At 47.6% G+C, this 144,179-nt stretch overlaps 2 long non-coding RNA genes across 2 annotated transcripts; one reads left to right on the forward strand and one right to left on the reverse strand.

Annotated features, from left to right (window-relative positions):
* Positions 1 to 20,558: 20,558 nt before the first annotated feature.
* On the reverse strand, positions 20,559 to 27,023 carry LOC144167295 (uncharacterized). Its single transcript, XR_013321928.1, has 3 exons — positions 26,791 to 27,023; positions 26,103 to 26,189; positions 20,559 to 21,354 (listed from the first exon to the last, which is right to left on the reverse strand). It is a non-coding gene; the product is annotated as an uncharacterized LOC144167295 (long non-coding RNA).
* Positions 27,024 to 54,008: 26,985 nt separating this feature from the next.
* LOC144167296 (uncharacterized) lies at positions 54,009 to 117,176 on the forward strand. Its single transcript, XR_013321929.1, has 4 exons — positions 54,009 to 54,189; positions 75,245 to 75,297; positions 88,412 to 88,504; positions 116,982 to 117,176. It is a non-coding gene; the product is annotated as an uncharacterized LOC144167296 (long non-coding RNA).
* Positions 117,177 to 144,179: the final 27,003 nt, after the last annotated feature.

Below are 144,179 nucleotides of genomic sequence, written 5' to 3' on the forward strand. Positions count from 1 at the left end.
AGCGAGCTTTTGGGGTGGTTCCTGTTCATAAGGGTGGACATGTGTTCGTCTAGGTGCTCTACGTTGTCACTGTCATCACTGCATACTCTTCTAAGCCTGGTGGCTTGTCCTACAAAGATCCCTTGCTTGCAGTGTCTCGGGTGATAGCTTTTATATATTAGGTACTGCTATCTGTCTGTTGGTTTTCTAAAAAGCATGGTTTTAAGTTTACCGTTGTTTAGAATGACGGTAGTATCGAGGAAGTTCACTTATTTTTCAGAACACTGGCAGGAGAATTTATTAGTAGGATGCGAAAAATTGAGACGAGATATAAACGTTTCTAGAGTCGCGCGACCGTGTTCCCAAATCATGAAGATGTCGTCAATGTAGCGGAGATAAACCTGAGGTTTATACAGAAAATAGCTTAATAGGGTGGCTTCAAGTTCCCCATGAAAATATTGGCATAAGTCGGCGCGAATGGAGTAGCATTGCTAGTTCCAAAAACTTGCAAAAAGTTATACGAGTCAAATTCAAAATAATTGAGAGTTAAAACTAGTTTCAACAAAGTTATGTACGCTTCTGGCGCTTGTGCTGCGGGTTCTTTGATAAAGCTTTTGAAATAGCTTCGATTTCTTCGACGAAAGGGATGTTTGTATACAATGCGGCAACGCCAACAGTAACAAGGAGGGTTACACTGGGTAGGCCCCCCCCCCCTTATTTATCTCTTCTATTACGCGGAGGAAGTGGGGGGTGTCATGAACGATTGAAAGAAGAAGAGCCGGAATGTTGGATAGGTAATGATTCAGAAACAGAGATAATGCTTCGGTTGGGGTATTGCTATTCGAAACTATGAGTCTGCCAGGAATGTCGGCAGTGAACAATAATTCTACGGGGCTTTGTGGACTTTTGGGAGGAGGTAAAAACTTCCGGCATGCTTATTATTCGGTTTCATAAAATTTAAGTCAGTGGTCGTTATTAGTTCTCTAGATCGCAGATCTGTGAGGCTCTGAAGGATTTTTAGGTTCTATTCCCGGATACGATCATTATCTAAGGACTTGTAGTGGCAAGGGTTATTGAGCTGCCTATCAGCTTCATCTTTATATTTTTCATTAGGTAAAACAACTAGGCTACCACCTTTGTCGGCTATCTTTATGACTATGTCGATTCTGTCTGATTGGCTATTCAGGGTAACTTCTTCCGCCGTAGTTAGGTTCTTGCGCTTGTTTGATCGCCTAATTGTTGCCAATATTTCTCTTGATACTGATTTTAAGTACAGATATAATTGTGGAGATTGATCGATATGCAGTAGAATCTCGGAAAACGGAATTCGCTTAAACGGAATCGCAGCTTAAACGGAACACTATCCTGTAAGCTGGTTGGTTTTGTTTTCAGATAACGTAAAAAAAGTCTCGGTAATCGAAACTAAAATTTCCACGTCACCGTGTAAACGGAACCAGAAATGGAACTTCTTGTGAAACGTATTGGCATGAGAATCGGCTTTTTACAGTTCCGGCTGTTTCGTTTTTTTTTTTTTCTTCCTCTGTGTTTTTTTAGCCTCGTTGGTCTGGTAAGCCTCGTCTCGTTAGTGGTCAGCCGTGTTAGAGTAACGAATGCAACATCACAGTTCTTGTTCCAGTCGTTCGGTCTCGATTCAACGCCCAGGTTACAGGGCTCAGCTCCTGCCGCATCGTTCCTGCCATCGTGGTTATTCGCGCTTCATTACTGCGTTACCGTCTTCTATATTCGGTGGCTCCTAAAGCCCTCGCGATTTTAAGGCTAGTCTCCGTGAAGATGCAGTTGCAAGGACTCAAACCAAAATAATTGACGCATTGTGCAGTGCACAGTGACTCATTGTTGCCAAATAAACTTTGTGAATGCTGTGCGTGCCGAAACCTCTTGTAGTGTTCCTGCTTTCTGAAAAACAATCGGCTACATTCACCTTCCACTGGTTAGAGTTCCATGAAATGGTATTGAGAGTCTGCACGCACATAAATTTGCACTTTCACGCATTTATCTCAGTAAACGGAACTCCTGTTAAACGGAACTAATTTTTTCGGTCCCTTGAAGTTCCGTTTATCGAGAGTCTACTGCACACACACACACACACGCACGCACACACACACACGCACACGCACACGCACACGCACACGCACACGCACACACACACACACACACGCACGCACGCACGCACGCACACGCACGCACGCACGCACGCACACACACACATACACACACACACACACACACACGCACACATATATATATATATATAGAGAGATATACCTATATATATATATATACATATTTATTTATTTATCGAATACACTCCTGACTATTATTTGAATATGCGATCATAAAACCCGAATGAAAACGACAATCTTCCTGCGTGTCTCCCGGGTATCGGCCTTTCTCAAAATTCTTCGCAAGGAAAGGCCGCTGCCCGCCCTTTCTTGGAGCCGATGAACGTGACAGCGTATTTCCCTATACTTGTGTCGAAGGCTGTACTTTCTCAAAAGCCGACGACCAGCCTTTAAAAAAGGCCCATGTCCGGCCCGAACATCAAAATTCAACATTTATGATTTCATTTTTCTCAGTTTGAGTGGTTAGAATGGAGAAAAGAAGCTGTGTGCGCAGCTTGATGGCTTTACCGCCGAGCGACAATACAAGCTGGATTGCTGAAGTGACAATACAAAAGTGATACGCACGCATCACATGCACCATCATCCAAACGGTAATTGCTGTGTACCACAAATAAAACGATAGTAACAAAAAGAAGTGCACAACAGCCTTGGCCGGAAATAACAATGGAAACACGTCGACAGGGCGTAAAAAGCGGGCCAGGTTTGTCTTGGGCAAGCGTGCGCGTGGCGCCAGAACATACTGGCGACATCTGCTGATAGCTGCTGGGATGAAGATAGTTTTCGAGTGCGCGTTCGCGGGTATCGGACAGCCTGGGACCTGTTATCGCTTAGTATTGGCAACTCATTTACTCATTTTGCAGATGCCTCCTCCCGCCAGGGGCACTTTTGTTCTATAGTGCCTAGAGTCCCTCTATATCACGCAGGGCAAAAGTTGCCAGTCTGATAGCCACATGCCGCGGGTTCCCGTTCGATAGGAAAGCCCACTTTCAGTGCTGCGTCCAAGACCCCGTATTCAGTCACTTCTGCTTAACTGAGCATCGGCGGTTGCGGAAGCAGCGGCAGCGGTGGCCGCTCCGCTGATAAGCAGCCGACTATCGTGAGCCACTTTTTGTCCGCGCCGCTAAACGCCGCCCCACCTTGCCGGTGCCGCTGGCGCGCCGGCCCGGCGGCAGTACATGCGAGACGGGTGGCTGCCCCGCACGACCTGGAACTCAAAATGGCGGATGGACGCGCAACTCTGCTTCCCTAGGGGAGCTATATACAGGAATTCTAGTCGTGCGAGCCGTAAGCGATGTCATGGGAGGTAAGCGCGTCGTTTGACGAGTGCATTATCAGGGCAGGCAGTTACGTAATCACACAAAACGTTTAACCAAAAGCGCTGCAGGGTAAACTTCTTTTGTGCTTTTCCTTCGGTACGAGTGATACTTGGAAGATTAGGGCAGGCCGTTTTGAGCGATCACGAACTTCCTGCGGTGATTTTTTGAAGGAACGTTTGACATCCACCCGCCGCGGTGGCTCAGAGGCTAAGGCGTTGCGCTGCTGAGCACAAGGTCGCGGGTTCGATTCCCGGCCGCGGCGGCCGCTTTTCTGATGTAGGCAAAAAGCAAAAACGCCCGTGTGTACGAGATTTCGGCGCACGATAAAGATCCCCAGGTGGTCAAAATTATTCCGGAGCCCTCCACTACGGCGCGCCTCATCGCCTGCGTTGCGTCGGCGCGTTAAACTCCACAATCAATCAAAAGTTTCACATCCACCTAAATGCAGCCATACGGCTACAAAGGAAAGCTATAGAGCTTTCTCAGAAACTTCGCAGTTGAAGAAAAATTCGTCCTGGTCCAGGATTCGAACCTGGGACCACTGCTTAACCGGAGCAGTCGCTCTACCTCTACTTCGAGTTGTTGATCAATTCGCTTTCGCGCTACTAACGACTAGCCTCCTGGTTAGCTCAGTTAGTAGAGCGACTACTCTCTCTGACGTGTCTCTCTGGCCTGTCACTCCGTCACTTCTATTGGCTGTGACTGTCGAACCAATGCGCCTCTTGTGGGTGGTCGCGTATGCAAATCAGACTGGGACATGCTAAAGGACGGCCGGCCCGACCCTGTCCAAGATCCGAGCAAGCGAAATGGCACACTATCTCCAATCCAGTAGCCACCAGCAGATATCGCCCGCATGCTCCGGAGCCGTGCGCTCGCTTGCCCTATAGACGAGCCTGACGGGTACTACAATGAACTTCACTGCGCAGGCCCGGCAGCTCTGAAAATGTGTACGCTTCCTTTGTCTTCGCAGTACTATAATTGCCCTCCTTTCCCCAAATCAGTGGCCGCTGCGCCCAATCCCAGATTCAGGCCAGCCCTCGCATTTCGCTGCCTCTTTCGTAGCTTCTGGCTGACAGCGGTGGCGTACCTCCGCGGGCGCTTGATGAGCACGGCTGATAGCGGACGGCTAACAGCCACGGGGAAATCTAAAAAATGAACCTAATAATATCATCGCCTTCATAAATACATTTTACGACCATAGAGTGTCTTATTATGTATACTAAAGAGGAATCTGCCTGTGAATCGGCATGGGGGGTTATGCGAAGATCCGTGCTGCTAGTTTGGCATGTTTATTAAATTCTGAAACGTCTTCTTGGGTTCCCGTTTTTCACTATGCATTGCTATGTCTACTAGGTAGCCAAAATGGTCGACAATAGCTTCTCGTCTCTGGCTTTCCTTGGAAACCCAGAAATTTCCTCCATTTCTTGATGGTAAGACAGCTGTGCTTCATTCTAAGCAAGTGGGAGCACCAGTGCTGGCGAGCGACCATCGGTGCATTTTTGCATACTTATAAACTCACAATGTATATTCGCTAGTTTGTGATCAGAGTTCACTTCCAGGTTGTTCTTTTTTTGCAGTAGCCGTACGTAAATTAGCAGGGCCTGGATATCTTAACTGAGCGGGTAACTAGTCCCCGACAAAGCTGAAGCAGACGGTATGTGCACCAGTTCACCTCAAATGCGATATTTTTATATGTACATGCATAAAACCTTTCTGAGATTCTCAAACAATTTATTATTTGAAATATTGCAAAAATATGGGTCTCTAATGTCTCTTCTCGCATTATTTTACATAATGGTTAATGTCTAGCTAGGTCTGCCGAATAGTAGGCGTAACCATTCTGGCAGACGCTTAGTAAAAAGAATGCGCTTTATTTACAATTTCCTTAGCTTTAAAACAACCTTTTGTGTTTTCTACTTACACAATATGTACTCGGATGTGCGTTTTTGTGGCACTAAATATAAATGTACGGCAATTAGAACGTTTGAGTCCAAGTTCATGATGAAACTAAGGCGAGCGTACGGTACGACGGTGACCCATGGCGATTCAGACGGGCTTGATGAGAGCCGTATAAACGCTGGCACCACATTCCTATCTACTGAATATTGTAAGAAACTCTCTGCTTTAGACATTCAGGATCTTTTACGGCGTCATTTTATATGCACCATAACGCTGAATATAATATAAATACTTGATAAAGGCTGAATACCTGGCTTTGGATGCGCAGGGTGGGTGGCACACAAGCACGAAACTTTGTATACAAAATATGTCTAAATAATACGAAGGTAAACAAAGCAACGCTCCCTTCAGGCACTATCATGGCAAAGCTCGTGATAGCACAGGATAGGTCCCGCATATCCTGCTAAATGATGTGCACGAAACCCTCTAGCTTAGTGCCCGTGCTTTACTATGGTATTCCTAGTCTCTCCTCCACGCGAGCCTCTATTCAAATCAATTTCCTCATTCATAAGCATTGCCGGATCCTCCCTCCAGCAGAGGGGAGGGAGCAAAGGGAGTAGAGGAGGGATTCAGTATACGGCCCCTACAGTGCCTCGTCTACGCGATAGCCTAATACCCGGGTGCAACCAACGTTACTTGAACGCGGAGTGAACCACACTAGCGGCGACCATCTCATCGCCTCAAAAGTTATGTGATTCTGCTATCATTATTTTCATGCCGTTTATCTTTGCAGTTTATGAACAGGCATCATAAACTAAACGTGTCCTTGATGGGACTCCTTTCTACACAAGATTAATGCTTCTTCCGCATCTTAAAGAGCCACTAAAATAGGGTGTCGAAGGTGATAAGGCCTGGATCTTCCACGATTTCTTCGCGTCTCGAGTAAAACCACCTAGAGACTCTTGCCAGGAAGCTTGCGCTCCCACGTACGTGCAGCCATTGGCTGTGCCTGGTGGTTCGTCTGGCTTACTAGATTTAGCAGCTGGCGCGCATGCTCCGCCTACTACTGCCTGCGTGGAAGTTCTTTTTGAGGAGGCCGTGTTAGCGATGACACGTCAGTTCAAGCATACGGGAAACTAGCGTTTGAAGTCCAGTTCAAAAACAGCATACTCGCTCACGTATTCATTAAAGATTGCCACATACGACTAGCGGCCCGCTTGCGTTTCTTGCATGTGGCGCTGTCGCGACGAACAGTTCTCGCCGAGTTCGGGTTGGCAAAAGGAATTATCATCTCTGGATTAATTGGGTCATAGCTTTATGAAGCCACGTCGACAACGATCGTCAGCACAATATTTGACTGCGCAACCACCCCCGTTTTACGTACTTGTAAACTGCTTTCTGCAATAGTTTGGATCTAGCAGGCCGCGACGGGTTTTAGCTGCTGTGGTGTGTGCCGATTCGTGCGCGGCCCGTGCACCGTCAACGCAGATTGTTGCCGCAGACGACGCTGCGCTCTTCTCAGCTTTAATGATATCTTGTTAACGATGCGTCATATCGAAAATTCAGCTAAGCTCGGCTGACGGATGGCGACGATCGACATTCGTCCCTGCAAAAAAAACGCGTGCAGGAGTGTCGCTCTCGTAGACGCCGCACGAGCTGCCGATCTCGTCCTGTGGCTTCACCCGGGGCCGAAAACGCTGATCCGCTGCAGCATTTGATAGAACCCGTCAATAAAGCGCAGTAGTCTTCAGCACCACCTGCATCATACAGGGTACGTCATACTCAAAAAACTGTCAAAGCTCCATTGAATGGTAGTAAGATTTCACATTCAAACATGGACAGAATAGAACGGTTATCTAGCGATAGCGCGCTTGAAATCGCGACCAATTGTATTAGTACCACCTGAAAATACTCACATCGGTGGCTCAGGGGCTAAGGCGTTGTTCTGCTGATCGCCCGTGTGTTCGACGTTTGGGCGCACTCTAAAGATCCCCAGGTGGTCAAAATTGATCCGGAGCCGCCTACTACGGCGCGCCTCATCACCTGTGCAGCGTCGGCGCCTTAAACTTCATAAAAATAAAGTTCCTGTACAGGCCATACGCCGTGGAGGGGAAATCTGAAGACCTGATTGATTCCTTCGGCTTGCCGCTCGCCACCGCTCTGCCGCCGAAGAACTTAACTGACCCTGCTAGATCGCCGGTGGACGACGTTTATTCCGCACGCTGCCGGGCGTTGTTCGTCGTATGTTCGTCGCATAATCGCTACATGTATTCTGGCCTTAATGCTTCAGTCGAGTCGCGCTTCAAACACATTTGGAGCCACGAGATGTTCCAAAATTTCTTCGGAATATGTCGTGGAGGCAAGAGCGGTGTCTTTATGCATGCTTTCGTCCTTTCCATAAATGGTTTATAAAAAATAAATATTCAGAAAGTTTCACCTGTCGCAACGTGAGCGCTCATCAAAAAACGGGCCCCTCATAGTTCGTTCATTGCGGCCAGTCGCCTCTACGACGGGGCAAGGGCGCATCGAATAACCAGAGTTAGAACTCGACGACTAAACGAGTAGGCTGCTGTAAGGCTATTTGTTCTTAGCAACAAATCCAGCCTTCGTATACGGCTGTTCGTCGCCCCAAACAATAAACTTTTTACACCCTTTTAGCCAAAAAGGGTGAAGCATTGTTAGGAGGCCTTTACACCCTTTTTCTTGAATATCAACCCTCTTTTCCTAACTCTACACCCTTTTTGTGTGAAAAAAGGGTGTTGATAAACACCCCTTGTTTTTCTTAGGGTGTTGAAAGGGTGTGGAAAAGGTGTTCAGCTGTTCATTAAATAAGGGCATGCTTGGATGCATAATAGCAGTGTAAAGAAGAAGCCATCCCTTCATATACTCCTCTACTCGCAAGAAAATTTCAAACGCAAAAAAATAATAATTGCTCGTATGCAATGTTTCCTTATGCAGTGCACCTCATGCCCCAAGTTTAGCTTTGTCACGTGAAACACCAACTTAAACCTTCAAAATTAAAAAGACTATAGTCGTGTGTCGAAAAGGGTGTTTACCGACTGCAACACGCTTGGCTTTCTTTAAACAGTAGAAACGGTGTGAAATAGGTGTTTAGTTGCAAAACAAAACAGCGGATCCGTGGGGTCTACCTACTGTCTCCCGGTGTTGCTAAGTTTTGTTATATTTGCTAAGCCTTGCAATGTTTTTGCTAAGCTATGATGACCGATGAGGGGTGAGACCAAGTTTGACCGGATTTTACAAGGCTGTTTCAGTGTGTAACTGCCAGGTGATCCAAGGGATAAACAAGTTAGGTCGACCCCCAGCTATGCTGTTTCTCCATCCTTGCACCACTATTGCAAGCTGCGCCAATTTTTTGCCTTTTAGAATTCAAAAAAGACTAGTACCTTTGAAATGGTGTAGTAAGTGGTGCACATACGCATACGCCCCTTGTGCTCACACTCTAACAAGCTCGAATGTTGACTTGACTGTTATAATACCCTATAATCAGTGGTGCACCCTTTACAGGGGCCGCAGTTCTTTTTCTTTGTATTTTTTGCTAACGCCACCGAAACTAGCTTAAGCTTAAAGAGCTTCACTGGTAATAAATTAAGCCAATTCATATTGCTTTACACATTGTGAGGTACAAGACTCCCCCCCCCCCTTGTATGAAATGTTCAGTCCACCCTTGTAAACAGGTACAAAATGCCCCCAAAGTTGGAGGAGGTCTCTTCACCTTTTTTCTTATTTGGCGGTCTTTTCTTACACCCTTTTTCTCACGCTCTCTTTCTTTACGCCCTTTTTTTTAGTTCCGAACACCCTAATTTGTAGCATTACACCCTTCTGGGAAAAAGGGTGTTGAAATATGAACACCCTTTTTGAAGGGTGTGAGGTGGTGGGAAGATTTGTTTGATATTTAATAAAATTCTATAAGTTATGAAACACAAAAACCACCTCGTGATGAAAACGTTTTTTGCGAATCTGCGTGTTGATTTGTATATTCTTATAGTAAAAGCCATACCTATAAAATTAGCGCTAAAATATCTGATTTTTGCGACAAGCCCACCGACTCGATCGGCGGGCTTTCCTTTGCTGGATACACACTAAACTTTTTTACACCCTTTTTGGCCGAAAAGGGTGTAAAAACCTTGTCCCATGGCTAACACCTTTAAAAGGTGTTTTCGCAAAGAAAGGGTGTACGGACGAAAAAAGGGTGTAAGAACAAAAAAAAGGTGTTGAGGATGCTCAACACCCTTAAAGGGTGGTGAGGACGCTCAACACCCTAAATAAAGGGTGTTGAGCATCCTCACACCGTTATTTAAAGGTGATGGCATGCGCAGTACCATCGTGTTGCGCATGTCATCACCATAGCCTTGGAGGCTTGCAACCTATCACCATGGTGTCCTAATGCAATTCATGGCGACAGGTGTATGTCTGGAGGCTCTGTAAGTAAATGAAATGCAACAATTTATAACTAATGGCACAATTTTAAGTTATATATACAGTGATCCCTCGTGGCATCAAACTCGGATATCTTGAAATATCGGTAAACTTGACATGACACACAAAAAAAACGTAGTAGTCTGAACCAAAAAAGAAGAAATAATAGAACTTCACAATTTCATGCACGTGACGATCACAACATTGGTGCACTAGAGGGACCACTGAAAACCGTTATCAGTGTGCTCACTACACATTAGCATTCAAGTGATACAACTAGACAGAACTGGACCCCCACTACAATTGCAATCATGTTTTCTGGTGGTAGCTTCCAAAAACAATATCCCATGTGATGTGCACCCGTAGAGAACTTGTATTGGTATTCGTCGTCGCAACTTTTTTAAAAGGCAGACAATCACATTTATAAGTTCTATTGACCATAAATTGCAAAATTTCTTTTGTGTCAAAAATCTTGAGACTCAAGCCGAATGAAACCACGTTTTCCGAACAAACTTTTACAATCGACAGTAAATGTTGCAACACAAAAAAAGAAACAAGAATGTTTGCAAAATTCTGTGCATGAATCCTGAGACTAAAACTAATTCACAACCATAAACTATGATTGAGGTGTCTATTAATAAACATTTTGGCAACTTCCCTTAAAACTTTACAGCCAAGCACATACCAAATATTAAGATACAAGCAATTATGAACTTCCTTCCCTCCGAATGCAATGAGGTGGACACAGCAGTCTGAATTATAAAGAACATTTATCTTTGACCCATCCTATAGCCGGTATTCATTGAAAAGTTTAGCTGTCAATTTCTTCGTTTGGCAACACTGAAATAGCCACGAACATGGCTGATCGCGTGGCTCGTGCCACTGCGGCCGCACGCCGAAGAAAAATATAACACCGACGTGCGTCGCCTGCTCCGTTTCAACTGATTCTCAACAGTGGTGTCATCAAAGTTGTTATTAAAAGCACTCGCGTTGGAGTCAAGGCATTACTTTGCGTTCGGCGGGCTAGAGCTTGGAATGTCCAAACCATATCATGCGCTTAGCACGGACAAGTACCGCCAGAATCCAAGCACACCCTTTAGGGTGCTTGGATTCTTTCGCCGCAGGAGCACCCTTTTCTGCCCAAAACATCATAGGTAGGAGCTTTTCCTGCAAAAGCACCCACCTAAAGGGGTACTTAAAGGGTGCATCATCCTCGGTTCACAAATGGCGCTGCAGGTGTGCAGCCACATATGGCACAGTATGACACACAATTACGGTATGAAACATTCGTGCTTTCCAAGCTCCGTTCTATGAGACATTCCATTAAAGCTCAATGTCAGCTGATAATTTACTTGAACTTTTTGACCCACCGATTTTTGAAACATCCATTTATAAAGTCTAATATTACAGCCAAATCGCAGTACAGAAGTTGTATCATTAGAGGATGTTGATTATTCGAAACGGTGTTAAAAATTCAATTTTATGTTCATTTTGCTAAACTGCAGCGCACATCCTTCGAGCTTCACTGCACAGCATAAACGTGTTATGCAGTGAAAGCAAGTAGGCGTGCAACAGATCAACTGCACAAAAGTTCTTCGAACCTTAAAACCCTTGGCTTCTCAGCATTGCATCAAACTTCCAATCACGGTAGCTACTCGCAATGTTTAGTGCCTTATTCTTGAGCTGAACAGAAAAGCTCATATTAAGGCAGACCAAATACAATATGTATACTTCCCTACTTCCTGTGGCTTTATTCTACCCATAAAAGTTGGGTCCCCACTGCCACTTATTTTATTTTACATTATTGTTTTTGCTTCATGAAAAATGACCCCACATAGCAATACCAAGAACTGTAAACATCACAGAACAATGCATATGAGTTCCCTGGTTGAAATGTGATGACATTGTTGTTATAGCAGTATTTTATCAAGAGTCTAGCTTGTGCATGGTGCCTTGCATTATGTCTCCCTGCTGGTGGATGTGGGGTCATTTTTCGATGCTGCAAATGAAAAGCCAACAGCCAGTGCCCATTAGTTTCGTCTAGTATTACGAGGTGCGTCATGGGAACCATCAAACCCGTCTATAGCCCTTTTTAGAGTTGACTAGAAGTAAAATCAGCAATATTATCGATAAAACGTTTAGCATCTTTTTATTAGTAGCTTTAGTGTTGCTACTTTCCATAGTTAGGTTTTTTCTGCTTTTCTTAATGACATTTTTATTTCGCTGAGAAGGTGCATAACCAATGAAAGCTTTTCTGTAAACCTTTGGTAGCTATGCAATTGTTAGAAAATATATTACTAAATAAGGCAGCTTAAACTTAGAATACTTGCATTTAGAAACATTAAAATCAATTTAAATTGATCATACATTTCTGGCTGTTTTTACACAAAGCTGCACATGGGATATTAAGTGCACCACGAGGAGGGCTCTGGATTAGCTTTGGCAACTTTGGGATATTTATTGTGGACTTAAATCTCCACACATGGGCATTTTCACTTTCTGCCTCCACCAGGAAAATGGCCACCAATTTAGAGAGCTATTCTTACTAGTATTTGATGTACATTTTAAAATAATCTCAAGTATTATAGCCACAAAATTATTCTCTACAACAGCACCCAGCGGGTGCTGTTATAGAGAGATTGTGCACTACACCAGACAATGTACTACACTGTCGAGAGCTTTGACATCTACAAAGCAAGCTAATACTGGTAAAATGTTTCATACCATAATTACTGCGTGTTCAAAGCTCACGTGTGAAGTACAGATACTGGTGCTTCAGCAAGAACCGAGGATGAGCACCCTTCCTGGTTCTGAAAAAAAATAAACATGGAAAAATGCTTTAAGCAGGATTAAGAAACAGGGTTGAAAGAAAGTGAGCAAGCAATTCTTTCAAAATATGCAAAGCTATGCAAACAAATATTTATCTCAACTTCATGTCTACAAAAGACAATCTCATTAAGTCTTAGGTAAAAAAAAGAGCAGAGAGCACTTATATAAATGCTACAGGGAACCTTCAAGCCAAAAATTGCTTGAGCACTTAAACTGATCACTGTTCAACAAATTCATGAAAATTGAATGGATAAAAAACCAGCGGTAAACACAGGACACAGTTAAAAGAGAACAACGGGACAAGCTTATCCCGTCGTTCTCTTCCGTACCCTGTGTTTTCCGCTGGTTTTTCATCCATTCAAACATGTACCAACTAGCACAGTCCGATGCCTTGGTATCATAAAAAGACGAATTGTCACTCCTTACAGACAGTTGAAAAAAAAAGAAAGTATAAAGCAGGTGACAAAATTAAAATGACAGCAGATTGGTTAACTTTTAATTTTAAGTGATAATATAAAAAATAATGGCATGAATGAAAGTGAGCAGCAACCAAAGGACCATGATGCAAGGCCGACATTCCACTTTGAAGCAAAATATCCGCTTTCAACGCTACATAGGCCAAACACGCAATGCGGCAACCCTTTAGGCCCACAAAACCTTCCATAATCTTTAAAAAAGCTACAATTTAGTTGAGAAAAACTGACCACAACAAATTGGAATTGACAACTAGATACAGTTGTCACACCCAAGCAAGCCGGCGAAAGATGAACAGATATCTAGCTGTCCTACCCCCTATTTGTGCCCTAGCCTCTGATCCGCTGCAGCAAACAAAAAAATTGTTTATATGTAGAACTACGGTCTACGCTCGTTACAGCGGATCCGGCAACAATGGACTTTCAGTTACAACAGACCATTTCTGTTGGTTTGTCTGGTACCCATGCATTTTAAATGGAGTCCACTCCGCTCACAACGGACCCGGCTAGAGCAGACTATCGGCTACAACAGACTAAATTTTAGGCGAAAATTGTTTCGACTGAACGTTTATAGCGGACTTCCGCGGGGACGGCGCCCGGTGTGCTTTTTCATTTATTTTCGCAAGAAAACTATTATGTCTGGCAACATTGCTGGCAGCCGGGTCGTTGGCGCAGCCAAGCCAAGCCAGTGGCTTTTTTTTTTTTGTGCGACCAGCGGCATGAGCGGCAGGGTAGCTCATTTCACTGTCGGGTAAATTAATCGTAATTAACGCTGTTGAACACGAGGAAAAACAGGGTGACATCGCCAGAAGTACAGGCCTGTCTAAGCACAGCGTCCGCTGTACCGTCAAGAACAAGGCCGCTGCCGATAAACGCGACTCCGGTGAGATTGAACACAGGGCAATCGATACTCGAAGTGGTGCACTCGGAGGCAAGTCTGCCCTCGTCAGTTTTTTTATGTAATAAAAAACTCGGGTTCAGTGAAGTTCGGCTTTTATTATTCCGACGCATGCATCGTTCCCGTTCTGTTCGGTGAAAAAGGTAAGAAATGCCTCAAGTAGGGGTTGTTCCCCATCCATTGTGTGCAATCTGCCGGTAACCGTGCGCAGTCCAACTGGTCTAACTTTCGATTTTACAGCTGACCGTCATCAGATTATTTCATTACATCTGTTTCAATGACCAGAATAAAATTGCTAAAAATGTGGAATCTGCCTTGAGGGAACGTCAGGCAGCGATCCGATTTGTTTGACGAACGGTTTCGGGAAAACCTGCCTCGTCGTGAGGGGATTTAAAAGAGCCTCGCCAATGCTGATGGGCACGACTGATGTTTTATAGCTGGTTTTTAATTGCGCCTAGTTATATTCTTGCGTTATTTGCTCAGCTCGTCTTGCGTCTTTACACGCTTGACCACATGCGCTAGGCCTTTTCGAAGTGCCGGTGCTAAGTTTTGGAAACGGTGTTTACGCGATTCTTTGCCCTCGCGCGAACACTGTGCAGAGGTGCTGTAGGCATGTAGAAAGAACAAAGTGTATGTACTATGCATGCAATATCGGTCAAAGCACCCACTGTAGGGCTCATAGCCCCCCCCCCCCCCCTACGTCGGATACTGCATACTTCGGCTACAGCGGACGTTTTTTTCTGGATTCAGAGGGTCCGTTGTAACTGGCCTAGACTGTATTACTCTTGGTCAAACATAGACAGTTCTAATGACGGAGCCAAGTAGGTTCCGAAACGGGGAACGCTTTGGATAAAGTCCTTGGTTAGAGTATTATATTTGTTTCCATCAAACACAAAAAAATGCATGGTAAAGCGCTGACATTAACTTTGCCTACTGCGGTTCCTTCATGGTGACATCACTACAGCAACCAAAAATACAATACAGTGCATTAAAGGGGCCATTGGGACAACATAGAATTTCGTTTCGTTCCACATATTTCCTGTTTTATAAGTGCCCCCACCACTTGACCGGCAGCAAATGATGCTGCATTCACTGAGAAATTAATTTAGGTTAAAAGTCTGATTCTGCCACCATATCGTGTGTTTTTGGGATGTCAGCAATGAAGCCATAAGTGCGTGTAATCAAACAAACTACTGCGTCACTCGGGTCTGCAGCCTTGCTAGCCATCAGTCCTCCCAGGTGGAGCTACCATACTCATCCACGAACCGTTGTTTGCCATTGCTTTGTTTTTGACTGCGTCTGCACCTGGCTTGTTTTCGTTACTGTAGAAAGTAATGGTTTTGTGAAACATGGGGTAGCCTCGACAAACAGGGTCAGGTAAGACAACATCGCCTATGCCAATCGGCCAGTGCCATGCAAGCCAACTCCAAAGCGGCGGAGTGCTGTCCAGCTAAAACAAGCATAGTGCACGCCGTACCAACAGCAGTGCACATCGATACTTGTATGTTTACGCGTATTTTCGTAACTTTCATTGTTTACTGCACCATTTTTACGGCTGTAAAATGAATATGCATTACATTTAGGCGCAAATAGCTCATTCGGCATGTTTATAAGGCCTGCCCCATTTGCGTTTGCTTTTGCTGGCCTCAGCCAATCGTACAGCTGGGGACATATGACATCATAGATACTGCTGTGGGAAATGAGCTAGTGGGTCGCATGGCCATTCCCTTTTTCCTAATTATATAGCTTATTCGAGTGAAGTGCGCGTTAAAAATGGTGTCAGTATGATTCTAACGAGGCAATCTGTCGAATGAACGAAACTTGTGTGTTGTCTGCATGGCCCCTCTAAGCAAAAGCAAGGCAGCCAATTTTTTTATTTAGGCTGCCTTCATGCACACATTAGTGCTCTATTACTGCCAGAAACTCATTACGGGACTCCTGATATATTTACAGTTGCAATAAAAATCAGAAATAGAACGAAAAATCATTGGACACTCCACAATGTCCTAAAAACAAAGGAATAATGTGCGAGTGAGCTACCTAAAACACTGCGACAGAAGATCATATTCATCAAGGCAACTAATAAAAACCATGGCTAGTGCATAGCCACCACGCAGCTCATTTGTTAAGAGCTTATGTGCGTCCCCACAAGTTGGCTGTGTAAACCCACTGACACCTAACAGAGTCCAAGGTTCGACGAAAACTCGTCAGGGGAGGGTGAGGTATTGATGAAATACAAGCAGGCACTCGCCTGGTCAAAAACAAATAAACAAATAAAGACGTTTTGGGGCCCCTACTGGTCCCTTCATCACAATGAAACGGGGTGAAAGGTCGCGATTATTTATAGGTTCGGTGGCGCAGAGTGTGCATGTATATCTCGGGGAAATTACCCCGCGACCGGTTAATCACGCTTTTAGTTGGTTGAATATCCACTGATTCTAAAAGTAGTCGTGTCGACAGGCGCTTCTCTGATGTGATTATAGTTGCGGAATCCAAATCGATGACGTGGTCAGTAGCCAGGTGATGATCCGCCAAGGCATTTCAGCTTGCATTGCCTTTTTTTGACATCGTTCTGGTGCTATTGAATTCTTTTAAAAATTTCCAGTTTCACCTATGTAGGATTAGGAACGAAATAGAGACGCCGACCAGTCCAAACAAAACGTACTGACGTTTCGGCTTCCAGCACGGAAGCCTTGTTCACAATAAATGCATCACCAGAAGTGGGTCGTTTGAGTGGGCTTGAATAATGGCTGCAAAGAGCGTGCGTAGATCGGGTTTAGATTTCAGTCGTTACGATGGACTGTGTTAGATGTGGTCTGCATGATTAGTGATTCCAGATGTAGCCATGATGCGGTCACTTTTTCTGTAGCGACGATTCTTGCATTGTCCCAATCAATCTTGTGGTCACTCACGACGGCGTGTTTGGCTAAAGCATTGTTGCGGATTCTTTTATTCTTTGCGTGACGTGCATGCTGCTGCAGACGATTCTTATAATTTCCTGATTCCCCGATATACACGCCGCTGCAGTCTGCACAAGGTATCTCGTATACCACACCGGGGAAGCGCTCCTTGGGCAAGCGGTCCTTGACTCTCACGAGCTCATGGCGCATCTTTTTGGCTGGAACGTGGGCCACCTGCACGTCATATTCCCGTAGGACACGTGCCAAACATTCACTTGTTCCTGGAAAGTAGGGCACAGGAGCTCGCTTCATCGGGGCAGGAGGCACGTCCAGTTGTCCCCGTCGGGTCAGTTGGCTTTCCGTTGCATTTATAAAGTGCCTCGGGTAACCGCAGCTAGCCAGGTCGTCCCACCCCTTTGCCGTGTCCATCGCCGCATCCTCGGGCTTCGAGCACAATCTTTTCGCACGCTGCAGTAGTGTGCTAACAGCCCTCTTGTGGGAAGCGGGGTGCACGGAGTTGAAGTTCAGGTAGCGGCCTGTGTGCGTTTCCTTGCGGTATACGCTGAAACGTAGCCTCTGGCCCTGCCGAGACACGAGGACGTCCAGGAAGGGAAGTTTGCCATCGGCCTCCTCTTCTGACGTGAACAGAATGGCACGTTCCATACTGTTGAGGTGGGCCAGCAAGCTGTTCGCCGCGTTTTTCTGAACGACGCAGAAACAATCGTCGACATAACGCAAGAACACTTTTGGTTGAGGGGCAAAGGAGGCTAGCACGCGTGCTTCCAGCGCTTCCATGGTCAGGTTCGCCGCCGTGACCGAAATTGGAGTCCCCTGCCTTTGCTTGTAAAAATGGCCCATAAAGACGAAGTACATATTGTTCAGGCAAAAATCTAGAAGCCTGCGTAGTTCTGGCACATCCATCGGTGATCTCCCGGGCAACGTCTCATCAGCCTCGAGAGCAGCGGTGCATACGTTGACAGCCAGGTCAATCGGAACGCTCGTGAAAAGGGACTTCACGTCGAAGGACACCATCAAGTCGTCTTTCTCGATCACGGTGTTGCGAGTCTTCTTGACAAAATCGAAAGAATTACGAACGTGAGTGGTCCCTTTACCGACAAGCGGAGCCATAACTTGGTGCACTAACTTCGACAGGTGGCCCACGTTCCAGCCAAAAAGATGCGCCATGAGCTCGTGAGAGTCAGGGACCGCTTGCCCAAGGAGCGCTTCCCCGGTGTGGTATACGAGATACCTTGTGCAGACTGCAGCGGCGTGTATATCAGGGAATCAGGAAATTATAAGAATCGTCTGCAGCAGCATGCACGTCACGTAAAGAATAAAAGCATCCGCAACAATGCTTTAGCCGAACACGCCGTCGTGAATGACCACAAAATTGATTGGGACAATGCAAGAATCGTCGCTACAGAAAAAGTGACCGCATCACGGCTACATCTGGAATCGCTAATCATTCAGACCACATCTAACACGGTCAATCGTAACGACTGAAATCTAAACCCGATCTACGCACGCTCTTTGCAGCCATTATTCAAGCCCACTTAAACGACCCACTTCTGGTGATGCATTTATTGTGAACAAGGCTTCCGTGCTGGAAGCCGAAACGTCAGTACGTTTTGTTTGGACTGGTCGGCGTCTCTTTTTCGTTCCTAATGTACCCTTCCGGCCAGACAGGATTCCGTCATGATCTCGATTTTACCTATGTAGGATGCGTTGCAATCCTTGCATGGAATTTTGTAGGCAACTCTGGGAATCTTGATTTTTCTAAAGGGTCTTTCACGCATACCAGCTTCTGATTAAGCCTGTTCGTTGGCACGTGTGCAATTTTAACGCCATATGTGCCAAACACCCTTGCAAGAGCTTCACTGATGCCTTGCGTGTAGGGGACGGCAGCGCGGTTTTGCCTGTATTCTTCAGGAACCCTTTCGGGGGAGGCAACTGAAGCCCGCAATTGTTGCGTCCTCACAAGCTTTGAAGGGTAGCCGTTGCTGCGAAGGTCCTTCCTTACCACGGCTAGCTCTTGCTTGCACAGACCAGGCTCAGAGCAGATTCGTGATGCGCGTGAGAAGAGTGCAGCGGCGACAGAGCGTTTTTGGCCTATAGGATGCGCAGAGTCGAACCCCAGGTATACCCGTGTGGGTCGGCTTTCGATACACACTGGTTGTAAATCCTTTGGCCGACCATCTCACAAGTATGTCGAGGAAGGCGATCTGTCCATTATTTTCTTGTTCCGTGGTGAACTGGATGCTTGGAACACAAGAGTTTAGATGCTCAAATAAAGGCATTACGTCTCGGCGGTGGATCACACAAAAACAGTCGTCTACGTAGCAGACAAAGATCTTGGGGCCGTCTTGTACGAGCATAGCGCAGAACTTTCTATAGCCTCTAAGGCAATATTCGCACAGACTACTGAAATGGAAGCTCACATCGCTGTTCGAAACCGCTGCTTGTAATAGTGTCCGCTGAAAACAAAATATGTGTTCTGCAGGCCAAATTCCAGGAGACGATTTAAGTATTGCGTCTCAATTGTCGACCATGAAGGCCGAGATACATCGTTCTCGAGTAGATCCTTGCAACTCCGGACCGCGTAATTTTGCCTGGAATTTGGCCTGCAGAACACGTTTTGTTTTCAATGTACAATGTTACAAGCAGCGGTTTGGAACAGTGATGGGAGCTTCCGTTTCAGCAGTCTGTGCGAATATTGCCTTAGAGGCTCTAGAAAATTCTGCGCTATGCTTGTACAAGACGGCCCCAAGATTTTTGTCTGCTACGTAGACGACTGTTTTTGTGTGATCCACCGCCGAGACGTAATGCCTTTAATTGAGCATCTAAACTCTTGTGTTCCAAGCATCCAGTTTACCATGGAACAGGAAAATAATGGACAGATCGCCTTCCTCGACGTACTTCTGAAACGGTCGGCCAAAGGATTTACAACCAGTGTCTATCGAAAGCCGACCCACACGGGTAGATACCTGGGGTTCGACTATAGGTCAAAAACGCTCCGCCACCGCTGCACTCTTCTCACGCGCATCACGAATCTGCTCTGAGCCTGGTCTACGCAAGCAAGAGCTAGCCGTGGTAAGGAAGGACCTTCGCAGCAACGGCTACCTTTCAAAGCTTGTGAGGACGCAACAATTGCGGGCTTCAGTTGCTCCTCCGAAAGGGTTCCTCAAGAAGACAGGCAAAAACGCACTGCCGTCCCCTACACGCAAGGCATCAGTGAAGCTCTTGCAAGGGTGTTTGGCACATATGGCATTAAAATTGCACACGTGCCAACGAACAGGCTTAAGCAGAAGCTGGTATGCGTGAAGGACCCTTTAGAAAAATCAAGATTCCCCGGAGTTGCCTACAAAATTCCATGCAAGGATTGCAACGCATCCTACATAGGTGAAACTGGAAATTTTTAAAAGAAGAATTCAATAGCACCAGAACGATGTCAAAAAAGGCAATGCAAGCTGAAATGCCTTGGAGGATCATCACCTGGCTACTGACCATGTCATCGATTGGGATTCCGCATGCATAATCGCATCAGAGAAGCGCCTGTCGACACGACTACTTTTAGAATCAGTGCATATTCAACCAACTAAAAACACGATTAACCGGTGGCGGGGTAATCTCCCCAAGATATACATGCGCACTCTGCGACACCAAACCTATAAATAATCGCTACCTTTCACCCCCCTTTCATTGTGATCAAGGGACCAGTAGGGGCCCCAAAACGTCTTTATTTGTTTATTTGTTTTTGACCAGGCGAGTGCCTGCTTGTATTTCATCAACACCGAACTAACCCGCCTGAATCACCACTTTATAGACATTGAGCAATTCTTTGAATTGGTTTATTGTAGCAAGCTGTCTTGTTTATTTCCTTATTTTTTGGCATTTCTTGTCTCATTTGAAATTGGGAGACCAGATAGCTTTTACTACGGGTCATGCACTGGTGAGAACAAATAATTGATTTCACTTTAAACAATTTTCAGTTCTGTTTTATTGCTCACCAGCCAATGACCTGAAATATCAGAGGCTCTTAAAACATATGCTGGCATTTCTTTCCTGCACTGTAGTACAACTAATCATGACTTTTATTATATTTTGTTCACAAATTGTAATATTTAGAAAGTATTCAGCTGAATGAAAATGTTATTTCAGAAGCATGCGCAATCAACAAGGCCTCAATGACTCTCACCACATGGTTCACTTGTTTCTGTCACAAATAACCTGATTGCAGCCACATTCCACCCAAGACGAAGGTAACATACCCTCTGGGATGATGAATATTTAAAATGCCTTACGAGTAAGTGCTCAGCACATGAAATTGTGGCATTAAAATTAAAACAGAAGATCCCTCTGCGGCATCCTTCACTTGGGGCAGCGCTTGATCACAAACTTCGAGAAGCTGAAAAATGCTCCATGCGCCGCTCCAGCCAGCAGAAACAATGCAGGACGCAAGTTGGTAGGTGGACCGTTGGCATCCTGCGATTGTGAAGATTTTTATTTAGTAGATGCTCTTCTTTTTGTACCACTGTTTATTTCTCCTTTAACAAGCAGCTGAACTCCTGCAGGTTCTACGAATCATACAAGCATAATAAAATGCAGCAATGCCGAACAATTGGCAGGGTTACCTCAATTTTTCTTTTCTAGGAATGAAAACAATGTAGGTAATCTATGCACAACTACAATCAAACCTTTCAATTTTTACCTACTTCACTCCTAACAAGCACACATACACGTTAGACATGTGAGCAAGCTGCTAAATTAATGCCCACAAACTTAATCAGGCATCAGAAATCGGCAGAGAACGACGTGTCACCTTTAAATGGCACTTTTTTCGTTCAAAACACGTAAATGGGCGAGAAAGATACATAACTATGAGTTGGTACCCTCATCTGGTATGGTTTTCAGGCAATGCTTACATCTCACTTCAGTACCTTCAGGTGGTGGAGATCTTCGAAAACTCATTGCGGGCAAGTGGGTTGTGTTCAAGCTCTCGTATCTTGCCAGCATATGCTGGATTCCAGCATTCCCAAATCAACGTGACGACCCGAATGTGGTGGATGCAAGAAAGAATAAGCACACGCCAAGGGCGTAGCCGAAGGTAGAATAAGGGGAGGGGGGGGGCGGTGCCCCTCCCATAATGTTTTATGCCAAGGCTGGGGTGCAGTTTAAGCAGCCTGAAAAACCGCCTAAAGTCACCTGCAGGCGCGGAACCTGCAGTTTTAAGGACATTCTTGCTCATATAAAGCTGACAACAAGGGCAATGTCAACGTCTGATCCATGCGCCCGCTCCAGATGCTGTACCTGTCAATATATACAGCCCGGCTGCATTTCGCGCCGGATACACCGACAAGCACCGGGAACCTGCCGCGAGCCGATCGAAACAGCCCCACTGTTTCACTGGCGAAACAGCATGGCCGGGGAATGGCAAAACAGCAGGAAAAGCCTCATATAGGCTTACATGTGGTCGGGAGCGTGTCATTCCTTGTCTTTACACTGATACAAAGTATAATCACATGACAGAGCATGTCGCTGTATTTTGTTCAGTCAACTATCAATCCTTGATATGTTTATTTTTCTACCGACATCGCATTTCATTGACTATTGCAGTTCCATAATTTCTGCTGCATAAAAAGCATTGCTCTGCCCATCTTGTATTTCCTCCACATCAACAAAACTACACAATTCTCCTTATTGCGGAGCTTTGTTTTTTTGGCACTATTCCACTGTTTCCTTGACCTCCCTCTTGGTTAGAATCAGCATTCTGTATTTGCTTAACCGGAATTTTACTGAAGCCATGTCTGTTTCAATTTAACAGATAGAAATAACGAAATTTAATAAGAAACGTGCAACAAGCTCAACATTCAACAGCAGTGCAATAAGGTGTTCCGCTTAGCGCAAGTTCACTACTCACGTTACTAGCACAAAAAATAACAAAAGGCGATTACTTAAAGGAGCCATGAAGAGAAAACAAAAGTTTTTTTTATTCGAAAGATTAGGTGTTTCATAGTACCCCAAGCGCTTTTCCGGAAGCAAATGATGCTTTATTCGCTGAGAAATAAGGCAATTTAAGCCAAAATTTTAAATCTCCCGCTAAAATTGCACATTTCGTCATGTGAACAATGGCGTCATACGAGCCGGTCCATGAAACATATACTTAGTATGTAGACTCCATATAGCACACACACGCGGGAGTCGACCGAGACGGCGGCCATTTTAAAAATACTAGTAAAACCTAGTGCACCCGCAGCCCTAGTCATGGAATCGCCTGATCCGGAGAACAAAACTCTCGCCGAGGAGCTCGGGCTTGCATTTAACAACCTTACACCACTTGAACGCTCAATGCTTCTAAGTGCACGAGCGGCAAGAGTTGTGGGATACGCGGTGGACGGGAAAGCGACCATTCCGCGATAGCCACAACAGACGAACGCCCAGCCGTCGGCACCGCTGCCTCGTCAGCCCCGTCGCGACGGATGAATACAGACTGGTACGTATGTGCCGTATTTTCAATTTTAGTAGCAGTATCGCTTATGCCAGTTGGCCGGTGTCGTGTATGGAAAGCCGTTCGCTCGAGCTCTCTGCTCCGACCAGAAAGATTTGAGCGTCAATGCGCGGTGTGTACGGCAATTTTTTTCCCCAAGGTCAGAGCGCTTTGGCGGCGATTTGACGAAGTCGGCGACGAGCGCCAGCATGTCCGGGTCCCTGCCGTAATCACTTCCTCGGAAATGAAGCGAGCACACTCGTACTTCCTTTAGCTCTCTTTCTCATCCGTTTGCAAAGTTCACAAAACATAGCCACTTGCTTCGCCGAGATTCGTCGTTGGGCAGCACATGAAAGGAGATCTCACCGGCGGGGATGTCGCACTCCCTCGACGATTTGCCCGTACTACATGGGCATTTCAAAACACAGCAACGAAATTTCATTGTAAAGTGCTCGAACAAACCGAAGTTTTCAGTGGTTGTAAACTGTAAACGAGCTCGTAACGACAGCAGCAAGCCAACACGACCTCCATACCGAAACCTGTGCGACGAGTGGCACTATCTCGTTGCTGCTCTGTGTTCCTTACTCCCCTTGTTTCTATTTTTACCTTTCCTGGTTGGCGATATGACGGCCAACCTCCTGTGAAGGGATTACGATACCAAGCAAGGTCACGGCTGTGCGTGCTGGGACGGTTCGTTGGCCCCGAAGAGCCTTGAACCCGAAAATTCGTCTGCGCGATGGTGGCGACGGCGAGATGTCGAGTTCGGCTGGCGGTAGTTTCGTACGCATTGGCATACACGCTTGCGTGTTCGTTCGGAACTTCAACCATTTACTCCACCGTTCTTTGTCATAAAAAGAATGTGCAGTATGTTTCACGGGCATTTAGCTCGCTATGCAAACTGTAAGCCCTGCCTAACATGCGTTTGCTTTTGCCGGCCTCCACAAATCGCAGAGCATTCTCGAGTGACATCATAGGTTTGTTGCGGAAAATGAGCTGGTGGGTCGCGTGATCATTTCCTTTTTTCCTAATTATGTAGCTTATTTGAGCGAAGTTTGCGTTATAAGTGGTGTCGTTATGGTTCTAACGAGGCAATCTTTCGAATGAACCAAACTTGTGTTTTCTCTTCATGGCTCCTTTAAGGACGAAGACGCACGTTTGCTAGCTTCACCGCCATAATATACGAATGCGCCGCATGTACAGTCCACTGCGATTCGAAGGTTGTCGCGGGAAAGCTACTCTTTCAAACGAAGCAGAAAGAACACCAGCTTTAGCAAATATTCCATGCAAGTTTCGTTATCGTCGGCGTAGATAAAGGGCAACCAAGTCCAAGTCTGTGCTTGATAACAACGAATGTACAGCTTGAAACCCAAAGGGTGGCAAGTCAGTCGTGCGGGCCATTGTTGTATCATGGAACAGCCAACAAGGGAGCAAAGAGTGCGAAATCTCGATTTTCATGGTTCCGAAACGAAACCATGGGCTGGTGGCCCGCTTGGCCGCTCGATGCTGGCGCGATAACCTTCAAATAGTGCTCGACTGTACTTCATAGCTGACAAGAAAACTTAATAGTCCCTTTTCTAAAGGAAAATCTAAAACATGAGAATCTTGATAGTAAACACCCAGTGTTGGCCTGCACTTCCGCCCGACGAACTTCAGGGACCGCGCGTCACTCACGAGCGCACTCATGATCACGCTCACGAGCGTGGGTCCGCCTAACCACCTGCTCTGCGGACGAATGAATCGCCCGTGGTGTGCCCACAGACCAGCGAACGGCAATTTCGGTGATCATCATGATCATCACCATCTAAGCTCCTTAAGGTGGGCTTTACAGTTAGCATTGAGCATACACAAATCGCATGTTAAAGTCAGTTATTTCAAGCTTCGTTTCCAAAACAACGCGCAAGATGCCTTGCCTACATATTTCCCCGTCCCATCTTTTGGTCGACCACGGCCCCCTACACCCCCTCCCCCCCGAAAAAAATTCCTGGCTACGCGCCTGGCACATGCCCAATCAGGAGTACGTTCAGCATGCATGTCGGTTGTTTAAAAAAAAGGGTGTAATGTATTGCTCAGAAGACTCAATGCTTGCACGCATCTTGGAGCAGCAACGGCCTTAGCAGATGTGTTTGAGTGGTTTTCCTCTCTCATAACATCCACAGTGCTTTCAGGAAAAGCCCCAGGCCTTGCAATTAGCATGTTCCAGTTAAGAATAATGCAGCTGATACTTTACACTTTCAAATCTTTTTCTTTGTGGAAGGATGTTTCTTTATTGGCAGTACAGCACTAGCGTGCGTAAATCGCAGCCTTCAGAACCCCAATCAGGCCTCTGTAAATGGTACAGGCAGTTACATTAACTATTTGAAAAAGTGGACTGCAAGGACTGTCAATTCACATGATAAACATCCAGAAAATAGCTGAAAACAGAACTGGTAAGGCTTTATCGAAGACTAAACTACAAAGGTAATAACATTTTTGTGTCACCACCTAAGAAATATGGCTTCATCGTAAACATGACTAACACCAGGAAATTCGTATACATGGTGATTAACTGCTATGCCCACATTATGATTTTGGGTGAAACTGAGTTCTCCGAAATTAACAATAAAGGTTGCCATTTAGCAGCTACATATTAGGTTATGCATGAAACACCAATAATTGTTACGGGGGCGAGAACTTGTACATTCCAAGTGATCGAACATTATTCAAGTATGGTAGCCCACTGTGCTACCAAAACTGTTTGAAAACTTACGTTCTGGCGGCCAAACACTGTTGACAATGGTTGTGGCTCTTGTCCGGTTGAATGGAGGGACGTGATGTGCTCAGACCGTCCAGAGGTCTAAAACAGGATGACACATGATTACCACTCAGGCAAGAATGGAAATTATTGGGTGCACGAATGTTACAACTCGGGCAACACAACATTCAGCCAAAATCAATACCCGCGTACAGCGGCACCGTACACATGGTGAGGTGGCTCGCCGCAAACGCAACGAAGCTTGCGAGGCGCGCACATTCGCTCGCAAACGATTTCCCCTCGCCATTTACAACACGGCACAAACGACAGCGGTGATTAACGAAGCCGTAAACGCTGCGCCGCACAAGTAGCCGCCCGTGTTCTGATAAACTACGCGTAAGACGTGGTTCGCAGTGGTGAACTCTGAAGCTGTTCAATATAGTGCTGCGGAATGGGAAACGTTACTGAGTTACTGAGCGCCACTGCGTTACAGAGCGCCAGTGCGTTCAGCGCTCAATGCAAGCACCACAATGTTCTTTCGCACATCGCCTTTCTAGAGACAAGCCCTCTAGGTTCAACCTAGCCAGTTCAGTTAAACAATTCACACACGCGGGCTCCTGTTAACGAATCCTTAAAGCGGCGATGACAGCTACAAACGACATCCAGTGACAAGAAAGGCGGCAAATGTGACGAGACAGCTTACCTGACAGAGACCACGCAGAGGAGCGAGCGACGTTCAGGGGCAAGCGCCAAACTTAATTAGCCGTCTTCAGGTGGCAAAGTTGTTCTCAAATACTTCATCGCGAAGTCGAACCCGACAGGCATCACCGAAGACGACGAGGTGTCCAATTAATCATAATAACTGCGCTTGTTTAACCGCACGGTCGCACAGTAAACAATCTATGAAAGACGGGTCACGGGGTATCTGTTCCGGAATCCGGCCACGCCGCCGCGCGCCGTACTCAGGGTCTCGGCCGTTGGCAGGGAGTTGCGTAAACAAATTAAAACGACAACAATAAATAATTGCATCTTTTACTGAATATAACAATCTTTAAGGTAAGTTTATTATTTATTGTGTGTATTATAATAAAAAAACTTAGATATCTAAAGTTTACAAACACAAAACGCGAACTGAAGCTTTTGGCGCTCGATTTGAACGTTAAAAAAAGCAGCAGATAGTAAGATAACACTGCGCAATGAAATTTGGCAGTGTTCTAGTGTAAGTAATCGTAGTTTTATTTGGCGCCTGTTTATTTAGCACCCGATTTCATGCCCCTCCCTCTCCAACTTTTGTTTTCTTTTGATATCTGCCTTGTTCTCCAAAGTTGTTTCTGCAGGAGAAACTAGGTGGTCTGTTTATTGCATTTGTACACAATATTTACGGTCGCTAACAATAAGAATGGAATAAAATTGTAATTGCTAGTACGTTATAACTCCACTGAGCGACGAGAATGACTGTTGTCAGAGGGGGCTATGATTGTGCTGGTGGGGCAGGAGAAGAACAGGGAACGACGGAATGATGATACAGATGTCACAGTTCAAGGTTGTGCTGTGCTCCGTGGAAGGCTGTAGAAAACAAAAAGTGGGAGGGGTAGTGTTATTCTGTCGATGTCGTAATAAGCAAGGGCTGATATTTTTTCCTGTTTCAACGTCGGTGCTGCCGCTGCTTTTTATTGAATTTGGCAGCTTTTTTTTTTTTTGTGCTTCTGAACATTTTTGACGAGGTTGGGAGGATGGTGCAATGGGGTGTCTTTTTGAAATTATATTGCATGCATGGCCTCAATCAATGAAGAGCTGAACACCTTTTCCTCACCCTTTCAACACCATTCCATAAAAAAGGGTGTTGAGATTGGTCAACACCCTTTTTTTCACGCGAAAAGGGTGGAGAGCTACGAAAAAGGGTGTGGAGATTCAAGAAAAAGGGTGTAAGGGCCTCCCAACACCCTTTTTTCAATTATTTTACACCTTTTTTGGCCAAAAGGGCGTAAAAAAGTTTAGTGTGTATAAAAGCAAGAACAGCACATGCATTACTAAGTAAGTATGCACTCATTGTACCGCTTGCATACCGTTGGTTTTCCTGCTCAATTCATTTGTGTATTAACTGTAACTTGTGCGTATTGAGTGATTGTGTCGAACGCTGCGCGCTCCACCGATTCACATTGCCACTGCGCATGCCGGATGCTCAACACCCTTTTTTAGGGTGTTGTGCATCCTGAACACCCTTTTTAAATGTGTTGAACTCAACAACCTTTTTTTTTATCCGTACACCATTTTTGCCAAAACACCTTTTAAGGGTGTTAGCCATTGGACAAGATTTTTACACCCTTTTCGCCAAAAAGGGTGTAAAAAATTTAGGGTGCAGACATCGGTATTCCACGCTGAAATTGTAGGATCTCATAAGGTCTGTGAGCCGACTACCTCGTCAATAAAAGTGCAGAATATGCTGCTCTTCGAATAAAGGAAGAGCAGCAAGGGTATCCCCCCCACCCCTTATAGTAAAAGCACCTTTACGAGAAGCCCATGCCTATATTACACCGTGGCAGACGTTAGCTGCTCTGACTTTGCTGCCTGTTCCCTCTTTTCGCTTGCTTCACGATGGCGGTGCACAGTGTCGCCAGAATGGCTTACTGCTCCTCTGCTAGTACCCGAGCCATTTCGCAAAGGGTCCATACGTGGGTATAAGAACTGGTTACTGCGAGGCCGCTGGCGAGTCTCGCAACCACTTCTACGCCTGCTTTTCGAACGACCTTCCGGAAATTTACGAAAAGGCTCGACCTATGCCCCCGGTTTTATAAGACGTCATACGCTGCCATTGCCGTGGCAGCTATGTAAGCGCAATTTACCGAGGAACGGCGTTGGTAGGGCTGCGTTGTTTACATTTTCACCGAAGCTAGTGGCGTCAATTGCCACTGCAAACGCTGTTGTCGAATGAGGAGCTTCTGAAACAGTAATCATTACCGCGAAACGCATACGTGTTACGCCAGCGCTACGCAAGATCATATGTTCGACTGTATAGGTTAGAGTGAGCGTCGAGATGGAATTATCATGAACTGTATTCGTTTGAAGCTTGTTTGAAGCTTGTATCGTTTTCAAACAATGCCTGTGCCTTATGCTGTATGCGTGATTGCAAAGAATGTGTGCCCTTTACAGTTCACTCTGCTTTAGTGTCGTCCACGGGCGGCTTAGTGACCTGCCCATGCTCGCCGATTCTACGAGCCGAATTTGATATTGCTTGTTCGGCTTATTTCAGTTCTTTCCGACACCACTGCGCCGGCTGGCGCTGCAATTTATCCCCAATTTGTCGCTGTATACTCGCTTGCTCGGTCTGCTCCCGCTGGTATTTTGTATCTTAACAGCGAAACTGTTTAGCAAAGAGTTATTTTTTTGTGTCGGCAGTTACAAACAGCAAGAAAAAACCCAGTGCGCCTAGCGGCGACCACCCGGCAGTTAAAAAAAGAAATAAAGTGCCGAGCGCTCGTCTGTGTGGACCTCGCGGCGACCGCCCAGCCTCCCCGGAACCTACCCATTTATAAAGATTGGTGAAGACTGGCAAAAAAAAAAACTCCAGCGTTCGCCGCAGTCGTGGCAACACTTCCTCGGAAAGAGAAAGACACATCATAGTGTATGCCCCTCGAAGGTGATGTTCAATGACTATAACGAACAAAAAATAAAGTAATTTCGCACTTACAGCAACCATTTGGAGTGAAAGTCGGTGGGGTGGTGAAGAAGCAAATTGGCTGCAATCGTGGTCTTAAACCACAACCCTTAACTCTTACGTGTTAGCGTGCGTTTCCCGTTTTTCTTCTCGGTCCCTCGGGCTCACTTTTTCCCAATTCACACGGGAGACGTGCACACCTCCTGTGGACCGACGGTGTTCTCAGTTAGGCTTTTTCTAACGCGGAATTGTTTCTTGGCCCGGCTGGCGAAAACACGCGCCTGGCCCGCGTCCACCGCACGTAAACCCACCCGGATATCGTCCGCAGAAAAGTGTTCAGAGACGCTAATTTTTGCTAACCTATTCCTTGGCGTTCAACACGTTTGATCGCGGGCGTACATCCGAAAGAATAAAAGCCCCAGAATAATCAGCGCGGTTCGTCCTATAGCATGGATCCGAAAAAAATGAAGAGTAAGAATACTTTATGCGCACTGTTTCATAAAGCGCATCAAAAGAAAAAAGAAAAACAAGAACACACACTCGACCCGCAGTCCATTCCTATAGGCTTACGACCCGTAGCACGAGTATACAATAAATAATAAACGTGCGTCCGAAATTGTCCGTCTAGTTTTGATTAGCCTTCAGCTTCTGTGGAGGCAGTGTAGCCGCAGCACGAGCTGTAATTCTTGAAAAAGTTGCCGGAGTGAGTCTCATGCGGAGGTTGTTGGTTATAACTTTGTAAGGTTGACGTCTGTGCTAGTTGGTTGAACATGCTAAATTTACAGCGCAACTATCAGTTGGAAGTCAGCGCTGTGTATGTCCCTTACTAGTACTTGTGTGTGTCTTTATTGCTCTGTGAATTTAACTTGTAGATTATAAGCGACTTAGTCAGGAGGCTCGGTGTCAGACCCAGCCAAGAGAAACGCTTTCGCAAGGGAATTTCTCAAGATTGCTACAACATTTTTGCATCATACTTTCAGGGAACGTATTGTGCGCGATGGTATTTGGGGCGTACAGCTGAACAAGCCCGGCAGGCGCCCGGTAAGGCCTTAATATTTAATTATTTTCACCATTTTCCAGTCGCTTTGGTGTAGGGTAGTGGCTCAAAAAGATATCCTAGAGATAACTCTGCATCTCAACGCAGGCTTGACCACGGACGGCTTTCATACCCAGATTTGCCATTCGTTCCGCCTGTATGCCACCCCGACGGAGCCCGTACAAGCGTGGAGCTCCTGTTATGGTGAAAATGCCACAGCCGCTGAAAAGGTTGCCGTCGATTAGTGCTCCCTTCACTGCAAAAACAATCCGTTTTCACGAAAGAATTACTGCGACTCCACGAACAGATGACCCTGTCAGGATGTGCATACCAATTCAAGCCTTTCCTGTGACCTTTTGCACGTGCATAGACGAGCTTCACGTGAAAAGAAAGCTGCAACGGCATAAAGCGAAAGTCCACAAAGTTTTCGCTTGTTTGCAGGAAGAAGAATGCTCGAAATAAAGAACGCCAGTCGAAGATGTGAATATTGTAGAAGTTACTTGTGTACGTTGGCGTTTGCATTACTAAGAAAAGGTTCCAGACTATACCGTGAATTCTCGTTGCTGGCCGATATTATATGTAGTAATCGGTGCAATCGCCATTGATTGGCACGGCCGCTACTTTTACTGCGAACATCCGCAAGGCCCCCCACCTGCCGCGGTGGCTCAGTGGCTAAGGCGTTGCGCTGCTAAGCACGAGGTCGCGGGTTCGATTCCCGGCCGCGGCGGCCGCTTTTCTGATGGAGGCGAAAAGCAAAAACGCCCGTGTGTACGAGATTTCGGCGCACGTTAAAAATCCCCAGGTGGTCAAAATTAATCCGGAGCCCTCCACTACGGCGCGCCTCATCGCCTGCGTTGCGTCGGCGCGTTAAACCCTACAATCAATCAATCAACCCGCAAGCCCCCCTGCGAGCAAAGCGAAGCGTGCGAGTTTGGGTTTAAACGTAGCCCCACCTGCCGGAGCGCGCCGTCCCTAGACGGAAGTTTTTTGCACGCTGTCTCCTATTGTCACTACATGGCCCCGGTGAATTGGACACTAAAACTAGCACCTGGAATTAGGTGCTGCAGAAAATAAAAGTTTGTCATCTCTCTCTCTCTCTCCCATTGTCTGCGGCTGCGACGGGCAGGTCGGTATCTATAAAGCCGGTTGTGGGGCCGGCATGTACACGCACTACTAAAAACACCCGAAGAATGCTAACAAACTATATGCGAACATAGTCTATGTAAAACTGCAAAATCATGATCCCACCCAACTATCTCATGGTTAACTGCGTGATGGAGCATGAATTTCACGTTTTCTGGCGAAGGACATAATTGATGATGTTTAGAGTTTAATGGCGCAAGGCCGACTAAGGGCAAAGAGCGCCAAACAAAAGTGATTACATGAAAGTGACATGGAAGTAAAAGAACACTTTAGTAAAAATAAACAAAGTAAAACACAACGTAATGAAGATGACTGGTGTAAAGGGCCAGGTTGTCAACATGCATGATAAGAAATGAGATGTAAAAATTTTACGTCGGTGAGAAACTCGAAAACGCGTTTGATTGAAAACAGGGCTTCGTCTCCTAAGAAGTGTGACGGGTGTGGTGGAATATGTCGTGTGTGTAGTTGAGGGAAGTGTTTGCGGCGTGTAGCGTCGAGTGCCTTACATTGTATGAGGATGTGCATCACGGATAGGGCCTCTCCGCACCTACTGCACAGAGGTCTTGGAGACCCAGTGAGAAGGTGCGAGTGTGTTGCATGAGTATGCCCTATCCGTAATCTGGCCAAGGCGACTTCAGTGTATCTATTGCGTGTGTCGGTGGTGTATGGTCCTTAGTGTGGTTTTATTACGTGTAACTTGTTGTCTGTCTGTTCACTCCAGTGTGTTTGCCATGTTTTGCGAAGTTGTTGTCTGATGTGTGGTTTCACGTCGGTGTAGGGTAATGTGGTTATGTCTACTGCATTCAAGAGTGTAGCAGCAGCAGCCATTCGGTCCGCTGCTTCGTTCCCGGCTATACCACAGTGGCCAGGGACCCAGCAAAGGACTAGTTCAAATTTGTGGACATACACAGACATAATACCCTTAACTATTAAATTTATAACGTGATTTTTGGAATACTTTGTTGAAGACAACGCCCGCACAACACTGAGAGAATCTGTATATATAATGGATTGTGGGATGTGACTTTGAAGGATATGATTAACAACAAGAAGTACACCATAAGCCTCTGCCGTAAAGATACTTGTATTACTGTTAAGAGTTCTAGTGACACTAAGGCCGGTCCCATGCGCCGCGCAGGACACCGAGGTGGAAGTTTTAGAGGCGTCCGTATAAAATTCAGAACATTGGTACTTCTGCTGCAAACACAAGAAGTGCTGCATAATTGCACATGTGGGAGCTCGGTTTTTATCTACGTGTGTGAATGATGTGTCGCATGAGACAGGGCGGAGATGCCATGGTGCTATGAAATCTGTAACAGAACTTTGGATGGTATTTAAAAAGGAGACAGCAAGCTCTGACGCTTCCTCTCTAACTCTGTAAGAGAAGGGCGCAGAGAACGATGGTCGATTTAAAAGGAGTTCAGTCATGGAGGTATCATGAAAAACTGATTTAAAAGGATGGTGAGGCATGGATGAAATTTTAAAAGCATAAAGGAGGTCTGTGTATTCTCGCTGACGTTGTAGGTTCCATTTGTTGCACTCTACATACAGGCTTTCGACTGGACTAGTCCGAAAGGCGCCACACGACAAGCGGAGCCCTAGATGAAGCACAGGGTCCAGCATTCTGAGGGATGTTTTAGTGGCTGACCCATACACAATGCTGCCATAGTCCAATCATGAACCTATCAAGCTGGTAAAAACACGCAAAAGAAGTTGTTTGTCAGCACCAAAAGAGATGTGCGAGAGAACCTTCAGGATATTCATTGTTTTTAAGCATTTATGTTTTAGTTGTTTTATGTGTGGGGTGAATGTGAGCTTTTCGTCAAAGATTATACCTAAAAACTTGTGTTCCTTTTGGACAGGAATAGAGGCACCGTGGAGTCGAATGTCTGGATCCGGACGCATGCCACGCCTCTTGAAAAACAAGACACAAGTGCACTTCCCTGGATTAAATTTAAAACCGTTGCTGTCTGCCCAACCAGCTAGCTTGTTAACACCAAGCTGGACTTGGCGCTCGCAGACAGACAGGTTACAAGACTTAAAGGATAATTGAACGTCGTCTACGTAAATGGAGCAGGAAATCGATGGTGGTAGCGCCTTCCGAAGAGAATTCATTTTTACAATAAACAAAGTGCCAAAGTGCAACTCAAAACTCCACCTTGCGGCACGCCGTTTTCCTGCACATTAACCCTAGAAAGTGCAGTTCCAACTCGCACGCGAAACGTTCTTTCAGACAGGTAACTGGCAAGCGTGTTCATCATGTTACCCGACATGCCAAAGGACTTGAGGTCGCTTAGGATGCCATACCGCCACGCGGTATAATACGCTTTTTCTAGATCAAAGAATACTGTCATACAGTACTGCTTATGGAGAAAAGCATCTTTTATATACGCCTCTAATGCAACGAGTTGATCGTTGGTAGATCGCCCCGCCCTGAAGCCCGCCTGGCAGCTCTCGAGAAGACCATTGTACTCTAAGAAGTACACAAGTCTCCTGTTTATCATCTTCTCGAAGAGCTTACACAGGCAGCTTGTCAGGGCAATGGGGCGGTAACTGGCAGGAGAGGAAGGGTCCTTCCCTTCCTTTAGGACAGCCACTACTATGGCCTCCCTCCAAGAGCGTGGAATGTGCCCCGAAAGCCATATGTTGTTGTATAGATGTAGGAGTGTTTCAAGAGTGTCTGGGTGTAGGTGCTGTATCATGGTGTATGTAATCTTATCTGCGCCTGGAGCTGAAGGTTTGCACGTGCTCAGGGCAGCCCTCAACTCATAGAGAGTGAATTCAGAGTTGTAAGAAGTTTTTGATTTGTCTTTGTCGTGTAAGGGCTTTTTTTCTGCAGATGTTTTGTGTTTCATGAAAGTGTTTGTGTAGTGTGCTGAACTAGACACGTGTTCGAAGTGTTGTGCAAGAGTGTTAGCCTGGTCTTCCAGTGTGTCCCCTGTTGTGCTAACCAGGGGCAGGCTGTGTGTCTGTTGTCCTTTGAGCTTGCGTATACGTGTCCAGACTTTGTGTGTGTCTGTGTATGAATTAATGGATGTCAAGAAGGTGTGCCAACCTTCTCGTTTTGCCTCACGGCGCACACGTTTTCCAAACGCCTTGGCCCGTTTGAACAAAATAAGGTTACCCGGCGTGGGGTACCGACGAAGGATACCCCACGCCTTGTTCTGGGCCTCTCGCGCCCGCCTACAGTCCTCATTCCACCACGGCCTCCTCTGGTTGCACGGGGCACCAGAGACGTGGGGAATGGACTTTTCGGTGGCGTCGAGGATGTGTGCCGTGAGGAGTTGGGTAGCTTCTTCAACGTGTAGGTGTCCTATGGATGTGTGGTGTAGTTTCGATGTCTCTGTAAATGTGTTCCAGTTAGCTCGTGCTTAATTGAACCTATTATGGGAAGATGAACTGCTTGGGCCTTTACCTATATATGTTAGTGATGTGGGGAAGTGGTCACTGCCATATGGGTCCGTGCCCACACCCCACTCAAGACATGGAAAGAGAATTGCCGAACCAATAGCCAAGTCAAGATTTGAGTATGTATTGTGTCCTATGTTATGATATGTAGGCTGTTTATTATTGAAAAGGCATGCTCCAGAGGATGTAAGAAACCTCTCTATCAGGCGACCCCGGGCATCCGTACGAGAAGAGCCCCAAAGAGAGTTGTGAGCATTAAGGTCGCCTGTTAGAATGTACGGCTCCGGCAGCTGGTCGACCAGCGCCTCAAAGTCAGAGCTCGAAAGTGCAAGATCAGGAGGGATGTAAATGGAGCATACCGTTATCAACCTATTAAATATTATTGTGCGGATGGCTACAGCCTCAAGGATAGTATTCAAGGCGACAGGGTGGCATGCTAAGGATTTGCGGGCGATTATGGCCACACCGCCAGAAGAGTGGGTGCAGCCATCCCTGTCTTTCCTGTATACCAGGTAACTATTCAAGACATTTGTGTTTTTGGAATTCAGATGTGTTTCCTGGACACACATTAAACTTGGCTGGTTGGCATGCAGAATCTCATGCACGTCGTCAAGATTATTCAGAAGGCCTCTGCAGTTCCATTGAACTATGTTTTCTCTTCCCATTATTATGTGTTCAGAGCTACTGGAGTGTGATTATTTATGTAGGGTCTTTCGGGGCTTGGACTCTTGGGAGGGGCTTTCTGGCCTTCTCTACTGACCTGGACGTCGCAGCCCGTTCCTTCCGCTGCGATGAAAGCCGGAAGGGCTCGACGTCCATGTCGTCATCTGAAGGCAAGGGGGTCCTCAGCGGACTAGGCCCCCTTGACGTGGTACCCTTTCGTGCATTCTTTGCCTGCGCTGCCAGTGTCGAAGGCGTGGGAAGCACGACAGGTGGCACAGGCAGTGAGGCAGAGGAGGGGGTCGCTGCGACTGCCTCCGTCTCCATCTCCGTGCCCTTGCGTGTGCTTTGGGCCGGTGGGGAGGATGCAGTGGATGCAGCGGCATCCCCAACAGACGTTGCAACCACAGCCGCTGCTGGGTGAGCGAGCGGTGCAGAGGCTGGTTGGGCTGCCTGGGGCAACCCTGGGGGGGGCGGGGGCGGGACCAAGTCCGACTCGCGGTACTGGGTCCCCGCCGAAACCAGACGCCGCTCCGCCGCCCGGCGAGCTGCGTCGCCGTACCTCCCCAGAGGGAAAGAGGCGAACCTCTTCCGCGCCTCTGGGAAGGTGATGTTTTCAGTGACCTTGATGTTAATGATTTTCTTTTCTAACTGAAACTTTTCACAGCTGCGGGACCATGCTGCGTGCGGCCCCTGACAGTTTGCACAGGTGAAGGTAGTAGAGTCACAGTTTTCAGTAGGGTGGTCATGTGCGGCGCATTTCGCGCAGGTCGTTTTGCCGCGACAAGAAGTTGTAGCGTGCCCGAATCGCTGGCACTTGTAGCAGCGGCGCGGGTTAGGTATGTACGGACGTACACCACACCTAATGAAGCCAGCATTGATGTGCTCAGGAAGTTTTGATTTGTTGAATGTCAGGATTATATGCTTTGTGGGGATTTCCTTATTGTCTCGTCTGATGGTGATACGCCTCACTGCAGTTACACCCTGATCTTTCAGGCCTTCCAACAGATCAGCTTCGGTCTCATTCAACAAATCGGTCTCCGAGATCACACCCTGAGAGCTGTTTAGGCTCCGATGGGGAGTGACTCGGATGGCCAGATCTGCCATGCAGGTTTGCGACAGGAGGTTAGTGGCTTGTTGCTGCGTCTTGACATTGACAAGGACTTCTCCGGTACGGAGTTTCTTAGCATCGAACGATTTTCCGAGGATGCCTTCCAGGAACTTAGTGATCAGGAATACGGACATTGAAGAAACAGGGTTTGTTTTGTCAACTGCCTCGATAACCAAGAATCGAGGATAGTTGTCAGGTTTCGGACTGTGGGTTGTTGGAAGGGATGGAAAAGAAACTTCGGTGCGGCCCCTTTTCGGGGGCCGATCACGTCTAGGGGGGGGGTTTGATTTATCCATATGGCATAGGAAAAAGCAGGGAGACGGGGGTACTTTCTTCTTTGACCTTACCCTGGTAGTCAAAGAGGTCCCGGAGCTCCCTGCCTGGTGAACAGACAGGGAGCCCATCCGCCGGAGCTTGACCTGGGCTCCGACGGCCACCGTTCGTGGTTTCTAACCCTCCACCTATAAACACATCGCCACGGTTGGATCCAGCTTATGTTTGGGGGCTCGGAGTCCGCGGTATCGCCAGTACCGTCACCAAGATTGCTCAAGGTGCCCCGTGCGGGGAGGACATAATTAACAAGATGAGTGAGAAGCCGGCGTTGCGTTCGGAACAGAAAAAAAATGGTTCCTTCGGAGGCGTTGCATTTTACGGGAAGTTTTATATTGTTGCGTGACGCTCCAATTACAGGCAAATGACGAAGACGACGGGAGGCACTGGACGGTGCTCGGTTCGAGAAAGAAGAGGAGTAGGTTGATCGGCTAGCTAGCGAGCCGTTCGTTTATGCGCCGCTGCATGCAACCATTGCAGATTGTGTAAATATCGCAAATACGCCTCATTTTCATCCCAACATTGTGGTGGAGGATGCGGAGTTGGTATGAACACATCATTCCGTACCGCTCGCCCGGGCGTAATCCGCCAACCACGGAGCTTCGGAGTGGACGCGCCGTTCCTCGCGTAACAATGCCTGGTGATGGAGCGACTGTGTCGGCGACCTCCCTCGTCGTCCTGTCTCATCCCCGAGAGCCTGGCGTATTCACCGGGACGGACGGCACTGATGTGAATGACTGGCTCAGCCTCTTCGAGTGTGTTAGCGCTCACAACAGATGGGGTCCTAACATCATGCTCCCGAATGTCATCTTTTACCTGAAAGAGGAGAGTCCTGCACGCAAGTGGTTTGAAACGAACGAGACCGAGTTGACCAGCTGGGAAGTCTTCAAACCGAAGCTGCGAGAAGTGTTCGGAAAGCCTCTTGGTCGCCAGGTTGCTGCCAGCAAGGAGCTGGCATCGCACGCCCAGACGTCGACGGAATCGTACGTCGCATACATCCAGGACGTCTTGGCCCTGTGCTCGAAGGCTGACTGTAAAATGCCGGAGGCCGACAAAGTGGGCCACATACTCAAAGACATTGCGGACGACGCATTCCACCTTCATATATGCAAAGACTGTGCCACTGTAGACTCCACCATTAAGGAATGTCGAAGATTCAAGGAGCCCAAAGGACGCCGTATAGCCCACAACCTCACAGGACTTCCACACACAGCAGCGACCTCTTCGTGCGAAGATGGCAGCCTACAAGATCCCGTTCCATCGACGTCGGATATACCGAAAATCGTGCGCCGAGAACTGGAGGCTATAACTCCTACTACTGTGGTGCCATATATGCCCTATCGGAACGACCTCCACACCATTGCCGTTATCCAGGCCGTTGTCCGCGACCAAATACCCAACATGGCCCTTCACCCTGTGCGCTCGATTAGCTCTCCGTTCGGACAAGGGTTCAAGTCGCCCGGGCCCCACAACGAACGTTCTCCTCTACGCTACCCACACCGTAACCCCGCTTAGTGGCATTCCCAGGACTGTAAACCAATTTGTTTTAATTGCTCCAGAAGCGGCCACATTGTTTGGTACTGTCGCAGCCGCCGGGTCTCCTTCCGCAACAGTTACTCCGACTATAGTCCTCGACCACCCTTTGGCTACTCCGTTGACCGGCAGAACTGCTCTCTTCTCGTCCTGAGCTGAACCTGACCAACGTTGAACAGTCCCCCCACCAGATTCAACCGTTCGCCGTCGCCCCAACGCCGCCAGTCCCGCTCACCACAGCCTCGCCGCCCATCTTCGACGTCTGACTACACTCGACCTCCTTCGGAAAACTAGGTAATGCAGCTCCCGGAGGTGACGCTGCATTGCCGACCACGCCCAAAAATTCTCTCTTGACCTCGGCTACGCGGAACAATTTACTGGACGTTGAAGTTTAACGCGTTCCGTTCAGTGCCATCATCGATACAGGGGCGCATTTATGTTATGAGTGCTCATCTTTGCCGCTATTTACGCAAAGTTATGACGCCACCAACATCACATCTTGTTACAGTCGCTGATTGAGGGACACCTGTTGTGATCGGAATGTGCTCTGCTCGTGTGACTGTAACTGGTCGTCAAACGACTGTTTTGTTCACGGTGCTTGAACGCTGCTCGTATGACCTCATCCTTGGCCTTGACTTTTTATCTGAGCATGCCGCCCTCATTGACTGTTCTACTCATGTCCTGCGCCTCGAGATGCCGATTTTACCAGCTACCGACGACGCACGCGACGAGAGGCTTCCCTCCAAACAGCACATTCGCTTGGCACCGGGAGCAATAACGTATGTTCCCCTGCAGTGCAGTTCCCAAGCCCTAGACGGTGATTACGTAGTGTCACCAATAATTGATGTGCTGCTTACGCACAGCGTGAGCCTACCTCATACCTTAGTGATTCTTACCAACAACGAAGTCACGTTGCCCTTCCTGATTTTCAGCATCTGTCCGCAGGTTCTTCCGTGCAGTATGACACTAGCCACGTTGGCGCCGGTTTGTGATTACGACGTTTCCGCAGCAACCCTTGGCGGACCTCCAATCGATGTTTAAACACCAAGCCCGACTCCTCCGCGGGAGGATGCCGTAATTTCCCAGAGCATTGCAGTGGATCTAACGCCAACGCAAGCTCAAGAACTGCGTTGCGTTTCAGAGTCCTACAGCGACATCTTGGATTTCGGTGATCTTCCTTTGGGCCAGACATCATCGTCCGTCATCGTATTAACACCGGAGACGGCAGCCCTGTGCACAAACGGCCGCATCGTGTGTCCCACGCTGAGAGGCTTGTTATCTAAAAAGAGGTAGACAAAATGCTTAATAGAGACATCATTGAGTCATCCTCAAGATTCACGAGACGGTCAACACCACAAGCTTGAGCAAAAATGCCGGTGTCCGGCATAGGCATTCCCTAAAACCAGATCGAAACCATTTAAAAGGGTTATAGATAACGGCAACGCATGCAAAGCCCTTAGACAACGCGGGGAGTAACAAGACGTTTTAGGCGTTCAGCCGGACAATCAACTTTTTGTATTCACAACCGGTAAGAGGCGCTTAGACATCCCCTGACTTTTTTTCTCATCAACCATGGGAGGGACAATTTATGAGAGAAGCTATTTCCGCCTAAAGCTCGCAGCATTCTGCTTGATGTGCTGGTCGAAGTTAGGAGGGCTGTGCGGGTCCTGACTTCTGCTATGTGTGTTTCGTATCCCCGCAATGTTAATGAATCTGTCCCTGTCTCTTGAAGGGCCAGGATGTCTGGTGCGTTAGCTCCACCACGAGTGTCTTTTGGCCGTTTCAATGAGGGGAATTACAGGGCACCAAAATATTTCGAGCGCTCCAGGAGAAGTTACACAACAGTAATAAATTGTAGATGTACGTTCAAAGAAAAATTACACTTACAACTCGTTGTAAACCCTTAGCACAAACCTCTTGTTTCTCTGAAAACCGGGAAAGATTTTGAAGCACCACCTATGAAAAAAAACCCACATTTCTTAATCACTGAATGGGTCACCACTACTAAACCACACGTACGGCATACGCTGCGATGGCATGGTTACCAGGTTTCAAAAGCAATAAAAACGCTAAGCATACCTTGCTTCTCTGAGCGTATCTCAAGTGAAAACACAGCAATATCGGAAGGATGCCTCAATTAATTTTAATTATTTGCGTGCTGTTAAACGTTGTGAAAGGAAGAAAATGCGATAAAATTTAGTAACAACGTCCAATTCTGCACAGTACCAGTTAAAAATCTGCATTAGTGCAAACTGCATACATAAGTGCTCGTATGCTAATTCAAGCTAGGGTATTGCTTATCTGGGGGTTGAAAATTCAGTGTCATAATATTTCCACCTAACAATACCTAACACTGCATATTTCAAAACTGAGACATTTAAACTCAACCGAGAACTTTCGCTTTCATTGAGGAACACTCGTATTCTGGTTTTTTATGTTCACCTACAGCAATATGTCCGAAAACGATTATACTTGTTACGCCAAGTCGTTAGTTTATGGGGAGGTGCATTGCACTCACTAGAAGCGAGTTGCTAACATCGCATATCATTACCCTGCATTCAAGAATTTGACTTTTTCCCGCAATATTTACGCTGTAAATGTATTGTTCGGTGGTCTAAGTCGCCCAAATATCACAACGTTTGACGGTGCACTATTAAAATGTCTAAATGTTTTCTTTAGAATAGCTCGTCATACAAGTGGTCTCCCCAGGGTGGAAGGCGTTTTTTCTATTTCGCCCCATTCTGTGTGAACATTGTGCGCTGAGAACGCTAGTCAAGCTCATCGGGTCCACGAAAAAAAAAGAACATTTCATATTTACGCTGCACAGGTATAGTGCGTCCACAGAAACACCGCGTGAAGCGAGCACTGGAGGAATAGGCCTCCATGACTACAAAATTACCTCCTTAGTTTCTTCATGCTCCGAAGAAAACGGAGATTATTTTGCACATTGTGGGCTCCTAAACAATAGCTAAAAATGAAACAAACTGTGCGAATATTTTTAATGAATTGGGTGTGTTTATCCGCAGTCCAGCATTTGTGGGGTGCAAGACTCAAGTATGTATTCGGTCTGCCCTTCCTTCTAGAAGCTCTATTTACTGTATTTATACCTGCCAACCACATTCTTGCCTATAGAATTGTCGTCGTTGTAAAAGGGCCCCATGATGGGTATTTTATACGTGCAATCTACGCCCTGAAACAAAATCGGTAGAGATCAACTAACTTGGCTGTTGTTCAATTCAATGACAGTGAAAGGATTTGTCCGTCCCCTACGCCCTCTGCTTGCCTGACTTCGGGTTTTGTTCTGGGCTCCGATAAGTTCTGTACACATTGTATTTTGGACGGGTCTGGGCGAACTCTCTCCGCCGATACGGTGCATTCTAAGTATTTTACTTCGGGGCACAGAAATTGGCATTTGGACGGTTTCAGCTTAAGACCGGCTGCATGTACCCTTTGGAAAACATTAGCCAGGTCGGTTAGGTGGCTCTCCAATGTGCTGCTGTACACGATTATGTCATCCAAATATACATGACACGCTTTGCCCAAAATACCAGCGAGGATGACGTCTTCCACTCGTTTCCGTACTACTGCGCTGTTTACAAGACCCATAGGCATGCTACGCTACGCGTAGCGCCCTGAAGGCCAATAACGCCGTCTTTTCTTTGCCGTGCTGATGCATTGCGATCTGCCAGTATCCGGAGGTCATGCCTACCACTGTGAAAAACTTTTAAAGAACCAAGTTCCAACAGTGTATCCGAAATGCTCAGGAGGGGGTCAGGGTCCCCGGGAGTCACGCGGTTGAAGTCGCGGTAATCGACTGCGAAACGCTACGACCCATCCGCCTTCTTGACCAGCAGCGCCAGTGCACCCCATGAAGACGTAGAATGCTCGACAATGTCGGCGTCGAGTAGCTCATTAACCTGTCGTTCCATCTCTTCCCTTTTGGAGTAAGGGATTAGATACGCACGGTGGTAGACCGGGGCTGTATTGTCAGTGGAAACGCGGTGTTTTATCACATTGCAGTGGCCGATATGCATGCCGCTAGTGGAAAAAACTAGAGCGAACGCCGTGATTAACTCTCGAAGCCGAGATTTATCTGTTTCGGCGACGTGCGAGAGGTCAAACTGACTGCAAAGGTCGGCTCCGTGTAGACGCCGACACACTGCCTCTTCAGCTGACTTATCGGCTGCCACCGCAGTTGTGAGGGCACCGATGAGTTTGGTGCGGGTAACTTAATCTCCTGAAGTGTGGTTCTAACTACCCGCACGGGGACCTTGCCAGAACCAGTAGCTTTATCTCCACCGTAAGCGCCCGCAATACTCGACACATCGAGGAGATTGCTTTCCGCTACAACCTACTGTCCCCTAGCCAGCTCGGAAGTTATCTCATCCATCAGCACGCACTCGCGCAATAGGGGCAGCACGATTTCTTCTGCGAGGTGCATGGGCGCGCCGTCGCAAGAATGCCAGTCGTTGCGTCTGCTGGCCTCCTCGTCTTTCCCTGCCCAGTTTAGAATCGGAATCTCGACGCCCCTGATGCTGATGGCGCCTCTGCTTAGTAGCAAATCTGCCTTTTCTTCCGAAAGGACGTTTTGCCCGATTAGACCAGCTACCGGCAACCTAGCCCTCTCTGTGTAGACGCAGAACGTTGCCGTAAAAGTGTGTTCCCCTAATTTCAAAGGCACTTCACGCGCGCCATAATTTATAAAGGGTCGCCTTGTGATGCGAACGAGGCATGTTTTCTGCTCTATGGACCGGAGCGACGTTCGTCAGTCGCGGAAAATCTCGTCTAGAGCGCATTCTAGGCGGAGGCTAAGTTTTGAGCCTGTGTTAATCAGGCATTTCAAGGCTGCTCCCCCTATTGTGCAATCAAATGTCGGGCTAGTGTTCCCGCATATGAGAACTGTGACCTGTAGAAAGCCCTCCTCGCTTCACTCCTGCGCGAGAGTGGCGCCTGAAGCGGGCTCGACTAGTTTCTCTGGTTCGACCGGGAGGCGGAATTAGCTACCGCATTATCCGCGCTTCCTTTACCATTCCCTCGGGGTCGTCCGGGAGCGTGATCGTGCTGACTACAGTTCCTAGAAATGTGTCCTAGTTCACCGCACGCATGACACCTCAGCTGTCTTCTTCCGTTGCTGCGACGCCTGCAGTTTTGCTGCATTCGTTCATGTTGCAGCGCGATGCTGGATACCCGAAGGTGTTCTACCCTTTCGAGGCGCTCGCCGAGCTGGTCACTTCCTTCTCGCCCTCCCGTATGTTTCGTACCGGCATGCGGCCGTGATTTACTGCTCCCTCGTTTTTATTCCCTCACAGCCGCTTCAACAGCCTCTCCGGAGTGCTTGGGGTCGCGGGAAAGCGTGAATCTGCGGACCGCGTCTTGCAGCCCGTTCACGAGCTGGGTACAAAGCTCCATCTCCAAAAGCTCTTTGCGCATATCCTCCGTCTCGGTGGCGTCCTGCGTCTCAACAGCTGCATTTCCCAGCGCGCGGAGCCTGCTCGCGAGCGACCGTACGTCTTTCTCATCGTTTTGTTTGGCGGACAAAAATCGGTGTAGTTTTATACACTATGGCTCCGTATCAAGCCTCTCCGTAGCCAAAGTTTTCAACTCGACGTAAGTCTTCGCCGAAGCGACAGCCGCCTCATGCCATTCAAAGTCGTACGACGCCCCGAACATTTTGTAGCGTGCGATTCCCGTCATCTGTGCCTGTGTCCAGCCACCACGACACCCCACCTGCTCGAGTACACGTAGGATCTCCTGGATGGTTATCCCGTTTCCGTCAACCGTAAATGACGGAACCAATCCCTCCAGCGCCATGACGCTCGCGCCTGGCACATTTGCGTGTGTCACGGTAGGCTCGGTCATGTTGCTTCGTTTCCTCTCGGGCGTGGGGTTGAAGTCCCACGCCTATACTCTGCGATCTTAGTTAATGGATGCCACCGCTGACGATCCCACTTGTGACGAGCCCTTAAAGAGCTGGGTCACTGTTTCCCGTTTGGGGGGGTCCACGCAGAGTAGAGGGGAAGAGGCGCAGACACGAACGGGTATCAACAGATAACAGTAAATTTAATCAATAAGGGTTTAAACGGCGCCGGCTCTTCCCCCTTGGTCTCGAGGACGGCCTATCGTCAGCGCTCGTCCGGCTCCTCGTCGGGTCAGGTACAAGCGTGCCACGCGGGTAAGCGGTTCCGGGCCATGGAAGCGAGATCTTTCGCTCTCGCGTCGAGGTGCACGGGAGGCGCACGTTCGCCATTGGACCGGGGGCTCGAGTTCTCCAGCCGGGGAACGCGTACTCCACTGTGCTGTGGAGGTTATCTCGAAGTCCGTGTTAGCGGAATGTGCAAGAAGCGGAGTTCTTCCCCGTCTCGTTATCAGGGCCGAAGGAAGGCGCGCGCTATCGGATTTCTCCTACGGCGGCTTCCTTAGTAGGAATCACTCGGTGTCGACTCGAAAAGGTGACCCCGGAGACTTGTCTTTACGCCTTCTTATACCCTCCGCGGGTTGCGTGGAGAGATGGGATGGCGCGTAGGGGAACAAAGGAGGTCCGGCCTGTCATTGTTCGCTCTTCGCGGATACGTGACGCCTACACCAGCTTTGCGGGTGCTTCAAGGTCGGCTCGGACTCGTCTCCGAGAAGGACGGCATTCTATGCACGTGGAATGTACGAACGCTAGCACCGGGGTCAACGTCCGAACGTCACAGCCTGTGAGATAAATACCTAAACGATCGAGGCTACAACCATCCTTGTGGAAAGCTGACCCGGCGTAGCACATGACGAAACAACAAGATAATCACCAACCCAGTGATAAGCGTCAGCGTCCGTGCTGGGTTGGGAATAGGTATTTGTGTGCGTATTTATTGAAACCGGCCGTTTATCGTTCCCGCCATCGTTCAGGCTGACTTCGAAGTCAAGGACCACAGAGCCGATTACCACGGCTATACGCGAACGGGTTATATCTGGGCCGCTGTGGTACGCCAATTGTTTTTGTTCACCAACTAATCCACCGACGACACGACGGTGACCCACAGCGCCTTTGCGCCAAGAGCACTTAAGTGTGCTGTGCTCATTGAAGTACACAAATACGTAAACGGGTATTTCCGTTTTCCTATCAATTACATGAGGTACAAGCTATTTAAAATACAGTAATGTGGACCTTTTAGTGTGTGTAGTGTTATCGCTACATAAGTAATACCACGACAAAACAGTCGTTTTGTGTGGGTATTGTTAGATTCCCTTATTCGTAAGCACAGCACTTCCTTTTTTTCCTGACTACACTGTGCTACCCGTGGACGTTTCTTTCAAAGGAGTCTAAATTTGTCGTTTGAAAGCAGGCAACCCTTTGCGGACACTTACAAAGAATTTTCTATACACCATATACATTTTTATCAGCCTCCTGAGGAAGTGTAACCCCAATTTTATGCATTAGAAAAGGCAGCGCAACTGATCAATCTACTAACGTATGAGTACAAGATGTTTACAGTAGTTACGGGGAACAGGGCTGAACGTCCTCTCACTGCAGACACTGGCGTTATGGGATGCAGGACTGACTGGGTGTAGGGTCAGGTAAAATTAGGTCCCAAAAGGTCGTAATGGACAGCCTATAATGTTTTCTGAGAATGCATATAATGTTTTCTTGGTAGCGCTCTTGGTGTTCTTGACCTACTTCACCTTCTTTGCAGGATGCATTTATCAGTCCAGCGCCTTAGAGCAGCCAATTGTTGTGTGAAGGTTCTGTGAAAACCTACACGGGAACAGAGTTGCAAAGAGGGTGAGGGGGTGGAAGTAGGTAATTAATGTTGATAGACTGGCGAGGAGGGCCTACAGAGTAGTCTGGTAAAAAGGGATTAAAAAAAAAGGAAAATTCAGGGCTGGCGAAGGGTCGGTGAGGGAGCGCATACATAACTGTAGTGGTAGGAAACATATAAAAAACAGGAGAAAGGTTTGAGGTTTTTAAAACAAAAATCTACGTCCCAATCGGAGTCGCACTACTATCGCCGACCCAACAGTGCCAATCGAAATTACCACCCCTAGATTATTGCATCCGGATGGCACCATCTTCTAAACAACCAATTGCAATAACTCCAGTGTAGTACCAGTATTTAGTAAACCTTACTCCATCACAGGTTTAAAAATGGTGCATACCTTCATGAATTTTAAACACTGACTTTACCTAGCCTCCTTTCAGAGAGATTTCAAGGCATCCGCACTGGTAATCACCCTACAAATGAGAAGATTTGCCTCACTTTAGGTGCAAAAACTTTTCACGAGTTGAAACCTATTTTATGATGTTTCTGAGCCTTTTTTCAAAGCAGCGGGAAAGAATACATGGAAGACGGCTCTCATGTGACGCGTCACATAAACGTAGCGCGTCTTCCGCGCATACCAGTCACGCAGAATTTCCTAGCATCACAGCTTAACTGTAAGAACTCCATTTTGCTAAATTGGTCACCAAAAATTGGTTTCTTATCCGACCTCGAGGACCGCTAACCCTAGCGAGCAGAAGCTTTCCATGATGCGCGCTCGCGATATGCCCTCCTTCAGTAAAGGCACCCAAAACACCCAAGGGCGGAAATACAGTCTAAAACAGGGTAGACGGCCGGTGAGCATCCACTAGCAGCCTGAATGTTGGCGTCCTGCTAGGCGGCGGCGGAACGCAACATGAAGCAACACTTTCACGCCGAACAATATCAATGTGGAAGTTTGTACTGAATCATTCCGTTAACACAGCAGCGACACCACCTACGTAGGAAGGACACAAAACATAGCCACCGTCCTGTGTCCCTTTTTTAGTATTCCATCCCTTGGCGCTGTCAAAACAACATAACCTCTACTACACATTGATTTCCAATATTGTGTAGCTTATACGACAAACTATGGCTATTGTAAATGTCTTGCTGTTCGAGGAACCATACTTTTATTCGGCTGGGGAATGCAGGGTGTTTTGTATTGATTGATGGTATGGTTTTAACGCGCCAACGCAACGCAGGCGACGGGCGCACCGTAGAGGAGGGCTCCGGATTAATTTTGACCAGCTTCGGATCCTTAACGTGCGCCGACATCTAGAACTCGCGGGCGGTTTTGCTTTTCGCCTCGATCAGAAAAGCGGCCACCGCGCTTGGGAATCGAACTTGCGACGATTTTTTGTATCACGTTCCGATCAAGCGCATCAGTCATTGTCACTGACTCGCAGCAGGCTTGTCGAAATCTCGCAAGAGGACACCTGCACACAACAACGCTTCTTATCATTTAGCAGCAAACCCCGACGACGCTAATCTTAAGAGGCTAGAGGCTAATCAGGATTGTATTGCCTCCGGCCATTCACGGCATCCCTGAAAACGAGGCGGCTCACGCCATCGCTTTAGAATTAGCCCACCGAGCGGGCGCCCAGAGCAGCTTTGCCGAATCCGAGCGCATGAAGTCCTCCCTCGACAGTTTACGCACGTATCACACAGCAATACGTGCTGCAGCGTCAGACACTTGCTCCCCTACACAAATCTCTACCCCAAGAAAACGAAAGTAAGTTGCGCGCTCTCACGACAAATACATTCCCCTAACCACTCCTGTCTCACCCTTTTATCCGCCAGAACTCCCCGCTTTGCCGATTGGGCGGAGGACCTGGAAATCTAAGTCTAATGGCTGGCGGGTGTGACCAATCACCATTTATTTCCCCCAACTTACTCCTGCCGAGATCTGGGAGAGCGCCTTGGCAATTACTGGCCTGGGCGACCAGCTTCGGCTGGCCCAATGGGCTGTCGATGCAACCCATGTTCAAGGCATCTTGGTCTATGGAAGACTCCTGAAAGCTTCAGTACAGGCCCATTTCTATATCTCAGTTTATCCTCTCTCTCCTTCTCTCTCTCTCTCTCTCTGTTGTGATTTTCGTTTAGGTGGGTCCTGTTAGGATTCTCAATTTCAGCTCAGCTTTGACATATATTCTTTCGATTGTTTGGTGATGTGTTCTTTTTATTTTTAACGCGTAGTTTATTATTATGTACCAATGAATACAATCCATAGTACTAAAGAAATAGTTATGCTGTCAGCTCGCTGAGCTCACGTTAAGACGTGCACGGTCAGAGCACGGATTCAGGCGGTGGCCCGGGAATTGTCGGAATGGGTCTGGCGTAGCGTTGTTTGATTCCTATGTTTTCCGTGCATTTAAATAAGAGCATCTGGTTACCGTCCTTATTCCGCAAAGAATAGAGTTGATGGTAAAATGATAACAGGAGTACACGTGACAGAAGACCTGTCACAAGGCCTATTTTCAGGAGTATTTTCTTGGGTGATGGAGTGGTAACATAGAGAAGATATATTTGTCGGAGCAGGAGGCATATACTTGCCTGTTTATGCCCTTATTTTATTTAAGCCGCAAAAGTTCGCATACAGCAGACTTCCAACAACATCACATGCAATTTTACATCGCCTGTTGCAAAGAATGCGTGACTCCAGCTTGCTCGTTTGAGGTCAGAGGTATGTTGAAAGCCCCTGCCTGGGAAGTCAGTATCATCGGTGTTCTTGTCTTTTAATGGCGTGCACCCCGGAGCATCTTCAGTATGAAGTTCGCATACATACCCCGTATAGATACAATCGCATTTCTATCTGGCTTGAAATGTTGAGGTGTATTGACCCTTCCTTTAGTGGCCGTTCACACCGCACATATCTGCACTTTCTTACTTTTTTGCACAACGCTTTTTACCAGCCTTTCTTCTTCGCGTCTGTGTGATCAGCTGCCTTGCGTGAAAAATGTCAGATTTCTTTGTGTTTGAATAAGGGCTTCATCGACTAAACTGTGGAACTTTGTCAAAAGCACTGCAAGGGCTATGCTTTTGAAGGAGTATTTTTAGATGCATTTGGTGTTTTCTTGCCTTGCTAGGGAAAAAGTATCGAAACAAACAAACGTATAGTATAGAAACTTTGTACAAACCAGTGAATAATTCTGGTTCAATACCTTCTGCAGTATGAATTGTTGCTACGCAAACCATCGCCCACCAGAAATCACGGAAATGCGCATAAACTTACGTGAAGAGCCTTGTTCCCAAGCATGCTCACAAGCAAGAAAAGAGAAGCCAGCGAGCTAACCCGGATCAATACTACGTTATTTTGCCGCTCGTAATAGCGTCTTCGCTACTTCACTATGTGGATATGTGCCTTAACATAGAACGTAAGAAATAGGCAGTGTAATTTTTTTGCCAGGCTCACTTTGGCTACAGATTACCATCTTCATTGAACAATGCCTTAAAGGGACACTGAAGTGAATTTGTCAAGCTTTTTTGCTTGCAGTGTGTAGACTGGCTCAAATTAGCACACTTTTCATCGTTTATCCGGTTGACAAATCGGTAATTATTTTCGGTAATTATCGGTAACCATGCGCGGTTTGCGGCGGCCGCACAAACTAAGCTGTGACGTTGGGAAGAGGGGCGCCGTGATTGGACGATGCCCAAGGTTAGCAATCAAACAAGTTTCGGTTTCGGTTTCGGTCTGTAAAACAACATGCTTGACATTCGATGGCGTCGTTGGATGGGCATTCTCAATATCCCAGTTATCGTAGTACCGCGCTTCTGCCATGTTGTCGGCTGTAAAATGCATAAGATATAAGCCTCTCAGGACGGCTTGGAATCATGGCATTCACTATCTGAGGCCTACGCAGTGCATGAACGCCCTCCGCGTCCCCGCAGACGCTCAAATGCATGCGCTTTTCCCCCATATTTGGAGCTTGCCTCGCTAATGCCTGTATCGTAAAAAGCGTGTTCGCACCAGGTCAAGGGTCTGTTGATTCTGGCCTGTGCCCACTGCCCGCAAGCAGTCGGTGCTTATGGCAACAGCACGCCAACGAGAACTCGCTAGCGCGGCAGTGCCAGCCTGCGCGAGTTCTGTGGACTAGTTCGTGGAGCAATGAATGTTGCGACCCAAAAAAAAGGTGAACTCAGTATAGAAAACATCGGCAAAAAACAAAAAAGTTAACTCATAAAAAAAAGCATGTACCCGCGGCGATTCGAACTTGTGACTGGCAAAACAGTTACGATGACATATTTAGCACCCCAGACAACTAGGCCACAGGGGGCCGCTGGCGGCGATGGAAAAGATAAGGTATGTAATGTATAATCAGTTTACACTTTTATATAGTTTTAGTATTTCAAGCAGCTTAGGTGACTATTTGTTGTATTGCGATCGTGCAGTAAGCGTACCCCGAGTTTCCACAATAGCTCACGTCTAGCAATTGCATTCCGTAGACGGGAAAGCGTTCGCAGATGCGTAGTCGTGCTGCTGACCGCTCTGCTTTTTCGCCCAGCGCAAAAAAGTGCTTCCCGCACCCTAGTTTTACGCTGTACGGTAAAAATATCAGTTGATTTTATTTCCTTAGTATATATTGACTTCGCTCACTCTTCTCCCCCTTCAAGAGGCCTTATATTTTCCTACTGGCGTACCAGTCAGCGAAGCGTCGCATGTGCGCTTGTGCAGCGCTTGTGTGAAGCGACCTTGACTTGGAGCTAGATACAGTGTACAAACTAACGAAGTAAATAAAGGCGCATTCTTCCATTCCCAAACGTGTTGTGGGTTAGTTTCAACTGATCGAGCGAATTGCGACGACCCGTTGGAGGCCGGCGGACTAAACGGTGGGCCGACTGACTCGGTCGCGGAAGGTGGGCGAGCCGTGCAGTAGCGCAGCCAATTGTCAGCTCCTCTCCTGCTGACGTCACACGAAAACGCCACAGAAAATGGGCGAGCGTAAAGAGAGGAGGAAAGCATTTTCGAATTGATTTTTCTACTAAATAATTCGCGTAAACGCGCACAGAGTGGTCGAAACAGGGCCCAGGGACTCCGGACTACAGTTTGCGCTCGTAATCCCGCATTGTTTACAAATCACTTCAGTGTCCATTTAAAGGGACACTAAAATATGAATTAAAGTTTGTTTTTACTGAAAGATCATAGGTTCCCTAGCTCTCTAGGTTGTTATTCAGCACCAACGACGCATTTTTCGCTGTGAAATAAGTAAATAAAGCAGGCATTTCTTTATGCCGTACCCCTTTCATTTTTTTCTTGACGTAGCCGTTGCGTAACAAAGTAGGAACGAGGTACCAGATCTCTCTAAGCGTTCTCACGCTAGCAACAGTAGCTATTACTTCTCCAAGCCATGGCCGATCTCGACAGCGTTTCTCGGGCCGAGTAGGCAGGCTTGCACAATTAAGATTTTTCACTGACAGAATGAGAAATGCTTTTGAATGCTCGACCAGCCATCGTTCCCACGCATTCCGCCCTCCCATACCCCATCGAGCCGGCTGCGCGCGAAGCAAGAAGCCAGATATGCTTTTTCATATATCAAGCGCGGCGTCCCGGCTGGCGCCCTTTGTTCGGGCGCTTTAACCTCATCTCGTCAAGCGATCACATCCATCTCATAATGTCTTTTTTCGCGCAAACCTAGCGTGCAATAAACACTCTTCACTGCAGCCATGTCGAGTAGTCGTCGTTGTACGCGCTCCCTCTGGCCCAAACATAACAAGGGCAGAGCGACGCACGCTTTACAGATTGTTAACACCGGCTTGAGGCGAACGGAAGGGCACAAGGTCGGGACTGTCAGCTCACCACCCGCTCTAAGTAGTGTAGCTTTCAAGAGCGAAAAGGTTCTAATCGGGCGCGGGCACTCTTTACCGATAGCAACATCCGCGCGCGGAGAATGCGAAATTGGAAGCTCCGGAAGGTCGGGGTCGCTTAACCACCACAGTACATCTTGTTCTTTTTTTCGGTTCTTAAGAAGGGACTTTCGCCACCCCTTGGCGGGATATTGCATGTACAATCCCGGGTATTCACCGTTGTAGGTGATTGACTTAGCTAAATGCGCACCAATTCTTTTCCGAAACGAAAGTGAAAGAAGGTGGCTGACTCGATAGTGAGGGAAGCAGCCTGTATCGCAATGTATAAAAGCTGTAGTTGTTTTTTTAAATGAAATGAGCTCACGGCAGGCGTTCATTTGCATTCATTTCACGTGGTGAGTCACTTAGGAACTGTATTTCTCATAAAAATATCTATAGATGCTTCTCCAATGAGCTCTCCGTTCACAACTGTTGTGCCGTCACAAACCGTAGTACCTGAAAGCGTACGGGGCGTCGACACCTCCCTCCACATTTTTGGCACTTTATGCCTTATTCTACAACTGATAGTTGCATAAGTCGTCAATTTAGGTTCGCAGCATCATAATCTATGCAGGTCCACTTCCACCTTTTAGTGTCTCTTTCCGCAGGTGCGCCAGTATTGGGTGCCAGGGGTGTTTTCTTCTTTACCAAATGTTACCCCCTGCATTTCTTCTCAACACTCCTGTTTTTTTTTTAATTGTTGACTACTTGTTGAGATCTTTTAAAGTCCTGGTGAAAGTATCTCGGTCTTCGATAGATGACACACGTTCAGAAATGTTGAGCGTAAAACACCGTAACTGTACATTCGTATCCCCAAGGGAGGTTTGCGTAAGTGGTCATGATTCAACGATCTTACCCGCCGAAACTGCGGTTGATGCCTCGTGCGCACAACCATCCTGTATGTTTCAAATCGCCTATACGAGCGCCATCACAGGCTCACTAATACGAATATAAGGAAAGTTTGAGCACTGCCAAAAGCACTTAAGGATAGTTAAAAGAAAGGATCCAAAATATTGACAACCGCTCACATGAGATCACTTGACATGTTTCATATAAAAAGAATATTTTTTGCAAAAGCCTCCACTCTCAACTCTAATTTACGTATTTATGATACAATTTGTTTTGTGCCTACATAAGGTACTTTTTTCTCGGCTATCTGGAGGTTTTAAAAGCGACTCAGGCGTGTATAAATTAAGCATATAGTCTTATGTTTAACACGTGATCAGAGACATTTCAGGCACGACTTTGATAAATTCGCCGAGTCTAAAAAAAATTGCTTGTTTGAACTAAGTTGACCGCCATGTTCACATTCTTTCGAAATAAAGCCCTTAAGTAGAAGACATTTATGTCCACCTTTAGTTTTGTTTATACCTTTACTCTTTCAACACAAACTGGGCATATCTGCCCTCCATAGCATATCTGCGCCAGGCAGCTGCTGTCGCAATTATGCCTTTTTAAGTTGTCTTTTTTTTAAGTGTATCATGCATATGTGCACCCCTGCGTTCAGGCTACTCTTACTGCGCCCCGTGTTTGAAAGAGTGGCAGGATTCTGGGCCTTGTGATGCCGTTGTTGCTAACTCTTCTTCTCCTCTACAAAACCCCATTTGGTGAGTTTGTGCTGTGTAACAGGCCCACTAACGTGCTTCGGCCCCAAGATATTCTTCTGTTCCCAAAAATTCCCTTTACCTTTTCAACTAATAACTGGAAGCTCGTAACAATGTTTTTAGCAGGGTAATCTTGTAAACAAAATAAAGAGCGGGACGCTAAAACACAGCGAATGCGCCAATCAGGATGACATGCATCCTCGCTAAAAACTGGAAGTAAAAAACGGAGATTTAGCTTTTATGAACTGTAGGAGTGCCGTTTCCAGAAGTGGTATGTTTTCAACTTCATTTCAAATATCTGTGCAAGTACTGTAACTCACATGCGATATTCAAACGCCACTTTCACGTTTTACAGCTTTGGTGGCCTTTTTTATTCTTGTGGAGCCTTGCTATTTGTAGAACAGTGCAAAAGGCACCTTTGTCTTAACAAACACACAGTTACGTTGATTTCCCTACGTTTACGCTCATCAGGTACCACCAATTGAGCAACTTCATCTATGAAGTACTTTGAAATTCAAGTTAGCAATCAACATTTTATGTCAGGCAACCTTAATAATGTTCTCGAGCAAGATATTAGGGCGAGCTCGTAGTAGAAGTGGAGTACACTGTTTTTCAACCGCGCAATTTAGGCCGGAAAAAACGAAACTACATCGACATTTGTTGTGCAGCTTTTTTCATCCTTTGATCAATAACGCATGGTTTTCTCCAACCTTTAAAGGAGCCATGAAGACAAAACAGAAGTTTGGTTCATTCAAAAGACGGCCTCGTTAAAATCCTACTGATACCAGTTTAACGTAAACTTCGCTCAAATAAGCCATCTAATGAGGAAAAAAGGGAATGGTCATGCGACCCATTCGCTCATTTCCCGCAACAGAACCTATGATGTCCAATCAGCCTACTCTGCGATTGGCGAAGGCCGCCAAAAGCAAACGCAAATTAGTCTGAGCTTATAAGCTTGCAGAACGAGCTGTTTGTGCTTAAATTTAGGGCACATTCTTTTTAAAGCAACAAGAATGGTGGGACAAACAGTGGAAGTTACGAAAGCACATGTAAACATAGAACTACTGATGCGTACTGCTGTTGGTACTGCGCGCACTATGCTTTGTTTAGCTGAAAATCACTGCGGGGCTTTGGGGTTGTCTCAGACGACACTGGCCGATTGACGCAAGCAGCGGTGTCTTACGTGACCATATTTGCGAGCGTGCACTATGTTTCACGAAACGATTATTTTCTCCAAGAACAAAGACAAGATAGGTTTAAATTTGATCAAAAACAAACAAAGCACAAAACGGCTTGCCACGTTATGGTGGCGCCATCTAGGTTCAGTAAAGTAAACAAACGCGCGAACATGATGCCAGCGCCGCCGTACAGAGTGAAGACACCCTTTTAACGGTCCGGTTCCGCCGCAATTGGGTCAACGTGCTCAACGCGTTGTTCGTTTCGTTTCCCACGAGACCCAGCAAGGCTAAACAGATAAGATGATTCAAAGTTCGCCACTAAACCGCGTTGCGGCGATAATTTTAGCGCGGTTTTGATACAATGATTTGCTTCGGCGGCGAGAGAGTCACCCAAACTGGTGGCGCCAGCGAATACGTGTCTCCACCCTCTACGGCCGACGCGTGAATTTGGCCACCCTTGGCTGCAGAACGGTCGGTTCCTGTGAAGCCATTGCAGACCACGGAAACACGATTTAGCCGGAGAAGCAAAATTTTACCTTAAATTGATTAATTTCTCAGTGAATACAGCATAGTTTGTTTCCGGACAAGCGCTGGGGGCACTATAAAACGCGAAATCTTTCCAATAAAACAAACTTGTATTTTGTCTTCATGGCTCCTTTAAAGCCTTGGGTTGCAGCTGGCTCACAAGGTTTACACCACCACAAGTGTGCAATTTATTTTCCCCCAAGCATCGCTGCCACAAGTACCATAAGTGAATTTGTAGACCCACCATTTTACGGGGCTATAAATAGCACAAAACTAATCCTAGGCGTGCATCCTAATGTACACAAAACCTGTATTCAAAGCGCGATATGACGGAAAATAATTGCACAGCGGAAGTGATAAAACAGCATGAGCTAGGTTGGAATTACCTTGTCTCTAGGCTAGGGTGTCTCACCATTATTTTTTTGTTGCTCCCAATTCTCTGCATGTTATTTCTTCTTGTTGCCTCATTAAACTGACTTATAAAGTCAGTCTTTTCGCTATTGCTGGTGACCATCGTTTTGTGGGTCTGGCGGCAGTCCAGGCCACGCTCTCCGCCATTCGTCTTAAGTTTGTAGCCGAATGTACACGCTCAATCTGGCCTTGAAAGATGCCTTCGTGTTGTGGGTATTTGCATCTACTCTCGGCGCGGTAATTCATTTACGGGTTGTCTTGTTTACAGTAATTGACCTCAGTGTAATCAGCGTCTGTGTTTGCCAGTCTCACAGACTTTTTGCCATCAATTAATGTATGTACGTGGGGCGTCTAGTACATCCAGATGAAAGTAGGCCGAGGCGTGTCCCGGATGCTTCGGGTTGACGATACATCACTAAGTTGGTTGTTGCTTCTGGGCGATTTTCGGTCAATAAGGCATTGGCTTGTCCGGGCGCGCCGTTGTCGGTGTGTCATTATTTTGTTGTAGTGTATTCGTTATCCTAGTGCAAATCAAATCTACCTCACTGAGATGATGCTTGCAAATGCCCACACGGGGTGCGGATTTTAAACAGCAACCTTCAGTGGGCTGTCGCTGCTGAGTATGTCACATGGAGGAGGCGCATGGATATATGGCACACCGCATCGCGACCAAGCACGACCAATCATAGTTAAGTTTGCAAACTACAAAACAAAAGAAAAGGTTCTGTGCGCGAAAACCAAACTTAAAGAATCAGACATCGCAATCAGTGAAGACTTCTCGCCAGCTACCCGACATGCGCGTAAAATGCTAGTCGAGTTTGCGAAACGCTCAGCGCCGGATGAAAAGTTCAAGCTCCGCTATAATAAACTCATCTTAAACGATAAGTGTTACGAGTATTGCGAAGTAACCCGTGAAGTAAAGGAAAAAAAATTCACAGCCTATTCACGGGGTGAATGATGATGAGTGGGCGAAGCTCCTGAGGGGAAATCATCGGTAAAACCGTGACTCTTCAGTGAAAGTTCGCCCACTACATCTGTGTCCGAACGTAACGTCTAGAAAGTCTCGCTTAAACCGCGCGTCGGCACCTTGGGGCTGAGCTCGCCTGATGCGTTTTGCAGACGCCTCACGAGCTCTCACTGCGTCGGGGTCTGCCTGCCGATACGCGCGCTTTCTCGCCGCTTCCCGTTCTCTGACGTTTTGAAGATCCTCTTCGCACCGCAGCCGTGCCGCTTCGCGTACGGCAGGGTCCTCGCGCCGTTGCCGTGACGCTTGGGCCTCTCGTTCTCGAACGCTGGGATCTTGGCGGCGTCGTCGCGCAGCCAGACGACACGTTTCGGCCTCCCGCTCTCGTACGGCAGGATCTTGGCGGCGGCGTCGCGCAGCTTCACGGAGCGCTTCTGCCTCGCGGGCTCGCACATCTGCAGCCTTATCCATCGGGCGACTCCGAGCGCGCGCCAACAGCGAACGGATTTTATTACAACGCTCCCCGCAATCTAGTAAACAATCCAAGAACTAAACTTGAGGTAGCCACGCCATCTAGTAAACAATCCAAGCGCATCTTTTCATCATATACAAGTACCGCCATCTAGTAAACAATCCAAGAACTAAACTAGAGGTAGCCACGCCATCTAGTAAACAATCCAAGAACTAAACTAGAGGTGGGTACATACATACGTCCAGGATGGACAGACCCACGCCTTAAGGAGCTTCGCCCCTAAAAATGGATATCGTAGTGCCCCCGAAGCTGAGCATTCAACGCTTTTTCCACATGCTTCCCCATAATAGCTCGCCGTCCGTCCACATAACTCGCCGCGGACGCCAAGTAACATTTCAGTTCTTTTCACTAACATACGAGGTGTAGTTCGTAATCACGATTCTATTTCTTGTGCTGCTGACACTACTGCCGCTGACATTATTGTATTAACTGAGACTTGGTTGAATGAATCTGTACGTGACAGTGAAATTTTTTCTGCTCAAACGTGCTAAAATCTATTCCGATGCGATCGCTCCTCAAAGCGTGGCAATGGTGTCTTAGTTGCTGTGAACCACAATTTAGAATGTTCATGAGTCAATATCGCTACAAATCTTGAATTCACTTGCGTTCAGGTATCTGTTAACTTTACCAAGTTTCTAATCTGTGTATGTTATCGCCCGCCGTCTACGCCACTAGGTTTTTGTAATGATCTTCACGACACCCTTAACACCATTCACACAAAGTTTCCTAATCAGCAGATATTTCTTTTTGGTGACTTTAATTTTCCCGATGTTAACTGGAAGTCACCCGCTATTTCAAGTGAAGAAACATGCGAATCATCAAATTTTGTGGCACGCCGCTCAACCTTTTCCTTAACTCAGGTTATCGATCAGCCAACAAGAATAACGGATTCCAAGTCTAACATACTTGATTTATTGTTAACAACAGCTCCCGATCTCTTCACCAACATTAGCTACTTACCGAAAATAAGCGATCACTCCGTAATACACATGATCTTGAATTTTCCAACTCGTTTGTCCCGTAATAATTCTAAGGTTATTCACGATTATTGAAAGGCTAACTTTTCCGCCATTAATGATGGTCTGAAGACTTTTCTGGATGAATTTCTTGTAGGTTTCGATGAGCGATCGGTTACTGAAAACTGGCACCTTTTTAAAAGTACCATTCACAATTTAATTAAACAACATATTCCACAAAAGATCATTACCACTAACCGCCAGTTTCCATGGTTCAGCCGTGCATTAAAACGCCTTGCTAACAAAAAACGACGTTTCTTCATCAGAGCAAAGCGCTCTGGTAAATTGGAGCACTGGTCAGCACTAAAGGATGTTGTACGTACTTATAAGAAAGCTTTAAAGGAATCAAAACACAAGTTCATGAATGTTACACTACCCGAACTGTTTTCTAAAAATCCTAAAAAATTCTGGAGTACGATTAACGACACCGAGGATTCAACAATTTCTCTTGTTGATTTGCAGTCAAACCGAATCAGCAACGCTGATTGCGCCGTCGTTCTGAATGACACGTTTGCAAAAACATTTTCGAGTTGTACTAACCCGTCACTTCCTGCTTGTCACACTCACATTGATTTCCGCATGGATCCTATTAATTTTGATTTTGATGGCATTGTACGCATAATTGAGAGCCTAAAATTGTCTTCCAGTTGTGGTCCTGATGATACTAATACAAAAGTGCTTAGAAACACCATAGTTTATTCCGCCATTATATTGTCCAAAATATATAATCAGTCTGTTCAATCTGGGGAGATTCCAGATGACGGGAGAATAGGAAAAGTGATTCCACTCCATAAATCTGGGGACAAACATTCCGCTTCGAACTATCGCCCCATATCGTTAACGAGTATTTCTTGTAAAATAATTGAACACGTCATCGCTTCTCACTTGGCAAGTTATCTTGAATCATCCTCATTTTTTACACCTGAGCAACACGGCTTTAGAAAATTATTTTCGTGTGAAACGCAGTTGGTAGCCTTCACAAACGACCTTCATTCTGTACTTGATAACGGTTCCGTGGCTGATTGCATATTTATAGATTTTTGTAAGGCGTTTGATAAAGTTCCCCACAGCCTGCTTCTTCACAAACTAAGCCACCTGAATATAGACCCTAATGTTGTTAAGGGGATTAAAGGTTTTCTGACAGATCGATCTCAATTTGTTCATGTTAATGGATTTAACTCTTCCGCTCTTCCTGTCACTTCAGGCGTTACACAAGGTTCAGTTTTGGGACCGTTGCTTTTTCTTATATATATTAATGATCTGCCCAACAATCTGACCTCTTTTGTGAAACTTTTTGCCGACGACTGTGTTATTTACCGCGAAATAAAAAAATACTAACGATGTTTCTTTGCTTCAACAGGATCTTGATGCTATCGATAATTGGTGCTCGACATGGCATATGACACTTAATATTAATAAATGTAAAGTAATGCGGTTCTCACGTCAACGTGACTTACACCCTTCCTCTTACAGTATAAGCAGCTCCCAATTGCTACCAGTGTCGTCTTATAAATACCTCGGGGTTATCTTAACAGCAGACCTTAGTTGGAATATGCACGTCTCTTCTATTATTTTGAATGATAACCGAATGCTTGGTTTTATTAAGCGACATTTTTTCTTAGCCCCCGCTTCGGTTAAACTACTATTGTATAAGTCACTTGTTCGGTCAAAACTCGAATACGCGTCTTCAGCGTGGGATCCAAGCAATAAATCACTAATAAATGCCCTTGAAGCAATCCAGACCGTGCATCGCGTTTCATCCTTCATGACTACGGCTGTTTATCAAGCGTAACGCCAATGAAAACAACTCTATCTCTCGAACCACTCACACTGCGCAGAAAGATATTGCGCATGTGCCTCTTCTTTAAAATCTATAAACTAAACGCCACCCTTAAAAATGCTCTTATCTCACCCCCCACTCATAATTTGTTGCGCATAGATCATTCTTGCAAAGTTGGTATCCCGAAATGCCGCACTGTATCATATGCAAATTCGTTTATTCCTAGAACTACAGCGGAGTGGAATCGCTTGCCACCAGCCCTAATGCTTACTGACAACATTGACCAGTTTAGAAAAAAAGTGTCTGATTACTTCACTTCTGTCTGGTTTGTGGCCTTTTTTGCCAGTGTTTATTTTTCTTTCAATTTAATATTTTTGTTGGCATGCAATAGTCGATGTTAGTTTTGTTAGTTTTATATGCTAGAGGCAATACCTGTATTGATTTGTGTAATGACTTTGCATATACCTGCGCACTGCTGCATACTTATTGGTTTAGTGTTTGTGTATTGTTTCATTTGTTCACAATGTCTGTACAATTCGACCACCCAGATGTACCACTCCCCTCATTAATGCCCTCTGGGCCATGAGAGTACCTGAAATAAATAAATAAATAAATATGTAACGCGCAGAGGTTCGACTGGTCCACGAAAGTTATACATATATGTCGTTTCGCCACTAGCCAGGCAGCGGTTGTCCTGCGCCAGTGTCTACCCCACAAAACGCCCATTACTTTAAAGCATTGAAAAAACACATGTTAGGATTCTGTTTTTTCGCAGTAGTATAAGAGGAACAACGATCAAGGGTTCACCCCATGTCGGTTTCCGGAAGGCTGCGGTGATGCGCAACCAATGGTTGGACTTGCCACAATGAATAAGAATGCGACGAAGTCTACTAGAGAGGCGAGTGACAAGAGGGCGAAAGTGACAAACATCACCCCTGTGGGCCTCTACTTGCAGGGGGAAATCCCTCTTGCTGAACTCCTCCTGGCTTTTATTTTACTTTATAGCCCTTTATTTTGTCTGTCTGCATTTCATCGCTTATGGTTGCGTCGCCCTAGAGAATAGCTCTTTTGAAGGCTGCCTAACTGTTCTGAATAGTCACGCGTCGTGTAATAGCAGATGCTCCCATCGCATGAACAGGCTTCGATAAGATTGGGCCACATTATAGTACGGGCTGCCTTCAACACGTGTTGAGGGTTTCTTCACCGCGGAAGCCTCTGATGCAAGTTCGGTGACGGTTCCAGGTGTTCGAGAGCAAAGTAAACATAGGGCCTTCGCTTTACTCGTTGCATAAAGTGTCGCTCTTTCGTCTGTTCGGCTATTTTTGGTGACCGGTGCCTGCGGTTCGTTTCGGCAGTGCCAGCAGAGACTGATTCAAAGAGAAAGTGACCCGTAAAAAGCCAACGACACTGCTTTTAAGGATGTACGAAGCGAGATTGTCAGCCTAGGTACCAGTCTGCACACGGCTTCGTATTTTTTTAACGGGTTTTTCTACTGCGACAGCTGTATGCAGAACATTTGCTTTAAAAAGTGATATGTCAGTAGTGAACAGTTGCATTCATATGTGACTGCTGAAGATAACTCAGGTAAGTTGGTCACATTGAACCAGTGACCTATAAATCGCTGCAAAAGGCAGTTTCTGCTACTTACCTATCAGCGCACGCTACCGATACCTACGGCCAAGTATATACAAAGAAGCAGCAGCTGCAGGGAGACGACAATTACGGTAACAAGCCTGTGGGGAACGTGATTTGTCTCCGTTGTGATGCTAGGATATCAATGTGGCTTCGATGTCCAAAAGAAATTACACATTTGAGACTAATAGAGTGGTTTGGAAAAACTCGGCGTGTTATTTTTTTATTTTCGGAAAAGTTCATCTGCTTTTAACCTCTTATTCATTCCTTTCCTATCGGGGCTGTGACCTCTATGGATTGGTCCAGCTACTCTAAATATATACTTGTTTTAATTCACTCTCGAAAGGACAACCTCTAACAAACCATGCCGTTCCTGCCATAGACGTAATGCGTTTTAAGGGCGGGCAAAGATTCGCGGGCAAAAGCGCGCAAAACCGCAGGCTTGGCTGCGGCAGTACCTCCATGCAAGTACGGCCTCAGTTAGAAACCAGTGAGCTAACGACTGCGGACTTCGCCTCACCTTCTATATACATGTTGGGAATTTACTTCGAGTTTGCTGCTGCGGCGCCGTTCGTGTGGTACAAGGACCTAGTGCCACAGCTACAGAAACTTGTCGTTTTGCAGCACAGGCGGCGCCAGTGCAGGGACTTTGCCAGCAAATTGGCCCCATGTAGAACGGGCATTATGCGCAGTACAACCTACTCCCACGCATTATATTGGCATAACAAACACTGTTGTTAAGATTTGGGCCTAACCGTCACATGTCTGCAAAAATGTAAAAAAAAGGTTGTTGTATGACAAAGCGAGAATAAAATAAAACGATTACCCACAAGTTGTTTGTTTTCTGCTTTTCACGTTTATAATGGCCGTTTCCTGCTTTGTTCGTTTTAGATGAATTCGTTCTTTACTCCCATGTTTTTACGTCCGTGTTCGTCAAGCATATATGCTTATGTTCGTTTTACCTTTTTATATTTCTTTAAGTGCTATTTGTTCTTTCGTAAACAAAATAGAAAACTGCAAGCAGCAATACCAATTATGCCACAATCCTCAAAAAATCCAGAACGTTTTATGAAATATTCTATTTTCGATGTTTTTGACAGTAATAGTCATGTATTTTCAGTTAATAGTGTTTACATTTCATTTAATAATAACGTATATCATCCGTTAATAGTCTGGTATTTGTTAATAACATTTTAATATCTCGACAAATAATATTGCGGAGGTCGAGGTGAAATCTCAGCCCCATCCCTCCGAACAAAATATCTGGCTACACCCCTGTGCACAATTGGGCCACTCGATGCGCACAGGGCTATTTTGTGCGTATAAAGTAAAACACAGTACTAAGCCTAAAGATTACACATAGGGCTAACCAGGCGAATTAGCGAAATCTTCCATTGGCCCTTCTAGAACTAACGGTGGCTGCTACTACAAAGAACGAGACACATGTGCTGAGAGCTACACGTTCCGGCACGCGTATTTTTTTCTTTCCAAAACCAAGCCGACGCTCTCAGTAGGAATGTTTGTCCATTAAGTCATAATAACGCAAAGAAAGGGAAGCAACCCGTAGGGAGGATCATGACGATAATAAAGCGGGATTCACCCGACGGACGACAAGGCTAGGGGAGGCGGACGGATATATGACGTAACACGACGTCACCGGTTGGTCTGGCTCGGCGGCGCAACCCCACGTACGCAGCAACTAGCAGACGACAGCGCGGAGGAAGCGAAGCGGCTCTCAACAGCCCGCAACACCCCAAACGCCAAGGCCCGCTTTTTTCTCTGCTGTCGACAATCGCAGCGCCAGCAGCAATATTCCAAGCAGCGACCGCACCGGTCACTTCCACACGTGTCGACTACGCCTCGTCCAAAATATTAGCAGTGGCTTAGCTCGGCTATGCCATAATATACGTAGCGTGAGCAAACGCTTAGCTGGTTATTCTTAGCTTTCCTGTTTGCCTAGGATTAGCCCCGCTCAGCCTCCTAGCGACACCGCTTTGCGAGACGTTCCTCCCTTTGGTCCGGTGTCCCCGCAGCACGTTTAGCCTTCTGCTGCTCATTTTTCCTACGCTCAACCGCTAATTGCCACTACTTCAGGATACGATGAGTTAAGCTTCTCCGCTCTTCTGCGCCTCTGAGCAGCAATTTCGCTCGATCTTCTTCTCCTTGGCTATACCCCACTGGCAAACGCCCCCCTATATGTACATCCGAACTGATACCTCTGCGGATGAGCACAAAATGAGAGGCGCTATCAAGCGGCTCTGGCGCGGCGTCAGACTTGGCTACAGCGCAAGGGAGGTGCAAAGCTGTGGACGCACCGGCGCCAGTGCGTTTGCTGCGGCTAAAACGTCACTCCTCTGAAATGCGCAGACCGGCGAGGCGCACGCGGCGGTGGCTCCTCCGGTGCGCCAGCTGTGCTCCGTGTGTAGTAACTGCTCCTCGCGCATGCGCAGAATGGCTCTCCGGGAGCCACGCGGTACTGCTCAACCTCGGTCAGTGTATGTAGCTCACGCTGCAAAAGCGCCCTCGCACCTGGTAGAACCTAAAACCAGGGGGATGAAACTTCGCTGTTTTTTTGTCCCGTACCGCAGCGACACGAAATGTTTGGGGGCTGTATTACATGCGAGCATAAATAACGTTGTTGTTGCATTATAAATTTATTATCAGGTTACTTAATAACTCCGTGCATCTTAATATGCAAGTTATGGCGATCTTAATTGAGGCTACTCCAAACTACACAAGCACGTAGCCCGAGATCCCCTCTCACCGAGGGTAGAGGATAGCCCCGCGCCCTCTCCCTGTAAGGGGCACGGGTTGACCAATGCGCGCCGGTCCGTGGGCCACGTGGGCCGTGACGTAGTGGCCTCGCCCTAGGGCTCGCGGCGGTGGGCGCGCGCTTCGGTCGGACCCAGGAGAGACTGACTGGGTGCCGTCTCCGACGGGTACGTCGTGCTCGCACGCTGCTCGCTCGCTTGGGCTTGAGCGACCGCCGTTTTCTCACTTCTGTGAGGTCGCCTAACGTACCGGGAGTCGGATTTGCATGCACCCTCTGGCTTCGCGCTCCCTGCTTCCGCAGGTGATTTGAGTTGTGGGGCGAGGGCGATCCTCCATGGTGTGGCGAGGGCGATCCTCACGGGCCTCCCTCCGCTCCCTACGAGGCGACGCGGATGCTTGCAGGAGGATTCCCCGGAGAGACCGCCCTTGGGACGCGCAGCGATCGCACGGTGCGTAAATGCCTTTCGGCCACTTTTGGCCGTTTCTTGCATTGGCCATTGTTTCCCACTTCCGTGGGTCACAGCACCACCGTGTCGATCTGCGCATGCCTTGATTTGCGTCACTGCGTTTATCTAGGATGTCCGGCGAGTCTCCGCGGGCATATTCCACTCCTTGGTGGGTTCCCGCCGCGTCCGCGATGTGGCGGCTTGCTCAGTCTAGTACTCCGGCTACACTAGGGTCCGAATGTCATTTGAACCAAGTGTCATTTGACTCAAACGGGGCGCCTCGAATGCCATTCGGAATCCGCCGTGCTACACTACAATTGCGATAGCATTTGAAAGCTTTCACAGTTGCTCGCCGTGCTGTACTGGCGCCATTGTTGCCCCGTTCCGTTTTCGTACAATAATACAACAATCAAATTTAGGTGCAATCTAAGGCAGTAAAATGATATCAAATTAGAAGATAAACCAGTTTGGCTCTAATGTGGTGGCTGTTTGCGTAGTTTTTTTTTTTTTTTGCTACTGACCCACTGGTTCCGAGAGTACGAAAATAAATATGCTGATTTCATATTTTAAGTAAATTAACAGTGAACAAACTTCCACAAACAGAAATATTTTATTTGTTTTACATGCGAAAGAATTATATTTTTTATTGCCGATAAAAGACGCTGCGTGCGAGAGTGCTAGAAATGGCATTTGAAATCCCAAATGCATTTCTCGGTGATCATTTGGCTCGAATGTCATTTGAGCCGAATGGCATTTGAAGACCTAGTGTAGCAGCACAACTTGGCATTTGAGTCAAATGACATTTGTTCAAATGACATTCGGACGCTACTGTAGCAGGGGTATAAGGTCGGCGGACGTGCGCCGATGCCGCCCGGTGGAGACCAGCGGCTTGAAATGTGTAGCGGCCACAGAGAGCCCCCTACCCCTACGTCAGCGAGCGTTGCGGCCGGCCAACGCCGGCGGACGCTAACTGCTGCCCGACTGCAGGCTGGACACACGCTGACTGGTGCATGCCCCATGGGCTAGGTGCGTAGTGCCGGGTAGTGTTTGTATGGTGGTTGTCCGCGTAATAAACCCCTGTACTATGAGAGGTATCGCTTCCCAGTGAAGTGACTGACAACGTACACGTGCGGTGAGAGTCGTGGCTCGCTCTCGAACCCGCTGTGGGCTGTCTCTCGGCGAGGCAGTTCGGTGCTGCGCGAGAGCAGTGAGAATGACGACGGCGCGTTATTCTATTATATTTTATTCCTTAATGGCAAGAATTAATGATATAGGATGCCCACAAAGTGAACCTAGATTGCGAAAATACGAGAGCCACCCGGAGTGGACAACGGGAACCGCGCCTCCCTACCTCTCACCGCTAAAAAGGGGCGTTTCTTTCGCGTGCACAGGTATGCTATGGTGTACGGTGTTTCATAGGCCGCTTTTACCACAGTAAATTTTTTCTTATCGAAACAGACGGCTGAATGGAATCGCGCCGTCCTTACAAATTTAATTGAATACGCGTGCACTTTTTTGCACTTTTTATTTATTACATTCCGATTGTCCGTTTTGCGTGTTGAAATATACATGCCATGGGCGGTGTTGCGAGTTGTAGCGACCGCAGTCTGCTGGTAGCGGGGCCGGTCGCCGTCGCTTCGTCGAGCCAGGACTAGGGGAGAGCTTAGAGCAAACTCAACGGGTTTATTTACATTTTTACAGTGAGTTGTCGAGATGAAGACAGAAGACAGATCCTGGCGGGCCGCAGCACGCCCTTTTTGTTGACCCCCGATCCCTAGTTCCCTAGGTTAGGGATCCCCATACAAAACAATGCGGACCAATGGTGATGTGTACGTTCCTCGCTGTTAAGCACCGCCCTCGGGTAGGGACACGCCTTTCAGGTATGTCGGCAGATGCACAGCACACGCACACACACACACACACCCTTGCCACTCGTCAGGAGCCTGTAGTAGAGGGGAAGAACGGAAGACGCGCGGGCGCCGCGTATCCTTTTGGTGTCTGCCGCGCGCTGCGTTGCCAGGGAGCCTAACAGCACAGATTAACAAGGTTCGTGGAATCACTCCGGGAAGGGTTAATGGCTTGACCATTGCCACTGCCTTCTTCGCTGTGCTGCCGCCGCCACTGGGTCCCATTGTCCGGTCGTCACCGTCTGGGCTTTCACGCGCACACGCGTTCAGTTGCTTAGGCCCCCCGGCGGCTCCTTAATCCCTTTTGGGGCAACAACACTCAACGCCGCTCAAAAGCCGCTGTCAATCAGTGGCCGCCTCGGCGTCGTGCCGGCCTCCTTTCGTTTCCGTCGACAAGCGGTGGGGTGGTCGACCGGCGGGCGACTGACCCGCGCAAACATGGCGCCAGTGAGTCATAACAGCTCCTCCGCCGACGGGAAGATCTCGGACGTCGTGTAGTATCAGCTGCTCGACGGGAGAGATCACAGTAGCAGCATTCTTCCAGCACCATTGAAACCACAAAGACCAACCTCCCCGAACCAGCAAGCGCCGGCAATGAGTTTTCGGCAACCAGGTTGCTCTTTCAAAGGTGCTACAATGCACCTACGCTTTTTTTTTACATATGGCAACCACACTAATACTCTTGCTCACAGCTAAAAACTTAGACTGAATTACTTAAAACACTACTCAAAATCACTACTGAAAAACGTTCCCCAACTGAAAACAAAATAAAGCAAAAGCGAAAAAGCTAAAAGGCTCTGCTCAATGTGTCAACATTGGCGTTGGTGGAACCCTTCTTATACTTCACAGTGAAGTTAAGCTCCTGAAGCGCAATGCTCCAGCGTAGTAGTCGCGGATTCTTTCCCGACATTTGCGACAGCCACGTCAGTGGGCTGTGGTCAGTGACGAAGACAAAAGAAGTTCCATAGAGGTAGCAGGCCAATTTTTGGGTGGCCCACACATTGCAGGTACGTTCTTTTTCTGACGCACTGTAGGCCTCCTCGCGAACCGAGAGTTTTCTGCTGGCGTACAGCACAGGGTTCTCGTTCCCGTTCTCATCCTCCTGGCAGAGTACTACTCCTAGGCCTCTGTTGCGGGCATCGCATTGCACAGTAAAGGGACGATCATAGTTCGGTGCATGCCGTACGGGCTAGCTAACAAGAGCCGTTTTGAGGCCTTGGGAAGCACCCTCCATTTATGGTTGCGGGAATTCGCTAACCGCCTCTACTTTCAACTCGTCAGGTCGCCTCCTGCCCTGCCTTACCACGTGCCCTAGGTTCCGTACTTCGGCGCGAGCTAGCTGGCAGTTAGCCGGCTTCGCTGTCAGTCCAGCGTGTGTCAAACGTCTAAGGACATCGCTAAGGTGGTACAGGTGGTCTTCCCATGTATTGTAGTACATAGCAAGGTCGACTAAGTAGGGAACAGCGTATTCTTCGGCCCCCTGCAGAACTCGGTTCATCAGCCTTATCCCGCACTTCTCCAGGAAGCCCGCAGTCAGAACGCTGCTGAACACTGAACCCTGGTAGCACTGTATCTCCTTAGGTAAGGCCACTCTAGAAAAAATACACAGTAGTGCGTTGACTACTTCTACCGAGCTCTGCTCCTTCATTGGGATCGCCTCTGGAAATTTGGCTGGTGGACAAACAGCGGTAAGCAAATACCGGTAGCCTGATTTTGTCGCTGAGAGTGGTCCCACAACGTCTATTACCAGCCGGCGAAAGGGCCCTGAAATGAGCGGAAGGAGCTCAAGTGGCGCCTTTCCCTTCTCGTGCGGTTTTCCCACTCTCTGACAGGTTTCACACGCTCGTTCGTGGTTCTCAACCTCGGTGAAGCATCCTGGCCAATAAAACTCCGTTAGGAGCCTATCTTTGCTCTTCCGAGCTCCTAAATGCCCCAACCGACCAACTCCGTGACAGAGATCAACAATGTAATGCCGATACTTAGTCGGAACTACAATCTGGTCAAACGTGCGACCTTTTGCATCCTGGTAGTGGCGGTACAAGATGCTGTTTTTGACGGGAAAACTGACATTCTTCCTCGCCACCCCTTCCCTGACGGTGTTCCAAATCTCCTTAAGGCTGGGATCGCTTTTCTGCTGCTCGATGAGCTCGTCTCCTGTCACCTTCCCCTGTACATTGCCTAGTGATTTGGATACAGGCAACACGAGCAGCCCCTCTTCCGATTCCCCTTCAGCTATATCAGCGCGAGTCTCCTCCTCTGACCCTCTCTCTTTTTTTCAGTAGGCGACGGGATAGTAGACTCCGCTGTGCTGACTCCAGCTGGTGTTGCTGTACTTCCGGTGAAACTCGGTTCTTTCCGCTCTAGTTCGGCTGCTGGCGTGCGTGCTGTAGCTCTAGTCAAGGCTTGGACTGTTCCCTCCTGAAAACTTTTCCCTTGTTCTCTAAGCAGATGGTCGGTCTGATTCGAGAACAAGTAGGAGTACTGCGAGGGCAGCTTGTCTGACACCGCCGCTTCCGTCTCTACTTCTCCGAACGGCCCAGTGATGACTACTCGAGCTACCGGGAGACAAATGCTTCCCTCTTGCAAAACCGGTTTAATCCATGCGCACTTGCCGTGGTAATCTGCTTGTGCCACATAGTCCGGGTGCACCAGATCAATGGTTGCCCCACTGTCTCGTAAGACTCGGCATGACTTTCCGTTCACTGTTAGGTTAAAAAGGTATGGACTAAGTAGCTCCTCGCTAGTAGCAGAGTCACAAGTATACGAAAGGGCTGGCCGGGGCCTACGACAGCCTATGGCAATGTGACCGACCTCCTTGCATTTGTAGCAGGTAGGTGGTTGCCTAGCGTCAAAAGGACTCTTTTTGGAAGAAGTCTCCGAAGCCTTTCCCTCCTGTTTGTTTTGCGATCCTTGACTACTTTCAGCGAAGTCCTCCTTTTTCTGTGCCGTCATACCTGCGCCAGCCCCCTGCTTAACCGTCCAAGGTTTTCCTCTATCTCCCGCTTTTGCTGAAGGAACCTCGTCCCTTTCTCCCTGGCGTGACGCGTACTCATCAGCCAAGTCGGCAGCTGCCTGCACTGTTACTACTCCGGCCCTATCTTGGATCCAGAGCTTCATTGGCTCGGAAAGCCTAGAAAAGAACTGTTCGAGAGCCACTACTTCAAGAGCCTTTTCGAAGTTCCCAAAAGCGCTGGCTCCCTTCATCCATTCTACTAAGTTGACTTTCAACTCATAGGCAAACTCAGAATACGTGCTGCCCCGCTTCTTTATCAGATTGCGAAACCGCTGCCGGAACGCATCTGACGAAAGTCAGAACCTCTTTAGAAGGCTATCCTTCACTTTGTCGTAATTGTCCGCATCCTCCACCGGAAGCCGCGCGATCACATCCGCTGCTTCACATGGCAGCAAACTTAACAAATTTCGAGCCCATGTGCTACGGCCAAGCTTCGCTTTTTCACAGGTTCTCTCGAAGTTCACAAGAAAAAGGCCCACATTTTGCCCTACTTTGAAGGGTTGCATTAGCTTAGATAAATCACAAAGATTTTGTCTTCCTGCTACCTCTACTCCTTGAACCTCAGCCATCTTCCTCACTTCCACTTCCAGGCGCAGCTGTTCTACTTCCAGTTCTTTTTGCTTTAGCTGGCACTCCTGTTGCTTTAGCTGGCACTCCTGTTGCTCCCGCTTTTGCTTGCGCTCCTGTTCCTGTTGCTTTTGAATCTCATTCCATGTTTCTGTAATGTCTTCACTGCTCAGATTCAAGCCCTCGATAGCGTGAACAATTGCGTCTTTCTTCATCCCCGAATCTATTTCTGCTCCTAGCTCCTCCCCCAGAATCAGCAGCTGATTCTTCAACAAACGCTTCCAATTCATGACAGAGAACTAGTGTGGTGCGGCTCACTCTCTACCCAGAAGTTCCGGAAAAAACTGTTCCTGTGGTAGCCTCTACCAGCGAAAAGATTGTACTTCTATCTTATCAGCCTGGCAACCAAAAAAACCAAAGCCAGCACTCACCAGTTCACAGCTGTCAGTCTCCGTGATCTCGGCGTGTTGATCATTCTCCGTCCTCTAGGCTCAGATCCCACCGCTGCCACCAGTTGTTGCGAGTTGTAGCGACCGCAGTCTGCTGGTAGCGGGGCCGGTCGCCGTCGCTTCGTCGAGCCAGGACTAGGGGAGAGCTTAGAGCAAACTCAACGGGTTTATTTACATTTTTACAGTGAGTTGTCGAGATGAAGACAGAAGACAGATCCTGGCGGGCCGCAGCACGCCCTTTTTGTTGACCCCCGATCCCTAGTTCCCTAGGTTAGGGATCCCCATACAAAACAATGCGGACCAATGGTGATGTGTACGTTCCTCGCTGTGAAGCACCGCCCTCGGGTAGGGACACGCCTTTCAGGTATGTCGGCAGATGCACAGCACACGCACACACACACACACCCTTGCCACTCGTCAGGAGCCTGTAGTAGAGGGGAAGAACGGAAGACGCGCGGGCGCCGCGTATCCTTTTGGTGTCTGCCGCGCGCTGCGTTGCCAGGGGGCCTAACAGCACAGATTAACAAGGTTCGTGGAATCACTCCGGGAAGGGTTAATGGCTTGACCATTGCCACTGCCTTCTTCGCTGTGCTGCCGCCGCCACTGGGTCCCATTGTCCGGTCGTCGCCGTCTGCGCTTTCACGCGCACACGCGTTCAGTTGCTTAGGCCCCCCGGCGGCTCCTTAATCCCTTTTGGGGCAACAACACTCAACGCCGCTCAAAAGCCGCTGTCAATCAGTGGCCGCCTCGGCGTCGTGTCGGCCTCCTTTCGTTTCCGTCGACAAGCGGTGGGGTGGTCGACCGGCGGGCGACTGACCCGCGCAAACATGGCGCCAGTGAGTCATAACAGCGGCCGAGTATTCGGCGTATTAATCCAATGACTACATCAGCTACACACGTTCGTTTATACGTGCGTTTTGAATGTATAGCGTTTCTATCGCGTGTTTCGCATTCTGGCTTAAGTGAATGCACGTTATCAGGGAAATTTATTTCTAGCAATGTTTACAATAACTAATACAACAGTGCGAGCTTGTCCGCACTCTTTTTGTTACTTTCTTGATTGCCAGGGTTGAGTAGCACGCGCTATTAATATTATTATAATTATAAATATTATTAGTATTATCAGCAGCAGCAGAAGCAGCAGCATATTTATGCCCACAGCTCGACAAAGGCATCTCCCATTGACTTGTGGCTCAAAGGGAAGGGCCACAGCTAGCATCTCTTGTTGCGACTATGTTAATTAAGTAGTGACTACATAAATTACTTACACATCTGAGCTTTGACGGGCGCTATTTAATTTGTTGCTCTTCAATTGCGTGCATTCAGTTTTGGCTTCACGTGAATCCACGGTATATAGCAGGACGAATTTGCAGCAATTAATATACAAACACCGCAATTACTGGATATATTTATAATAACAATCGTAATTATCTTAAATAGAAAACTTGAAATTTATAATATACGCTTCAATTTTGTGGTTTCAGTTTAAGCTTTGAGTACAGTTACAATATATTCACAAGAATTCCGTTACAGCTATATCCGATACATAATTCGATAATGAAGGTTTAACCTCTGCTGATAATTTGTTACAGGTTTTTTAAAAAGGGTTTTATTATAGGTTTACTGCAGGACCCGAGAAATACCTGAGGAATAAGCAGTGCGCTAAAGTATGCATGCATGAATATTTGTCTAGAGATCCTGGGGCAGATCACTGCTTTTGTCTGCAGAAATATGTTTTGGATTAGGAGGAAAGGTATGTCATTGCCACGGAACATTATGATCGCGATAATAGAAACATATATCTGCGTCTCTTAATGATAAAAGTAGATTTTATATTATAACTAGCTTTCACGATTGGTGTTGTCGCAAGCCCTCCTTGTAGCAAAAATTAAATTAAGAAGGAAACATTCGAAATATATCACATAAGGATTATTTCGAGTGCAGATGCCAGCTTTCACTGTAATATATCTTACGCGTACCTGAAAATAGAAATACAGCCAGTATCCATTCTAATCCGAATACTACACATGTACACGTTGATGCTTCACATCTCGCGTTTCGCTCCACTTTGTGAGAAGGCGGGACCTGGCTGTTTTACCACTTCGTCAGATCTACAGCAGCTACCGGCTGTGCTCTCCCCATTTCACCAGAAGCGACTACGCGGAACTTGGACAGACATGCACTGGCTTGATACCTGGTTATTAGCGTTCGGGCTACTGCCATACACTTTTGTATGCGACAAAAAGCTTAAATATTCAAGTTGTGTTTTTACGGTACGAATGGTACATTAAAGCCATAAAACATTAAAAACTCTCTTAATTATTCTTGTCTAGTTTGTGTACTAGTAAACCAAAACATTGCCGTACTTAGAATAAAAATAACTGGAGGCGCAGAACTTCATCATTCAGAATGCAACAATTGCCCTCTTGATCATTAGCGATTTGTGCAGCAGGAAGAAGGCAGCGCCGTCGCCATCTGAATATCTTACACACGCTCAATTCACCTTGCTTTTGTGTCCCAAATGTATCCCTTCCCCCCTACGCTCGGCTTCTAACTCCTCCTCAAGAAGGAGTCTGAAAGTGCGCGTCTGAAATAAGCTGCCATTTTTAGTACCGTCCCCAAACACGGCTGCGAGTGAATATCGCGTCCGATGCCTGGTATAGGAAGCTTCACTCTCCTGCTAAAAGCGCGTGAGCGCAGTGCCAAAAACATGTTTTTTTCCCTGCGGAGGCATTCGCTTTCCCGGATCATCCGCGGGCGTTCCCAGCCGGGGAGCGGAGCCTAAAAGTGATCGCGTGAGCGGCCTCCGCGGGCCAGAAAGACGGGATTTCTCCGTCGTGTGAATTCCGCTTAATGAGACCTCACAACACCACCGGGCGAGTTTGTGTGTGTGTGCTGTTTCTACTGCGAGGTGTTCTGTAGCGTCTACATCAGCGGAAGCTGCAAAATGAAGTTGCCCACAGAAGTATGCCTAAGCATAAGATGCAAGGGAATACAAACATGGCCCAATGCGAGGAACGAGGCAGGGATAAGCTGCACAAGCTCCTACGCCGGCCGACACCACTACAAGTGGGACCACACGAAGATCACACGACGCACATACTACCTCGCCTGACGAAGACGCCATAAAAGAGGAGAAAAATATCATGACAGACCAACCGTTAGGCATATCAGATCGAGTAGAATGAATACAATGAAATGCTTCCGCACTCACACTCGTCTGAAGTCCTTAACATTACAAGGAACATTTATTTTAGTTTAAGCCAAAGACATTGTTTATTCCGGTTAGTACTCTTAACCAATATTCTTAGTACCAAGTCCGTAGGATGTGTACAGTTAAAATGCAAGCAAACAGAGCATAGGCGTTCCTCATTTCCCTGTTGTTGTAACCGAGGGAGTTGGAACTCTTTTCCGTTGTGTTGATTCCTAAAGCTTTTTGGTTCGTAGTACGGCCATGTTTAGAAGATATACGCGAAAGGCAGCAGTCAAAATTACGACAAACTCCTCTAGCGTGACGTAGACAATAGGTTTTCTTACCTTGACAGAAAAATACTGCAATCAACCTAAACGGTCATCCAAATAAAAGAGCATTTTGCACATCACCTTTATTTTGTCTCTCGAATGAAATTATATCGTCTTCCGCAGTTTTTAATATTAACACCTAGGTTACAAAGTTTATTCAATATATTTTGTAGTCATTTGTCCTCCTACACTTTCGCTTCCTGTGTGCCCTGCGTGTAGGAACTGCGGCGTTAAAAATGACTGAATACAGTAGCTATGTTGGCCCCCGATTACATGTCATTGTGTCACCCGAATTGTTTACAGAAGTGTACTTGACATGTGTGTTTTGTTTGATTTGTTTTCAGGTTTTTGCATTCCGCCAAATACTGTCGTAAACTGCACGGAACGGCCAAATCCTGTAAGCATGTTCTTACTCAAATGATCCTGACCCCAATAATGCAGACACGACTTTATTCTCAATCCCATCAATTTCAAACTGTTTTATTGCACTGTTCGCGACAGTAGCACAGCAACAAGTTATGTATCCACATTAGCCGCTTTGCAACACTTTCTAAAATTGCTCACATATTCCCATAAAAATAATCCGTCCTACTTCACTATAACCCTTGTGTCAACCCATCGCTGTCTACGCTGGTTGCCTAAGCAGTAAAACTCTATAGTAGCACTTGCGTGGGCTGTGTTCCCCTGCGCCCATGTACACAGGACCCGCGCTTATAAGCATAGACGCGGGTTCGATTCCCGGCCGCGGCGGCTGATTTTCTGATGGCGGTGAAAAGCAAAAATGGCGGTGTGTTCGAGATTTCGGCGCACGTTAAAGATCCCCAGGTGGTCAAAATTAATCCGGAGCCCCCCACTACGCCGCGCTTCATCGCCTTTGAAGCGTTGGCGCGTTAAACACTACAAAGTCATTAACCGTCTCTATAAGGGCCTTAACGGGAATAACCACTATCTTCACCTCCGGAGCACGTAAGATTGTAAGGTCTCGCGACAAAGCTGTTATGAGACATCATGAACTATATCCCCAGCCTCTTTTCGTTGCGCGCAAGCGTCAAAATGTATGTAATCTGACGCAACCTTTCAGGGGACGCAAAGTCAGCGGGTTATTCAGAGCTGATAGCAGGCTTATAAACATAAAGCTGTATCGTTTCGATGACATGGTATAACGCGTATGAAAAACAGTTATTCAATTTGCAGATTAACCATTTGTTCTCGAAAAGATTATGGATAAATGTTAAATTATTTTAGGGTATCTGGATTACACTTTAACCTAACGTATTGGGTCATGATGCAGACAAGCTTTTCTGCCTAATCAGCGTATCAGGATAGCTGTAATATTTTTACTTCTCGATGTGTCAGCAGAACTTGACAACCGTCTATTCAAAGTTAGGAACTTATTTGTTACCACTTCGTGGGCGTACATTTTTAGTGTAAAATTTTGTATACTATAATACCAGATAAAGAACGACTTACTTCTTTATTATCTGGTCAGCAGAACAGTCCGAACGTAGCAACAAGAACAGGAGTTGCATGTTGTTCATCTGAGGTATTCAGGTCAATTTAACTTCTTACGTTTGCCCGGTTCCACACGAAATGACGTTCACCTGCAAATACCCAGACTCAACCCCTGGGGCGCCTACACAGGCCACCTAATCTTTTTGAATCCTTTCTTTGGTATATCTCATGTGGTTAAATTAACCGCAAAATAACGAGCCAATCACATGTCTCACGCCTAATCCTCGTAAGGGAGGGGGCACCTGGCGAAGACAATGCCTTGTTTGAGCCCTTTGCATTGACGGCTTCCTGTTTTCATCACCTCGCACATGGAACGTTTCTCTGAAGTTTGAAATACACACGGTGCGCCAGCGAAGCAGTATACCATGCCACACATACAAATTGAAACCCACAGTTCACAATATATCGCGTGCCTGCGCTTAACAGGACGCAGGCCTAAGTGTCTCTGAGCGAAACTAAAACTTACCAAACGCCCCCAACTCTGTATCGAGAGGTCAGGCACACCTAACAATATGCCAGCTATACTCAATCAAAGCGCACGCAACAAGTGCTAAGGCACCCGCACCGCTCTCTTGGAAACTACGGGCTCACAATACAAGAAGAACAAAATAAAAACAATTAAGGTCACTGTTCCTTTCAGTTGCCTTCACCTCGTACATTAAAGCGTTAGCTCAGACGCAAGTTGTTTAAATTAATGTTGGCCTTTTTTATTACAAGAATTCGTAGCTGCATGATGATTGGATAGATAGATATGTGTCAATTTTCTCAGTCGCGAAGTGGTTAAGATTCATCTTGAACAAGAAGTGTAAGAGTTTCTATGGTGTTCGGATAGCGAGGTAGTATTTCTTTGTAGTGGAGAGTAGCGTTCCAGGTGGGTGTATATTACTAGGAAACCTAGGCGCCTGCGGCAAAAGTTCGAGGGCAGGTTATGCACATCAGCGCCTAATGTTACATTTTTATACAGTTTTCATCTCCTCTTCCTTCACTACACCTTCAAAAAACTGCAGAAGCTTGCACTAAGCCGCGCAAGGCTTTGAACCATAGCAAAGCTTCAAGAGTTTTTTCTGTTTGAGAACTCAAAGATGCATCACCACGCATTTGTACAAGTTTTAAATTGTTTATTTACATGTTTCATATCCGCTTTGTACTCTGCTAGTGGTATTCACTGTCATATGCATCGACATCGTCGTTTTAATTGATTGATTGATTGATTGATTGATTGATTGATTGATTGATTGATTGATTGATTGATTGATTGATTGATTGATTGATTGATTGATTGATTGATTGATTGATTGATTGATTGATTGATTGATTGATTGATTGATTGATTGATTGATTGATTGGTGGATGGATGTATTGATTGATTGATGGGCTAATTTAACGCCCCGACGGTACACAGGTGACCACTACACAATTTAGACCACCTTGGGATATGTAACGTGCGCCGAAATCTCGAACACATGGGCGTTTTCGCTTTTCGCGCTATCGTCGTTTTCCTCATGCCAAGCATTACATGCGCGGTAGCGCTTGACGACAGCTGAAGCGCAGGCGCGGCGCGTACGTGCACGATGCACGCGCGGCGTTCCTAGAGTCGCGTCGAGGTTCCGTGGAGCAGCTGTTGCATAGCTGCGGCGTTGTTGCATTTTAGGCAACGCGACACCAGTTTTTTTTCTGCTAGAGCCACTGCGCGAGCCTGGGACCGTCGGACGTCGCCACGCGGAATGCCCGCACTAGCGCTTGTTATTTTCTTGGTATTTTTAACGTGTTACGCGCTACGCGTTGTGCACCACACAGTACAGCCAGCTACGACAGATGTGCTGTTACAAGCCCCATTCCTTGCACGCAGATTTGGCTAAGATGGTTTCCCTTCGTTTTTGGGGCGAGTCTCCCAGTGCACACACAAATCCAGTCTGCATTTTTAGGAAAACTTCGGTTTCATCTCTGTCGTCCAAGCAAATGGGTCTAGAGCACTACGGTATTTGAACAAGAAGCCTGCGCTACTGCAACCACCACAAGAAGCCAAACTGTGAGCAAAAGTAAGCAAACTGATAGGAAAGTTCAGAACAGTAGAACAGCATTTTATTCAGTGAGTCTAAAAAAACCTAGTACGTTGAACGACCCACAGGTAATAAGGTGGCACCACTATTAGGCTGTACCTTGATAAGTTGGTGGCAATATAAAAAAAAACGTTCTCCTCCAACATAAATACGTGACGATTTTCCATGGCATCAACATCAGTATTCCCATCTGCTCATGAAATAATAATCGCAGCGTAATTCTATTGACCCTTCGGAAAAATTATGTCTCCATCACTTTTGAGTGGATGACTTGTGGCACGCATCAATTCTTTTTGAAGGCTAAGAATTCATACTCTAGGTTCTGTATTTATTAAGTGCTTCTTCACGGTTCCGAGAAAGTGAGCCTCATTTTCAAGCGTTTGCCATCAAGGGGCTTTGTTGTAAAGAATTCTGCCTGGTTTGTACTTATTGACAGCAAAAGAAGCTTCTTGTTTGGGATTCGAAATTCTCAGATTACTTAAAAATTCGCGTACAGTACAGTACAGTAGCGGGTAGCAGTTTCTTGTACAGTAGCGGGTAATAAATCGTGACATATTAGGCGATAAAGTTTACAGTTCGCATGTTCTTTCGAGGCGCTTATTTTCAAAACGACATGTAACAATAACAAAAAATATATCTGCAATTATTTACCCCGAGTTACCAGGCAAAACATACATTGTTTGCTCAAAGCCTTAAAATAAACCATTCTTGCAGCGCCTCTGTAAATCACAGATAAATGCAAAGAGGAAAGCCTATGGGTTGTTTGTATTCTTGCACGTTCTACGGAAAGAAAGGCCAGTGGCTAGAGCGCTAAGGAAATGGGGGTTCAGTTGTTATTGAGGTCGTTTTCAAGACAACCCATTTAAAAGTCATCAGGAACCTATCCCTATGCGTTTTAGGTGTGCTCTCTTAAAAACGGCCTCAATGAGAACTGAACCCCCATTCCCTTACCGCTCAAGGAGTATAATTGGCACTCAAACATTCACACTAATTGCTGCCTACCTAGATCCAGGGACTGCCTTTGGTGATTCCAGGCTGGAAGGTATCATCACCAGCACTCCTCCGCCACACCTGATATGCGGTGATCTCAACGCACACAACGAAATTTGGGGGAGCGCACAATCAAATTCTCGCGGAGCAGGACTCGCCGAGATGATGATGAAATATTGTATAGAGCCACTGAATGACGGCAGTGTTGCGTACCTGAAAAGTGCATCAATCAGCTGCTGCATTGATATTTGGTTTGTGTCAAGTCATTTCGTACGAAAATTTGCTTGGAGAACAGATTTAGAAACGAGAGGGAGCGATCACTATCCCGTTCTCATATTCTATCCAAATGCGGCTGTGCGTCGATGCGGGATGAGGATTAAACTCACGGAATCGGAAGCCTACAAAGCCCGCGTAAATCTTGTAGTTACAGCGGCAACTCCAGACGATGACCTCATTCCAACGATGACCAACAGCCTTCAGGAGTCCTCCCGATCCGCATTCAAGCGTCTCCACGTGAAGACAGACCCAGACTATGGAAGATTACGAGCCCTTCGCAGGCGTGCGGAACAAAAGGCACGACGCACAAAGAAATCATAAGACGTTCGAGAGGCTCAGAGAATACAGAGGCAGGTACGACGCCACTTGGGAAAGTTGAGCAGACAGCGATGGCGGGAATTCTGCTCAAAACTGGACGTTCGCAAGCCTCTATCGCGAATTTGGCGCGTCGTTAAGGGAATGGGCAGCAACGTTCAGCTGCTGTACCCATTCCGAGAGCTATCGTTGCATGACCACACTTCTCCGAAAGAGGTGGCTGAAGAGTATTGTAGGTTACTGACTACGAGATCAGTACCGCCGACACGCCCCACACTGCGCCCTCCGAAGTCCCGCTTGCAGCTTGCCCCGCCAGCGACCTTCCTTTTTCCATACACGAACTCAACGGAGCTATTTGTAATGCCAGCAAACGTTCTTCACCGGGTCAATACGAAATAACCTACGAGGCCATTTCTCACCTGTCCCACCACTCGACAGCTAGAATATTATAATTCAATCTGGCTCCGCGGCACAGTACTTTCCCAATGGAAGCTAGCTAAGGTAGTGGCCATCCTAAAACCCGGTAAGCCACCAACGACGAATGACTCATTCCGACCAATAACTTTGCTGAGCTGTGTCAGCAAAGTTATGGAGAAAGTGGTATTCAGAAGAATGGTCTGGTACCTTGAGAGCAAAAAACTCTATCTGCCTCATATGAATGGCTTTCGCGAAAATAGAGCAGCCATTGACAACGTGATTACACTAGTTTCATCTCTGGAAGAACTGCATAATGTACACGTTCCTATTGCCGTATTTTTAGACATCAAATCGGCATTTGATTCCGTTTTTCATGATGCCATTCTGACATCCCTTGCTGCTCTTGGGTTTGGTGCCAAACTTTACGTTTCGATCTGAAGTTACCTACAAGGGCGACACCTTTGCATGCCCACGCCGGGAGGCCCAACTTCCTACTATACTATACAAAAAGGAGCACCTCAAGGAGCCGTCTTGAGCCCTCTGCCATTCAACCTTACTCTTATCTATCTAAAGCGAGCACTCCCACCTGGCGTCCACATCACACTTTATGCGGACGACATCTGCATCTGGAGTGCATCGCGGTCACGTCGTACCACGCAGCAAAGGCTACAGAAAGCTCTCGCTAAAATACCTGCGTATCTTTCCCGCAGAGGACTTCACCTGTCTTCCGAGAAAAGTGTCGCCATTGCTTTTACTCGCAAGCACATCAAGCGATATCCACTGGTTCTCGCAGGCCGCACCCTACAATACGTGCGAACCCAAAGGTTCGTCGGAATATGAATAGACCGAAATCTTTCCCCGGCTCCGGAAGTGAAGAAACTACAAACAAAAATAACCGCAATGTTAAAAATCCTCGGGTATCTCGCTGGCAGTCGCTGGGGCAGTGCCTGTCGCTCTATGATACTGCTCTGCAAAGCCTATGTGGACGGTTCACTGCGTTATAGCCTCCCTGTCTTTCAGAAGCTTCCGCCAACAAGCAGACAGCAGCTAGATGCGGCCAGAAGCAACTGCCTCCGCATCTGCCTCGGCCTCCCGAAAGGGTCGTCCCGCTTAGGTACGATCGCTAAAGCTGGCTGTCTGCCTTTGGACGTGATTCGACTCCAGGAAACTGTGAGAATTCATCTGCGCCATCGGCTGCACGCCAAAAGCCATACGCTAACACGCATGGTTGAAAATGGTAATTCGAGTTTCGGGCAAGCACTCAGGACATTAAATATTGGCGCTCCCTCCCAGGCACCAGAAGCAATGCCATATAATTTTCAACCCTGGACCCTTTTGCCCCTACAAATCAGATGCAGCATCACCGGAATTGACTCCAAAAAGAGCATGCCTCAAAGTGGACTCCTACAATAAACATTTCATCATATCAGCCGGCTGTACTCCGACTCAAACCGCATCTTCACAGGTGGCTCCTGCACATCTGAGCGCAGTTCCACCGGAATATTTATTGGCTATACTGGCCACACATTTTCCTATCGCCTTGAGCGTGCGACATCATCTATGACCGCCGAGCTTCACGCCATCAAGGATGCTATGCGCTACATTTTACGCCAGCGGTCAAAGCAATGGGCGGTTTTCACGGACTCAAAGGCGGCTCTCCAAGGCCTGCAACGCAGCGACTGCTTCACCATGCATGAATATGTCCCTCGTGACATCACATACTTGCACCACCTTGCCAATGACGCTGGACCCCATATAGCCTTTCAGTGCCTTCCTGATAACTATGGTGTTCTAGGAAATGAGAAGGCGGATGAAGCTGCTCGCCGTGGCCTGGAAATGCGCAAAGTGAGGAAGATTTTCTTCATTAAGCGTCATGCCACAACCATGGCGAAGGCGCTCGTTTTAATTGAACAGAACCGTCTCTGGTCCCTTCCGGAGCACAACCATGCCTTCCTGCGCTACATAGACCCTGAACTCAAGATGAGGCTGCCAGAGGTACTTCCGCGCCGATTATAGACGCTGTACCACCGACTTTATCTCAACGCAGCGCTTACCAAGTCGTACCTTTTTCGGCATGGTGTCACCAAAACTCCTTACTGCGACAACTGCGGATCGCTGGAAACCATGGAGCATCTGTTGTTGGAATACCCCGCATATATAAACGCAAGGTGCAGTCTTGTGCAGGAACCAGGGCACATCAGCCCAGGACCAATTACTTTGAAAGCACTCCGTGGTCCATGGTCATCCCCACCAGCTCAACCAAAGTACTGGCGGCGTTGTTCGCCTATCTGGACACAATTGGCGTCATTGCAGTGATTTAGAGAAAAAAAGTACTCTTCAACCACACTACTTACATGAACTGAACGTCATCTTTCTGTTATTTTCTATCATTTTTTTTCTCTTTCTTTCTCTTTCTTCTACCCTCTAATCTGTCGGGCATTTGCTTTTCCCCTTTCATTCATTCATTCATTCGTTCGTTTATTTTGCATTTTCGTAACAACAACAACAGAAAATGCAGGAAGGAGGGCAAAAAGCTGGACGCAGCCAGCTTGACAGGGACCCAACTCCCTTTACAAAGCAGTGGGGCACATAGCGAACAATTCCGGAGTTTCTTATTTGCAGGTAAAAAATACAACACCAGGCAAAAAAAAAAAAATTACACTGGAAAAAAAAGTTTTTTTTTTATCATGCTTTTCACGTTCACAAACAAAATCAAGACACTGGACATTTGCAGTGCAATGTAAAGAAGGATAAAAGAAAAAGAAAGACTCATCTAGTACATAGTTACAACTTTGTAGGATTTCGGTGGAAAAAAAGTGCAGGATTCTACAGCACACAGAATATAGGGAAAAAGAACTGCAAAACATTGGGATCACGTTACAAACGCACAATGGCAATTACAAATGAAACAATGCATAGCAATTCAAAGAAAGGAAGAAAAAAAAAACGCGGTGTTTACAAATGATTGTGAAGGTAATAAAGTTTCAGTTGAGTAGGTGTAATACTAAGTAAATTAATTCCTTTGGAGGCGAATTCATTTAAAATTCGTGGTACACGGTTGTTAACCATATCCAGGCCGTGGTTGGTCTTACAAAACGGAATCACCCAATTATCATTATTTCGAAAAGAATACCCGGTTTCAGGGACACTCTGCAAACTGGATAGAGATAAAAATGTTGTGTTATTATGCTTGAGGCTGTTTTGTACCTGATGAGTAAATTGAAATTGTATGAAGAAGTAAACGGTAAAACCTTATAGGAATGGAAAAGATGGTCAACGGGTGAATGATAGCTTAGGTTTGCTATGTGTCGGAGGGACTTTTTTTGGGCTGAGTATATCCTATTTATATTTTGTTTTGAGGTAGTTCCCCAGACCAAGGTACAATAATTTATCTGGGAGCAAAAAAGAGCTTTGAAAACTAATAATTTAAATTTCTCAGGTAAAACATAACGGACTCTGCAAAGAGCGCCTGAGATCTTAGCCAGAGAACTGAGCACTCGGTTCACATGCGAAGTCCAAGACATATTCTGATTAAAGATTACCCCAAGTGTTTTAATTTCTGACACTACTTCGATGTTGTTTAAGCCAATTCGAACGCGAAACTGATAATATAAACGCTTCTGGGAGGGGGTAAACACAACTGCTTTGGTTTTCGTGGTATTTATTTTAAGTGAATTAGCCGCACTCCATATATTTAGATTGTCCAATGTAGCGTTCGCCATTTGGCAAAGTTCATGCGGATCTTTAGATTGTATAAAGATGCTCGTATCATCGGCATAGATAATAAATGTAGCTTCAGTAGTTATGTTTACGACATCATTGACATATAGATTAAAAAGTAGTGGCCCGAGTGTACTACCCTGAGGAACGCCAGCGGTTAGTTTCATAAATTTAGACATACATTCATTGATCAAAACACACTGTTCCCTATTGTCAAGGTATGATCTGAATAATGCCAAGGCAACACCGCGGAAACCATAGTGTTCAAGTTTTAATAATAGTGAATGGTGATTAAGAGAATCAAATGCTTTTGAGAAATCAACGAAAATACCCATGGTTAGTTTCTTATCTTCGAATGATTGTAGGATAATGTCTTTTTGTGGTTGTAGTGCTAGCTCTGTCGATCTACCCTTCCTAAAGCCAAACTGCTGAGTTGATAATATATTATTCTTGTCACAGAAAGAATTGATTCGTATTGATATAATCTTTTCTAGAGCTTTTGAAAATGCAGGAAGTATAGAAATCGGACGGTAGTTTGAGAAATTGTTTTTATCTCCAGATTTGTATATAACTACCACTTTAGCCCGTTTCATTTTGTCTGGAAACACCCCAGAGTGCAAGCATAGGTTATAAATATGCTCCAATGCTGGTAAAATACAGTCAAGAACGTACTTTATTGGTCTTATGCAAATGCCATCAACATCCCTGGACCTCGAGTTGCTCAGCGAAATAAAAACTGCGAAAATTTCGTGTTGCGTCGTTGGGCTCAAAAATACGCTATTTTCATTAGGCGTCGTCAGAAACTGCCTGATAGATTCGTCATGGTTACTTTTAACTAGGTTAGTAAAATAAGAGTTGAACTCATCTGCCAGATGTACGCCACTAAGAACAGCACTGTTGTGTTCGATTTGGGTTATCTCGTTGCACGTTCGCGAGCGGTTTAAAAGTGTGTTTAGTGAACGCCATGTTTTATCGGGATGTCTCACAGTGACCTCATTCAGTAGGTTCGTGAAGTAGTCCCGCTTTGCATTTCGCAACGCTTTAGTTACAAGGTTTCTGTATTTTTTAAAACATTTAAAATCTTCTGGCTTCCGGAGTTTTATAAATTGCGCGTACAAGAAGTTCTTCTTACGGATCATCTCGAGGCATTCTGCGGTGACCCAAGGTTTACGTATTTTCTAAAATTTCACACGTTTTTTTAATTTAAAGCACTCTTTATAGGCACAAGTAAATTTGTCAATAAAAATATTGTAGGCTTCATTTGCGTTGTGCGAGGTTAATACATCATGCCAGTTTAATAAAGTAATTCGTTCCCTGAAAGTATTCAGGGTAGTATCAGTGATGTCCTCAATCAGAACTGTAGAGGATGAATAAATCTTCTTGCATTGGGGATTAGCCTTTAGAAACATATAAATCGGAAGATGGTCACTAACGGTATTTTCGATAACTCCGGCTTTTATATTTTGTACCTCAGCCTGTGTAATAAAGAGATCTAAAAGAGTTTCAGCTTCCAGCGTAATGCGCGTAGGTTCAGAAATTACATTCTTAAAATTATTTGATTCTAGCAGTAATAAAAGTTCATTAGTCGTTGTATTAACTTCTAACAAGTTACAGTTAAGGTCACCATCAATGACCATTCTGAGTTTATTATCGTTCGCAAAACACAATAAATTTTCTAAAAAAGAAAAAAAGCTAGTCAGATTACCAGATGGTGGCCTATATATAACTGTAAAGATGTAGTCACCGCACGTTACAGATAGCACTTCGTAGTTTACTGAAGATACTGTAAAGGTAGGCAGCAAATTCACCGAAAGTTCACTTTTTATTAGCTGAAGCACTCCTCCACCTCGCTTTCCTTGCCTATTTAAGAAAAAAGATCTATAACCCGGTAGTACAAGAACTTCATCGTCACAAGTATACCACGTTTCGGTTATCATGATGACATGAAAATTAAACGAAAAATCATTGAGAAGCGCAGTTATACACTCATGTTTGTTCCTGGCGGATTGGACGTTGCAATGAAAAAAACTGAGGTGTCTGCCGTCTTTAGGGCAGGCAAGGTCGTGTGGGGCTATCACTTCAGATAGAGCCGTTCAAGTGGAGCAGCGATACAAAAGAAGAAACAAACAACTACAAGGCGAAGTGAAGCATTGAAATACGTAACACACTGCGCACACTCAGCCTGTTCAATAGGCCGACGCCTGCATTGAAGATCAGATATTACACGATGCCGAAGTCGACAAACCAACATACTATATCTGTGTTGATGGAACATCGTTATAGCTGACCAATAGCTTATTGTTGTACACTTACAGGTTCTGATTAACATTTTTCCTGCTTTCATCAACATAAAATTGTTAACTCTGAGTGGTAGTGCAATTGCTATGTGGAAACTTTCAGCCAAACTAACACTACAACCAAACATACTGAAAAAAAAAAGACCTTGAGACTGTAGTTAACTTGCGTACAGGACCCTTATGTCATCCTCGCAACATCTGACGCACGAGTGATTCTGAGCACAGGCGTGTTCTCAGCTCGTCGTGCGAGTATATGGCCGTTGCGCACCCACACAAACCGCCACCCAACTTCGCGTTTCCGAGATATTGCCTGACCGAGAAGCCTCTTTAGTTCCGGGCATAGGTGTTCGTTAATGAACACCGGATTAGCTCCGGTAAGACCAAGATCAGTGCCGAGAATTTTCGCCTTGCGGGCCTTATCGAGGATTGCGTCGCGCTTTGTGCGCCGAGCAAACTGGACAATGATGTTCTGCTGGTTCGGTGTTTTAGGGACAGGCACGCGATGGCACATTTCAATGTCCGACGTGGAAATCGGCTCACCTATCTTGTCACCAATTTTAGCCATCAGCTCTGGAAGGCTTTCTTCCTTACAAATCGGCACACCTTTGATTTCCACGTTCGCGTTACGAGAGTACTGCTCACATTCTCTTACGCGGTGCTCGGTACCTGACAACTGAGCGGTGAGAACTTCACACTTAGACTTAAGGGATTGGTTCTCGTCCCGCAATTTCTTATTTTCTGCTTTTACAGCGCCGAGTTCAGCTTTGTTTTTGTCAAACTCATCACTGATGAATTTCACACTGTTTCGAAGTTCTTCAATTTGGGCTTCTAATTCCTTCCTACAATTTTTTATCTCATCTTCCAGCTCACGCTTAACATCGGCAATGCTTGTTTTCGTCATCGTCTGAGTCTGGTTTGGCCAACGTCACAGTTAATGGCTCAATCAGCTAACCACACCCACAAGATACGATAAAATGCGATGAAAGGCAGCAGCGACAGAAGCAGCTCACAAAACAACTACAGAGGCCATTTGCGGGAATTCGTTACTGACCTGCGACACACGAAGTGAGCGGGTTAGCTTTGACGAACTGCTGCCACTGCCGCTACTGCCAGTGATGGTCCTTTCCTGGTGCGCAGGCTTTATAGCGGTGCTTGAAATGTCGTTGACCGCCCGGTCCAATGAACGATGTCGATAACTTGCAGTGGCGCCGCTGAGTGTTGAACAGGCACCGCCGTGTGTCTGACGAAAGACTATCAGCAGCCGTCGGATAGTTCCGTGACGCAGCGGTGCTTCTTGAAGGGACCTGCGACACACGAAGTGAGCGGGTTAGCTTTGACGAACTGCTGCCACTGCCGCTACTGCCAGTGATGGTCCTTTCCTGGTGCGCAGGCTTTATAGCGGTGCTTGAAATGTCGTTGACCGCCCGGTCCAATGAACGATGTCGATAACTTGCAGTGGCGCCGCTGAGTGTTGAACAGGCACCGCCGTGTGTTGAACAGGCACCGCCGTTCCCCTTCCCCCGCCGAGTAGCATGTCGGTGTCGAAATTCCGGCAAAGATCTCGGCTTTCTCCTCTAATAAAGAGCCTTCTCTCTCTCACTGGATAAGGTCAAGTGCGACAGGGCTTTCAGGAGCAGCGAAAAGAAGGCCTTCGTAGCGGTGGAGAGTCACGGGCTCCCCGTCCAGAAGTGGGAGATGCCCTCTGCTGTACACTTTGACACCTGTCAGGTGTCCTTGAGGACCTTTCTTGAAAATAAAGTTTCACCACCAGCACCCCTTAAAAGTGATGTCGACGGGGTCAGTTTGGTACTAGGCGTCTCTTACAAAATAAATAGCAATGTTGAAGGCAGTGGCCCGGGACAGGGATGTGAGGTCAATCCATGTTGCGGCGTCGTTAAACTTAAAAAAAACTTTCTTCTTGTAGGGCTGTCGTGTCCCGAACTGCAATTATTACTGCGGATGGACGGAAACCTGGATGAATAGGATGGGATACTTCCAAACAGGAACGATATGTGAGGTAATAATTGTTTTCTGTCTATATATTGTACTACTACTACGCCAGCAGTGCGTTGGCATTGAAACATTTTGATTTCCCTTGTTCTACTTCAGGGTATTTTCTTCGCGAGTCGTAAGGACGCACCAAGTGATCCTTTGCTGCCGTTAGCAATGACCTTTTATAGCAGTCCCCTTCTATTCTCACCTGTAATACGCTTTAATAGTAGCGAGAGGTTTTCTGTGATACCCTGAGTGTTCTCTTCTGGCGTTGCAAGCGATTACAACGATTTATTTTGCGGCAAAAGTGGAGTGATGTACATATCGAAAGAGACATTATAATAAACATTTTCCATATCTGCTGCAATAAACGTGAGGATACCATTTTAAGCTAAATACCGGCACTTTTGAGCAGAATATGCTGAAACATAATATAACCGCAGTGCGTTTCTTGACGCGCTGGAGTTTACCTCACAACAACATTTTTGTGATAAAAACGATAAGCACCTCTAAAGGACCGGACAAGCCCTTTTGCTTTGCCCTGACGTGTGGTCATTGTGTTTAGAGCAAACATAATACCTGCGAAGAAAACTTTGTCATCCTCCTCAATGCAGTCATACTGCTACAAAGGAAAGCTATACCACTGACTCCTCCTTGGAGATTTCCCCTAAATCTGGTCGATTAGCACCTGTCTTTCACGTCGAGTTGTTGATCAGTTCACTGTCAAGCTGCAAACGACTAGCCTCCTGGTTATCTGCAGACTCTTGCTGTTCTATAGACGACGTAATTCGTGTACTTCGTGCAGCAACAACATACATCAACTATCCCCTAATATACAGGCTGACCAGTGAGTGGCTTATGCAGCCAAACAAGTCTCACGTTGGCTCAATATTTCTGGATCTGATTCATGAGCTGGACGGTTTATTTTCAAAAGCGGTTTTTTGAACATTCCCAAGAGCCATTTAACATTCCGGTGAGCCCATTCTCAGCAGGCGAACCCATTTTGTCAAATCCCCAAATTAGTCACCACCCCGTCAACGCTAGGCTTCCTTTATAGGTTAAGTTCTAGCGACGCGTAGAATGATCCCCTGCTCGCCACACGATAAACGACCTAGACTTGCTAATACGTATGTGCAAACCAGACTGACAATAAACCCCCTCAGCGGGAACACTTGCGGCCCTGATGACGCAATCATTTCTGTGTTCCAAGAAATGGCGAGAAGCAACTACCGTTACCCCTCCCATGCACAAAGCATCTCCCCAACCCAAAAGCCGGAACCAGTGAAGACCCGCTCCCCAGTAAAAAAACCACCACCATGTCTGCCTCCTGAATTATTGCACGAAAGTAAACCGCCCACGTGGTGGTTTTCACCTCACCTACATAACAACTGAAGCACTAACCACTGCCTTCGCTGAAAAAGCAATCTCAGCTTCCTGGACTTTCAGCAAGAGGTGGGTCTTGCTAGAATGGACCCCAAATATCCTCGGCACGCATTGCAGACGTAGAAGGGCTCATATCAGTTTTCCACATACCGGTGCCACTCCCTCTCAGCCGCGGAGTTGGCCACAGTCTAGAAACACCAATGTTGACCCCATGGGGAGCTGTACCACGGGCCACAAGACCCCTGTGGGGTTCCGCCCAACCGCTCAAAAAAGACAAATAAACGTCTTCTCAGTCCAGCCCACAGTGACAACGCCACGAAACACATCCAATTACAACCCAGCGCCACTCCACGCCCACATAAAAGGACAAACCAATTTGCCATTCCTTACGTTCCTCACAAAGTATGTCACCATTTACGTATACCTAAACAGTGTTATGCCCTGTTGCCATCGCTTCCTTCCCTCAGTGCAAGTGTAAGGTGTTTGTCATGTGTGCCCTGATTCCGACCGCCCGAAGAGTCTGGCCTGTGGGCTACCTACTGAACCGCATCAGCATGCGCGCACCCTGAGGTGCCAGCTGTGTTCGTAACCCCTATCACAGCGGGTAAGGGCTGGCCACACCGCTTTATCCGTGTCTCCTCTGACGCAAGCGCCACCCATAAATATCCGTATGAGACTTCAACAGGGAATCGATTCGATCTCAGCCTTCCTGAAGGTGCGTGGACTCGAAATGTCCGCTACAAAATCAGTCGCCTTCACTTCCACGCAGGGAGACGTTACACGGTGCGACCGCAGTGTAGTGGGGATCCCAATACTATACCTCGCAAATCACAGAATTGTCGGTGTCACATTTGACAGATTGTTCGCATGGACACCACACATTCCCAGTTTGAAAGTAAAGTTCTCATCCTTTGTCAACATATTCTGAATGTTTTCTAACTGACGGATGCACAGCGTGCTCGCTGCTACGTCTCTACCACGCTCTCTGCGAAGGTCGGCCACGCTACAGCAATTTTTTCCCCGAAACAGACACGAAATGTGGAGTGCAGGAGTGCGAACATCCGCCTTTCATGAAATTGAGTCAGTTGTCAACATCGCCCCCCTCCAGTCTTTAAAGGTCGAAGACATAATGCAATAAGGCCAATCCCACGAGTGGTGATTGTGAAGCGGGGGATCAGACGCATTCTATGACAACGTTAGGAGAAGCCTCGCTAACGGATACAGCAGCGAGGGCTTACTTGCATGGCTACCTGCCCCGTGAACGCAGCAAATACTGTTGAAATGATAATCCTCTGAGCACGTCTGAAGAAATACGGTTTCCAACCTGGATGCACCGGTAGAAAGCTTGTAACCGGAAGAAACGGTGGGAAAAAAAGGACTACCTAGGTTGCACTTGAATGAATGTTAGCGTTTCACCAGGAAATGCGGCGCTATGTTTAGGCCAGTGCCGTTTGCTACATGTTTACTTTCTTCGCGTCTTTGCGTCCTGCAGTACGCCGGGAAGTGTAGAAGAGGAAGACTTAGCTCCTCGCACATACCGCACCACTATCATTGTAATTTTAAATTTGTCAGTCATCACCATTAATGCGTTCCATCATGGTGTCTGACGGGTCGGCTCTCTGGTAGCTCATCCGCAACGAGGTGGTCGCTGTGACAGCACGCTCATCCCTGAACACCCCTGCAGGCTAAGAAATATACACCACGAAATAACAAATAAGCACCAACCCAACCCCGCTGACTATCCATCACACGAGCTGCCTCTCCTTCAAAGACACAATGTCGCTCTTGAACACTACATCAGCCTACAACCTATATTCATCAATGACCTTCAAAAGACAGACACAGTGCACCGGCTCTTCAGTCTTCAAAAGTGGCCCCACCTCTTGTAACTATCGCGCGCTAATAGAACAAGTGATCTCCACCCAACCTTCTGTAGACCACGCCCTGAATGAGCGCTTCCATGAGACTCCACAACACCGAGCATTTCCATTCTAAGGTTTTCGGCGCTTCTGCGCTTTACCTCTTGGGCTTCGAAGCACGTTATTTCTACCACATGACGGATTCATGCGAAGTCTAATTGTGGTGTTGCTCTGTGTGATTTTAATGCTACTTACATAACTAAGCTTTATCAGAAACTGCCAACACGGGGTCAAAAATGGGTCCCTTGGCACTCTTTTTACCCGCAATGAGACCCTGTAGTCTATCTCCACTCTGACCCGCAATACAACTCCCTTCTCTATGTTATCACATGCAGACAGCTGCTCATTTAGAATAATGAACACGTCGGCGCCATAAATAGAAAACAAGTCCACTCTTAGTCAATTCCTGGTTATCCGACCCGCATGCAGGTGGGCTGCTGTGTCAATTTAAAGCCGCTTATAAAGCGGTGGTTCAGGCGGCCTCGAGCGCAAGCGTCCCGCCAAACACGCGGCCCACTGAACACGCGGCCCACCGAACACGCGGCCCGGCGTTTAGGCGGTCCTCTTGAGGGCCGCCTAACCAGAGGGCCACCTAAACCCTGGGCCGTGTGTTCGATGGGCCGCTGGCCGTAAGTTTTCTACGTGGTCCATTATGCTAATCTATTCCCGCTTACGAAGCGGCCCCCAAACCAAACCACCCCTCAAATAAGCGGCCTTGTTGCTTTTCGTCAAAAAAAGAAAAAAAAAGCCACTCGACCAGAATTGATTTCATCCGTCTTTTTTTCGCTCGCATTGCCCGTGATGAATGCTCTAACACATATCACATGCTACAAGACACACAAAGTACACATAAGCACGTACATGTAACCCTACGGAGAATCGAACGTGGGTCTACTACAACACATCAAGAGGCGGATATCATAACCACTGCGCCACGCCCCACAGGCTGCTGGGGAGTGCAAACATGGGCTTATAAGTATTCTGAATGCTGTTGGGCGTCAAGCAGAAGTCTTAAATACCACATTCGACGGCGAGTGGCTTTCTTTAGACCACCGTTCTGGAATTGATCTACCAAAGAGGCATAATACTACGGTTTGCGGTAATTTAAGTACATTAGTATGAGCGGAAACCTTCTGCCATGCTGTGTGCCCGTTCCAACAGTATGATGCGCCGTGCGTGGATTTATTCCATCGATGCAAACGGAATTAATAACAGTTATTCCGCCTTGTTACCAAAAGTATTCTTGGACATTGGCGGAAAGGGCCCTCTATGACAATGCTTGCTTATAAGTAGCACGTAAGGCGCACTGTCGTGCTGAAAATAAGAGCTGTCTCGTCACGAGTGGCAAGTATACAAAGCATGAAATGGTGTACTGAATTTTTTCTGCTCGTTGTAGCTCTTCTGATGGTGCGGTTACATGCCTTGACCTTTATTTTTGTAGTAGGGAGGCGGTAGGAAATTACGCAGCTGGTAATGTAATAAACCAATATTAAATCACTCACTCTGTATAACATTGTGTCGCGACGCCTGCAGAATTGCTGCATTGACGGCGCTCCAACGCCCAGGTAAGGAGCCGTCGGACGACCCTCTAGATACTGCATTTTTTTTATGGATCGCCAGCCCACAAAGAATATCTTAGCGTTGTCTTGCTCTCACCGCATAAGCGCTCAGCCTTGTAACATGTAACGCCCTGAATTTCCAGAAGTACCACCTTTAATCGTTATAACATCGTAAATGAAGATAATTGGCCAAACGAAATTTTGAGAAACTAAAAATCAGGAAATATATAAAAAATGACGGAAAATGGTGAATCGTATAACGCCGTGCATTTCCACAATAATGCAGGTTTTGCGGAAATTACACTTGTAATCGCTATCATAGCGTAGATGGAGACAATTGGTCGAACGGAATTTTGAAAAAGTAAAACACACAAAAATAATAAAAAATACGAAAAATGGTGAGACGTGTAACGCCTTCATTTACAAAAATGGAGATTTGGCCAAGTAACACCTGGGATCGTTATAATAGGGTAAATAGAGAAACTTGGACAGACAGGATTTATAAAAACCAGAAAAATTGGCTCTAAAAGACTCACACTCAAGAGAAGTGGCATGAGAATTCTGCGCATTAGTAGTCTATTCCCTGAATTTCGGAAATTTCTTTTAAGTGGCCTCGTTTCACTCGCGCTTCTGTTATTAACGCGTTATATTATTGTACGCGGAAGCGCAAGGTCGGGGTTCAGCATTTTCGACATTTTCAAGGCCGTTCACCAAAGCCCTAGCACTTGGGCATTAACGCACCCTTGTGTATCGGAAGTTTAGACGACCGTATAAAACAATGCCACCAATAAATGGGTTGCAATGGCTGCAATTGCACTAACACATTTGTAATTTGTGGCCTCATGGAACATCTTCATGACCTCAGTTTTCATGAAATGACGTTTTACCTTTACAATCTCACAGCGTTTTGCCACCTCATTTATCGTTCTGTTCTGCACATACCACGAAATAAAAAAACTCCCTATATTCATTATTCCATATTGCTAGCAAAGCTGTAAAGCAAGTATCTGTATACCTTTTCCCTATCCGGATCTTGAAGTGATAGTCTACTCAAGAACAGATAGTCTACTCAAGAACAGACAACAACAGATAATTGAGTTGGGTACGGAAATGTTAAGTATTTGTCATTCTCGAATTCATGAGCATGCACAAGTGTGAGATAAAAATTACATAAATGGCCCCATGTTGAAGGAATGATGTTTTCTTTTTATTTGATATCAAAAATACAAATATGAACACAAAAGACTTTTACTGAAATAACAAATACAAATATTAGCAGATTGCCCTTATGGGACACACAAATAAAAATAATTTTTTGCGGAAGAGCAAATAAGGACCTACCATGTAAAAATTATTGCTTTCATTTATGGAATTTCCAGCAGCTTGCTGCTTACAAAACAGGCAGGAAACTCATCTTTTTTACAGGAAACGGACTGTTAACACCCAACGTTTGGCCTAACGCTCACGGGTATATCATGTCCTAATGTACTACATTACCAAAAAAAGAAAAAGTACTTTCTCATGGCTTCAATTATGGTCTAGGTACACCACTTCCGATGATGTAGATGGCCTTTGTAGAATCGCCCCAAACAATCTTTGGCCCGGGAGCTGCTGCTTCTGGAATTTCATCGCACTAGAGTGGAAACAGTGCTGTAAATAAACATTTCAAAAACGTTGAGTCACGGGTAGCAATCTGTTGTGTTGGTACTGCGCGAAGAGAAGAAACAGCGGGTGAAAACGTGACCAGGTACAATATGGTGGCGTTATTTATCGGTGGTATAACAGTATAGCCTGAAGGGGCATAGCAGAAGTGTCACCAAAGCCTTAGCAGATATGTGAAAGTACCATAAATCAGTGCATCACTGTAGTTTAGGCAATTACTTCTTTCTTACTGCTTGTACATTCAAACACTCTCCAAGAGGACGTTTTCTTCATATTGATAGGAAGGCGGAGCCATCTTTCAGTGCAAAGGTATGCGAGAAAACGTTGGCATAATTTTATTTGACGCCGACACGTCAATTGGACGTCGTAAAGAAACTCTGTTCTCTGTTACGTGCGGAGGGTAATGTGCCCTAGTTTATTTTTATGAGACAATTACCACCAATAGTATGGCGCAAAACATTTTATTAAAGATCGAACAAAATTGCCAGCAATATATTTTTCTAAAGCATAGGTAAACTGATCGCACCTAGCAACAGCCGGCGCATATGTAACAACATTAGAAGCCACGGCTTCGAGCAACCTCCACACCGGCGACGGGCCGCGTTTGCGTTGCCAATGCTATCATGTTTCTGCAAACCGCGAGTTGACACTCCAGACAGAGGACAACCGTGGCGAACACAACAAAATGAGGGATGGTGTTACTCATGAATTTTGCTTCATGTGAAAACTTTACCACTACAACAAACTATTATGAAGTTTTCAACTCGCTACAGAATCCAGACTACTAAAAGTGGCAGAAAAGTCACTAGCCGGAACGACGACACGAAAACGTAGTTACGAAAAAACGTTACCTAACATTTTGCTACGCCTACCGAAAAGGACAAGCAGTTGCCATGGAATACTGAAAAATTCAAAATTCAAATTGGGTTTTGTGTGCCTTGACCTCGACAATGACCGCGTGTAAAAATGCAATTTGTTTATGGCACCAGGGTACTCATTACCGCAACGGAAGTACCTCACATGTGCATTCATTTTCATTTTTCGCCTGGATCCTCTCTATAAAGCACGTCAAATTTACCTTACAACCTCGGGTATCGCAGAACGGATTTGTCGCGGGCTTCTTACGACGACGAAAAAGATAATTTCTTGGCCCTTACTAGTTGTCTTCAAGCCGTAATATTAGGTGCGAAGCATCTCATGGTCGGGGCTATGTCCCTCCCTTGTTGTTGCGCCATCGACACCCCCACTGCGCATGCTCGGCTTGCTGAACGCCCGGTGGTGTCTTACCCTTTAGTGGCTCCTGGAGCGACAGTGTTTTCGGTGTCTTCCTGGCCCGGCACGAGACGAGCACGCTTCACGTGCCTTCGACGTTTCATTGTCGTCGGCAGCGGTGTGAGTCGGCGAGTCTCGGCGGGCCGTGATTACAAGCAGCCCACAACCATCCGGGGAACGTGCATCGACCTCATCTTCAGCAACTTTAGGGTTCATTCACTACAATAGCCCTTGAGTTTACATTTCACAGACCATAAGATGATAATAATCAAAGCGGAACGCCAACCACAGCTAGACGTCACCTAAGTTGAACGTGATGATGATAACGCTTAAATAAAGACAAACTCATACCTCGTACAAAATCTCCCTCCCTCTCTCTCTCTTTAATGCCTGTCCACTCTAACCCCCCCCCACCCCCTCGAATAAAATTGCACCATCTTCCCGTAGGGGAACCCTGAGTAGTATGCGAAAGAGCCATCGGGTCAACGCAATTTCCCATTTCGTAGTTCCGGTAAGTGAAAAGTGTGGTAGTTACCATGAAAACCAAACGGCAAATATAACGGTAGCTAAGTACCTCAACCTAACGGAAACGACGAACTGAAAACTAATGGGCACTTGCATCGACCCGATGGTTGCTTCGCATACTAATCAGGGTTCCCCTGCGGGAAGATGGTGTAATTGTTTAGTCTGCGCCCATCCCTCCCCTCGAAAAAAAACAAGATATCAGGGACTTACCTATCCGTTCGTGTTCAACCGGGCTATGCCCTCAATGGACACATTAGCCGGCTTGACATGGCGCCGCTGCTTTGCTTGCGTTCCCGGTGGCCCTAATAAACCCATCGCATTGGCAGTTGTTTCCACTGCTACACCGACCTCGAAGCACAGATTTGATGTCAGCGGAAGAGACCGCGGTCAAGAAAGTGTGAACGCTCCAAACTGAGCATTAACTGCAGAGAGCAAGAGTCAAAGCTCGGGACCCCAACTAGCTCCGTGCTGAAATTCCTTCATACTGCGCACGTACGCGATAGAGACAAATCGCCGTACGACCGAAAGACAACTTGCCGCGCGCGACTTTTTCTGCTCCTACTGTGCATGTGCGCGCAAGTTTTTTTTAAAATGTTTTTCGGCTTTCGGCGCTTAGTCGGGCGCGCGTCGTCGGCCACCGCAAAGGAAGCTCGCGGGCCCTCTTGTGAGGAGGAATACTCGCTTGCGTCGCAGGGCACACATATCGCTCGTAGCTTCATGGTTGCCCCTTTTTTTACTTATTTCATATTGAAACCGTCTCAATCTACTATTTATGCTTCTGAGGCAGTCAAGTTCACTGACAAGAGCCGCAGCGGTTTTTTTATTCGCCACGGCACAGCAACAGCAGAGCCCATCTTAGCTTGTGTGGGTGAAGATGTGGGTTAAAAAGTTAGGGCGGCGAGGTGTTAGTCGTTTAAGCGCGAACGGGACAGTGTCAGTGTTTTAAAGTGTTTATTTGATAGCGTCGTGGCCTGACGGAACGCTTTTGTTTTCTTATAAGACGCATGTACAGAGAGAGAGAGAGAGAGAGAGAGAGAGAGAGAGAGAGGGAGAGAGAGAGAGAGAGGGGGACCCTTGTTGAGTAATATTTAGCGAACGTTTGCGAAAAGGATAAAGTGATGGTAGACCCCAAGGGCTGAATAAGAAGTCCTGGACTTCGGATTCAGCTCATGCTGAACTCTTAAGCTGATACGCTGGTCAAGCCGGCCTGCCATGTGCCGAGATAGGTGAAATATATCATGTCAGAGTTCCTTACCCCTAATTACAACTTCCTATATGACCAGATTACGTAGAAGAAAATTGGTGTTTTTGCGCATCTAGCACAGTTTTAAGCTGACGTCGAAGGCTTCCTCCAAGTACCTTCGCTCCTCTAGATCTGGTTACATATGTGTGGGACTGTATCTTGCACACAGTTCGCGATTCTTCGGTGTTGATATCCCCGTGCAGCAAGGGGAGCGACATTGTTTTGAGGCGTAGGCTGACGAGACGTTCTCATATTTTCGGGGCGGGGAGTGGGCTAGTCGTGGTCGACGGGTAGTACGATATGTAAGTTAGCGTGGATCTTTGTCAGCTGCGTCGTTCGCTTACGGACCTTTGTGTTCAAGTGGTAATGTGATGCAACCTTCAACATTGTGATCGGACAGTCTCAAGCCTTTAAGTGTTCTGCAAGGAGACAAGAGGTTAATGACATTTTGAGCGTGTGTAATGATACTTTACATCTATTCGAGAGTTCCCCTAGGCGGATGACCAAGAGGATGGTTCGGATTTCCACTTTTTAGGTTGCTAAGAGTAGGATGGTAATGAAGCCACAGAGGTCGTGACAGTAACCAACTACGGCAATTGTTGCCTCCATAGTCGATCTATAGGAAGTTTTTATGGTTTAGGAACTTTCTTCAGAGAAATGTGTTCCTGGCTACTTGTCTGTCCTTGCGTAGGTTTTTATCCATGTTTTTTGGTATGGGGAGTGCTTTTATGCAACGTTGCTAGATTAGTGACATATCCAGCATGGCGTCAAGCAGTTTCTTTCTCTGGAACTGTGCATATATTCCATAAGATGACCGGTCACATTTTTGTTTTTTCCCTGACACTCCTTCTGTGCTGGAAATTGGCCTTTCTGATCTCTTCAAACGTATTAAAAGACACAATTTAAAGGCCCTTTCGGTGATCCCGTAAATTGGTAGGTGAAACCTGAGAGGATGCCCTATATGCTGCCCAGATGGCGGTGTTTATGTGGCCTTCTTATGTCTGGGTACGTTTCTGGTTCGGCAGACTACGATATCCGGGTCATGATTAGTGCCTGCGTAAGTTTTGTCATTAATTTTTTCTTTCATACTGTTCCCCTGAACATGCGTTTTACAATGTGGGTCAAATGGTGACATATTTTCAGTATTCTGGCGATTCTGAGGTAGGCTGCGGCGCTTCTGTGTAGTCCATACCGAGGCATTCTACGTTACTCTTGTGTGGGATAACGGGCTAGCCTATATTTAGGTTTGTAAGCCATTTATCGCTTGCCGGACAAAGCTTGCGGTGGTGACAGGGCCGAAAAAAATTGGAACAGTTATTTTAAAATACTCTGGGCTGCGTTTCTGTCTTGCTGCCTGCTATAAAGCTATTTGTCCCCATCAGAAACTATCGTCACCAGTAGCTTGCGGCTATCGCAGCATCTGCTGTACATACTCACCATCCCCGGCACAACCTATTCTGCGGCTGATCATCATCAGCAACGACGCTGTAACGCCATGTTGGTTTTTCAACCTTACGCCTCCGAATAAAGGAGCTGCAAAACCAACGGTGCCACCGCCTCCTAACTACGGCCTCATAAGTGGTGGAGTTACAACTCGATCCCAAGCTGTACCTCTCCTTCGACACCCCTGGAGCTCCGTTCCGGTCGCTACTTGCCCTCAGTCCAATGTCCAAGTCGCAAGATACTCCAAGTGGCGCCGTCTCCGCACCACTGCAATTGATTGTCACCAGTCCCCAGTGCGACCCGCCCGACTTCGCTGGTCTTCGGGACGAAGACGTCGAGGAGTGGCTGGACAGTTGCACACGCGTCCGCTAGTTCAGTAGGTTGGATGATCGCCTCAACTTGTTCAACGTTGGCTTCTCTCTGAAGCAGGTTACCGAGACGTGGTATTTAAACCACGAACATAAAAGTACCGACTGGGCTGGCTTCACTGCGGAGCTGCGAAAGATTTTTGGCTCCACTAAAGCTCGGAGCGACAAGGCGAAGAGGAAAGTGGAGGTCCTGTGCAGCAAGCTAATGAGACGTACAGCTTATACTCCAAGGATGTTCTAGGAATGCGTTGCCTCGTCGACAAAGATATGCCGGAGTCCGACCGTTCCCGGTACATTCTCAAAGGTATCGGCGAATTCACTTTGAGCGCACTTATCCTTCAGAACCTTGCCACCAATGCAGCCGTAAGATCCACCTGTTAGCGTCTAGACGAAATTCACTCCATCTTCCTCCCGCGGGACACGGCGCGTACCAATCATCTATGAAACGGTGACCTTCGTGCGCTGCGAACTATAGTTCGCGAAAAAGTGTATGGCAACATCGCATTTCGCGCATGGTGCTCGCCAAACCGCTTCTGATCCTGGCCTTCGCGAGATGGTGAAAGAGGAGCTTGTGGCCATGCCTGTGCTGGTGCCTCCAGTCCATCCGGTTGCTCCATGAACACCATCCTACTCGGAGGTGGAGGTCGCTAGGCGGACACCCATGCCGTTGTCTCCGATCAGGACTCACCCTTCGTCAGGCAATGTTGTGGCCAAGCCTCACGGGCCGAGCTAAACGCCCTACTTCCCACCACGTCCGAATGCCTCCGTCAACCATCCCGTATGCTACAATTGCGGCATTCGAGGTCGCATCTTCCGGTTTTGTCGACGCCGCCAACGGGATGAACGGCGCGTCTATGCTGCCAATGAACCCGAGAATGTTACCCCGAATTACTACAGCTACCGGCGGCGTGCATACCCGCCGCCTCCACGCAGCTCCCTGTCTCGGCCTAAGCCTGTCGACGTTCCACCCAGCTCCCGTGGGCCACGATCCCGCTCGCCTACACTAGGTCGTCATTCAGTTTCGCCTCTTCGTCCTGCGTCTTACGTCCCGGACCAGCGCCAGGAAAACTAGTAAGAGCAAACCTGCATCCCCTGTGAAGTTTACAAGTCCTCCTGAGCGTCTGTCGAACTTGGTGTATGTTTTAGTTGAAGGTGTTTGCGTCAGTGCCCTTGTTGACAATGGTGCCAGCGCTTGAGTGATAAGTGCGGAATTCTGTGCTCGTATCCGCAAAGTGCGAACACCCTACCACGTACCTTATTTACATGGAGGGAACATCAGCGTGATTAAGTTATCCGGACAATGCACAGTGGGGATTGCCATGGGTTCTCTTCGTCTTTATGTTCAGTGTGCCGTGTTGTCACCCTGTGCTCATCATCTTATTTTGGATTGGGATTTTCTGTCATCCGCGTCCGTCGCCATTTCATGTGATAAACCTGAAATTCAACTCACGGATACACAGCAGCTCAGCAGCATTCCTGAAGTGCCACAGCTACACCTCTTAGCAAGTGCCGAGTGCAGTTTTAACCCCGGGCGCGAGACGCTCTTTTCCGTCTGCTCAAACGGAATTAGTGACGGGGACGAACTCATACTTCTGTCTTCACGTTTCCTGCCCAGAGGCGTCGTCATTCCGACATGCGTCATCCCTTTCCCATACGGATCAGCAAAGCTCCTCGTTACAAAAACCACTTACGAATCTCTAATGCTCCCTGCAGGCGGCAGTATCACTTCTGTTGTGTCTGACGATACTCCGTCATTAGTTCCCCTGTGCTGAGTCTCTTCCGTTCCGACGCCTACAAAATCTGAGCGAACTATTTCCACACTTGCGGCTACCATCGGCAAAGATATCTTAGAGAGCGAACCAAAACGGCTACTTCAGCACCTGGAGAAACACAAGGACACATTTGACTGCATTTCTAGCAATATGGGGTAGACGTCTGTAACACCACATCCAATCGAGACGGATGGGACCCACATCGTCCGCCGTCGCCCGTACCATGTGTCATTGTTCGAACGAAAATTGATCGAAGATAATGTAGCGGGTATGCTATAACGAAACATCATTCGGCCGTCTTCCTGCCCATGGTCTTCCCCCTGGTTTTTGTCCGCAAGAAGGATGGTTCCGTGCGGTTTTGTGTGGACTATGGGGCTTCGAATAAGACCACCAAGGCGGAGGTGTATCCAATGCCTCGTATAGGCGATGCAGTCGACTCCCTACAGGGTGCGCAATTTTTCTCCAGCTTCGACCTACGATCTGGTTATTGGTTATTGGCGTATTTACAAACCTGGCAAAGAAAAGGCAGCGTTCGCTACTCCAGATGGCTCACACAAGTTTCAAGTAAAGCCGTTTAGTTTGTGCAACACCCCAGCCATGTTTGAGCGCATGAAACACACAGTCCTCCTTGACCTTAAATGGAAGACGTGCTTGTGCTACCTCAATGACATTGCTATTTTCCCGTCACGTTTTCCTGAACATCTCCGGCGTTTCGATAAAGTGTTGACTAATCTGGCCAAAACCGGCGTGAGTCTGAACACCAAGAAATGCCACTTTGCCCTCAAATCCATCAGTCTCGGTCACATGGTCAGAAAAGGTGGTATACGGCCCGATACATACAAAATTTCTGCTGTCGCCCATTCTCTCGACCTCAAGAGCGAAAATACCTTCGCAGTTTCATTGGTCTAGCATCATATTTCCGCTGCTTCGTTCGCAATTTCGCCATCCTGTCCTCGCCCCTCAATCAGCTGCTGTATTCCGGTACCCCGTTTGTCTGGAGTGACCACTGCGTGAAGGCTTTTAAAGACCTAAATCCAGCACTTACTTCCGGGCCTGTACTTTGCCATTTCGATAAAACCCAGCCAGCCCTCCTACATACCTATACCAGCGTGCATGGAATTGGCGCCGTCTTGCTACAACGCAATGCACACTCGCGCAAACGAGTGGTTCCATACGCAAGCCACTCACTGAAGTACGCAGAAAATAATTACACCATCACAGAACAAGAGCTTTTGGTTGTTGTGTGGCCTGTACAAACGTTCCGGCTATACCTTGACGGCTGACATTTCACGGTCGTCAGAGATCACCGTGCCCTGTGTTGTCTGACTTCCTTGGAAAACCTGTAAGGAATACTTGGGCGCTGGTTTTTCCGCTTCCAAGAACATTACTTCAGAAGCATGTCGACGCGGTCGCTAGCATGTCTACGCGGACACGCTTTCCCAGTCTCCACCAGTGGCGTCTTCAGAGGACGTTTCCCGACATTCCAATGTGCCAGCTTTGCCTATTGCACATATCAACATCCCGATCAATGATACGACCGCTCCTAAGTTGCCGAATCAGTTGCCCGTCAACGAACAGAGAGTCATTATTTGAAAAGAATCGATCGACTTACCGGCTCGACACGACCACCGAGTAGCCGCCTACGTCTTCAGCTGCGGCAGTTCCAGCTTCTGGATGGCGCACTGTACAGCATCATCCTCCACACCAGAGGAGCTAGATGGGTTCCGGTTGTGCCCTGTTCCCTCCGTCCACGCATTGAAGAAGCTTTACACGATTACCCGACTGCAGTCCACCTTGGATTCCAGAAGACCTATGACCGTGTCCGAGGACGCTTCGTTTCGCCAGGACTTTCTACAAGTGTCGTCAAATACGTCGCCCCCTGTGCGCCTCGCCAGCACCGTAAACGCTCTACGCCACCCCATTTCAGTCTAGTCCAGCCTCTTACGTGTCCAGCAAGCCCATTTGGAGGGGTCTGTATTGACCATTACTGTCCCTTGCCTAAGACAGCAGCAGGCCATCGCTGGATAGTCACTGCCGTGGATCACTTGTCTGGCTACTCCGAAACTGCTACACTTCCTTCAGCCGGCACTACCGAGATCGCTCACTCCTTAAACGCCATTTTACTACGCCATGAAGCACCCCGTGTTTTGCTACGTTATCGAGGCAAGACATGTCTGCCCCAAATCAAATTCTCACGGACTTACCTTGAGCTTCGAACATCTGTCACAAGATGACGTCCAGCTATCATCCAAAAACAAACGGCCTCACAGAACGCTTCCATGAAAATCTTTCTGATATTATCTCTATTTATATTCAACCTGATTATCGCAACTGCGACGCCATCTTACCTACTGTTACCTATGCGTACAATACCGCAACTCAGCGCACAACAGGATAGTCCCCATATTATATTGTATACGGCCGTCACCCTTCGCGAACTCTGGATAAAAAGCAGTGCTACGACGGTATGCATCAGTCTCCTCAATTCCGACCCTGGACGAAGTCTTGGTTTGGACGCCGGTTTGTGTTCCGGGCCTCTACGAAAATTTCTTGCGCAGTTTCCTTGGTCCGTACAAGGTTCTTGAGGCCGCCTCTCCTGTAAATTATAGAGTCACCCTGGTTTGCCCAAGTTCACACCGCCGCCATCGTGGCGCCGAGATAATTCTTGCTTCCCAGCTCAAGGCCTTCAATCGACGAGGCCAGCCGGGCATTTTTTTCAACAGGGGGTGGGGGACAATAGTGTTAGCTGAGTTTGTGTCTTGCTGCCTGCTGTGATCTATTTGTCCCCATCAGTAACAACCATCATCATTAGTAGCTCGCGGCTACCGCATCATCCGCTGTGCATACTCATTATCACCGGCACCACCCCTTCTTCGACACCGACGCCGGGTCTCCATCTTGGTTCTTCCCCCTGCCGCATCCGAATAAAGCAGCTGCGAAAAGATCGGTCGCATCGCCTCCTAACTACGGTCTCAAAATACGTGTAATTAGACGCCCTCCTAACCTGTTCGCGGCTCTATTTCTTACTGAGACGAATTTTACTTCATTCATGGTTATAATGTACGCTTTAATTTATTTTTTTAGACCTATGCAATAATCTTGTGGCCACTTATTGCTGGCGACACAATGTTGGTTCAGGCAACCATTTTTAGTTCTGGGAAAGGCGCTTTGGTGGTGACAGAAGTTTACGGTACGGCTGGCTACCGTCTCTCCTGAGCACGCGACTACACACGACGCGCAAAAACAAGCTGACTGCACAAGCTTCGCCATGCGGAAATTGCACATCTGTTCTTTTGCTTGGCCGTGGTTTTGCTGTCCTCCTTTCCACAGTATAATGGCCGCTGCTCTGAACACCTTAATCCGGTGAGACGTCGGTATCTGTCTGCCTAAGTTTAGGTTTCTGGTTTGCACCGATGACATACTTCGGCGGACGCTTGATGGGCATGGCTGATATCGAACGGCTGGCAGTCGAAGCGAAATCAAAAACTTAGCTTAATAATGGTATCGCGTTAAAACACTACCCGTGATGGGAATCGAATCTGCACCCCTAGCATAATGAAGCCGACGTCTATACTGTAAAATGAGAGGAAATACAAATGGCCGCGATGTCCCGGTGATGCGCTAGTGGTTCTATTTACAAAGATGGCGGTGAAACGAAGACGAAGAAATTCTAGCAAGAGCTGCTCATGCGTGATGACGGGCACCGATGATGAAATCATACCGGTGCATAGATCATAATCATAAAGGTCCAACATATACGATTGCGTCATTTTGGGACTTTTTTCCATTATTGCAAGGGTTAGACATCAATAAAAATGCACAAACAAGGGTAAAAAAAATTACACCATCTTTCCGTGCGGAACCTTGATGAGGATGCGAAGCATCAGGGGGGTTCCGTGCGGTTCCATTGTGTTGCCGTTATGTTGAGTGATCTGGTGTTTAGTAGCGCCGAGTGAATTACGCGACCGGGTCCACGGCGGTGTCAAAGGCACTCAAGTACTGTTGTGTGATGGTGAGTAGGTGGTGGTTCTCGAGGCGCCGAAACTCGTCCAACATGTTCTTGTCGATGTTGTCGTCTCTGTGGTAGACACGGCAGTCCCGTTTAGCGTTGATGAGGTAAAGGTTGTTGGCGTTGGTGCACCGGCTGAGAGCAACGTACACGCCCTCTTCTTCGCAGCTCTGTCTTCTTCTCCTTCTTCTTCAGCGGTTCGCCTATGGGAAGATGATGATGGTGGTTGAACGCGAAGCCTCTTGATGGATTCTTTGGTTGGCCAATCCCTAGGGGCATCCTGCCACAATCATCATCAGCGGTGCCTGGCCAGGCATGCGCTGTGGGGGTGCGGACGACAGACAACAGCGACAACGTCAAGGGAGGGAGGGACACATCCCCGAGCATGAGATGCTCCGCATCTAATAACTGTCGAACGGTCTACTTCATCTCGATTGATAGCAACGCGATGTCGGAAATGAGCCGAACCACATTATCCTGGGCAAACATTAGTGGTAGTTCTTCTGTGGAAATAACCGTGCGAAACACGACGCTACCACGCCCACTTGAACGCGGCTCCGAGAGGCCGCCGGTTCTAGCGCGGCCGTTCCATTCCACTACGCATGTCACGTTCACCTTCCGGTAATGGCCGCCTGTTCTATTCAGTTTAGGTTACAAACACACCAGTGTCGCAAGCCGTTTGCGTCGCGTGCGTTCAATTTGGAATGAAGCGCAGTATGTTTCATTTCGCACTCTTTCGATGGGTACTATTGGGTTACATTATTTTTAACCTGTCGAAAATATGAGTGCAGTTGGCCTTTAAGGATGTCAACTGACGTTGTAACTTCGCAATGCATTATGGTTGATGCGGATGCACGCCTGAATATGAAAAAACGTTTGTTCCACTAAAAGCAAAAGATAAGTGCCAGAGGTATACACGGAGAATTCTAACGGTGTGGGAAAAGAAGAAAACAATGTATATCATCCTGTATAAACGGGAGATACAATTCATGCCATAACAATAACTACGCCTGCTTTTTACGAAACCATTCCAGGGTGACAATTGATGCGCGAGCGTAAAATTTGCTTCTTTCATAGAAACAGCGCATATATGTGTCCAATGTTTGAAATAAACCAGTTCCTTGTAGCGCTATCCTTCTGTGTTGTTCTTTCGACTGTCCTCGTTCCCTTGCTCTAAGTTTGGGCATTTCTCATTTCAGTTTCCTTTAAGGTGGCCGCTGTAGCCCAATCCTCAGCGCCATTTCTTAAATTCTGCTGTTTAGAAAGCCGCGACAGGCTTCCCGCACGTAATCCAGATTCATCGCACTGAGCCAGCAACTTCATGCAAAGAAATAAGCAAGAAAATGCACAATTCTCTCTCCAAAACTTTACCCGGGCCCAATTTACCTGTAACTACTCCGTCGAAGCAACACATAGCAGTTAGCAACGCCCCCGCAGCTGCTTCTTCAGCGCCGCAGAACGGTGTGTATGAGTATAGGCAAGTTTCAGAAATGCTATGTTATGCAACCACCGAGCGTTTGCAACAGACACCATGGCACAGGTGCGGCGCTATCTCAAGTTACGTACGGTTTCTTTTTCTCAACCGTTGTATTATTGTCTCAGTGTTCAAACACGGGCTGTCAATGCTCGGGATTTCAGCTTTAAATGAGATCTCGTTTCTCGGCTGCCGCCATCGTAGTATCCGTTCGCCATTGCGATGCAATTCCACAGACGCTTGTTGAAAATGTAGCAGCCTGGAATGTCGGCTGCTGAAGGAGGCGAGAAAGTAGACTAGGAGCTGGTTTGCAGTTTCAAGACAAGACAGTTTATTTTCAAAAGATGCGTGCGCCGAGAGCTTTTCTCGACGAGCGAAAGAAGGGTAACCACCGCGTCCTTCAAAAGAGAGAGGAAAATCCAAGCCAAGCCAATCCAATCCAAGCCAAGCCAAGCCAATCCAATCCAATCCAATCCAATCCAATGCCCTTCGCGAGAGAGTGTTATAGCGCCGAAATCGCGCCACCACATGAACGCGAACCGAACGCGGCCAGAGAGGGTGTTGCGAGCGGAGAGAAGGCGAGGAGGACGCGGGGGAGAGGGCGCACCTGTGGCCGACGGTTGAATGAGTCAAGGATATAAGGCGCGTGCGTAACCTCCCATTCTGTGTCGGCTCCGTGGAGCAGTCGGTAAAGTGCCGTGTACCTTGCGTTCCGCCCGCACAGTCGTGGGATCGAAACCTGGCGCCGGAAGGTATTATTTCTTTATATAGTGTAGGGTGCGGACTACGTAGTGATGCGGACTACGGACGCCAACGCGGGTGACATCGTGAGTTACTAAAATGCTCTGCATTTAAAAGGCCCCCCGACCGGGCAGACGCCAACGGCGTCAAGACTAATGCCAGGATTCGGCGGGTTAGCAAGTTAAGCGCTCCCCCCGAAAGGCGACCGTTGAAGAGCACGGGGGAAATAACGCTAAGCCGGTGGTGACGTCGCCAATACGCGTCTTCCACAAAGGCGCACTGTAGTCAATCTGGAAGCAGACCGGAGAGAAAGGGATGCGCGCGGCTGCCGAGAGGATTCCGCCACAGAGGCTTCCCCCCTGGATTGCGGAGCTTTTGAAGAAACGCAGCAGTTACCGGCTGAGTGGCGTAATATCAGAGTCCACTGGTTATCACTGAAAACGTACGTGAGAGGCTGCATGAACAGAAACCTCAATATGAGCAGGCTTTGCGCGGTCGACGGCGACGACTTCGCGTTTGTCCCGCCCGTTTATTGTGATGGTCTTATTATTACAGTCGAACACGGATACATCGAACTCGAAGGGGATCGCGAATTAGTTCGATGTATGAAAAATTCGATATAAAAAAATAAAGGCCCCGAGACCTTACCTGTGGCGGACGATCACCTACAATTGGCGCATTCAAGAATGACAACTAATGCCGCACACACTATGCAACGGAATGTTTTATTTCCGTGAAAAAAAATCGCTTATCTTGGCCTGCTTCTTCGTCTTCGAAATGAAGTTGAAGACGCTGGCCTCGATCTTATCGAGGCTGTCCAGGTGCGACAGCCCGGTTCCCTCCATGTCGCCACAACAACGGCGAATCAAGCTGAACGCTGCCGCACTTCGGCGGCGAAGTACGCGCGTGTAGCCGCCGCCTCGTTCGGACGATCTTCGTCGCCACTTGAGCTGTCGGCCTGGGCATCCTGGGTCCCTGCGACCGCAGCTACAATGTCCTCGTCAGCGAGGCTCGCAACAGCCTGAACATTGCAGTCCACTTCCACGAAATCGTCCGCAGACACTTCGGGTGGAACGGCAGCCGGGAAGAGTGTCGACAACTCGCGAAACGCGTCGTCTATGCGCTCTTCGTCGCCGTCTTCACCGGTTTCCGCAAGTTCCGCCGTCCCGAAGCCTACCTTCCGGAAGCAGTTGGCCACTGTGTCCGTCTTCACGTCTCGCCAGGCGCCCGTCAGCATTTGAATGGCACCAAGCAGGTCAACCTTCAGCTCGGTGCCCATGCGGAGGTTGACCAGCAGCCTATCAAGGAGTCGCCTCCTGTAGCCCACATCGAAAGACTTGATGATGTCCTGGTCGAGCGGTTGCAGCTTCGCTGTCGTGTTGGCCGGCAGAAACTTCAGCCCGATGCTTTTGAGCTCGCAAGTGGTGTGATGGGCCGAGCAGTTGTCCACAAGAAGGCAAGCGCGACGCCCCGACTTGCCCAGCTCGACGTCCCACGCTGATCAAAACTCACAAAACATCAACAACAAAAAAGAAAGAAAAGGCGAAAGGAGGAGGGCGCCGGCGCCCAACAGCGCAGTCCGAGCCCCCGAGCCCTCACGTTTTTCAAGCGTTTCGGGTGTCGGCGGAGGCGCTGTGCCGCGTAGATGGCGAAGGTCGCGGGGCGCAGCGAGTGCCGAAGCGCACCTTCCAGCTCGCGCGGCGTTCGATATATCCGATGGCGGGTAAAAATACCGTTCGATATAAACGTGCGAATTTCCATACTTTTACAAAGGATTTTCAAGGGGATAATTTACGAGTTCGATATAGCCGAAAATTCGATATATCCGTGTTCGATATATCCGTGTTCGACTGTACATCGCAAAACTTTGAAAGGGCCCTCGTACGGCGGAGTGAGGGTCGGCTTCATTGCGTCGTGTCGCACGAACACATGTGTAGCTGTGTCCATGTCGCGAGAAGTGAAAATCTTTCAGTTGCGGCAATGCGCGGTGGTGTTGGCCTGAGTTGTGCAAGCCATGCGGGCAGCTTCTCAATGTGGTTGGAGGCTGCTGGAGCGGAAAGTGTCTGGTCGGAGAAGAATTCTCCAGGGGGCACACTGTTGAGCCATTCACCATTTCCGCTGCGCTGAAGCCGAGGTCTTCCTTTACCGTTGAGCATAGGCCAAAAAGAACGAGCGGGAGCTTTCCAACCTAGTGCTGCGATCACGTTTCGCTGTAAGTGCAGCTTTCAGTTACCTGTGCCAGCGCTCCACCATTCCGTTGATGGCGGGGTGGTAGGCGGTTGTATGCTGCAGCCTCGTGCCGAGGAGGGTCAGATGCGCGGGAAAGAGGTTGCTCTGGAACTGCCGTCTACGATCATTTATTATGCGGACGGGGCAGCCAAAGTGGGACACCATGTCTGCATAAAGGCCTGCGCGACGGTCTCAGCTGATATGTCCGCAATTGGTATAGCTTCGGGCCATCGCCTGTATCTCTCGATGCATGTTTGCAGGTACCTACAACCTTGGCAGGTCGGTAGAGGTCCCACCAGGTCGAGGAGTCCGAAATTCCTGTAGTGCAGCCCAAGTGTCGCGAGTCACCTTCACTTGCTGACACTATTCACATGTCAGAGCCCAACGAAGCACGTCCGCGTTGACGCCGGGCCAAATGAACCGTTCTGTTATCAGCCGGTGGGTGGTGCGGACACCTGGGTGGCTGATGGAGTGGAAAGTGTTGAATACCACTCGGCGACAATGCAGTGGGACGACAGGTCATGGGTTCGAGTGGGAGTTATCGCAGGTTAGCGTGCCCTGGACGTAGGGAAGTGCCACCTCTAAAATCACGAGTGAAGATCCCCCACCTTTCCGTATCGTCAACTCAGTGTCCTCCCGCTGAGTCGTGGCCATTGCCACGAAGTCTAGGACTTTAGTGCCGGTAGCGTTGACGCGAAACAAGGCGTCGGCTGCTTCGTTTTCGACCCAGGGAAACTTGGCGGATATCTGTAGAAAACTCAGAGATGAATGAGACCTAACGAAGTTCCAGATCGGAGTAGGAGGAAGCGTTGTTGTTGGCTACCTAGGCGAGGGGCTTGTGGTCTGTCAAGATGTAGAACTCGCGACGTTCGAGGAAGTAGCGGAAATGCTTAATAGAACAATATATTGCGAGCATCTCCAGTCCACAAGTGCTCTACCGTACTTCTGCAGGCTTCAGGAGTTTCAAAAAGAAGGCCAGTGGCTTCCACTGTGCACCTTCTTGTTGGGGCAGCACTGCTCCGACCGATGTAGAGGAGCGTCAGGCAGTGGACGGCTGAGAAGGGTAGCCGGGGCCAGTTCGTCCATAGTTTCCTGGAAATATTTCTGTTGTTCGTCAGACCAACAAAATTCTGGGGCCTTTTGGTTGTCTCAGCACAGCAGGGCGGTCAACGGCTGGAGTACGTGAGCATAAGACGCAATAAACCCCCGGTGGAAGTTTACGAGCCCGAAGAACTCTCTCAGCTTGCGGAAAGATGTTGGAGCAGGAAACGTCTTGACGGATTCCACTCTCGATTCCAATGGCATAATGCCTTCAGCAGTTACGTGGTGGCCGAGGAAGTTGAGAGCCTCGACACCAAACACGCACTTTTGAGGTTTCCATAGCAGACCGTGCTCATCCAGACGCTGAAAGAGCTGGCGGGGGTGCTGTTCGTGCTCGCTAGGAGTTCTGCTGGCCACCAAAATGTCATACAGGTACACAAAGACGAACGGAAGACCCCGGGTGACTTCATACATGAACCTTTCAAAGGTCTTTGCTGCATTTTTCAGGCCGTAGAGCATACGGACAAACTCAAGCAGGCCGAATGGAGTTGTTATCGCTGTTTTTGGTCTGACCTCCAGTTTGAAGGGGATGTGGTGGTATGCCGCTACGAGGTTGATCTCGCTGTATATTTTTGTACCTGCCAGCCGGGCACTAAAATCGTGAATGTGTGGCATAGGATAAAAATCCGGCATTGTTGATGCGTTCAAGGCTCTGTAGTCACCGCACGGGCGCCAGTCGTCTCCGTCATCTTTAGGCACCATGTGCAGCGGCGATGAATGGTTGCTAGACGAAGGGTGAATAATTTCCAGCTGCAGCATATGCTCGAACGCACGGCGTGCAGCTTGAAGCCTGTTGCTGGACAACCGTCGTGGCCGGGTGGTGACTGGCGGCCTGGTGGTGACGATGTGGTGAGCCACGTTGTGTTTCTCCCGCTGTTCCGTGTTGCGGGGCTTGGTGAGCGAAGAGAATTCGGTCAGAGTGTGGTAGTAGGCAGATACTGGTTGGAAGGCGCAGATGCCAGATGAGCAGATGTTTGACTCCAAACCACGTACTTGGAGGGTTGTGTTGTTATTCTTGAGGCAATGGTCACGTATGGTCACATCCAGGTTGAAGTGGCTCAGAAAGTGTGCTCCGAGTATAGCGAAATTAACTTCCGCCACCACGAAGACCCAGCGAAACAGGTGCCTGAGTCCGACGTCTATTGTCAGCGAGCGGAAGCCGTACGTAGCGATGGCAGTGTTGTTCACCGCCTGCAGCGACGATATATTCTTGCTTCGTCGGCGATCCTCGGGGGTTGCCGGGACAATAGAGATTTCGGCTCCTGTGTCGACTAGCAGGCGCGAGTTGGTTACGCGGTCGACTACAAAGAACCGGCAACTTGGTGGAGGACCGATGTTGTAAGTCGCCGTTAACGACTGGCCGGATCGTTTTCAGGAAACGAGCAAGGTTGAGTGCAGCGGCTACCGTCCATGCCGAAACGACGGTGGCACCAGCAAACTCCTTCCTGTCTATCTCGTGACTGGCTTCTGTGGGAAGAGCTTGGCTGTCTTGAAGGGGATCGGTTGCGTCGTTGCTCGTCCTGTTGGGGAACGTCAGACAGCAAAAGTTGCTGCATGGTCTCGGTAAGGTGTTGCGCTTTCTCTTCAAGGCGCGACAGTCGATCTGGTTGTTTGTGTATTCTTGAAGCAGCTGTGGGCGCGAAGGTTGGATTAGAGTATTGCGTGATGCGATCGGCAAGTTGCGTCAGTCAATGAAGGCACGTCTCATCTGAACCCGCGAGAACCACGCGCACCGACTGGGGCAGCGGTTGCTGAAAAATTCCCCCGCACCTCCCCGAAGGGAATCGTGCAGAAATGCGAATGCATTGCGTGCACCGATGAGTGTGTTGCGAGTAATGGCGTAATTAATGACGAGAGTGTGAACGTAATCATTTATTCATCAGCACCTGTTTGTGTTATCGTTGTACCTGACGGCCACAATCACTGCCTTGTTATCGCTAAAGTGCACGGTCAAAGGGTCTTTGAGAAGCATACGCGCGTCACAGTTTCGCGTAAAGACCTGATCAACGCAACTCCCGTGAATGGTAGTGGGGCACGTGCCGAAGCCGGCAGAGAGACAATGCATAGAGTGCCTGGTCTGCATGTACTCTGCCAGCCACTCACCACTCTTCTTGCGCACGTTAACGTTTAAGTCGGCAACCAAAGAGTTTTGAGGGTTTGGAGCGCACGCGCACACTTTCCATAGCCGCGTCCAGCTGCGCGGCAACGGCGTATCGAGCGAGGTTGGGCGCGAGGTACACGGTCACCACAAAGACTCCGTCTCCGGTGTAGGCAAGGGTGTGCAAGTCCTTGTACGGAGACGTGTCTCGAACGGGAGACGTGGGAACGGCGTGCGATATCAAGTTCCCATACACGTTAGACACGAGACTAACACCGCAGTACACGCCGTCCTTGCCGCTTCGAGCAAACTAGTGAAGCTCGCTTCAAGCGCATGCGTTCGCCATTGAGCGCGGAGAGATAACACCTGCGGGCGCACGCCGACGGAGCACGACAACCCCCGACTAAGAAATGCATTCGCATTTACGACGACGACGACGACAAAGGCAGAACTACGAGGCGCGCGCTCACGTGCGCTCGCGCTGGAGGAATGCAGGCGCACGCCGCTCGATGGACGCAAGACAACCGCCGACTAATAAATGCATTCGCATTTAAAAGTTCACGAAGAAGTGAGAGCTAGCCGTTCTGACGCGCGTGCACATCGAGTAGTTGCCGCGTCCGGTGGAGCAGTTTGGAAGGTTGTTGGTCGCCCAGCTTTCTCAAGTCTGCTTTCTTCAGGTGCCTCGAGGCGGTCCAGCACCGTCTTTTTGAGGGTGTCGTATTCCCCTTGTGTGGAGGGTGAAACCAAAATGTCGTCGATAGCGTCGATGATTTCTGCGGGCAGGTCGGCGATGACGTGAAGGTACGTCGTCAACTGCGAGGTGATGTGCCGGAGCTGAAAGCGGGCCTCCACTTGGCTGAACCGAACTCTTGGATTTTTAGCCCGAAAATTAGGTAGCTTCAGTTCTGTGGCGAAGACTGCAGGTGTGGAGGCAGCAGTGTTGCCGTTGGAGCTCATCGCGCCGTGTTCGTTGAAGCGTTGTTCGGGTCACCAATTTTGTAGCAGCCCGTAATGTCGGCCTCTGAAGGAGTCGAGAAAGCAGACGTTGTGCTGGTTTGCAGTTTCAAGACAAGGCTGTTTATTTTCAAAAGGAGGGTGCGCCGAGAGCTTTTTCCGACGAGGAAAAAAAGAGGAACCTCCCCTTCCTTCACAAGAGAGAGGAAAAAGCCCCCCCGAGCGAGCAGACGACCACGGCGCCAAGACTAATTCCGGGAGTCGGCGGGACAAGTTAAGCTCTCCCCCCAAAAGGCGACCTTTGAAGAGCACGGGGGAATGACCCTAAGCCGGCGGCGGCGTCGCCAAAACGCTTCTTCCACAAAGGAACATTGTCGTCAATCCGGCAGCAGACCGGAGAGAAAGGAATGCGTGCGGGTGCCGAGCAGCTTCCGCTACAAGAGCGTCTCACAGCGGACGGCCAACGCCAAAGAAAGTCGCTGAATGACCAGATAAAAACATAACGTGCCCTCTCGCTCTCAACACCTTCTGCGCGTTACTGAGCGTGCAAAGACATTGCGTCACGTACCTCAGACAATGTATGGCCTTATACCCGCCTCAGTTCCTCTCACGAAATTTCCCGGATTGGCTTCACTCTTCCAATAGTGGATCTCCTAGAGCAGCAGACATCACAATATGATAATATTTCTGTGCCCTTATTGGACTCAGAGCCAGCTTTCATGAAGAAACAACAATTCTCCTCCTCCTCCTTCTCATATCTTGCCCGTCCTTGTGGCTCCCGTCTCATCAAAAGTTGTTCCTTCCTTCTCGCAGGTCTTATGCTAAGCCAGGTTATGTTCACTGCAGAACGAAGGCTCCTCCCAAAGATCTGCAGCCACGCCTATGGAGCGCCTCCTGGCCAATAGTGTCATTTTATAATCATTGGGAGGTTTTTACCATATGTACTCAACCAGGGTTGCTAAATCCTCGTCTGGTGATGAAATGTGTTTGTGTCATAGGGAGCCTCACCTAGGATGATTGAACCTATCTAGTACAACGTCCCGTGGTATCGGCGCCGCTATATACCAGACCAGGCAGCATTTCTAACCTGGTACAACGCTCTAGAGGTGCAGCGTAGAATGTGCCCAGAGCGGCATGGACAGAAGCAACGCTTCCACCTGCGCTTTTCTTCTGACCCAAGCCCCTGTCCACCATAAGTGATTAGGGCCTGCAACGGTGCGTGGAGCGGGCTAATTTTGGTAGTAATTATGATATCCAGAATAATAACTCAGAATATCTAGAATATCCTCAGTCACACAAAAAAAATCCCGGGCTATCTCTACTAACGTGAACCCTTAGGAGGAGCGGAACAGGTAGTGTGCGCCGGTGTTCCCACTACAAAATCGCTGCTAATAGTCCTTCCATGCGTCGCCATTGCACTGCCTTGCGTCGGCGTTGTCACCAGCAGGCGAGCGCGCGTTCTCGCCCTTTGTGAGCCTGCAGTTCCCCGTCCATCGCAGAAAATACCGTTTGTGGAGCCAACTCGCACCGTTGCCTCTCTCTTGCCACACAGAGTGCGCTGATTGGGCGCTGGAGAAGCGCCGTTGGTAGGAGCGATCATGCGCTTATGAGGCGGTGGCCCTCTCTCTTTCGTTGAACCGGATTTAAGCAATTATATGGTACACAGACTGGCCGTAAGTTTTTTCCGTGTCACACACCGCAGCCCACTAAAAAGTATGCTTGCAGGATACAATCTAGTGCATGAAACTGATTTCGAGATGGAATATAACAATTTTTTGTTATTGTGAAAATAAATCCTGATTGTTACTTATTTTAAACAAGTTTAAATCATTTTAGTTTACTTTGATGCAATTTTATTCATTATACACTTATTGTTCACCATACTTTGACAACTTGATTTACCGTGACGACATGGCATTATGAGGACAGGGGAGGCCGACAACCCGAGCCCCTATGGTTCCCCGCCCTAAACGCTGTTATATAACTAATGCGTTCTTAGGGCAATGCCATGGGTCAGATACTTAGGGTTTCTCCAAGCGACGGGAAATAAACCTCAGATCGGCCGAACGGGCTATTGAAAGAATCCTACGGGTCACGTTTACTATACGAAAACAGCTGCGTGACTAGGGAACATACTCGTGTTGAAGACATTCTACTTCAAAATAACCGCAAAAATGGGAATCAGGAGGCACACGTCATGTAAATGAGCGACAGCAGAAGGGCCATCCGTGTAACGGAGTGACTTCCAGTATACAGCCAACACAATAGGGATAGGATACGTAATCGATGGAGAGATGAACAACGAAAATTCGCGGCAAAGGGTCAACCCAGTGAGCACTAGATAAACGTGCTTGGAGATCTTTTGGAGAAGCAATCGTTCTGCTGTGGGCACAACCAGAAAAGTGATGATAATGATGATGATAATGACGATGAATGAACAAGAGGAGTGTCCTAGAGTTCAGCAACATTTATTAGCTGTAATAAAAGACCATTTATTTTACCGCACTATTACTCTACAAGCATCTCAAATGTATTGCTTTGAACCTTAAACAATACCTCTACTCAAAGTTAAGATCCGGTGAATGGATAGCTTTTTTATTTCCTCTCTTAAACCAGCATATCAGTCCCAAATAATATGCAAGTGTTGGGCTTAAAAACCGGCTTCAAATCTTATAGCCATGTCTCTGACGAAACGATTAAGGATGGGAATGTGCTCAAGGCTTGACTTTCCCTTTTTCTTTTTGTTTCAGTATCGCCAGGGCGAAGATAGCATATGCTTTCCTGATAAATATCATAATAATCAGACACTATGCCTTTATCCCAAGACCCAAAGGGTCAAAGATTATTCAAGCCTGCATAATATAAGCTTGGACGGAAGCGTTCCCGACTGTTCCAATGAAGTGCTGACGGCTACAGAAATGACGGGTGGGGTGCAAGGTATTGCTCGGACCCAACCAACGAGCAATCATCCAACTGTTACAAACTCAGTGACTACAACGAAGACAACGATGACCATGACGGCACCGCCCACCACGACAACCACAACCCCTAGCGAAGAAACTACGGTGAACTACAAAGACCCGACCGCTGGCAAGCCACATGACACAGAACAACCTGAAACATCAAAAGAGGAGCCATCAAAAACGAGTGCAGTGCCCACCGTCTCAAGTGCGATTACAACTAGCAGCGCCGCTGGGCCAAAAGCGTGCTGATGAATAAAGAGGAATGACGCGAGTAACGTCACATCCCGTCTGTAACTTTTAGTACTTCTGGAAAAGAAGGCGGACTGGGGTTGCGGGGAAAGGGGGCGGTCTGCCAAATTTGTAGAAATAGCGAACGTGTATCCGCCACTTTATTACCCAAGATTCGTGTTTCCAAACTGCACAAAAACTCCCCTGTTCTAACAGCTTACATTGAAGTCGCAAAATGACTTTTTACATATCTGTGTGTTTAATTTAGAAAGATCAGGCTTGACTGCACTATTTCTAGGGTTGTTTTTCACAGTTTTTTGTACTCTTAGTAAAACGACCATGGTAGAACAGAAAATGGTATTACTACGCAATGCTCCATTTATGCGACTTTATAAAGTGACAATTTTCCAGGCCTCCACTGTGTAATCAGTTTGAGCACTTTTTAATCACATTAAAAATAGTGTCTACCAAAAATTGCGCCCACCTCCCCGCGAGAGGAACCCTGTGTAGATGCGACGGATCGTGGGGTTCACTTGGTGTTTCCGTTGTATTGATTCTGAAATCGCGTGAAACGTGTCGGGAACGCGTATGATTATTATTGTTGATTCTCAATGGCGGGAGAAAGCGCGTGCGCGGTCACTTGGAAGAAGAGAAGAAGGAAGCGTGGGGTTTGTGCGCGCGCTCGTGCCTAATCGGAAGAAATAAAAGTGTCAGGTGTTCCGAACGGTAGCGCGGCGTCGGGTCTTCTCGAGTCAATATTTCTGGTGCCGTGAACCCCGGGAGAAGACCGGCATCGTGTCCTGACCGATGGAGAAGCTCCGCCTTCAGCGAGGCGCTCTCCGTGGAGCCGTCACGAGGCTGCTGAAGGCAGCCACCGAGATCTACGAAAGCCCCTCGCCGCCTTTGCATGACCTGCGAGAGGCCATAGACCAGCTGGAAAGTAAAGAACGCTCACTGAAAGAACTGGATGACAAGATCGGGGAAGCACTCGAAGGCGATGAGTTCGACCAGGATATTGCCGACGATATAGAATATCAAGAAAACATATGTCGTGCGATTAGTCGGCTCTGCTCGGCCTTGAATCAGCTGCGGGCGCCCATGAGAGCTTCCGGCGGAGGAACTGCAGGGGAACCACCACCAGTTCAACCGCAGAGCGTGGAGGTCGATGGCGTTCGCCCTGCAGCCCATCCGAACCCGCCGTCGCGCGTCGGATCACGTCCATTGACAACGCGGGTTGTCCTGCCGACGCTGCAAGTTCTCCACTTTTCTGGCGAGCCACGCGAATGGCAGGGCTTTTAGGACTATTTTGAGGCGACCATTCATGACCACCACGACCTACCCGACATAGAGAAATTCAAGTATTTAAGGTCTTACCTTGCGGGAGACACAAAACGCGCCGTTGAATGGATTCGCCTAAACGACGCCAATTACCGTCAGGCTTTTAAGATTCTCACCGACCGGTTTGGCCGCACAGAAATTCTCGTGGACTACCACGTAGATAGTCTATACTCGTCATCGCACCGATTGAATCGTCGACGCAAGTGGCACGCCACCGACACCTGTACGAGCGGGTACAATTCAGGACTGGATGTCTCGAGAGCCTTGGCGTTCCAGCTTCCGAGTACGCGGTGATCCTGAACAGAGTCCTCATGCGCTCGTTACCTGAATACCTGGCGATTCTCTACCGTCAGCGCATGAAGGAGACCGCCAACGGCAACGTTGAGCTAACGTCTCGAGAAGAGCAAGTCAAGGCCATCATGGCGTTCTTGAAGGTTCAAGTGGAGAGCAGGGAGGAAAGTAGAGCTTTTCGATCGAACTCTGACGTGAAGATGACTTCAATCCCGCAGCAGCCGAGACCCTCCTCTCCTCACTTGACGTCCGCCTTGGCCTTGTCAGCAGGCTCTGCATCGGCTTGAACAAATTTGTCGGCTGGAGGTAAGCTGACGTGCTACCTGTGCGGTAGTCAGGGCCACAAGGCCGGGCCGGGCCATCTTAACAGTGGCGGAAAAGCGACGGCGCCTTTCAAGAAACCGCTGCTGTTGTAGATGCGGGAGGCAAGGGCACCTGGCGCGCAACTGCCGTACTAGCGCGAAACTCAAGTGTGAGACTTGTTTGAGACGGCACGTAACCGTCCTTTGCGACCTTTGGGAACGATTGGGGACCACCTGCCAGACTGCTTCTCACCGTGATAAAGACGCCGATCGTGAACAACTTGCAGAACGAGATCGTAAGGTGACAACAACTCCTGCCAGCAGCATTTGCTTCTCGTCGGTGCTGCTTCAAACTGCCACAGTGTGGGCATACGGAGAATGCGGCCGGCCGGTCTTGGTCCGGCTACTCCTCGACACTGGGAGCCAACGAACTTTCGTGCGCAGTGATCTATGTCACCAGCTGGCCCTACCTGGTTCTGAAATGGAAGGCTTGGCCGTATTTACGCTTGGCAGCTCGCACCGCCCGACATCGTACCAGTGCTCGAAGGTGGCGATTACCTTACGCAGCCGCTTTCATTCGTGTCCCGTCACGCTGGATGCTCTTGAAGTGCCAGAGGTCTGCACGGTAGACGGTCCACCCTTGAAAACTGAACTCAGAAATCTGCTTCGCGACCGCAATTTACTCGTTGCCGATGAAACCGACGAAGGGCACACACAAATGCCCACTATAAGCGTGTTAGTGGGTTCGGACAATTATTGGAAACTCGTTAGCGGGCGCATCGAGCGCTTCAGTGACAGCCTTTGTGCCGTTGATACACTGTTCGGCTGTTTTCTGCAAGGACAATACTCAGGTACCAATTACACCCTGGTCAGAAGCAGCAGCACTATGGCCTTTTTTTTGGCCTGCGTTGAAAGAAAGCTGGAAAGTTGCCCAGGACCGGGACCGAGCAATCCCTCAGAAATGTGGGGGTTGGACGCCAGAGGGATACCTGACCCGCCTGAAAAGACTGAAGCCGAAGACTGCGCTGCATTAGGGAAGTTTCGGAGTGGACTCCACAATGAAGACGGTCAGCGTGTAGTGCCGCTTATGATCGAAACGCCAGGCCTTACATCCAGCAGTAACTGGGCTGTAGCGGAGAGCAGACTTGGACGGCAGCTACAACGCTGTGAACACCACCCGAATCTTCTGGGAGAGTACGACGGAGCCATCGGCGAGTACTTCAAGGAAGATAATGCGGAGCGAGTGCTGCAACCCACGGTCCCCGGGGACACAGTTTATCCACTCTCTAATGATACAGTTGCCAAACGGGAGGCAGTAACACAAAAGGTTCGCGTAGTCTTTCACGACTCTTCGCACGAGAAGGACAAGCCATACCTCAGCGACGTATTGGAGAAAGGAGTTGAGATTGAGCTCGAACTGCTGCAGCAGACGACCTTGTCATCGGCGCGCGTTCATAAAAAAGGTACTGGAGCTGTACGAGGCAGACAACACCGTTCTGGAGCCAGCATGGAGCTTCGGAAGTGGTGCTCAAACTCCAGCATACTCAATGACCGTTTCACCGCGGATTTAGTTTCTCTTGAGAACGTTGGAGAAAGCGGGCCAACTTCGAAAATACTTGGGTTGGAGTTGGATTACATGAGCAAGCTCAACCGACAAGAAGCGTCCCGTGGGCAACACAACAGCCAAGCGGACCAAGCTAAATCTTAAATAACCCTGCTGTTATAAATGAATAATGCTAGTCGAGTAGGCAGATATAATATGATCGGGAATCGCGGTGTCGCAGCGCAGTGCCCGAGACAGGGTACCAGCGTTACAGGCTTTCAGAACAAAACGGCCCGTTGTGGGCGGGCGCACCAAGCACGCGCCTCTCATGTCTTGATTTTCCTCATCTTTTACAGCCGGTCCCAAGGTGCCAGCAGAGCGCGTTGACGAAGTGGCGCTGCAATATCAGTATAGTGTACATCTGCACGTTGAATTTTCCATAGCCGAGACAGGGGTCATGACGGCTATTATATTCTAGGTACTTACCGGAACCGTCGGTATATTAGTACTACCATTAAGTTTAATCCAGCAGTACCAGCTGAAATTCAGAGGGAAGTGGAGCTGGCGAGGGTGGGGATTAAATTAATAGCAACCTGACGGAGTTCGCCGTTCGTATACCCTTGCGACATTTCGCCACAAAAGCTCCCACTGTCGCAGGCAGCCATGGGAAGGTCGCTATCTAAAAAGCCGTTAATGGTCCTAACAAGCCCAATTGTCTGTCGTAACATAGTGAGGAAAAAAAGACAACGCAGGAAAATACGATATTCATAATGACGAGCCGAAATTGCAATACCGAAAAGGGCACCAACATACACGTGCTCTTCTAGCCGATGGGAAAAATTTTTAAAAATATTCGGCTGATAAGGAAAAATAAACGGCCGCTGGACACGATGGCTTTCGTATCAACTTCATCATGAGCAGTACATAGCTATCCTAGTATTTTCCTTTTGGTACGACTCTTTCAAGGGACAGTGAAGAGAATTTGTCAAGTTCCCAGTTTTGCTTGCACTGTGTAGACTGGCTCAAATTACCACACTTTTCATCGTTTATCTGGTTGATAAGTTGTTAATTATTTTATAAAGCGGGAAAGAAGAAAAACCACCATGCACAGTCTGTGGCGGCCGCACCAACTAAAGGCTTTGACGTCGAGAAGAGATGGCACCGTGATTGGACGATGACCAAGGTTAGCATTCAAACACGTTTCGGTTTCGGTTCTATGAAACAACATGCTTGACATCCGACGGCATCGTTGGATGGGCATTCTCGATATCTCAGTAATCGCCGTACCACGATTCTGCCATGTTGTAGGCTGTAAAATGCCTGAAATAAGCTTCCCAGGACGGCTTGGAATCGTAGAAATCACTAGCCAAGGCCTACTTAGTGGATGAATGCCCTCCACATAACCGCAGACGCTCAAATGTCATGCGCTATTCCCGCATTTTCGGAGCTTGCCTCACTCATGCCTGTATCGTAAAAAGCGTGTTCGAACTACGCCAAGGGTGTGCTGATTCAGGCCTGTGCCCACTGCCCGCAAGCAGTCGGTGCTTCTGGAAACACCACGCTAACGAGAACTCGCTAGCGCGTCAGTGGCAGTCTGCGCGCGTTCTGCGAACTCGCTCGTGGAGCAGTGAACATTACGCCCCAAAAATGGTGAACTCAGTTTAGAAAACATCGGCCGAAAACAAAAAATCAACTTGCAAAAAAAAGGGATGTACCCTCGGGGATTCGAACTTGCGACTTGCAGTAGCGGAGCCAATTGCCAGCTCGTCTCCTTGTGACGTCACACGAAAACGTCACAAAGAATGGGCGAGGGTGAAGAGAGGAGTACCACATTTCCGAATTGCTTTTTCTACTAAATAAATTCGCGTAAACGCGCTCAGAGTGGTCGAAGCATGGCCTATGGACTCTGGACTAGAATTTGCGCTAGTAATCCCGCCATGTATACAAATCACTTCAGTGTCCCTTTAAGATATGTATGCCTTCAGATCTTTTAGTATTATCCAACCCCCCTCGGTGGGTATGCGGCTTTTTTCCGCCACCAGCACCACGGCCACGCAAAGAGAGTTGGAGCGTGTCTTCGCTGCAGCCGTGCAAGCGAACCACACCCGTCAGCCTTCGTCACAAGGCTTTGAACCATCCTCCCCGAGGCAAGCTCACCACCAACCGGCACACCCGGCGCATTACCTCGACGACCGACAGCGGCAGGCTTCCGGAAACCGCCGACGAGCCCACGCTTTCTCCGCGACCCCTAGCCGTAAGCGTGATGCCTTCGTCCGAGGCTCGGGCGTCAAGCGGCCGGCGATGCAGCCCCACCAAGGGAACGCTCCAGACCCGAGCACGCTTGTTGGCTGACATTCAGCCTGAGACCACCTTCGTTGAAATTCCGGGCTCACTTCAACTGGAGGTCACACGGTGCTCTTTTCACCCGCGTAAGCAAGGAACTCCTACTGGTGGCTCCGCTGTTAATATTTGCGATTCGGACGGTGACTGTTCCCAGTCAACGGAAGCGCTGCTTGCGCACCACCCAACGACACAGTTATGGCCTACACCTGTCATTGTTGGTCAGCAGGCCCGTCCTCAAGCCTCCGCCCCACCAGCGATGCACTCCAAGGCGACTGCCTCTCCCGCCGGCAGTGAGGTAGCACTCGTCAATGACAGAACGTCCGACTCAGCGCACCTCGGCAGTGCCGCTACGGCGTACGTGACTGGGGATGGTGACCCTCCAGTTAAGAAGAAGACGTCCGCTCCAGTTCACTTCCTCTTCATCGCCGTGTCCTTGGGGGCGACGGCCGTATTCGGCTTATGGGCCTTCTACACGCTGGGACAGTCAGAGCTGGACGTCGGGGGTGTGGACACCCTTGCAGCCGGTCTTAAGGATCCTGAGTCGTGGACACTTTGGTCTGAGGAGAAAACGATGACTGACAGCATGGCGGCCACCAGCCAGGTCTACCGCGCAAGCGAACCCATCAAACGTCGGTACTAGTTGGGTAGACCCTTGCTCGATGACTCCGAGGAGAACGACCTGGTCCCTCTCAACGCCACCGCTGAACTATCGAAGTCAACAGTATTTTGACGGTTGATGGAGAAGACAAAAACATGTCAAGGTAAAAATATTGAATGTAACAAAACAATTTGGGGGGATTATTGCTTGATTTAAAACAAGGCGAGTAGAATGAATAAACTGTTTAATGATAACAACAGGTGCTGCTGTTTGGGCACCCACCCGGTGTAGGGTATCTCTAGTTCTAGATCCCCTGGCTCCGCAGTGCACAGTCCAGGTTGCTTTTTCATTCTTTAAGGAAGATATATTTTCTTCCCTTTTTCGCCTGGCTGCGGCTCCCTCCACGAGCCGTTTTCGCCAGGTCTAGCTTGAACGTAGGGTCCCTTCTGGCAAACTCCGCCTCCCACTGTTCTATGAAGGGGTTGGGGATTGGTTGCAGATCGATCCCCTGTTTTCGGTCGCCACCACAACTAATCATACAGGGTACCGGGGGGGGGGGGGGAGTAGTTTTAGGTAGCTTGGCAGTCTTTTGTATAAATTGCATAAAACGGGTGCGGTTGCTAATTTGCCTTTGTCTACAGTCGTGTGAAGGTGGTTGCTTTATCCTTTGTGCGTTGGTGGTGGGGATTCGAGAAAAATACCCATCTGTGTCAGAAGGCTGCCAAGATGTTCGTGTAGCGGCGGAGGCGTTGTGGGCAAGGTGGAAGATGTGATGATTGCCCCGTGAGATAAATGGCCAGGTGGAAACCAGATAAACGCCCCACACTCCTCAAAGGGTTCGCATCCAGACTATATAAATTTCGGGAACATTCTATCTTGTAATGGGAATATGGTATGCTGTTTTAGAAGTGCGACCTCGTCAACAGCTTCTCCAAGCTACCTGAGAGTCGGTGATTATGGTTATTGGGTGTTTCTTAGTGGTAATGGCGTTTGCTTGACGATTTCTTCGGAAGAATCCATCGCTGTGGTATTGAATGTGCAGGATCTTCCCGTCCATTCACTACACAGCTTATATTGGTGGAGTGGTGCGGATAAGGAGATGCGTCCACGTATTAGATGTTTGGGCCGTATTTACATACGGTGGACATGGCTCTTACTGGGGCAGTTCTGGCCTTGTACTCCGCATGACCCTTTCTTGGTGGTGCGGCCACTCGTATGTGCTGTCGGGTCTTCGAAGGAATGATTGTATTCTGATCTTCAATCGGTTGGTTGGACAACCTAGTAGGTGGCGAGTTGCGTGCTCGGTCGGGGTTTTTTCGAGCGCTCTATCTGAGAGGTCTGGTGCGCTTCTTTTACTTCCCCCCAACGGGTATGTCCGCCTCATTGTAGTAATTTTGATGTCGACGGCTTAGTGGGTAGCCCGAGCGCCGTCTTGTAGGCTTTGCGAATAATAGGCGAGTAATAAATATTTAGAAAATCAACTTTTATTTAGAAAATATTTTGAAAATCAGAAAAATGCTGAACGACGGTGTTACCGAGCCATCGACAGGTTCATGGGACTAATTTGTGGTACCAGTGAAAAAAACCCGGCCCTCTTCACAAACGTAAAACCTGAGGAGGGGTGAAGCATGCTGTGTATAAGTGTATTCAAAGATTGTAAGTCTTTATTTTGCCACACGAATATTCGCCTTTAACGTCAAAGAAGCTTTCGGTAATATAACGCACATTGCTATGTTAGAAGCCCTACGGTCAACCCACTGCGGCGAGCGGACATACAACTTTGTGCAAAACTTCTTGGCAGATTCTACAGCCAGAAATCTCATCGGGAACCTCAGAACACACAAACTCCCGACACGACCGAAAGGAATACCCAGGGGCTCTGTCATATAACCACTACGTTTCGATTTGGCCATAAAAGACCTCCATGCACAAATGAATTGTATCCCACGCTTTACCTACTGTATCTACGCCGATGATATCACAATATAGACACGCACGGCCTCTGCCCTCACACAACAGGATGCCTTGCAAGAAGCAACTGAAACCACAGAACGGCAAGTTTTCAGACGTGGCCTTCAGTGCTCTCCAGTTAATTCGAATTAGTGCTCCTTGCAAAACGACTCAGAGGTCGATCCCCGGCACCAATTCCTGAAATAGAACTTCAAATCAACAACGCTCCAATCAGAAAAGTCTCTCCTCCTTATCTACCCATCTCTCTGCCTAAAAACCGTACGCTATATCAAGACGACGCGGGCATGACAACGCTCTATAACCTGCAAAAGATCAAGTGATGCGTCTCATCCGCGGTATCACAAATCGCTGACATGGCCTCAAAGAAGAGAACGCCATTATAACCGTGCAAGCATTAATAACGAGTACAATTAAATTGCGACGCCATTTCTGGCAATGCAAAATAATAAAACAGAAAAAGTTAATATATCCGAGTACGGCCCAAACCGAAGTCCCACTACCTACAGCCATCCCACTACCTCCAGCCACTACCTCCGGGCACGGCGGCACAGCCAGTATGCGGTGGTCTGAAAACCCGTTTGTCTTCCTTCTACAGTTCCTTAAATTGTTGGGCCCCCATTTCGCCGAACCTGCCGTTCTGCAAGTGGAAGATGCGCATGCGCTGCACCATGCGACCAGCCTCATCTTCCCTTGCCGGCCATCAACCGCGCACCCGGACCACCTGCCTCAGCAGCTATCAGCTACTTGTGTATCACTGATACCAGAAGTTGTCCAGGTGGCGCCGTTGCGGATTCCGGATATATATGGACGTCTTGTTCACTCCTCAGCCACTGGGCACGGCGGCACAGCCAGTTTGCGGTGGTCTGAAAACCCGTTTGTCTTCCTTCTACAGGTGAGCAAACGTTACAGAAAATGCTTTCGCTCAAGCGACCCGTTCTTACTTGTGCTGCCATGCCCACGGTCTTCTGGTGTCTCTTATGATGTTTCTGGATTGTTGCGACAATTGCTCCTTCTGGGCGTAGATATTGAGGCAAATCCTGGTGCTTATTTGTCTAAAATTGTGAAACAACTAGAAAGTATAGCTGCTGACATAAAGGACATAAACGAAAAGTGACTGACCGATATAAAGAAAAAATTGGACGCCTTGGGCGATTCTGAAAGACAAAGTTACTGCTTACCAAACTCAAACAGCTTCTATAAGTACCATAATTCAGCAACTTGAAAAACAATTTGATCAGCTCGAAAACCATAGTAGATCAAACCTGATAGTGTCCCTCTTACCGGAAAATGAAAATCAGACCAGTGACACGCTTCAACATGTTGTCAACAAAGAATTAAGTCAAGGCATACTGGAGCTTGAACCAATTAAGATTGAGCGCATTAATCCAATAGGTAGGCCAGCACCAAACAAAGTCAGACCAGTTATTTTTAATCTACAAGACGCGAAAGACAAGATCTCAATTCTTAAGCAAGGATCTAAGCTGAAAGATTCAGATTTCTTCATCGGTGAAGATTTCTCCCGTAAAGTGCGAGACGTCAGACGTAAACTGTGGGCAAGTGCGAAACCGAACCGCGACAAAAAAGAAAAAGTGTCGTTAGTTTTCGACAAACTATTCATCAATAGAAACGTTTACACTTTGGATACCGAGAAAGATGAACGCATACTCCTACAAAAAAACGACGACCAAAGGCCAAATCGTCCACTGACGAGACAACAAGCGCAGGCACTAAACCACGCATCATAAACAAAAATATTCCCACAAGGCCAATCAACCAAAAAACGAGGAGCACCCCTAACAGTAATGTAAACCCAACCAAAGAAAAGCAACTGCGCCTGCTGAACCTGAATGCTCGTAGTCTAAAAAATTAAACTGACGAGCTTGAAATTATCTTGCTTCAAAATGACCCACTTATTGTCGTAGTGACAGAAACTTGGCTACGAAGCGACAGAACAGATGATACCGTCTTTCCCGCGTCGTACCAAAGAATACGTAAAGATAGGGCTTCCCGAGGCGGGTGCATTCCCGTTCTTCTAAATAACAACATACAGGCCGTTTTGTTGCCTGATATCGACGAACTTCAATGCTTGTGCATAAACATTTTGTGTGGGGGGTACTCTTTCGTTCTTTACGCGCTTTACAGGCCTCCTGATTCCTCGTCGGAATATCTAACAACACTTCTGAAGCACATGTCAAAATATCTTAACAGCAAAATTTTTCTGATTGGGGATTTTAACCTTCCAGGAATTGACTAAAAACGATTGATGGCTGGTGCAGCATTTTTGAAACACACAAACATAGTGTTTGATATCATGCTTACACATAACTTAATACAAGTTGTAAACGAACAACTCGTGTGCAGGGCCCCTGTAGTTCTGTTTTGGATCTGACATTTATTCCCCACGATTTTGACAAATATTCTGTTGCAATAGAACCAGGAATCTCTGACCACCACTTAGTATGCTTTACAGAACGCCATCTCGGGTTAAGCTCCCAAGATAAGTCCACGACACGGTGTTTCAAAGATTACTCACGAGCTAATGACGAATTTGTGCTTGAACATCTAGAAATATGTCTTGCTAATTTCAATGGTGATGACGTTTGCAACATATGGGACCTGTTTAAGGACATGGGCCATTACTGCGTTGACAACTTTATACCGAGCAAGCGCAAAAAATTCACAAGAGTACACCCTGGATAACACGTAAAATCATTCAGTTGAAACGCAAAATTAAGGATTAAAGAAGAAGGATGCACAGCCTGACGTCATCAGAGAGCTTAAATTTGGTTTGCAAAACACAGTGCGCTGCTCAAAGGACTACTACTTTCAAACGCTCCTGCCAAACTTCATGAAAAATCATCCTGATAAATTTTGGCATTACATTACTGACAAAAAGCAGCCTGTAATGGAAATGAAAGTCGATGGTGACCTAATTTCTGACCCTGAAATCATTGCTCAACATTTAAATTAATATTTTCACAGTGTGTTTTCTCCTGCGCGAACGTATCCACTGTTAATATCAGGTCTTGGCATTTATGCCGCTGATTTTGTATCTTAGAGAGAAACACTTTATTGAGGCCAACAAGTAGGCGTGGGATATGGGCCGCGCAGGGCCGATCCCCGCCTCACGCGGTTATCACGTCCCGATGACTAAAGCCCCGCGCCGGCGTCGGCGGGTTCGGCGCGCGTCGGAACCCCGAGGCGTCCTGCCCCCGAGGGTCCCCCGCTGCGTCTCCCTCGCGTCTGCCGCGCGAGAGCAGCCTCGAGTTGCTGAACGACGGCTGTCTGCGTGTCCAGGTCTGCGGACCTCATGGCGTTCGTGATGCTAGCGGGCAGCGGCCCGTACGGGTCCGCCGCCTCTTTCGGGCGCACTTCACAATCCCACATGATGTGTGCTAGGGTTGCTGTCACCGCACCGCACATACTGCACTTTTCACTGACGTATAGTTCTGGACACACGTGGAGCGCCCGTGCCGGCGTTAATACTGAATTTGTCTGTAACTGCCGGAGCAGCACCACCTGGTGTCACGTGAGGTCCTTGTGGGGCGGCGGCATGGTGCGCCGGTTGTACCACTACCACCCTAGCACTTCACTGTATGTTACGATGGGGTCCGGTCCCCCGTCGTCGTCCCCGTCACCCACAGTCGAGTTCGGCCGGCGCCCGGGACCCCCGCTCAGGGTTCCCTGGCCTGTCGCCGCGCGGTCGGTATGCTGTTAAATTTGAAAGCCAAGTCTTCTTGTGGGGCAGACCGAATTCTAAACGCCTTTTCACGCTGATATGCCGCACTACTTGGTAAGTTTTCTTATTGTAATATTTCGCATTTCTTTGTCCACTGGGGAGCTACCGAGTGACTGTAAGATGGCTCTGATCGTTCCTGTTTTTAAAAAAAGGTGACCGGTTTAGCTTTCAAAATTACCGTCCACTATTCCTAACGTCCCAATGCTGCAAGATCATTTAACATATTATTTCCAAACAGATTTTTGAATTTATAGACGCAAATGCAGTACTAACAAGTTTTCAACATGGTTTTAGGAAAGGTTATTCCACGGCCACCCAGTTGGTGACAGTAATTCATTCGTTTGCAGCGTGTCTTGAGAACAGTGGCCAAAGTGATGCTTTATTTTTAGATTTCAAAAAAGCTTTCGACAAGGTACCACATAACAAAATTATGCGTAAAACTTAAAAACATTCACATTCCGGGTATGTTTTGTTTCTTGGTTCGCAGCCTACCTATCCAACCGCCAACAGCTTGCAAAAATTAACGAAGAACAATCTCGGTGTCTTCCTGTCACCTCGGGAGCTCCACAAGTTAGTGTTTTAGGACCACTGCTTTTTCTTTTGTGTATTAACATTAACTGTTGTTGACCCTACTGTTTAAATTCGATTGTTCACTAACGACCGTGTTTTGTTTCGGGAAGTCACAAGTAGTAATGATCAGAACGAACTCGACCAAAACATTGAAAACGTGCGTAAGTGGTGTGTAGAATGGGGAATGGAGTTAAATTTGGAAAATAGTGTATATCTTTGTGTGACAAGAAAGCAAAATCCCAGTGAAAATGTGTATAAATTAGGATGGTCTTCAATCACACAGATTGACAGCTATAAGTACCTCGGCGTTACATTAACAAACAACATATCATGGAACTTGCACATAGATAATATTTGCTCGTCTGCCTTCCGCAAATTATGCTTCTTAAGATATAGGCTCCGAAATTCCCCTGCAAACTTTAAGCTTCTTAGTTATTTTTCTTTCGTTAGGCCGAAGCTGGAATATGCGAGTATCGTGTGGGACCCCCATACTAAACAAAACATTAAGAAACTTGAAAGGATTCAGCGGAAGCCCGTTTTGTTTGTTTATTCTAGGTTTTTTCGAACGGACTCCCCCTCAGACCTAATGCAAGCTAATAATATTCCATCCCTTCAGGATCGTAGAAAGAAGTCCCGCCTTGATTTTCTGTCTATTTTATATAATGGCAAACTTCCTTTTGATCCAACCCCTTTTCTTTCTCCCTTATTAAACACAAGACCGACAAGACATCACCAACCAAATGCAGTAACTCCGTACTTCGCGAGAAGTTCAAATTTTTCACGTTCAAATTTTTGTTTTCTCCACGCACCATTTTATACTGGAACCAGGTAACCGAATGAAGTACTTCCGATACTGGGTAACTGTGCATTGTTCTGTTTGTATGTTTTATTGTATTGCTCTTTGCATTGTACCATGCCCTCCTGCTGGGACCGAAGTGTGGTTCTCAGTATGTTTTAAATAAATAAATAAATAAATAAATAAGAGAAGGCATACACGTTCCGCCAACTGGAAAAACATGCATCCCGTGCACAATCTGGAGCGAAGACACGCGCGGGCCAAAGCCCTCCACAAACAGTACGAAAAATCAGTGAATGTGGCGTACGTGGACGCAGCCGATTACGCAGGCCGCGGCGTCATGGCGTTCCTGGTAATCGATCGGCAGGGAAATTCAAAAACTTCCGGCTCAATTCGCACGAACGAACCGCTAGCGGGAGAAGAGGCGGCCATAGCACTGGCAATGACGGCCTCCACAAACAACAAATATGTAATCAGTGATTCCAAATCTGCCATTATAAATTTTTCAAGAAGGCAAACCTCCCCAGCAGCCTCTGCAAACCTTAAATCTGCCTTTCGTCGCGATGCGCGGACCAGCAAAATCTACCTAATATGGGCACCTGCCCACTCCGGCCTGGCCGGTTACGAGTGCGCGCACGATGCTGCTCGAGGGTTCACCGACCGAGCTGACATAGACCCTAAAACCACATTCGCCCATTCGCTCCGATGGTCGGGCAGGGATTGGCTCGTGCCCTACAGGGACGTAACAAATCACTATTGTCTGAAACGGTTCCGTCCCCCCCCCCCCTCATCCATCACTCAAGAAGAGGCAATCCGTCGTATGGCGACTACTTAGGACGAATTCGTATCCGAACCCGGTAATGTGTAGCTACTGCTACCCACGGCAACATTCCGAAAAATGCTACAAATGCAAAGAAAGGGCAGATCTAGCACGTATGCTATGGGCCTGCCCTTAGGCGTCTCAAGGAGGTTAAAAAAAATTGCTGGAGTGGAAGGGGCGCCCGTAAAGTGAAGCCGCCGCGAAGCCATCTTGCTAGGGGAGAAGACGCGTAGTTGTTGCAGCGCGCGTTCCTTGCGTGCACGAAAAAGTGTTGTTGAGTCGTGTGCGCGCCATATAACGAGATCAAAACAAGTATGGTTGGTTCGTGTGTGGCTTACGGTTGTACAAACAGTGTGAACCCGGCCCCGGGAGTCGCATTGCGCACGTAACGTGCACGCGTGCAAGTTGATTCCGAACTTCGGTCATGCTCGTTGCATTGTGTCGCGTAGTATGCGCCTTCAATGTTTAATTTCTTTGCTGCTAGGTTTCCGCAAGATGTTGAGTCACTGTTCTTTGTCAGTGTCTTTTGTTTGCCATTTAATAGTATGTTTTAGCTGTTTAATTGACATCTTGTAACATAAGTCTGTCTTCTTTCAAAAATAAACACTTTGTTTCCAAAAATACAAATTGGTTCATCTTTTTTCGGTAGTTCATGTCACTGGCAATGTAACCTCATGGTGTGATTTACCAGAAAGATTGTTGGTTCTTTTTTTGCAGTTTTTTTGTGTGTTAGGTTGGGCAGCAATGCAATGAACGTAATAGCATTGGTTGCTATCATACACTCATGAACGTTTTCTGTATCGGTTTTTTGTTACTCCTTTCTGTCTATTATCACAACAATTCTGGGTGTTTCCTGTTGTTTTTCGGAAAATGCTGCATTTTCTGGTCATGACTGCTGTTTTTCACATTACAGTTGTAACTCTATTGCTTTTTGTTTTTTTTTTGTTCTTGGAACTATCACGACCAATTACTGCATTTGAACAGTTTAGAATAAAGAAGATAAACGAGTTCTTCTGTATTTTTTACTTTGTGGCAGCTGCACATCCGAGCCATAAGGTGAAAAAAACAATGTCCCTGTACTCGGAGATCTAACTTTTAACGAAATTTCTGTGGTAGAAATCAATACGGAGACGTCGGACATGGCTGACAGTGTTGAATTAGAGCATGAGAATCCGTTACGTAATTTAAAACCGCGGGGAAAGTCGGCAAATACTGCGGCAAAGCAATCGGCATCTGGTTTCTTTCCCCGAGCAAGATAGCCGCCGGCGAATTCAGCCAAGCCCATCGGTTGGTATAGGTGACTTCCACTCCAGCAATTTCTTTTAACTTCCTTGAGGCGGCTGCACCCGCGCGCAGAATCATTCGAGCGGAGCAATGGGAGACCGTGTTGCTCAGTTCCGACCCAGAAGATCAAGTCATGACCTTCCAGCTGGCCTAAGACGCTGCAAGAGCCCAAGGGCTCTGGGCCGACGCAATGATCACCAGCCTATCCCAATAAAGATATTTCTCTCTCTCTCTCTCTCTCTCTCTCTCTCTCTCTCTCTCTCTTGTTACGGAAAGCCTACAAGTATTCTCTCGGTTTACCCCTCCCAGCTTCTACAGACAAATTACTGCCATTAGGCTTCCACAAGACTTGGGAAGAGTTGGCTGCAGCCCACAAAAATAGTCAATTCCAAAGTCCAAAACTCCCTAAGACGGCAAAACAAACCCTAAAAAACTGGATTACGAAGTTCCAAAAGACAATAAGGCTAAGCAACGCCTCCCTCCACATGTTACTGTAAACACTAGCCCCGGTAACAAAAAACATGCATCCCATCCAGAAAAAAACATGTTGCAATTGCAACAGTTCAAGCTCTTCGAACTGCATATGGAAAACGACCTGACCTTAGGTATCCAGAACCTTCAGTATGCACCGGTCGACCCGTCCATGCCATCAGCATAGTCAATAATCAGGTATTTGAGAAACAGAGATAGAGAGAGAGAGAAGGCTTTCTATTGAAAAAATCAGGGTTTTGCTGGCGTTTTCAATCGCTTACATGCTTCTCTGCTAGGGGTCGGGGATGAAGGAAAAACAGGCCCTAGAAAGAGATGGGTAGAAAAAAAACGCTAGCGAGGCTTGACGGGCTTGACGGACTATTTTGTGGATTGTGTCACAGAATTAGCAATTTTGAAATGTGAGCAGTGTCTTCCAAATAAGAAAACACTCTTTAGAGCCTGACACTGCTTTGACGGGAAAGTCCATGGTGCTAGGAGAGTCCTCAAACTTCCCGGCCCTTGATCTAGACATTCAATAATTTCAAAAAAACGGGATGTTGATGCCAAGTAGGCCACACATTCTAATAAAATATGTTCAACGGTTTCTACAGAAGAACAGTTATCGCAGTACTGGTTGGTCGCCAGTCCGAGGCGAAAAAGGTAACTGTTGGGGTAAGCCGAGTTCATTCGTAGGCGATGGTACGTCTCTAGCCTACAAGAAACCTGTCTTGGAAGTGTTGACTTCAATTCAGGGTAAATCGCGCGCAAATATACTTCGTTATGCGGTTCGTTGCACCATAGCCGGTTTCTTTCAGTTACAGCAAAGCGATTGTCCAGGGTAGAAGCGTCTGTTTTTCTATAGAACACTTTGCGGCGGTATTTCCTGTGGTTAAGGCCCATACGGGCCGCTTCATCGGCTTTTTGATTTCCAATAATATCACAGTGGTCAGGTATCCATTGCCATTTTATAGTGTGTTCAGGAATGCAAGCGAGTTGGTGAATGTAGGAGAAATCGGAGGCTGCGTATGGTGAGGGGAATACCTGCTCCTCCGTGACAAGACTTGCAGAGCTGCCTTGTAATCTGTAAAGATGCTCCACTGACGCGGCTTGGACGTAAACAATTGCATGTTTAAGGGCATAGAGCTCAGCCGCTGTAGATGATGGTGGTCGCTGCAGACGAAATGAAAACATTTCACCCGTAAGTGGCACGTACATTCCAGATGAAGAGCTTTTCGGAGATGACGACCCATCCTTAAGTATGTGAGTTCTAGCCGAATGCATTTTATACCTGTATTCTAGCACGATATGTAGTATTTCAGTTAGGGGCATTGTCTTCTTGGGGAAAACACCAGGGATGCGACTGTGAATTTGTAAGAGTGTAACGTTCCAAGGAGGGAAACGTGGAGCCTATAATTGTTTCGGCCGGTTTGGAATTAACAGGGGTATACTGCCAATGGCCTGGCCGAATCCAGAGCTACAGCAGCTTGATGCTACCCGACTTAAAAAGTGATTTCTTTAGTGAAGCCGATGCCTCAGGTGCCTCCTGTTCTCTAATGTAGAAAGGCAAACAACGTCCCTCTGCAAGGGTTCCGACGCTCGAAGGTCCCTTCAGAGGCCCAAGACAGATGCGTAAATTGTTGTTCCTTGCTGACTAAATACTCTTCTTGCTTGTGTCTGCTATTACCTGTTGAATAGGGAGGCTGTATCATAGCCCACCATCCACATAGCCTTTATGCAGCATAACCATTAAATGGCAATAACTGCCCCAGCGTAAACCCGAGAGACATTTCAAAGCCTTACTGGCCGAAGAAATTCGGGCCCGTAACCGTTTAACCACGGCCATGTAAACTTTGCATCTATTAAAATTCCAAGAAATCTGTGAACTCATACATATGAGAGTGCGCGGCCGCTAGAATCAGTACATACCAATGCAACGTTTTTCGTGTGAACGCCACGGCTACCCTCTGCAGTAGGTCGGCCTTCCTGCTACCAGCAAGGAGCATACGCTGAAGCGCTGTTTCAGTAACAAAGCGGTGTATTCACCGCTCACAACAACTGGTGCTTGACGGGTGCAATCGGGCGCCAGTGGCGATCTTCCGAAACCGGGTGGTCATTCCGGAAGTATCGGCAGCGGCGCGTTCACGGCCGACGCTGGCTGCCTTCAGCTGCAGTCGCTGGTCTTCACGATAGGAACCCCGCGTAAAGGCGTCCGCCTTCCACAGGTGCTCCCACGGCTCAGCCCGGATGGCAGCAGACCGGTGCAACAGGTGGCCTCCTAAGACCCGGGGGTCCTTGCAGCAGGCCCAAGCGTGGCAGGGTCCTGTCCGCGGGATTTGCTCCGCGGGGGTGGTGTCCGCCGCAGTCGTCAGCAGCTGTCTCCGCAAGCAAGCAAAAAAAGAGCCCCCGAGCTGGCGCGCACGCCAGTTATACAGAACTATCCAAGCCACCGGGCATACTTCTGCACAGGGTAATCGCGAGACTCCTTCCTGGCGCCCGATCCACAAGATATGCCAGTCGCGCTGCTTGAGTGCTCGCACGTAAACACACGCACGTGTCTAAGCGTCGATTGCCAGTGTAGGCTCCTACACCTCTTATCGTGGGACAGTTGAAGGCTACGGGCTGCGAGGTAGCTATAGATGTTATGGAGAGCTTTCTGTAGGCGCTGCTGTGTAGATCGTACAGAACGTTTAGCACACCAGATGCAGATGTCATCTGCATATAGCGTGATCTTCACTCCACGGGGAAGGACTCGCTTGAATGGAGTGACGGCCAGGTTGAATAGCAGTGGACTTAGTACGGCACCTTGTGGTTCATCCTTTTCTACAGCGTAGTACGAAGTGGGGCCCCTAGGAGTAGACATAAAAAGCTGCCCTCTATCCAGGTACTCCGCTATATAGGCCTATATTCTGCCCCCAAGACCACGCTCTTCAAGATTGGCAAGGATTGCTGCGTGAAGGGGCGAGTTGACGGAAGCTTTGATGTCCAAGAAAATGGCGGTTAGTGTACAGCCGTAATTGAGTCACTGGAGCTAGCTTCTGCTTCTATACCCAAAAACGGCATGGACACCTCCGAAGAAGCCGCCATGGCACTTGCAGCTACAACTGGCGAAGAACATGCCACCATTATATCAGACTCCCAGACAGCCTGTCGAAACAAACAACTTGGGCGCATTTCATCCGCAGCAGCGAAAATTCCATCAACCTAGCATGATTTACCCAAAGCTTTTATGATATGGACATCGGCTCATTTATCCCTGGAAAGGAATGAGACTGTTCATTCCGCAGCCCGAGCTTATACACACCGGGCACCTCCTTGTGGGATATCAGCCATTCCTTCTGTGAGCCCACGACGAGAAATAATCCCCAGTAGATACACTGACATCCTGGCTCACTACAGCTTCCGACGAAGAACCTTTCCGCCACCACATCTCAACATGTCTAGCGAAGACTCGGTCATCTACAAAAAGCTGCAGACTAAAACATTTCCACATAGTACATAACTACACTGAATACATACACATACAATAGTAAATTCTGGGTAGAGATATGCGCTCTCTCCCAGATAGTATTGGAGTGTCGCCACACACCACTCGTTGCCCCAAATCCAAATCCCTTATTTGAGCAGTGCGAGGGTCCGTTGACCAACTCAAACCCGGATCACCAACAACATTTGGAAGACCGGGCGAGACAGGCTGCCAAAACCAGGGGTTCCTGAACGAGGGAGGTCCCCCTCCTGGCGGTCAACCCAACAGCATTGACTGCTCCATTAAACATTTATTCCTCCTTCCCTTGCCACTCCTCCTTCCCTTGCCACGCGGCCCGCGCTGGTATACGGGACTCCCAGACTCCCAGACTCTCACTTAAGAAGACGGAGGAGAAATGAAATTTCAAACGAAGAACTGCAGAGTGAAAAAGAAGCAAGCAAGAAATCACGAAATATAAAAGAGTGTCTCTGGGTGCTCTTTTAGCACGCGTTTTGGCCGATGCAGATAAAAGGTTCGAGCCCGAGGCGTTGGACAACGAGTGTTTCGGTGTTTTAGTACCGTGACCACATCAGAATACGACGAATGACGACGGCGACTTGAGACGCCGAAAGCACACGCCCCAAAGGTTCTTCGCCACTAATAGTGACTGAGTTCCAGCTCTTGGAACGAGACTTGGAAAAAAAATTAATTGGCTCTAACTACCGAGCGAATCGCTTGAATGTGGTATGCTACAATATAGGTGGAGTTTAGCGGTGTCATTGGGCTATAGTACAAAAGCTGTATCCAGTACAGGGACCTCAGTGTAAATGCTGCGCAACACAGAGCGCTGTATGATGTGGATAGAAAGGTATAGTTTAATTTAATTCGTTTTATACGTGATACCTGTGAGTCAAGCACAGCCTGGTGTCGGACAAGTTCTAGTACCTTTGATAAAAACGCAACCTAGCTCAAGCCATAAAAGAGCCAAGTGGCAGAAAATAGTCTGCAGGCACCCTCTCCTTTTTCCGGAAAATGCATAGGCTCATATTGCCTGCGACAGTTATATTCTTTTTTACCTCGCAATCGCTAACGCAAGCTAAATTATTTGGCGTTGAACTGACTGCTTCTTCGACATTTGAGGTTTTCTTGGAGTTTATTGCAGAGCACTAATTCACCGAAACAAACTTCTATTGAACAGCCATGCGTCGTTTTTTGCCACGAGAGAGAAGCACGTTTGTATACGGCTACACCCATAATGTTTCAGTGAAAAACAAGCCGCGTGCCTGCTCCCTTCCCTCCAGTTGTAGAAAACAACCGGATTTTTCCATCCCTGCTACGTGAGGGCACCTCTCCTCCCAACTGCCCAACTTTCACATTCTTCCCCTTCCGACTATCCCGTAGCACGATGAACACGGTGGACGACTGCTCAATCCAACTCAATTTTTCCGCATTTCAATACTCGTGCACTATCTTCCGGAACATGCATGATTGTTGTAATCGGAACGCCGCCACGAAGAATGCGCGCTTATTGTACTTTATGGGCCGTTCGCGTCTTACCAACACATTTATTTAACTATCCAAAACACACCCCAATTGCCTAAATACTATCCATACCGAAAGATTGCGTCTGCTGGCAGCTTCACCTTCACTGATGAATCAACCTTTAGTGGCTATATTAGCTCTGTATTCGGCCTAACGTAAGCTCACCTTAACGCCTTGACGTCGAGTCTTACGACGTTGCAAGTAACGTCAGTCATTGCACGGCAAGCTGCGGTAACCTGCTTGCCGCGTCAGACCTCGGATCATAACGTTAGCGTCGGGGAACGACCATGTGGTTGCATTTGCGGCGCCAGATAAAAGAGCCGTCAGACACCCCGATGGAACGACGCTTTAATGGAGGTGACAAAGCGGAAATGGAGATCGAGAGCGCTTTAATGGAGACTGGAGGTGTGGGTTTCCACCTTTCAAAATATTACTACGCTGGCGTGTACCCTCAGTCGCGGCAAAAAACAATAGCCGACCGTTTTTCGGACTCCGAAAATTCGGACTTGCTAGATATTTCACACTTTTCCGGGGAACCGCCTAGTCATTTCAAAGAAATAATGACTCACATATTTTGGGACTGGTCTTTTATTCGGACTATTTTTCGTTCCCCTCCAGGTTCGCAAAATCGGTCGGCTACTGTAGAACTTTGAAGAGATGTTCCTGGATGCATGTGGCCAATGGAATATCTTAGACAGCTTTGGCTACGGTCATCAGAGACGCTTCTTTTTCCACCAGTTTGAACCAAATAAAGAGTGAGTGATGTGCACTCGGCAGAATTAAGATCGTCCACACCCCAGATTGGTTGAGAACGCACCAGTCTACTCAATAGGCCAACTGGCGTTTCAAGCAAGAAATGCAACAGAAAATGGCTGGCACTGCGAAGAAAATACGACTAACGTAGCCTAGTAAAACAATATTGGGTGGTGTTGATGGCTATGTACTTGGATTTATGTTAGATTAGGACGTCATCATTGTCATTTTAGGTTAGCCCAGCAGCTTTTGTGATGATATCCGGAAATGTAGCCATGGCGACGGATATGAGTGCCAATCAGCCAGTTGGGCAAAGGATAATTTTTATAATTCAACCCAGAGATTTGGGCTAGTTGGTGATACGACTTCGAAATGGTAAAAGGCGCACTAGACTGGGACACAATAATAGACCATGAAACGGGACGAGCGATAATTTTTAATTTTGTAGTGCAAAAAAACGTTTTATTGAGCCGGTAGGGCGGCAGTAATTGCCGATTCCATAAATAGATGTGAAGATCGGGTAGCTTTCGCCCTGCGGCCCAGAAGTATCTGCACGTCCAGACCACTACTGGCCGCCATGTTCTCTTCAAGCGCAGTGTTAAGAAGGAGGGATGGACGATCGGAGAGGGTGGGGTTCTGCTGGAACTCGAATACGACATGACAACAGACTCTGGTGGTAAACATAGTTTGCATTCAGCGTGGATTGACCGGTAAACACACGATTGAGGGGTCTCAGTAAGGGAAGGTATTGCCTCGTAGTCGGCGGAGTAGTTATTCTTCGTTTTTTGAGCGTTTAGACCGGAAACAGGGAAGCGTTATTGTTCGAACAGTAATATTTAAATAGTATCATGGAAGGTGGCAACTAGGACCTGCGATTGGCTTTCATCGGTAGCCTGGAAGGACAGGACACAGGCTTGCTGATGCAAGAGGATATTTCCCCGCGGTGAGGTATGGCCAGGTGTCCAAATGAGATTGTCGTTTCGCGTGAGGTGATGCGCCGATAGTGGTTTCGAAGTTAAGGGCCCCCCTCCTTCTTAAGAAGCTTCTGCAGGCAGCTTGGGAAGCTCTGATGATCATGGGGTTCTTTGTATGAATGATGGCGATAGTGAACTCTCCTACAATTCATGCTGACAAGGTCTTGATTGATGAACAAGTCTTTCTGGTGACTACCGTTGATATATGTTGATCATTTTTAAAGGTCCTGGCCTCCGTATATGAGACGTCTGTACGCTTTCCAGCGTCTCCTGGCTTTGCGATATTCGGCGGCTAAGATGGAGGTCAAAGTCCATATTTTTTGGAGAGGGGGTACCCAGAATAACTTCTCTAGTAATCAGGGAGGTGCTGAAATACAGTGGAGTGATGCCGAGGCATGGGGAGACAGCAGGACTAGGCCCGAAAATGTCTGGGTGATGCTCGATAAATGATGTTAGGAAAGTTTGAAAACCCTGTTTTGGAAAACCCTTTTTCACACACGGGCCCTGTAGGTGTTCCTGGGAAGATTCAGTACGTGTCTGAATGCTTTGAGTATGCACCGATCGATAATGTTTGTGCAACTTCTGATGATGATAGGCAGGGTGTGGCGTACATGACACGTGAAATTGGGAGATCTTGTCCCAGTTGAATTATATTGCTCTTCTTCATGCCAAGGCGGAAGTTACAAACCCGTTAAAGAATCTGGGAAAATGTAATGATTCGAGGCTGTTTACTTGGGAACCATAAGATTTTTTTTTAATTCGCATTTTTGTCATGCGGCATATAAAGAAAAAATAAGACATTAGGTAGAATAAAAATACCGGGTACAAAAGCACAGGTAGTCAGGAAATTGATGACCCTGTACAAGTCTAAAGGTAGGCATGGAGTCCGGTCTCGTGTAAAAAGTATTAGGATGATACAAGGCAGGAACCCGCCACTGCCTGGGCAGTGGCCAATTTCGGCGGCATTTATCTTACGAAATACTTGCTTGAGGACACAGGTCATTTTGGTGCTCAAATCACACCTACTGTACATCTTGCTGAAAATTCATACATGTTTGATTTTTTCGAAATTAAACACTACATCCACTGCAGAAACAAATGGGCTTAGCGAAAGAGGGAGAGAAAGAAAGAGACAGTTTGTATTTCGCGCGTTCGTTTTTCGCACTGCCTTGATAGTAGTTCGCGTCGCATCTGACAGATGGCGCCACCAGTCCATGGCGCGCGCGCCACTCGTGGAACCTTGTTCTCGGCGGTTGTACTCGGTCTTTGCAAGAGGTAGCGTCAACATCCCCCTCGCGAGGGGCACGATCAAATGCAGAGCATTTCCGGGGGCGCACGACGTTAAGTAGTTTGCGTTACGTTAATGTTGTTGCACTTGTGGAAACTGCTGACGAGAGAGCGCTCGTCAGCAGTAATTTGAATGAGTCAAGGATATAAGACGTGTGCGTAGCCTTCCAATCTGTGTCGGCTTTGTGGCGCAGTGGGTAGAGCGTTGCGTACATTGCGTCCCGCCCGCAGGGTCGAGGGATCGAAACCTGGCGACGGCTTGTAATTTTTTTTATATAGAAGGGACAACGACGGTGCGGACTACGGACGCCAACGCGGGTGACATCGTGAGTTACTGAAATGCTCTGCATTTAAAAGTTCAGCAGCGACCTGCAGTAGCGGTCTTCTTGCACCCACCGGTTGAAGTCCCCCGGTATATCCCACCGAAGACCAACCACTCTTAGCGCACTGTCCCGAGCTGTTTTGGTTCCTGTGCACGTCCACAAGAGATCATTGACATCAGCTTCAGCCGCCGAAGCCGGACACTTGGGACATGTTCCTGGGTCTTCTGGTGCGGGTCTCCAAGTCCAGGTGACTGAAGGTGTGAGAGCCACCCCAGCCCGAAGCCTCCTCAGAGAAACTTCCTCCACCCGGGAAAGATTAGGGGGGAGGGAGCAGACACACGGGGGAATTGGGGCACGTGTGTCCCTTCTCAGAAGAGATGTTATGGCTAAAAGGCGGGAGCGTGGATCACTAGGAAGAGGGCTAGGGGCGGATTCAGATTCAGGTGGGGCCGGAGAGTGCGAAAGATTGTCCGCTAATTGGTTGAAAAAATTATTACCGTGCCCCTGTGCCCAATGTACGCGTACCATTAGCTGTGCTGTCAGGTAGAGGCTGTGAATGTGCTGGCAAATCAGGGGAGTCTTTTTCACTTGCTTTAGGTGCTTCACAGCACTGAGTGAGTCTGTGTATATATGCGCCTCTTTGATGTTACGGAGGGCCCTTGCAGCTTTGATTGCGTCATATACAGCCTGGAGTTCCAGTAGCAGCGGGTCTGGCGTGTCGGTGGAATAACAGCGCGAGCCTTTCAGTGCTGAGTGTGTGGAACTGACGAAAGCGGTCCGTCCTCCGTGCGGGAGAAGGGCTGCGTCTGTGTACAATACACAGTAACCTTCAGGAACTGTGGTATCTGAGGTTGGCGCTGGCTGTTCACGGCGACAAAGCTTCGTTGTCTTGTTGGTTGTTATTGCTGTATAGCGCCATGGTGGAAGATCGTCTATGGTTGAAGTCACGGGAGGCTCTTTACAGAAATACGAATGGAGAGCTCCGACCATAGGTATGTAAAAACGCTTGAGCTTTCTTGCTCCTTCACGGTGATTTGCAAGCTCCGTGATAGTATTGAGCTGAGCGTGCTCCTCTAAGATAGGAATCGGAGTGAGACGAGGAAGTGCCGTGATGGTTTGCATGGCATCTCTGTTGATAGCCTCAAGCCTCGCCCATTGTTTTTCTCCTCAACCTTCGCTGCTTTCTCTGCTGCCTAGCCCTCCCTTCGTCGTCTTCGCCTCTCCACACTCTTCTGGGTCCTCTTTTCGTCATCCCCCATGTGTGTTGTGAAATTCTCGTTGCTGATGGCCACGGTCATTTACCACATGCTCTACAAAACACCACTTGTGGATGCTCTCTCTATGACTTGGAACGGCCCGGTACGTCTGCTACTTAGGCTGGCACATCATTTTTGCACCAAGACCAAATCACCTGGAGAAACACCCGGAATACTTGTGTTGTGAGACCTGTAGAAGAAACTTTTTACCGTCTCCCTTTACTTCATTTCACCCTCAACTGTCCTTTTCACTTCTTGAAGTTTAGGCTTCGTCGTCGGACCAAGGATCTCGTCAACGGGCACGTATGATGGCTTGCAAAGGCTGCACACTCAGGGCTGAACGCTAGCGCACTTATGTGTAACCACTTGTGATGTGTGACCGCCGCCTCCAGACACCACTTCCAACCACTGCGGAAGTTATGGTATAATTGAATGTACTCTTCCGTGTGAAGTGGGGCAGCAAATTTTATCGTGATGCCTCCGCTTTCCGCCCAGCGTGCCATTACTCAGCTCGAGAAAGCAGGACTGTTTGCGTACATCCGTACTCCTTTCCTCGTTTCTGTTCACAATTTCTTTTACAATATTTGCGTACTCCTTTGCTCGTTTTTGAGACACTTTTCTGGAGCATTTATCGATTAACAGTAATAGAGACCGTTTCTTGCTTACCGCTTCCCCCTTTTTTCAAGCTCCGCAGAATCGGCATCTCCTCTCTCGAATGGTATTTTTGTGTGGGCAAGCAAAGTCATAGTGTCCATTTTCTGTTGGTATGAGCCCTTGTTGTTTTGGCATAAGGAGCAGGAGCTGACTTATGCGCTTGCATCTCTTCTCGTGCGAGGCGTGAACCTCTTCCTGATCTTGTAAGAGGTTAGCCACAAACCGTCTTGACACCCAAACTCTAGACTATAATGGTAGAGTTCCACAACTTTTCTCACCAGTGTAGGTGGAACATGAAACAGTCTGCCTATGCCCGTGGTTCTTCTGTTCCTTCTGTTCTCAGAACATTCAGTGCATCACCTTCTTTATCATTCCTGCAGCTTACATAAACAGGAAGACGATAAAGGGCATCAGATTCCGATATGAACTGCCCGGATCG

Source organism: Haemaphysalis longicornis, unplaced genomic scaffold, assembly GCF_048455015.1.
Source record: "Haemaphysalis longicornis isolate Haplotype H1 unplaced genomic scaffold, Haemaphysalis longicornis Haplotype H1 scaffold_2, whole genome shotgun sequence".
Classification (NCBI taxonomy): domain Eukaryota; kingdom Metazoa; phylum Arthropoda; class Arachnida; order Ixodida; family Ixodidae; genus Haemaphysalis; species Haemaphysalis longicornis.